The sequence below is a fragment of the Myripristis murdjan genome, chromosome 8 (genome assembly GCF_902150065.1).
Source record: "Myripristis murdjan chromosome 8, fMyrMur1.1, whole genome shotgun sequence".
NCBI lineage: Eukaryota > Metazoa > Chordata > Actinopteri > Holocentriformes > Holocentridae > Myripristis > Myripristis murdjan.
In genome coordinates, this window is record NC_043987.1 from 22,022,391 (window position 1) to 22,166,569 (window position 144,179).

A 144,179-nucleotide genomic window follows, 5' to 3' on the forward strand; every position below is an offset into this window, starting at 1 on the left:
CTCCCACTCCAATGGGACCTTCCTACATCCAAAGCCCAATCACCCATTGCCTGAGACCTGCGAGTATTCTATTAGTCATGTTATTTTGACTACTATGGCAAGTGAACACCTAATGCTGCCTTCATGGGATGTTGTGGAAATTGTCGAAGTCTCACAATGCAAGCATTAATCATTGCTTTCAAACTGAAGCCACAAAAGCCATTTTACCTCTTCTTCAAGGCATGCAACATAAGTGGTAAACAAGGCAAACCAGGTCAACTATCAAATGGACTATTTGACATGACATGCCGTGTTATCATACAGATATGACAACATACATATGTTTCAGCATATAGTTAAACTACATAATGGCTTGGCCACTCTTTATGAAGTGTCCATCACTGATGCAACTTGTGCCCGTTCTGGACAAGGTGAAACTGAAGGTGCATTGTATGACTTTGCAAACACCTACAGTACACTCCTCTCCTATTGAGGTTTCCAAATCCATTGTGGCAAAAAATGACCCCATTTCAAAGGCCTAAAAGTGCCTTCACTCCATGTGAGTTCAGCTCAGCTCTACAAAATTCCACAGATCAGGGCAGAAATGCAGGGGACCAAAATGTGCTGGTTTCCCCAGTCAATGTAGTACAAAAATAACCAAACAAAACTGAAAATGAGGCTGCTTTGCTTGTATCAGGAAGTCATGTAGCCATTAGCCTGTTACAGATAATGCCAAAGTTGGACCAGAAGATTAAATAAAAGTCTGCAGTGATTTGCATAATCTAAATTTGGTTGACAGCACTGGTGGATAATAAGCAGGACTCACAAAACATAAGTCCCACTGGGAATAGTGGCCAGGGTACAAAAATGAACCTGACTTTTGGATTTGTGGCTTTGATTGTGCATTCGGATAGTTGCGACCGATGATGTGCAGTCTAGACTGTGGAGGGCACCGGTGGACCACCAAATAAATGAAGACAAACCTGCCCAGCTTTCAAAATCAGGATTTTATTATTTCCCCTATCAGATTTCAGCAGAGTTTGGGTTTAGAAACCAATAACAATTTGCCCCAAACAGCTTGGACATAAATAACCTGGCTAAAGGTGACAACAGTGCTCTTCTTAAGTTATAGCTGTAGCTGCTGTGAGAGACCTGAGTCAAAACCAATGCAAATATATCACCTTACCATGGCTGCAGTAATTTAGCTTAGCTTACAATAGGCACATTAAATGGGCATGAAATCATCTCATATCGATCACAGGCCGCTAAGTTGAATTGAATTGAAATTTTATTGTGACAGACTTTGTGATATTGCAAAATATCACAAAGTCTATTGTCATATGTCATTGTCCAAAGAATTGATATCATATCATGACTGTTGTTATTTACACCCCTAGCAGCTTAGTGGGAAAAGCTAACTTAGCCTATTCACTCTCATTCATGTTGAAAAAGTGTGGGAAAATTACTAAAATTACTTTTTGACTTACCGTAATTATAATCACTTAAATTTCACACATTGTCTCAAAATGTGATCTGCATTCAAAACTCAAAGAGGTTTTTGGGGCCATTTTTGTTAGCCTCCGAGTGCTAAGTTAGCTGCTTGGTTTGGATGTATGCTGAGCTGAATAGGAAGTGCTCTCTCTGTTTCTAGCATAAGTATAAGGAGGAAATTATGTATGGATGTTTTGAATTTTTTATCTACACAGCCGCCACCTTTGTGATGGTTTAGAGAAAGCCTTTAACGGTACCGACCAAAGATGCAGGTAGTAGTCTGTTCCCACCTGGTCGGCAACTCCTGCACACTTGACTGGCCAAGAAGGAGCTCCCTCTGTCGATAATATTTCTCAAGCTTTCTTCCCTTTTTCCTGAGTGTTCTTGGGTTTTTGGGCGAGTTTTCCTGCCAACAATGAGGGTTCAAATCAGGGGGCTGCAGTCCTGTTTTGTTTCTTGTAAACTTGTGGACACATGAAGCTCTTTGAAAAAGTAAAGTAAATAAGTAAATGATTTGCAGCTCTGAATAAATTCAAGCTTGAACTACTCTACCACCAAGTCGTCCTCTCCTAATTCAGACTGTTTGACAGTTGGGTTGTATACTGAGTGTAATAGTATGGCAATAATCAATGGGACAGAGACTGACTTTTATTGCAAGGGCAATCCTCCAACAAGGCAGCCCACTTTCCTCCTCATTTGTTTAAGCCACAAAGCTCTTGGACTGATGCTTATCCATTCCAGGGAGCATATTTCTCCATATCACATGTCTGCTGTCATATATTAGTTTAAATCCCAGCATTATCAGTGTTATCAGAACCAAGAAGTTGGCATAAGCTCAAGCTTTAGTCCACAGTTTGCCCACCTCTATATGTGGTTTTTCAAATATAAACACATTTATAATGTCGATCCCTTCAGCAAATATGTTAAGGCTTGGTTAAGATTCATCACTGATTGCTGCGTGATGTATTTAGGATCAGAGGAATCCTGGTAACCCGCTTTAAAATTCATTTATCTGCACCGTCGAAATGGGGTCATTTTTCTGGACATGACAGAACTGAAAAACGGTCACCACACCCGAAACAACTTATATCAAAAGGAGGCCTCCTGCATCAACAGTCACTGCCACATGCAGAAGGTAATTACCCTTTTCATATCAAAAGAGAACGCCCATATAATTAGGATAAGGTGAGTACGCTGCAATAATGATGACTTCAAAAGAAAAATAATGGGCAATTTCAGACAACATCAATACACATGGGTGAACCCCTGGACATTAAGTTTCCAAAGAAAGAAAAAACTAACAAGAAAAAATGTAAGTCTCATGTCCACTTACACATGCACATTATTCAAAGAGATTCAGGAGATCATCATCATTAATGGCACATCTTTTTTTTTTTCTTTTTTTTTTTTTAATCAGATCCTTCCCTATTTTCAAAGTAGTACAAACATCAGAGAAAGGCTGATTCATGCTGACAGTCATATGCCACCTACACCCTTCTTGACACCAAAACTAGGTTGTACCCCCATCTGAACTGAGCCAAATATAACAGCCTTGTCAAAACGGACTCCTTCAAATATTTATGTACTGGGGGAAAAAAAAAATCCTGACAAAAGAGTGAAACAAATGATCTAATGTGTTTACTTACGACATGTTGGAAAAAATTCATAAGCCCAAGAGTGGTACACTTTCCTCAGCCAATGTAATCTTCCATCTGAAGTTATTGAAACCTTAAAAACATTAAAATCACCAGAATTGGAATCGTGATGTTTTTCTGAATCTAGTCAAGTTTCAGGTCAAGTCCCAGAAAACGCAGGATTAAAGAACTTGGATTTAAGATAAAATAGAAGAAACAATGGACATATCCTTACGAAAATGTGACATGTGAAATATGCCTGTTCACATATGAAATTTTGAATTTCACTTTTGAATTTACCATTTTCGCATGTGACTGGCAATATTCACACATGAACTAACATTTTCACAGGTAAAAAGAACATGATGTCACATGTGAACTTTAACATTTCACGTGTTTTTTCAGTTTTCACATATGTAAAGAAAACATGTGAACAATGTATTTTCACATGTGATTTGCTGTTTTCACATGATTAAAAATTTCCACATGTTAAAAGAGAATTGGTCTTACAAAGTCATGTGGAATTAGTGTTTTCACACTGGCCTCTGAAAACAACATGAAATTAAATGAGATTTCCACCTTCGCATGTGAATTCCACATTATCACATGTGACTAGTTTCCTGACGTGTGGACTATAATTTTCACATGTGAAAACGACACATTTCAGATGTGTTCATATGTGAAATAAACTACATGTAGTTTCAGACATGTGGAAAAAACAACACGAAAATCACATGTGAAATAATTAAATCCCAATAATTAAATTGTGTTCCCAAGTCACGTGATTTCTTGTGATTTTTTTTCGTAAGGGTATCCTTGTCAGAGGAGATTTTATGATTAAAGCTGATATTCTCTCACTTATCTACCCCGTGGCACCCATCCATCCTGTTTCTCATCAGGTGATGGAGCAGCCTTGTGGAAAACGTTTTCCCAGTGAGTCCCAGTGGAGCGGCAAGACAGAAATGTTGAGCGATATCAAGTTGAAAGCCACTGCAAATGATGGAGAGGTGCTCTTCAGACACTTAAGACTCTTTTTAACCCTTACTCTGAGAATCTGCCTTAGCATCATGTACCCGTCCATCATATGTAATTTGGGCCGGGTCAGAACATATTAAACATTGAACATGTGGTGAGAAACACTATTCCTGTATTTATCACAGATTGATCTGCTGTGTCCAGACGTAAATAAAAGGTTTAACAGAGCTGTGTGGAGGGATTTCCTGAGAGCTGACAGAAGTGCTAATACCTGTTATCAATTATCCTCTCCAGTGGCTTGGTCTTGTGTTTTCCTGCTTTATGACCTTGGCACTGAATATGTTCCCCAAGCCCAGCAGCACAACACTGGGGCATTTGCGAAGCCCTAAGTTCATACACATTTTGCCAGAGTGGTAGCATTAAATCTCAAACCTCTGTTTTGATTGATTCAAAATGAAGCTCAAAAGTTTTGAGATACACAAGATTTTGTGTATTTTCACTATACAAGCTGCAAACCTGAAAAAACTGAAAAAAAGTTTTGTAAAATTTAATGTATCATAACACAGTCTATCTATAATCAGTTTTACTTTCACGTTTACAAACACATCTTCAGAAAATGTGCCCCTATCTCGTTTTAATCTATCCTCAGCAGGAAGATGGTACCTTTGTCTCTGGCTTAAAAATGTCTTCACATTTATAATAATCTCCCTCCCACACAATCGCTACCTTTTATCTTATATAACAACGAGGATTTTATATCAATAGAATCTGGAGATGAAAAGAAATCACAGACGAGTAACTCAAATCAGAGGGTCATGTGTTGGTTTGTGTGCCTCACTTTGAAGTGGAGAGCTTCAGGCCGCGTTGGCATGAACAACACATACAGCTGTGAGGCGGCAACACCGGGGTCACATGATCTATAAGAGACTCTCTGCATGACTGCTCTGTGGCACTCAGCTGCTCCACAACCTGGTACACAGAAACTGTTGAAATGTAGCTGCAAACCTTTCGCCGTTGTGATTTAAATCTTGCAAACGGGGCCATCAAAAAATATTAAAATATTAAAAATATCACCACCAATTTCAGGGCCAAACAGGGTCTATATGATTAAACTATTATGACCCAAAGTGGTCATTCTTTTCATCAAAATATGTCCTATGTAAAAAGTTATTCATACACCAATATGAACTTTGCATGAAATATTCCTGCTCCAAATGTCTTTCTATAAAACTAAAACTAAACTGATTACTAAATGCAAACTGGCATGAAAAGTGTCCTCAGCATCATTCCTTTTTTCTGACATAAATTATTATATCTGCAAACCTCAACCTGAATCCTTTCAAATGACAAATAGCTTCATCATGAAATAATAAAAACAACTTGATATTTTGCTGAAGAGAAATCTACATACATGTCAGACATGTTTTTACTGGATGCACATCTCTGGCGCGCAAATTCAACTAGAAAAGTCAAACTGCTGACTGAGACTGATGACTTGTGATTATAAAAAAGTAGAAAAACTTTCTCATAATGTCTCCTAAGGTTATATTCTTTCATCACGGTCATATGAACTCTACATTTGAGACAGACAGGTTTCTTCTCATTGCAGCCAAACAGGTGCTTGACCTCCCACCTGTTGTGAAAACACTTATTTTCCACTTTTCGTTCAGATGTTTTTGGCTGGCTGGTTAACGAGCTGCTGATGAGCTTGTCAGGTAGAGGCCAGGGTCATGCAGGTGTTTTGCAGTTTGATATCACAGGATGCTGCAGTGCATGTTGGGATTTGTTGTATCTGCATTGAGGGCAATATGGAGCCGGGCCAGTATTAATGGAAGGTAAATGGAATATCAGAAATCATCTCACGGGCCAGATATAATTGTGCCACATAAAATTGTGATATATGTGCTGTAAACCTTCAAACCATACCTGCTGAACTTTAAATACTGTGTTAACAGTTTACCCCAGAGAAAGTATGAGAAAGTGTGTGATTTGAGTTTTCACATCTTCAGGTATAAGGAATATTTGCCTGAATAAGCTATATCATCTTCAGCTACAAGTTCATGTTATGACATTTGAAGGCAAAATACCAAAATCAGCCTTCCCAAACAAAGACATAATGCAACATGATCCAGCAATGACCAGAGTGAAAAAAAGTCAACATGCTACGACCAATACTGCCAGTCAAAACCCTCACAACTGTAGGTTTGGTGATTTTCAAGTTTTAATTCAAACTGAAGGATTGTGTGGTCATCTGGGTTTACAATATGTTCTGCTAATCTTTGATCTTGGGTCATGGTGCAGAAAGACGTCTGTATCTGAATCTGAATCTGTATATTCGCTTATTAGTTTTATGTTGGAGTCTGGATAATAGAACTGAAGAACAGCTATATGGTTAGATATGTGATGTTGTCTTTGGTCAGATTTATGTGTCAAATAGATATTGTTTAAAGTGTTGTTCTTGTTTAAATTGACACTTCTGGAGCCCAGAGAACGGGCTGCTCTTTTCATGCACTGTAAACTATTCTTATCCATTTGACTCCCTTCTCTACCTTACTGATGTGAAAATGACATTCAAAATCCATTTTCTGTTAGAGAGACACATAAAAATAGACCATAATGAACAGGTCCGGGCTTGATGTGGAAACAGAGGCAACAACATGACAGACAAATGCTATTAGAGACATTTTAAGTGTAGATAAAAGCTTTTGTCATAGCATAAAAACGCTATAAAAGCATGAGACACTCTAGTTTCAAGTCATCAACACCTCCACTCAATGCAGGTTGGTAACATCAAATCCTTTGTATTGACTGTGTATTTTTCAACTTTCTAATACCCACTGTGACATCACAGAGCCAATCAAATAAAAATACCACTTCAGAGATGTTACCTCAATTATATTTGCATCCAGTTACATGTTTGAGGAAATGCAATACTTTGTTGTTTGTTAATTGTGTTTCACTCAAAATTCAGATTGGATAGGATGAACTTTGTCAATCCCCACAGGGGAAACTTGTTTGCCACCATCGACAAAAAACAAAAGGTACAATTCGACAATGAAGACATAGACACAATACACACAATGTGTCATCCACACAGTAGATAACACCAGACAGAGACACTGAAGGGAAGAACATAGCTCCACTGCAACACCAAGAAGACGGATGGTAAACATCAAATTCTGCCATAAATGAGATAAGCAATAACACTAAATTTCATGCTTATGTATGTGGAAAAAACACTTAGGTCAAATACACTCAAATGCAATTTTTTTTTTATGCCTTCCATGAGTTATTTCTCTTCTTCTTCTTCCATTTTACATTTTTAGTCCTGTTAAAGAACGAGTGGTAATGATATGATGAAGTCACCACAACAAGCACGTGGTGTGAGTTAGCTTTTCCGCAGACACACCTACATGCAGGAGCACACCGGAACAGTGGGGCTTGTCCATTGTGTTTTCTATCAAGCCCAGACCAATATATTTGACAGTTGCATTACTCAAACATAGCAGAAAGGGACTACATTAAAATTCCCCACTGTGGGGGCATTTAATTAGGCTCTCTTCCTGTCAGACCAGAATTATAGCACTCTCGTCTGCCCACCTGCTCCTACCCACAGCATGGCATACAAGGACTTTGCACCACAAAAATTTTGGTAAGACGTACAGCCCCTGCAAGATTCCTGTGATTATGCAGCCCTTGCAGACCGCCGAAATAAATGCTTGTGCATGTTTGTTTGCTGCAGGCGCTCTGTCTTAGCTTCTCACCTGCTCCTGAAACCTGTGTGACATGAGACACCCTGCTGCAAAAACATGAGACATGAGAGGCTACTGCGCTTTCACTACAGTGCTGGTCATTGCTTTTGGCATTCAATGCAGTTTGGTAATTCATTCATCAGATACACAGTGAGGTGAAATTTGAAAACTTGGTCTTTGCTGCTTTATTCACATCTTGCATTAACACGTGTCTCGCACTCAGAGTGTGTTTCTATTTGTTAATTATCTACCTTTCATTCAAGGCTGCTTTTTTCTTTTCATTTTGGTAGCATTATGTGTATTATCATGACTTGATTCCATTGCAACAAATTGAGTGAGAAAATCCTATTGTTCTGTAATGTTAAGCAAATTTGTCAGCCACATAATGAAGCTGTAAAGATCAAGTTTTTTAAACTTCATAGTAATTTTTTAAAGAGATGGTGAGTCATCCTCGAAATTCAGAGAGTGCCAACATCACGCTGACCAGCACTATATTAAGAAGACCAACTGGTGTAGGTTAAAAACAGCCACAAAACTGTAATCTGTTTGTTCTCGTTGAAATAGCCTATCATTTGGCATGAGGCCACCATCTGGAGTTTATCAGGTTCTAATAAAGCTGCAGTTTTTCACTTTAAAGAAACTGTAGAGTATTGTCTTGGGGGACTGTGTGAACTATTTATAGGGACCTCTAAAGATGCGCATAGACAAGACAAGCAAAAACTCCCATGACAGCCAATTGTAAATAAAAGTAGCCTCCCATGGCTAAGATGATTCAACATCAAACAAAAAAGACTGAGATTTCTCAAGTGGCAGATGGTAAGCCGTATCTCACTAATCATAATTTTAGATAAAAGCAAGTTTTTCTAAAAATAAACCGTCAGCGAACTTTCTGCAAATACAGGCTTGTCAAGGCCCCTTCATCATGTATTCCTGGTTATAAATTACTAAAGAGATCACTAATTAATAGTTGAGGATGGATGTTTGACACAGCATGTTGTGTGAAATTAACACTGGAATAAAATGCTCTGTATATTAACAAAGCACTTCAGGGGATACTTGTACGCTTAATCAAACTTTAACTAAGGTTTGATATTTACAAACTAAAATCAAAACTTATTTTACAATAGATGCAGGAATCATGTTAATAAAGCTGCATTTTTGTTTGTATAGTTCATCCCTTGGACGAATTAGATTCCAATTATGAGGGTTGCTGCATCAGCTGCATCAGCTTTTAGATATTGTATATTTGAGAACACTGGAAATAGTTTTTGGAGTTAGGAATAAAAGCGTTCCTATTCAAAAATGCTTTAAATTAAGAGAAGGAAATTATAATTTAATAAAAGTCCCACCCCACTTTTGTAGTGCTGATATGGATTTGAGACAATTTTTTTTTTCAGTTGCATGTTCACACAAATAAAGTTTTTGTTCCTTCGATAATGTATGACCGATATAAACTATGCATTCATTCATAAAATAGTCTGGTTACAGCTCATTTAAATGAGGCAGAACCAGCGCTGCTAATTCAAACTATCTAATAATTTTGACGTCGCAACAATAAACAATAAAACAACTTACAGGTCAATAGCTATCGCTGCAGCTTTATACTGTTGGTTTATTCACACTTCATGCCAGTGGGTGTGCATAAAGATTAAAGAGGTAATAGTAACCTATGAAAAGCAGTGACAAAACAAAAACTCAAAAAACGAGGGCTTCAGCAAAAAAGCAAGAAAGGCAATTATGGGAATGCGAGGATTTAGAAACCATTTGATTGGTCAGAAAGGTGCAAATAACCCATAACAAGCTCTACAAGCCAGTCCTGCAAACCATTCATTTTTTAGAGTGAACCACGAGATGTCAGAATGAAGTGGTAAACAAAGACAAAGAACCAGAAAATGGAGGAGATGCTTTTCTGCAAGACAGTCTTCACACTTAACACTAACTGCAGACAGCCGCAAATGAGGGGCTGCTGTGCAAAGAACTCAACTAACTTTTTGTTTCGCTTGTTTGCTCCTCAAATGTTTTGTTTTGCCCAAATCAAATCTGGAAAAAAATCTTTCCTGGTTAAAGCTATGATCCTCCGTTCCTCATCGTTTAACTTGAGGCTGGTAAATTCTTTACCCTCTGACCTGAAAGTCATTCTAGTGGCTGGTAGGGGTGGAGATGTTTCACGTGGTGGTGCAGGTCAGTTCAGTCAAGATCGGATAGATTTTATGCACAAATGAGACAGGACGCCTGCTTCTCAATGTGATTGCTACAAATTCAGATTATCTGTTTTGCCTCCTCTCCTAAACGCTCTGTATCCTAATGACCGAGCCAGTCACATTCTCCATGACTCTTCAGTAGGTTGTCTCCCTCACGGTAAACCGGTTCCACAACAACCTACATCTGAAAATGACAAACTGAAGCGATGGTCCTGGACTTCAGGAGGTGGAGCAAGTAGGCAAGCTTAAGTTCAGCGCATTGTGAGAGCGACTGCTTTTACTCTGTCAGGCTGTCATTGAATCCATACTCACCTGTCTTTTTAAGCATTATTGCAGCCCAGGAGAAAAAAGGACAAAAACACTTGGACAGCATTGTACACACAACCTCCAAAATCACTGGAGCTGAGCTGCCCTCTCAGTCAGAGATCAATGTGACCCAAATGGACTGAAAATCCTAAAGGACTCTTCCCACCCAGCCGACCACCTGTTCAAACTCCTCCAGTGAGGAAAAGATTCAGGTCCCATTCAGGTCCCAGAAAGTTCATCTATCCAGCTGTCCACAGACTAAATTAATCGCTAGTCTCCTCCCGCACTAGCAATGCATCAGACTTTTAATGTTTCTTTTACATCACTCCTTTAGGTTTCTGATTTAGCTTCTTTAGGTTGTTTTACAGAGTTGTCTTACTGTGTTTGATGGATGTATGTTTTTATTTGTCATGCACACACTACAGCAAATTCCTAGAGACTATCAAGTTGAAGTTGGCGATAATGTGTGTTGAAGCTCACTGGTGAATCCAACCACGGAGCATTTGCACACTGTTGTTTAAAAATCAGTTTTCTATTTTGTTTTTAGGAAACCTGCCCAGCTCTGCCAGGTTAGAGGAACTTCTGTTGCTATGCAGAATGTGCCCGCAGACATCAGGATGGAGCTGCCCTGCTGGGCTTACATCCCAAAATTTTGAACTGAAATGTAATAAAGGACCCAAAATTTTCACTGCCCTAAAGAAAAACTGATTTCATAGCATGTTCAAATATCATTATACACTCCCTATTCCCTATCTTATATTTCCTTTCAGATTCACATTTACCTGTTTTGGTCCTCTGTGTGTTTACATGTGGAGCAAACAAATTGATATGCATGGGTATTTTTTTTTTTTTTTTTTTTACAGTCTGTGGTTATGATTGGGCTCCAATTCCAGGTTTTCTTTTGTAACTGGTTCCAAGGTAGCAAAACACAGAGATTTATTAATACCCCAAGTCAAACAAATGTTCTTACTGGATTCCCTACTTCCCCAAATGATGAAACCCCAGACCCCCCACCCTTCAGTGGCATCACAAGCAGCAAAATAAAATGGGAATGCAGAAAAATACTATCTTGGCACAGTCCTGTTGACTAAGAGGAGGTGCACAATGAATAAGCACTGATTAACACAGCATCACATGAGAGGTGCAAAGTGCCACATTAAAAAGAAAAGGTCTTTATCATTTCTAAAGGTTCAATAAGGGATTTTCTAGGGATCCTAATTTGATAAGTAAATTAAATTCTGGCTTTGGATTCAATAAAATGCTTTTGAACCCCAAACCTGTTGCATGCATCATTCCGTTTTAAAGTGCACCCTTTCTGCAGATTGCAATAAACTATTTGCCTTGGCCATACAACATAGGTGGCTAGTGGAACCAGTGTGGAAAGCTGCAGTAGTTTAATCAGATATGGCTTGATGGCACAGAGTATGACGGTGTAGGCAGAGGTTAAAGCTCTAATAAAATCATTTAGCCCTCCTATCCTTGGGCTATAGGTTACCTACTCTCACTGTGCACTCTCCTAGAAAATCAAGTAAGAATGAAATGGAGCTACTCTCATTTTGGTTGGGGACGCCCTGCAATCTGCCACGGACACCTGGGGGTCCCCGGCACCCAGTAATAAACTCTGATATATCTTTTAGTGCCCATCAAAACAGAGCTTGTTTGAATAATACGATGCTGTGTTATTTTGTGTACGCACAGCTAAAAATGTCCTTCTGTACAACTTTCTCACTTTCTCCTGAAATTTTCTATAAGTGCCAATGCAAAGAGAGAACGAGGCAGATCCATACACTGGTAGCCTATCATAGAAAAAAAATGACATCGTGATTTGATTGAAGAAAATTCTTGAAGCAAGTTCTGAATCGAAAACAGGTAAAATTACCTCCAACATTGACATTTTTTTTTCAACAGGTAAGAGAAAAATACAATCTTCAGGCAACACTTGATTAAATGACTTGCCAGAGATATCTTGTGGCTTAAAGCTGATCTGCACAGAGCACACACACACACACACACACACACACACACACACACACACACACACACACACACACACACACTGTCTGGCTTTCTCTCTCTCTCATTGGTTCTCTCTCACTCACTCTCTCACTCACTCACTGGGGTCTCTTCTACTTTTTTGTTTTCTTGCTCCCAGTCTGTCTTTGTAGGGGCTCTGTGACTCTCTCCCAGCCTGGAGCGCAGCAGCCTCCAGGTCGCAGACACCCTCCAGGAGGCTGAAGCCCGCAGCACGGTGATGCCCTCTCCAACTTTAATTTAAAACACCCCGTCGGAAAGTGCTTGCCCTGCTTATGCTCGATAACTCTGCTGTAGTTCAATCAAAGGGAAAAAAATAATAACAATAAAGGAGTGCGCTCTGGAGTCAATGGAAGTTGCGGTGATTAAAACAGCCTAATTATCCCACGGATGGCTGTGTCTAGACTCTCTGGAAGATGCGTCCGGCCTTATGAGAGCTTGTTAGGGCGTCAAGTGCGGGATAAAAAGTGAGCAGCGACCATGCGGGGCACCGAGGTGCTCCTCGGTTACTTTCTGGTTAAAGTTCTGGTGTGCGACGCGGAGGGCGAGCCGGGACAGACCCTCGACGGCTTCATGTTAGTATCCGGGTTTAACGACTCAAAGGACGGGGAGAGCGGCGTGACCGAGAGCCCGCACACGGAGGACAGGTGCCGCGGGTACTACGATGTGATGGGACAGTGGGACCCCCCGTTCGTGTGCAGGACGGGCAGCTACCTGTACTGCTGCGGGACCTGTGGCTTCAGGTTCTGCTGCGCGTTTAAAAGCTCCCGGCTGGACCAGACCACCTGCAAAAACTACGACACCCCGCCGTGGATGATGACAGGCAGACCCCCGCCCAAGAAAGTTGATGTGGCGCTGGACACCGCCAAGGATAAAACGAACCTCATTGTGTATATCATATGCGGGGTGGTGGCTATAATGGCACTTGTGGGGATTTTCACCAAGCTTGGTTTGGAAAAGACGCACCGTATGCAGAGAGACAACATGTCAAGGTAGGATACACAGCATTTTTAAGAGACATTTTAAGTGGAAATTATTGTTGACGGATGCTGATGAATGAAGGGAGTGAATACGTTCACTCATATGAGTTCAAATGAATCTGGGCTCGAGGTCATAATAGTAAAGCGTGGACACAGAATTAATTTACACTCTCAGATTTAAATTAACACCGTATTTTTTTCGATGATGTGGCACAGTAGCACACACTCCACAGCCGAGAACCCCGCATTTTCGGACCCCTGTGATGCCTTCAATTGCCATCAGTGTCACAAAAAAAAAAAAAAAAAAAAGTCAAATTACACTGTAACTACTGAAATAATTATAAAAATACAAATTTTTCTTTGTAAACAAATGAGCAAACAGTAGAGTTGAAACTAAACAAAAAATCAAAGTCACTAAAAATCAAATATGGCACTGTCTCATCCTGAATATTGCAAGGTGATCCCTTGATTTTAGCAAAGCAGGATCAATTGGTGTTGTAATTCACCTCAGACATGGCCATTTTGGAGAAAACGGTGCACTGGAGAAGTGTTACAGAGTTTGGATTAGATGGATTCTGATGTGGGGTTAAATGTTAGTAAGGTCTTCATTTGAATCTGAGCCACAGCTTGCACCAGAATGACTACACGTTGACTTGCACCACATAAAAACAGAGAAACATAAGTTTGGATTGGACCGGAAACAGCCACCATACTGTACGCTGTATTCTGACAGACAAAAAAGCCTGACATTTTGTAATGATAAGATACATTGTCTATTTGAGGATGTTGAGCCATCAGGATTATTAAGGTGCATAAAGTTGTCTGGAAGCCATATGTTTTACAATTTAAGATTATTTCATATTTATTTATATTTACTACTGTCAGATTACATAAAAATCACACATACAAACTCTTATTTACATGTAGAGTAAGTGTGTCCTAATATTTATCTAAAATTAATCTTCCAAATGACCCCAGATAACTGTGTGCTTCCTTGTGGCTTTTGTTCTGTTTTGCTGTTAGTATGTGAGAGTAAAGGAGTTGTGTGACAGCAGAATACGTAATCATTTCCATTACTTTTAGGGGCTTAAGGCAGCTTTGAGCAAATTTATGTGTCTTACAAATTAGGAGAAAAAGTAATTCTAACATTTGAAATGTTGATGCCCACAACCACTGACTCTGGAGTTGGGTGCTGGGAGTAAGGACAAGCAGTCCTGGAGCTTTTGGTTTCTCTGTTTTTCCCACAGCACTGTTGCCATGGTGCATCCAAGAGGCTAGGTCACAGGAAAAAAAGTGTCACACATACTTCACATCACTGTACCTGTATGCAATCAGGCTTCATCATGATGCAAAGCACTTGAGAAATTAATTTCAGTGAATCGTGTCTGCTGTTTAATGAGCAGTGTCTACTTACGCACACAGAACTTCTTTAGAAGAAAAAAAAAGTTATTCCAGTTTTTTTCAGGTTAGGCCTCATTCTCCTAGTTCTTGCCACCCTGACGACTTATTGTGTTTTGTCACTCGTGTAAAACTTTTGTGACCTACTTCTTCATCTGTAGCTCACAAGGACTGTCCTTGTGCCACATTTATATTCAAATTGCAATGGAGCCTGTATCTGATTTTCTGATTATCTGTTTTAATTTTATCTGTTTTATAGTTGGCAAATAGATTATTAGAGTACTCTGATATTGCATTCATATCTCATCCAATTTCCTTTAAAAAGAAATTGGCGATTGGGGAAAAAAATTTTCAGCCTCCCACTGGTAATTACGAGTAGGGTACTTGTGGTGTTTTTTTTTTTTTTTTTTTTGCCAGTTTCCGCTGCATGAAATGTAGCCTCAGAAACTGCATGTGCAAGTTCATCAGAACAAACTAAGGCAAATAAAGTAGGGAATCCTCCAACATTGTATTTCAAAGTAATTAACCACATAATATTGCAAAAACTAAGAAAGCAATTAAAGGCACACAATGCATTTTTATGAAGGTTTAGCACCACCTAGTGGCTATATCCATCCACATCTGTATAGGCCTACAGACTATGGACTTTACAGGGAATATTTTTACATCACAACACAGATTTACACATAAAGTTGGAAATGTTCAAGGAAGCTGTTAGAAGATTCAGGTCAAACAACGGTCATAGGAAACAAGGCAAAAATACATTTTAGGCTACAACAAGTTGTTTAGAGCATATTTATTGAGTTATTCAGTTTGAAAACCTAACACCAGGACGGCGCCCTGGTATTGGTAAACAGCATTTTTGAACCCCCACTGTTGTGTTATGGTAATTTGCACATTTGAGCAAGTACATTAATATATATTGTACCTTTAAGACAGCAGTGGTGCTTGCTTTGATTTTGGCTAAAAGACTGGGTGATTTATGTGCCCTTGTGATCCACCCCAGCTGTCTGCTGTTAAAAGGGGACCTGAGTGGCACCACAATTAGGCGAAATGCGTCCTTCACGCCTAAGAACATAGAGTTGATTTAGGGTGAGGGAGATTCAGCTGGATGCCTTCTGTCCTCCTCTGAAAGGGAGATGAAGGAGAGGTTTCACTGCTTGGGCCTGTGCATGCCTTAGTGCTGTGTGGAGCTCACGGAGACATGGAGGCGCACACAGCAGTGTTTGTGTGCGGGGGAGACGAAGCGGCTGGTAAGCTGCTGTTTAAGCAGAGCCTTGCCCAGTGGCTTTGCAAATGTGTTGGTCTTTTTCCTGGTCAGTGCTTAATGCTGGGACATAGGACCCGCGTGTGAGAGACTTGTTGCACTTGAATGTTGTGTTGACTGGTGCTTGGAGCCTCACATGTTAAAGGCAAATATAGGACTGGGTATGGTTCGAAAGTTTTCAGTACCGTTACTGATACCTTGACTTTGATACTGGTTCCTGAACAATACTTTTTTTTGATACCAATGTTATAACATCAATTCCATAATGTCTCTGGGTGTTTTTCCCGCTTGGCTCTACAATGTGTAATGTTAGACAGCCAATCACCAGTATTATTAGATCTTGGTGCAAGCATGCTGCATGCTTATTGGCTCACTGACACTGAGGAGATTTACTCTTGAGGTCATTTGGTACCAAATTTTGGTACCATGACATTTTTTGATAGTTGATGGTACTGAAACAATTCAGTTGGGGCCACCGCTGGTTTAGGGGGTGACTTTATCCTCAGAGTTATTTGGTGAAATGGTAAAACCTCTAATAAAATTGACTAGGCTCACCCTGGTTGGCTGGGCACATGCATACACATTTTCAGGGCAACTAGATGAATGATCCTGTGACCATGCAACTAGAGCTATGACAAAACTGTCTTTCTGCTTTTTCTGATGTGAATATGGAAGAAGCCCAGCAGCCAACAGGGTGAAGAAAATGGTCGAATGAACTTATATATCTGAAATGTTAAGATATTTGCTTGATTCTAACCATTTATAAGACGTATAACAGCATTATTACATTGAAAGGCTGTGTTTTAATTGCTTTTCGGGCTGAAGTGTTTTGGAGATCTGTTGGTGCTGTGGGTTTGTATGCGAGATGAGGGATTCACAGAGCTCTGTAGTGAAGTAAGTGGTGCAACTTTGAGTATAATCAATCATCATGACGGGCAAAACTGGGAAAGAAGAGTGAAAATTATGAAAAATAGCTGAAAATAACCTTTAACTATGACTCTTCACACTTAAAATGCAAATTTCTGCATAACCTCCCCAGTTTGTTTCTTAATTTTAGGAAGAACTACTCCCTCCACCTCTTTGGCTATGCGTTTCATATCTGAGGAAAATTCTCCTTTGCTTTTTTGAATGTGTATTATTTGAAATACATATCTTGTTTACAAAACAGTAGGAGTTTTTGGTCTCAATTCTCAACCTTGCAACAGTCGCAAAGCCACAAATGTGCTGTGGGACCACACAGAATCTGTACCACTGTGTAAGTGTAATCTAATTTTCAGGAATGAAAGATCAGCTCTCTCAGTGTATTTTGTCTCCACAGGGCTCTTGCCCAGGTGATCCGCCACCCTGCCAGTGAACACACCGATGACATTGGGATGCACGGGCAGCACTACGAGAACTTACAAGCCAGGACATCGGTTAACAGTCTCCGTAAGTATTTTGTCACTCGCTGCAATCACAGCATGACTGAAGCCCGACTTTTCTTGTATGGTCTGCATTTTTATGACTTGATGGGCACACACTGATACACAGGGCAGCTTTTTTAGCAACTTTGATGGGCAGCAGACTCCTCAGCGATGTTGCTTTACTCAAATAGAAATGTTTCCTGTCGTTGCGAGCACTGCCAATATTCCCAGTGTATCACCATCCTAAAAGCTAACAAATAACAAATCTGTGATTAATGTTTTGGGAAGTGTCTCCATCAAGCTGTGTTCAAAACAATTAATTAAGCAATGTAGAAAACAGTGATTCTAAGAAATAATGAAGTTTGAACATCCAGATGAATCACCCTCCGCAAGAATTCAAAAAGAATTCTATTTCTAAAACATAATAATAGAATTTAAAACTTAATAAAACTATTTTCAAAGGATTTTTCAAGTTTGATCAAACAACTGCAGTCCCATTCAGCCTGGCAGAAATAAAACAAGACTTATATGATCACCTCCAAAAAAATAAAAGAGAGAAAGAAATATATAAATATGCACCAAAACCAACTTTTTGGGAGGTGTTCGTCCACTAATGGATATGAATTATATAACCAAGAGGGTGGATATAGATGGAACCATGAAGTACTCCACAGATGAGAATGTAGCTCTACACAGCAACAGAGAACTTCTCCTGTGACACATAATGTAAAACCATACAATATAAATAATTTAAGAGCAATATCTGTCATTCCCACAAAATCTTCAAGATGACTGATTAAGATGTTATAATTAATATTATTAGCCCAGAACATTCACATGCATCTGCTGCTTAAGGAGTAGTAGGAGGGCGGCAGCTGTGAAACTCAAAGGCTTGTTCAACACCACACATTTGCTTGCCTTTCCTGAATTAGCTGTTCCAGATAAGAGGGGAAGTGGTGGGGAATTCTAGTTCATTCTAGATAATCCTGTGGGCTGGTAAAGCAATTAGTCACGTCCTCAGCAATCACTTAACGTACTGTGGTAATTATCATCACCAACCTTAGAGCTCTCGTTCCTGGCTAAATGCTTATACAGCAGGCTCACACCGTGTCTCGCTCGCCTTTTCTCTCTGTCTCACACACAAACACTGCCACCTATACACACACACACGCAAAGTGAAGAGTGGCTTCTAATGCAAATCTGCTCAGTGCCCTGACATCATGCTAAAGTAAATAATGTCATACACACATGCTCTCAGTGGCCACTTTATAAGGTACACCTACATAATCAAATACTATTTAATAGTGCTCTGTCATGAAGTTTTGTACATTTCTGATGCCTATAATGCCCAGGTTTTCTTTTTGTCACAGTGATAGAGATGTTCATGCATTGACAGTTGACACTGAGCTCATAGTTAGTGCTGCTGTTGTGCTGGACTGCATTTTACTGAGAGGTGTTTCAAATAATCTGTCCCCCTCATGCATATAAAATAGGGAGGACAAAAAATCAGAAACACCTCTCAATATAACATAGTCCAGTACAAGACCTCTGCAAACTACAACCTCAGTAACAAACACAGAATAAAATTTACACATTCTCCACAACGTCAACAAAAACTGAACATAATAAACTTTCTTAAAAGGTAGAATTTATGGCAGAGCTGCTGCACTGAACTACATTAGACTGTACAGGTGGAGCTGAGAAAGTGGCCACTGAGCGTACACACATCACCTTGGTGGCTTCTGTCCTGTGAAGCCCAAGGCTGTGAGCTGAATCCTTCAACATGTGACATGTCCATCAACGGCTGCCTGTCACTGAAGCAGCTTAGTGGAATGTTATAGTAATAACGTCACACTAACCTTGACGGAAATCAAATTAGTTTCTCAGTGGTGCAGTGCTGAACATGTATGGCAAAATGGCATGTTATATTACAAATTTTGGCTTTATAGACAGTCACGGACAGTTATTTTTTGCTGTAGAGTTTATTTACACAGATCTGTATCTGTATAATTGACTCTAAAATCATTCAGATTTAGAATACAGTCAATTATTAATGCTAAAAATAAATACATAAGTCCTTACCTCAACTGTAGAAGTCCTTTTTGACCATTTTATGTCATATATCATGGCAGCATACAGTTAGAGAATTAAATGTGAACACTGTTTCCATAGAGGACAGAAGGGCAGAAGCCAAGCAAACAGCAAATGCCTAAAGAATACCATGTTACTGTGTCCAGTGCTGCATGCTGATAGAAATAAAGAAATAAAGTGAAAGTAAAGAGAACCAAAGAGAACAAGTTTCATGGTTACGCCAGCAGCTTCTCGAGCTTTGGTTTAAGACGTGATGTGAAGGATGTGAAGGTGACCATGTGTTCTACAGGGCCACAGATTGTAGATTTTCATTGCAACCAAAGACCACACCAGGTGATTTCACTGATTAGTTCCTCTTCTCTGGGCTGAAGGTCTGCTAATCAGTGAAGTGTGTGTTTTGTCTGAAAGGGCTGGATTTAGAAAATTACAGTCAATTTTTCTAAAAGCAACTGAATGTCGTAATCAAAATTTTTTGGTTGTCGAGGATGCGGTATGTGTCAGAGCTACCATCTGTCAACCTCTTGAGTGTTGCCACCCAGAATTACCTGGTGCTGTCTGTTTATTTTGTTGCCGTGAACTGTGGTCCTTTCATATGGCTGCTAGAGGGCGCTGTATGGCACCTGGTAACCCAGTATTGCCCCACCATGTTTACTGTAAATATTATACTGAGTTTCGAAATGCAGTGGAACTATGATCACAATAAAATCCAAAATATTAAAGGCAAACTATACTGAAAAGTAGAAATCTGGCATCAAAAATTATTTTATTATGAACATTTTTGAAGACTCAGTGTTGACGTGGCAGGCGAATTGAGTGTTATAGTTTGTAATCCTAAAACCAAGTGAGTTAGTAGCTTGAGCCATGGGTTGAGCCTGACCAGATTTCCTTTTTATGTACTCCTTGTAACTGTGTGTGAATCAAAGAAAAAAGTTATTGATTTGTGGTGATTATCATGTTAAACAAACTGTGCACATGTCATAAGCCTTTGTTTGCGATAGCTTCTTTTTTTTCAAATTTCGAAAGCCATACGGAGAAAATCCATTAAAAATCTGCAACCTGACCTATAAACACGCCTTCAATACAACATTTTGTAATTTATCAGTGTACAGTTAAAGCCTCCTAATAGAACAGTTATTAGGTAATTAACATCAAGCTACTTAACATGTTGGCAAGTAAATCCGATCCTCAGGAGTCACTATATGCTGTCATCGATGAAGGCACAATAGCTTTTTGTGTACAGATTATTACCTAGTATGACATGTAATACAATATTTTAATGAACTATAACACATCGTTATTTTATTCATAATTCACTATATTTTTACTTTTGTGCTGTCTGTGTTGTTCTGTGATATTCCAGATGTCAGTGTAACTAACCTGACTGAATTAAGACTGAAGTAAAACAATCCTTATGAGGTTCAGCCAAGTGGTTCATCAAATTTTAGCTACTGGGACAGTCCACATTTCTCCCAGATTTAAATAAAGAAATGTGGCTCCAAGGAATTTCACATGACTTCCTGATATAGAGCAGTGGTTCTCAAACTCAGGGTCAGGACCCCCCAGGGGGTTATGAAATAATTTTGGGGGGTTGAAAGATGATTAAGACATAAGCGAAAGAAAAAAAAAAAAAAAACATATTTAACATGCAAAATTATCCTGATTATTTTTTCATCTGATCCTCTTTTTTTCTGTTTTCTTGTGAAATAATGTGATAATTAAGCCAATGACACAATGAAACAACCTGATCATGTGATAATTCTTTAGGTGGACTCTTCGCCTCTCTGCATATACAGGAGTCAATCTAGCCAGATTTTTTTTTTTTTTTTTTTTTTTTTTTTTTTTGCATTTTGGTCAAAATGTTTCAGTCTAGGTATAGCGCAATCTCCCAAAGTGGTAAGAATAAAAACTAAAGACAGAAGTGATGTTCTTCTTTAATAATTCAAAATCCCTGATGCTGAACTACTAATCTAAATGCAAGTCACGGGATTTACCTTACCTTACTTACTGAAAAAAATCCCAAACTTAAAAAATACAGTTTGGGTCTTGCACGAACCCACTGATATATAGCAATTGAGAAACACATATTTCAACAACTAAAAAAAAACCACAAACAACGAGAAACAGCTTGCTCACAACTTTTGGTAAGCATTCTGTGAAGTGTGTGTGGTGCACATACACAGATTGCACACACAGTAGAGGGTTTCTCAGCATGTTGCCCCACGCTGCAAGACCTTGGCTTTATCCACTGAGCTATAATACACTCTAGATGGAATTGCACTGAAAAGTGCAATTCCACTGAAATTTTTGTTTGTTGACATGGAATTGATGATTGACTTGACATCTTGGGTGATCGTCTTATATTATAAGTTTTGGATTGGCCCTTTAATAGTTTGAAAGAACCACTACAGACAATGGAATGTATTTTTTTAGTGGTTTCAGTTTATTTTAAATGCAGTGTACGAGATTTCATTTACATCATTTTCTTAGAAATGGCAACAGTCACCTATCCACTACATTCCAGGATATTATTCCACTACATACATGATGAAAAGAATGAGCGGCTGAGTGAACATTTCCTTTGGACCGTGGCCTTGGATGTGGCCTTCCTGAGCACAATGTGAGATTGCTCTGGCAACAGCACAGGTTGTTTCTTGGCAGCAAACTTTACAAGGCAGCAAGAGGTGTGAGGATACTTTATGCCGCAGGGCTCTGTCCTGTGTTTGTTCTCCCTCTCCTTGTGCCTCAAGTGTCAAGTGTCAAGTCAAGTGCCAGGGCAACAGCGGACCCTGTACCTCACAGACCGTGGTACCTAGCAGTGAATGAAATGTTCCAGGGGGAGCTCTTGTTCTCATCTGTCAAAGACAACACAAATCTGTCAGACTGGCCCCAAAGCTCTCCTCTTCATCATGACAGTAATTCAGATTTTTATGTGCTGGGATGCTTTGGCGAGCAATAATATCATGTTCTTGTCCTGCTGGTCATGTGCGTACGCGGGGCAGTTGTGGAAGCGTGGCCTCTTTTTGCTCCAGGCAGGCAGCCAAACAGAACAAAGTCTCTGCTCACTGCCAACGCTCCAGTGGTGCATGACAGACCATGACAGTCCTCACTGCCAGATAGAAATGTATTTTAACAGGGTTGCCTATGACAGCAACTGAGTAATAGCAACCAAATGTACAGTTCAAGTTCGGTTATATTTTTCACCTGCCACATATTCTGTACTGTCTACTGGAGCTTCAACTCTTTAGGAGACTAATTAGGAACTGAGGATGCAGTGAGCTCTATAAATATTTGGACAGAGACACCTGGGTTGCTGTTTTGGCGCCACTCATTTGTAAAATGACACAATAACTATGAGGTTACAATACAGATTGTTAGTTTTAATTTGAAGGTATTTTCCCAGGATACCGAACACTGGTGTCACAGCTATTGTTTCAATTGAATGCCGAGAAACGTATTCGTAGTGGCCTAGTTTTTCCAAATGTTAAAATGTGTGAAAAAAAAAAAATGTTGGCCGTGCTCTTTAATGTCAGATCTGCATGAAGATAATTAAATACATGCCTGATCATCAAGGAACAAAAATGTCTCCAGTTATTAAAAGATCATTTTTTAGGCTATTGGAGAGAAATTACTGTTGTAGGTGTGAAAAGTCAGTTTTAACCACTTCGCTCTCTTCTATTCATCATTCCTTCATAGATATACACTCAGTGTCCACTTTCTCAGGTCCACCTGTAAAATCTAATGCAGTTCAATACAGCAGCTCTGCCATAAATTTTACATTTTAAGAAATTTGAGAATGTGTAAATTTAATTCTATGTTTATTATTGAAGTTGTATTTTGCAGAGGTCTTGTAGTGGACTACATTATATTGAGAGGTGTTTCTGATTTTTTGCCCTCCCCATTTATATACAATGAGGGGGACAGAATATTAGAAACACCTCTCAATAAAATGCAGTCCAGTACGACAGCAGCACTAACTATGAACTCAACAGAGAACTGAATGAACATTATTACTCTATTACTGTGACAAAAAGAAAACCTGAGCATGATAGGCATCAGACAAGTAAACTTTATGGCGCAACAGTTGTATTGGATTGTATTAGATTGTACAGGTGGACCGAATAAATTGAGAAAAGCATTACCACTTTGAGAGTCAGTCCACATCGCTGATTTGTCATGAATTTTTGCCAATCTGTGAAAAAAAAAAGCAAAATCAGAGAGGATAATAATCTTGAGATGGCCAGCTACTTTTCAGGTTTTGAAATAAACAATTTGCTTTGCAATTGGCACCTCTATCTTTGGTTACATTTTGAGTTGAGCAAATTCAGCCATTCCTGTCATGTGAGATTGATGCTCAAGAGGTATGCAGTGTGCAGCTAAGCTGATAATCTTGTTGTTTCTTTTTTATAAGTTTGATGCCACATCCTAACATCCATGCCAGATACATTTAAGCTAGAAGCTGTGTAACTGCACAGTTCCAGACACATAAGGTTAAGGTAGCTGATGTTACTCTGGATAAATCTGATAAATCTGAACAACTGTGCTCCCTTAAAGTTCAGAGCATGAGTTAGTGACAGCTAGTTAGATAGCAAACAAAGGAGCAGCAGGAAGTAAGATGATGACTGGACAACGCTTCCTGACATTTAAAGGGCTCAAGACTGGAATTAGTCGCTTCTGCCTTAGCCGAATCAGTCATATTATTAATGATTGATTACTGTAAGTCGCTAGCACTAGTAGGTATTTTTGCATCCAACATTATTGCAAATTTTGTTTGCCGCTGAGAAACATACATCTAGAAATGTAGAGTTGTTTACATGGAATGGATCAAATCAGGCTAAAGAAAAGAAAAGTTGTGAAGCCAAAAAGGCAAAGGTGTAATTACCACAAGGCATTGTCTTTACTTACGGTACAGAAATTTACATTTTTATTAAATTTTTTTTTAAGCGGAACAGTTTACTGTACAATCAATAAACACATTTTTGCAGGTGAAATAATACTTACAGGGTTAACTGTTTTACAGCTTAGGTGCATGGATTTGTTTGTCTGTATTGAAAACACATTTCACACATGAAAATAAATACACAGAAGATGTCTCAACTGTAAATAAGTGATAGTGTACACATGGAGGGTGATACAGTGTATGATAGCAGATTCAGGAGATTGGCAGAGAGAGACAGTGACAAGGAGAGAATAAAATATTTTCATCACTAACTTGAAAGTAGGCTGCCTGTAAATAAGAGCGCCCTTCTCCCTGTACCACTTATTTCGGGGCATACAGCTCCCAAAATACACTCTTAAATCTTTTATGAGTTCCAGGGAGGTGTCTGTATCTGGAGTGTTAACTCGCTTATTTCCCGCAACAACCATGGAGTCTTTAACCTTACAAGTTTCCAGAAATGGCCTACTTTCTTCCAGTGGCTGACATGAAAGCTATGACTCTGACAACAGTACAAGCACAAATGGCACACAGTCAACACAAGTCAGAAAAAAACAATAAAGACGAAGATAGACAAGTATCTCCATCAGCACCTCAATTTCATACTGTTTTTAGCATCCCAAGAACACCAAAGTGACACCAAATGTTAACAAAAGCACTGCCCTCCTTCATTAAGTGCTGTCTATTAACATCATACAGGGCATTAAAAGAAATCTGAGACACACACACACACACACACACACACACACACACACACACACTCACTCACACACTCACACACAGAGATTGTGACAAATAACGGATTGTGAAACACATTAATGATTGACCAGTCAAACCCGTCTGGCTCCTGAGTGGGCGACCCAAAAAGACCCTGAACTGAATGAATAGTAACTTTAAAATAGTTTTCAGCGGTTGAATGAACATACCCGCTATTAAGAAAGAGCGGACAAGCTCAAAGAAAATGGCATAGTACTAAACTAGATCTGTGATGTTTTATTTTATGTGAAGGAGCTGATGACAACCAACTATTCTTGATGTTGGAGGAGAAAAGCATTTTGCCAGACGTACGACTGGCAACTACCAAACCCCCAGAATATCATTTAGTAACACTGATCTAATTTATGATACACTGATTAATAACGCTGAACACTCCTGAATATGAGAAGTTTGAGGTTTGTGCGTTGGTTCACCAACATAATTGAGAGCATATGAAAACAGATTCGCCACCTGATAATAATTTGCAGTGTCACGCCAAACATTTAGAGACTGTATCACATGAAATACTTTTGTGTCTCATTGGCCGTGGACTTTGTGATCAGATGTACCAGATTAGAACTCAGCTGTGTCCGCACCTGCCTGATCGGATAGTGAGCAGATATATTCCACGATAGAAACTGATAAATTGTCTGGATTTAGGCCACATGCTGTCCACACCTGGCTGGGAATCCGAACTCAGTGTGAGGCGGGCCACCTCGGCATGTGATTGGATCCAAATACCGAGCAAGATCCGATCTCAGGATTGACAGTTAATGCATTAGTTGTACTCCTAAAAGATGCTTTCAACAGCCATTAAATCTGATCCATCATAAAAGCCTTGGCTGAAAATGTCCATTCTCAGCATTTATAGACCAATTTCTAAAATCGTTAATAAAAAAGGTGATTATACATGAAAGAAATTTTTTTTTTAAAAAATTTAAAATTGGTTATAAATGGAGCATTTCTAAGCTGAAGCTGTTCCATGGATATAACTGTCCATGGTGCTGGCTTTGGCTGTACCAATGACAAAATAAGTTACAATTTTGTTCTAACTGCAAGCACAACTCTTGATTGGTTTGTAATTTTTTTCCTTACATTTCTGTGAAAGACAGTTCTGTATTACCTCCCATATCCGCCCTAGTGTAATTAATCATGGTTTCTGTTGTTTTCTCCATCTATAAGGCAAGACTTGGTTACACACTTGGTTACTTTTGTTTCTATGCTGATGATAGACAACTGTTTTTGCTTCAAATCCAGTGATACAAGCTAGCTTGTTATTACTGAGAAACACTGATTGGATGTCTCCTATTTTTCTGTCACAATAATGATGATAAATCTCAGGTTATTATGTATAATCCACCAATCAAATCTCATAATTCATTACATTTCTGGCATCCCATTTAGTAATATCAAACAGGCTGCCAGAAATTGATTTATTTTTTATTCTGGTCTTAATTTTGAGAATCAAATCTTGAGAAATGTTCAGTCTTATTTCTACCATTTTTCAAGTATGTGGCTAGTTTTCTGACCTGGAGAGTTATTCATTCCTTTTCCATCAAATTCTATCAAGTCAAGTCAAATTCATTTAGAAAAAGTCATTTAAAAACAACCACAACTGACCAAACTGCTGTGCAAAGACAAAATTAAAAAATTAAGGGTAAAATCATGTCAGCTCACAAAAATCAAACACCAATACGATAAATAAACAAAACATGGAAAACAGATAGGTCTACACAATACACACAAAGCCAATCAGATCACTTGTTGAACACTAGATTATAAAGGTCAGATGAAGCCGATCTGATACAGAAAGGCAGGCTCCTCCACAGTCTAGGGGCCGTGACTGTCATCTATCATCTTGTACTGTAATAACTCTAGATACTCTTACCAACAATAAGAATTATTAATCAGAAAGTAGTCTTTGACAGATAACATGTATCTTTCTAAATGTAAGGTCACACATAGTCGCTGGAATCCGAGCTTTTGGGATTTGCAGACATTTTTTCTCAAAGCAATACAGCCGTAGCTCTCTAAGTGTTTTTCTTTGAGGGTAAGGTGCTGTATAAGTGAAATGTTTCAGGAGCCAGTTTCTGTAACAAACGCTAAGGCAAGTTGACAGGTTTTAAAAAGGAATCTATTTGTTTCCATTGCTTTAGATAAGTGTGAAAACAAGCCGTGTTGTCTGTGTCTCGCTCTCTCTCTCTCTCTCAGCGTTGCAATTTTAGTAAACTTTTGACAACCTTGGAATATGCAGGAGCTCTAACTGCGACAATATTAAAAAAAAAAAAAAAAAACTCTCTCTCTTGAGGAAGCAAGGCAGAACCATCAAACCTTTAATGACCTCTAAATTATAGATTAACAGTATAGTTCACCCAGTAATGTATTGTTCCTTAGGTGTGGTTTAGTGAAATAATCATGGAAGCTGTCTCCTGCAAATTTTCATGACACAACATTGATCATTTTGCAGTCCTTTCCAAAATTAATTAGCACCGTAATGAAGTTTCCTGCTGACCAGTGGGGAATAAGGTCCTAATTAACCTATTTTCTGTATTAATGATCTGTTTTTATCATAGACATTCTAGATAAAAGAATAGCGGACTCCTCAAATTTAAAAGTTTGTCAACTTTAACCATTTACAGCATCAGTGACAAGTCGTTCAGAGGTTTGCTTTATATTATATTTTGTGGTGTGTGTCTCTACTTTTTTCAAGAACAGTTTGTTAAACACTCAATGTGAATTTATAGCTTGATCACTGTGGCCCAGCAATAAATGATTAAATGGCTTGTTTAATCTTATTCTATCATCTGAGGGATTATCACACAGTTGTGTCGCTGCATGGGAATACAGTAACAGGTGAATGATGGGACAGTGGAACAAATGAACCATGTACTGTGCAAAGTTTTAACACTGACTACCTTTACATGCACAAAATACTCATTTTTTTGCCCTTATTCTGAAAGAGACAAGGTTCCTACTTAGCTGTTTACACGGCTAATGAAAATGAATATTCCTCTAATATTCCTTTATACTCTGATAAACATGACAGGGGCTAACATGTTGTTCATCATGTCAAAATATGGAAAAAAGTGGAGTGGCTGGAGTTGCTTGAGCTATTTTGCTTTTTTGTGTCAAAAATTGTCTCCATTAAAAGTGGGCTGCTACACACACACGCACACACACTCACATCAACGCACTTCCTCCCTTTACCAGTCCAGTGTGTATCAGACTGTCTCAGCACCATGGAGCTGCAATGGAGTCATTACTTTATTATTGGTGGCATATTATGACTAATGTTGGCTGACACATCACATAACAAGACCAAGTCACAAAAGGAAGTTCTACATTACTAATTAATTAAATAGCTGTTTCATAGCTCTGATCTGTTACTCCCTAATTTGCTATCAGACCCAGCAGCAGCCAACAGAGGCATCGTCTCTGAATGCACTTTAAGAAACTCTGCAAACTTCAGCTGTTTGCGCTTCCCTGGCCCAGTGGGTTGGTCAAATAGCTGTGATTGGCTGGATGGTCGTTCAGTCAGTCTAACTGGACAGAAGAGGCTGTCATGAAGGGGGAATGCAGTTGCATTTCATTTACACCTCAGGAAAAAGTGGGTGGGATGCAGTGCAGGTGACGCCCATGCTCAAGCCCAAGCTTACTGTGTACATGGTTTCTAGCTGTGAGCATCTTGGCCAAAAAAGTAACAAATGTAAGTGAGAGTCATGAATACAAGCAACACCTTTAACTGTTAGCAACACCACTTACTGAGATGACAGAGGATGTGGAGTAGTATCTTAGGAAGATGTTACAAGTCAATTTTACAGTCTCGATGACAACATGATTACTGGCCGACAAAATTAATAGGATGGACATAGATAACTCCAAAGATTATTGATTTCATTTATCATAATGCAACTGTAATGCATTGATTATTGTTATAAATTTTAACAAGTGTGAGATAAAAAAATTGTTCAGGCTTTGTATGGTTTTCTAAGTCTTTCATAAAGAGTCTTTCATAAAGAAGTCTTTCATAAAGAAGCTGTAATGTGTTATTTTGATACATCAAACCTTTGTCAAGCTGAGTTATTCGCTGTGGAGGTAGTTCATTAAACTGGGGACCAGCTTTTTGTGCTCAATGAGTAACTGTAAGTGGTATTATAGCAAAGTGGAGGCGTTTAGGAACTACAGCAACTCAGCCACCAAGTGGCAGACCACACAAAGTTAAGTTGCCAAGAGCTGAGGCGCAAAGTGTGTAAAAATGGCCAACGCTCTGCTGACTCAGTAACTGCAGACCTCCAAACCTCCTCTGGCATTAAAATCAGCACAGAAAACTGTGAGCCGGGAGCTTCATGACATGGGTTTCCATGGCCACAATGCCAAGCATCGGATGGAGCGGTGTAAAGCACGCCGCCACTGGACTCTGGAGCGGTGGAAACGTGTTCTGTGGAGTGACCAATCACGCTTCTCTATCTGGCTGTCTGATGGACGGGTCTGGGTTTGGCAAATGCCAGGAGAGCGTTTCCTGCCTGACTGCATTGTGCCGACTGTAAAGTTTGATGGAGGAGGGATACTGCTATGGGCTTGTTTTTCTGGGGTCAGCCTCGGCCTCTTAGTTCCAGTGAAGGGAAATCTTAACGCTTCAGCTCACCAAGACATTTTGGACAATTCTGTGCTTCCAAATTTATGGGAACAGTTTGGGTAAGGCTTTTTTCTGTTCCAGTATGACTGAGCCCCAGTGCACAAAGCAGCTTCATAAAGGCATGGCTGGCTGAGCTTGGTGTGGAAGAACTTGACTGGCCTGCACAGAGCCCAGACCTCAACCCAATCCAACACCTTTGGGATGAACTAGCGCAGAGATTGTGAGCCAGGCCCTCTCATCCAACATCAGTGTCTGATCTCACCAAGGCTCTTCTGGATGAATGGGCAAAAACTCCCACAGACACACTCCAAAATCTTGTAGAAAGCCTTCCCAGATGAATGGAAGCTGTTCTAGCTGCAAAGGGGGGACAAACTCCATATTAATGCCTATGGATTTATAATGGGATGTCATAAAAGCTCCTGTAGGTGTAATGTGTAGGTGGTCCAATATTTTTGTCCACAGTGTGTAGCCACGATAACCATGATAAAAGCACCGTTGTGTACCATGCTTCTCCAAATGATATCACCATCCTGACCTTGTATTTTAAAATACAGACAAGACACAGGTGCTGTGCTGGAGTCATATCTTTCTTGAAAGAAAGACTCACTCAGGTGTACCATTTGCATCATGAGGAACAGATGAGAGACGGTGCTGTTTCATGACCACATGGCATTTGAAATTAAAAAGCAGCTTTTGTAGTTTGGTGACACGCCAAGCTGAATTACAAAAGTAATGAAGACTGACAAATTAATTACGAATCAAAATTATACACACCAAGCACTGATCCGTCAATTTAAATTTAGTGTCTTCTTGAAATCTCTTTGCATATATAAATATGCACTACTCACAAAAAGTTAGGGATATTCGGCTTTCGGGTGAAATTTCAGGATGAACCTAAAATGCATTATAACCTTTACAGGTGAACTTAATGTGACCTTCTGTAAACTTTTGAATGCACATGTCCAACTGTTCAATGTTTCAGTACTTGCACAAGTTGCTGTTCTCTAACAAGGAGTTTAACGTCAAAATTCACATCAGGTGTTTGATGCTCCAGCTCATCGAGGTCGTATCATTAGGGAATGGCTGCTGGAGACTGGGGTACCTCAGATGGAGTGGCCTGCACTTTCTCAGACCTGAATCCCATAGAAAACCTATGGGATCAGCTGAGTCGCCGTGTAGAGGCTCGGAGCTCTGTACCCCAGAACCTCAATGTCCTGAGGGCCGCCCTTCAAGAAGAGTGGGATGTCATGCCTCAGCAGACAATAAGTCGACTTGTGAACAGCATGAGACGTCATTGTCAAGCTGTAATTGATGCTCAAGGGCACATGACAAGTTATTGACACTGACATTTTTTGTTGTGGTATACCCACCACTGTTGTTGGCTTTTGTTTCAAGAAATTGTTTGAGATGAGGAAATCACCAGTGTATGCTTCTACTTTCATGATATAATATCACTGTAGCGTGAACTTTTTATATTTTCCATAAATTTCACCCAAAAGCCAAATATCCCTAACTTTTTGTGAGAAGTGTATATGTACCGTGGGTGTAGTCATCAAGGTGCCAGCACAATCAACAGTCCTCAAACTGCAACCTGTGAGATGTGGTTCATTCCATTAACCTCCTTTAATTTAAGCAGTAAAAGATGATAGTCTGAACATCTGTTTGTTCTGTTGTGCCAGCAGGCAGGAGGCCAGTCCATTTGCTGTGCACCCCTCAATTTGCCAGATGTCTGCTGTAGGATTAGTAGAGTCGTACAAAGAGCAGTCATGACTCTCCAGCTGGGTCTCCCAGAAACGCCTACTTCTGGGAAAGTGATGCAACCAAGTTGATGAAACAATTATTATTCTCCATTTACATACATCCGTCAAGCAGTTTTACATCCTGGGCATTAGACATCCTATAACAGGCAACGCTGCCTTTGCTTTGGACTATAATTTGCTTGAAGTAAACTGGTAAATGTAAAGAAAAAAATTTGGGTTACGGCAATGGATTTTGGATTGCCATGCTTAATGATTTGTGGGCTAACATGATTAGATGACCTCAGTGGAAATAAAGGTTTGGCTAATGCTCCACTGAAACAGACTGTACAGTCAGGGCTCATGCCTTATATGTTATATTTGTTTAATGTATCAGTGTTTTCACACCTTGTATCAACTAGTAATACATATATGAAAATTTGGACAATATGCAGCACAAAGATTAGTTTCACATCGCATCTAAACATAATGAGAGAAAGGGAAAAACAGCATAAACTTATATAATAGAGGTATTCCTGTTGTGAATAAAAATCAGCACTATTAGCCATCACCTAACTGGCCTCTTTATTTGTAAAGCAACAGATGCTTCACAATCAAACTTCTCATGTTTCAAATGGTTTGGGCTACACGGGCTTGGCATTACAATCATGCTGTAGGAAAATACAGTACCTCAACAATGCATTAACGGTTCCTGTTTCCCCTCCTTCAGACGGCACCCAGATGAACAATGTGGGCCCAGGATCGACTTTGATAACACAGCCGTACCCTGCCCTGGGACAGATCATAAGCCCCTATGATCAGCAGCAGCCTGGCAAGGATGTCAACAAGTATGCCTCGCTCAAGGCTGTGGGTAAGACAGGGTTTACAGTGAACCATAACACTGACAAGTCTGTTGGACTCGTCAGGTCATTGGATAAGGATGTGCATGATATAAAAGTTAATTTCATTATGTTATGAAGAACAGAAACGTGCATCGGAAGTGGTCTAACCTACAGCAGGGTTAGCCATCTGTAATCCAAGACAGCATGAAAACAGGTTTATCAGCCGTTTATAAATGTGCAGAAAGGTTCCAGAGAGGTTTCATGTAATTTCATGTTGGCAGAAAAATGATTAAATGTAGGCTACTTAGCATGATCCTCATCACCTGTCTGAACAGCAGAAAAAAATTCCTTGATGTGTTACGAATTGCCAGCTGTAATTATCTCTGAGCTTCATCACCCACCCCCTCTCTCTGTCCCTCTCTCTTGAAAGACAACGCTTCTTTGGCATTTTTTGTCATGGAATTTTTCACTCCCCTCTTTCATATCTCATGAACTACGCTGCACTAACGACTGCATGGCATGTCTCATTAAATGTAATTCAAAATTGTATTACCTTATCCTTTAGAGGGGATCCTATTCCGTTTGAATCTCCATCAAATATCCATGCTGACAGACGTCCTTTTCAGTGACAGTTCATCAATATCCAGTGAAAAGTGCTGTGAAGTCTATGTATAGTAATACGTGCTGCTTAGGGCTGTACCTGATTCACAATTTCCAAAGTCGGCAATACAATTTAACAAATCGATGATTCACTCCCACAGTCCGCCCGCCTGCCATTAATTAATCCGCATCTGCCAGTTATAAAATTGATCATCAGAGTTTTATTTGCATGCAGCAGAACTTTTCATACAAACAAATGTAACACAAAGCGATTCACACAATAAAACAATAATACCCCCCCGACACACGCAGACACACATACACACACACACACACACACACACACACACACAAATAATATCATGAACCAAAGTAACACTCTCATAAATCTCAACAATTTGCAATGAGGAAACACCAGAGGCAGGATTGAGACGAATAGGAAATCAATAAAGAAATCTAAATAAAAATATAAAATACCATTAAAAAGGGTGAGGTATGATTGATTAATAAATAAATACATACATACATACATACATAAATGCATACACACTCTAAGTAGATAACTAAATGAAAGGCTAAGACGCCAGGATAAAATAATAAAATAGTAAAACAGAGAAGAGGTATAGAAGTGAGTAAAACCAGAGATAAAAGGTAGGGTATAAAGATAATAAAATCCAGAACATAAAAGGACAGACCAAGAGGTAGAACTGACTAAAATAATAACAACAAATAAATAAATCAATGTTAAGTTTGAGCCAGACTAAAAAGGCAGGTTTTGAGTTTCCCTCAGGTCTTTAGGAGACTTGGACCGTCGTGATCAAAGGACGCCTCACTGCGGGTTTTTGTTTTGATAATTAGGCTGTTTAGCGATAATTAAAAGGCCACTACCGGAGGACAAGAGGGTTCCAGAGGGCCCATGGGCCAAAAGCAAATCTGATGGCCATTAAAAGCTTTATAAACCAATAAACACTCGAGCAGCTGAGTTTTGTAGTCACTGCAATTGAGCTGTATTCTTTTTAGTGAGACCAGAAAGCAGAGCAGCACAACAGTCAGTCCTGCAGGTAATAGAGGTGTGCATCAGTGTTTCTGTGTTGACTTGAGAGGGAAACTGAAGGCGTGGGTTGAGTTCAGTGGCAGCAGGGTGAATGAATGACTGAGTGACTGAGTGAATGAAAAGGCGTGCGAGGGTGCAGTGTGTTACACTTGCTGTAACACATAAATAAATATATAAATAAATAAATATCACAACCAAAGCAACACAGACTTATTCTTTTATCATATATCTTTCATGCAAGCGGATGAAAAGCAGTTTCCTCTTGGCGTCGCTATGTTGTGTTTTTCTGTTGATAATGGATGCGCGGAGATTGCTGATTGGTTGAGATCATTTAAACTCCAAGTACGATGCTTTCTAGTTCTTTCACAAAAAACAAACAAACAAACAAACAAAAAGGCTCCTACAGATACAGAAATGCACTGCTAGTTATGTTTCTAATGTGAGGTTCAAAACTAAGATCTGAATCAAAGGTACTTTTTATACAAAAAACAAAACTGCAGAAAATACTGACGAAAATACAGACTTTCAAGGGCAGCCTTAGTTTTATTCATGTCATGCACTTTTTTTTGATAGTAGGCACTGAGCTCCTGACAGGCACCATTGGAAAGAAAGCACCCAAAAGGAATAAATCACAGTACTAGAAATAATAATCACAATAATCCACTTGTGCCTACTGGGTATTAAAATAACCCATGATGTTCCTTGCATGTTTCAAAACATGTAAATTGAACACACCTTAATGCAAAACATGCAGTGCAAAATGTCCCAAGAATTACATAAAATAAAGATGTGATGAAGGACATGGGGAAAAATAAAATCCAAGGAGCAAAATCTCAGTGAAATGGATAAATTGTGTCAGAATAAAAAGTAAATTATCGTCTTCAGAAGAGAAAGGGAAGTTCAGCACTGATAGGTTTAAAGCATGTTGAGTGATGTTGACAGCCTCCCACCATATGCACTCTCCTAAACATGAGTAAAGTTGGAGAGAAGTTGCCTTAGTAAATAAAATAAATCAGCAGAGGCAAAGTGAGTGAAGGCATCTGCGGATCTGTGTTTAATGTCATTCAAAGTCAAACAGTTGTCCTTTCATGGATGCTACCTGAATCAATTAGACATGTTTCACGGGCCTTAGCACGGAGGAGATGACAGCTATCATAATAAATAAAGTAGGTCCAATCACATAAAACTGGCATGCAGATCGGCGCAACTCTCTGTGATACTCAAGCAGCTGAAGCTTCTCTGCTGCTAATCCACTGAAGTGCTGTCAAACAAACCGATCATTAGGGAAAATAAAAATAGAGGGACTCTTAACTAATGAGAATGGGCATGGGAGACAATCAGGAGCAATCAAAACACAGATGAGCCGGGTGGTGGTGGGGTGGAAATTAACGGTACAAAGTGAGCCTTGTGAGCCTCTGTGGTTAATCTACCACCACTGGTGTAGGTTATATTTCACTATATGGTGCTAAGGAAGTGCTATTCTTCTCTGTGTCTCCTTGTGATCCAGTGGTACTGCCTGCTGCTTAAGAAGAGAACATTGTAAAAGTCATCTGGAAGACATTTCATTTAAAAAAAAAAAAAAAAAAAATCTGAAATGTCCTACAGGGAAATTGCAAGGACTAATGGTGGAGCTTGGTGTGCTCAGGCTCAATTAGTGCTGAATATTGTTTTCATATAATATCTGCACCTGATCGGAGACATAGAATTACCCCGCAGTGGCCGTTAGGAGCTAATCTTGGCAGATAACAAGACATGTGCCAAAGACTTTTTTTTTTAAATGAATAGTATAGTGGACTGCTGGCAAATATTTAAGCTTTAACAAGTTCTCAGTGTTGTAAACGTGCATGCTCACATAACTCACAATACACATTCAGAATCTTTTAGTTGCCACAAGTTTATTTTTGTCTTATGGTATTGTACAATTATATGTTTTATGTGGGTCATTCTGAAGAAATAGTGATATGTGGATGGGTGGCAGTATATTATTAAGCAACATACAGTATGTGCAGTGTGTAATAATAGACCCTTTGGTCACTAATTACTTATCCATTTAAAGCCATTGAAGGCTATTCAGAATTAGTTCAGACCATACATTTTTCAGTTAAAGAATTTATTTCTCATTTTTGAACGCTCTGTGGCCAACCAACTATGTGAATGTTTTCAATTTTTGTCATGTTTTTGAATTAATGCGAAAGTTTAAAAAAATGACTATTGACTAAAAAATGACTAAAAAATGAATATTTCAGATCAGAAATATATTCTCAATATTTGAAGCATAGTAAAACAATTCAATTCCTGTGATTTCAAGGATTTTAAATTCCAATTAATTTGTGTCATGATTTACTTATGAAACATTTGGGCTGCCTAACTACTCCATCTAGTATTTTCAGCCATCTTTACCTTGTTTGTTTGAATGTGTTTTGCAAATTAAGTTAAAAAGTATGTGAAGGCAAGCAGTGTGAGAGCCATAACGCTGTTTATGTGTGTATTTTGTAGCGGAGAAGGCTAATGAGAACTTCTACACCAACCGGCGACACATGGTAGAGATGACAACCAAGGGCAGCCTTCCCATGGAGCCGGTGGATATGGAGCCAGAGCCGAGTAATCCTTACAGCCCACCCAGACAGCCCTCTGCTAAGCAGAACGGACACAAGTACAAAAGCAGTAAAAGCCACAGCTTGCAGTCTTTGGCCTATGGCTCCAGCTCCAACACCATTGTCAGCCCAGGGGTGCTGAAAGTATGGGAGAGCAAGGACACGTTGGGGCGGCGACAGACCTGCGGCCCAAAGAAACACTGCACCATAGAGAAGGAGCTGCACAGTCCACGCTACATGCCTCCACACCCATATTTTGTCACCAACAGCAAGACAGAAGTGACTGTATGAAAGCTTGTCTCGCTGCCGGGCTTAATGGAGAGCGCAGAGTGGAACGAGAGAGAGAGAACAAAGTGTGTTGGTGAAAGCCTGCATAATGGGGCTAGAAGGAGACAGAAGTTGTTGACTTGGCTTTGTTGTTTGTAAGGAATCGGTATGGCTTGTAATGTCTGAGGCTGTGCATGTAGGTAGTATTTAAAGCACACAGACAAAAGGTGGCACATTACCACATACATACAAGGAAAGTCAAGTAAATATGTTGCAATCTACCATTATTTAATCCAATATCTATAAAAGTAACATCTATAAGTCAATATGTTCTCCCCCACCAATGGTGAAAGGGTAAAACCATACAAAACAAGTGACATATAATGTGTAGATGACCTGAATACTGCAGTATCTTATGTTTATACTCAATCCACATTACTCAAATGAGAAAACTTTTCCTACATATGAATCTACTCAAGGTTAAATAGCCTTTGGTGAATTGGGTATTGGTGTAATTTGTACATACTGTGGGGAAATGTCTTGGCACTGGTTACATTTTTATATATAAATGATGAAAAGACTGTTTTATGAGCTAAATTCAAAAGTCCTTGACATCTTAGCCCGGGCACAAATATTTGCCAGGGCTGAAATTTTACATCAAGTTTATCATGTGAAGGATTGGATTTTAAAAATAAATGGGAAACTGACTTGACTCGAAATTTAAAAATCAAAAAAGTATGCTTTTGGAAATGGTAAGCAGTAATGTTATGTATGCATGCAATGTGTGTAAGTGAGCTAAAACATGCAAAAACACTCCATTTATGGTGAATGACTTTTTGTGAGCCCACAATGCGGTTATAAACTTTGTTAAGTGAATCAATAACAGCAGATTGATTAAATTCAAGGACACTACATTCCTCTCAATAATAGTTGTTCAAAAATTAGTTACATTTATATTGACAATTCCTAAATTGCTCCAACTTGTAAACATGTCTGACATCAGTTTGTCATGTGAGGCTCAGATGGACATCACTATTTCCGACGTAAATAAGAAATATTTTAATAACTAAAATGGAATCAGTCTGTTCCAGCATTTCCGAAACTTAGGCATTCCCAAAATGGGCATTTTACTGGGTATTGAGCAAAGTGCATAACAATGCTATTTGTGAATTCATTTTCTTAATTAAAATAGAATTAGAGCATTCTTTTTTCTACACTGGTCTGATCAGCTCAGATGCTGTTTAGCATTTGAAATGTTTTGTGTGTCTGTTAGCTGGTGACTGATGTCTTGCAGAATAGCTAACGTTACTTCTCAGTGTTCGCTGAGATTACTAGAGTTTTCTTGCGAGCTGCAATTGACATTCCTGACTTGCGGCCTTTTTCCTGGTGTGGATTAGGCAGCAAACTGTGTTTATTCAACATTGTTTTGAAGGAGGAAGAGTCAGTAATCTGTGTGTTACGTTTGTATTAGTTAAGTGTATATGTGTGTCAGTTTCTGTGTGTGTGTGTGTGTGTGTGTGTGTGTGTGTGTGTGTGTGTGCGTGTGCTAGGGTCAGAAATTAGCATCAGCCAGCAGCCAGATGCTGGTAAAATATGACGGTGACCGGTAGTTTTCAGAGAGGTTTTATTTCAGAAAGGTTGAATGCCTGGTGAATTTGAACATTTATCTCATTCATCCTGTTCTGTATTTTTGTAAGTCTGGGTTTGGGTCCTGGAGAGATTCCAAATTTCTCTTTTGGGTCTTGAGCTGTAAATGTTTGGGAACACCTGGTTCATTGTTGTGCATGTTCATTTCAAAAATGCTGTACTTTCATTACATATATTTGAGTTCATCATTCAGTCTGTTCTGCGAAGTACTGCATCAGTTCCAGCATTGTGATTATGTGATTCCTCTAGATAGCAGATAACTGGAGGAATTTAATCCTCTGTCTTGCCATGATTGGTCAAACTCCAAGTTATCCAGTCCAATGTCTGCCCACCCACCCATACCCCTGAAGAGTTTCTTTTCTTTTTTAGGTATTTTTGAGTGTGAGTGTGAGAGGCTTTATATTTCTCACCATTTGCTGCTATTTCTGTTTGGTGGAACATTTCCATTTTTGGTGCACATTATTCTACAGAGCTTATGAAGACAGAAGGAAAACAGCCCAGACCCTTTGCCATGAGCCCACATAGATGCAGATAAAATTCAGCCACCTGTTGTTATTGCATTTGATACAATAATGATGCAATTAGTAGCACACTTAGCAAAATGTTCTTTTTTTATAGACCAAAGGGCCTTTGGTACTATAAGTCATGTGTTGCCCTGATTTCCCTGCCAAGCATTGCAAGTGGTACCCAGGCTTCGCCTGGGTTTTAGTCAGACAGTCAATTCTCCAAGGCCCTCTTTTTTCAGGCAGACAGCAGAGGACAAAGTTGCACTCATGACAATGACAGTGGGAAGTGCAAACTGCTAGTGGTGAAGGTACTATCTTTGCATCTTTCCAAGTCCAAGCTTTATCAAATGCCCCTTCGGGTTGGGACACACCAAGCCAACATCAAAGAACTTGATCTAAATAAGGCCAATGGTCAGATTACTTTGTGTGGCCTCACATTACCAGCCAAAAGTTGTCTATGAAAACACCACACAAACTACCAATGATGGTCCACATGCATGCATACGCTGCAACTGCACAATAAAAAGCCAAGAGGCTGCGGTAGTTTTTCAAAAGCATACTGGAAGGATCGCAGAGATAAAGGCACAAATGTGTTCGCTCATCAGGTTTCATACCGCTCTGAATCAGATCAAATGGATTCATTATAAAAAAAAGTCTGATGAGAAGTTGCTCTGGCACTTGCATTGTCAGGCTTTGGCCTTTTATTTTATTACTCGATTACCCCTAGAGCAGCATATCTCGATTTCAGTTTCTCTTCTCATGCCCTTATGTTGAACAACCTTTTCAAAGTTTTCTCTTACGCACGGCCTTCACCTATGATTCAACAACCGCTCAGCCACTGATGAGGGCCAGTGGCTCAGGACACACCGCACAACCTGTGAGTGATTGTTGGCCACAAACAGCCAACAGTGGCCAACTGCAGGCTTGGTGTGCAAGGGGCGTTAAAATCAAAAAATGGGAAAAAATGGCAGAACTGGATTCTTAGAACTGGATAAGCTGTTGTCTTACAGACTTACAAAGATGTCGAAAATATGTACAACCAGTGCACATAACTGTCCTTTTACATGACTAACCAACTATTTCAATGTTTATTTCACACTTAAATTGACTGCATTTCTGTAGCGCTTTTCTCATCTACCGACCACTCCAAGCGCTTTTAAATGTTTGCCTCACATTCACCCATTCACACACACACATTCACACACTGATGGCAGAGGTTACCATGCAAGGTGCCAAGCTGCCTATCAGGAGCGTTTAGGCGTTCGTTGTGCGTGTCTTGCTCAAGGACACTTCAACACGCTTTCTGCAGGAGCTCGAGATCGAACCAGGAACCCTCCAATTACCAGGCGCTCTAACTCTTGAGACACGCCGCCCCAGAAATGGTAAATGGACTGCATGCACTTGTATTAAATCTGCTGTACACACTATTCAGATTCAGCCATTACATCAGCAGAGTTTTGACACTGAATTTTTCATAAAGGCAAACACTGATGTATAATCACTACTATTCACTGTTTTGTGACATCAGACTTTTTTGGTCAAAGGTACTGATACTTAAGTTACTCTTAAGGTATACTATATTTACAGATGTACTGCAATACGTCAAATCAAAGATATGTCTATAATTAGCATTTGTATTGCAAAATGCGGTAGGTGGCAACACTGCCGACAAAAATACTGTCAGGGAGATTGCTTAGCCAGAGGATCAAGTGTTGGACATTTGTGGAATGTCAGTATACTCCAGCTGATGGGTAACGTGCAAGTGCTGCACAGAAAAGCTACAGAAGACTTAGTATTCATAGACTTTTTGCTCATGTTCAAATGAAAGCTTCCCATGGCCATCTATAGTACACTATGATGGAAATCAACTTCTTGTGTCATTCTTTACTCATTACAAGAATATGCATCTGAATATTTGCTCTACTGAATGTTGTTATATGTCTCTATGTGCAATACAAAGGTAGTTTGGTTCAAGATGCCCCATAGAGTATATTCATTACCTGTGATTAAACAGTTCACATCATCCGGTTATCCAGAAAAGCAATTAAAATTGTCCATCCATGGTATGTGCAGTAAAAGTACCCTGTGCAGTAAAAAGTGTCCTGCAAAATTCTTCAAACTCTAAAATGTCACTTTATTTATTTATTTATTTATTTAACCATTGATACTCCTGCATTTTGAAATTATGCAATGTAGTTTCAATGGAGTCTGGATGAATTCAAGGGTCATGAAACATTTTCTAAATGTAGAGCGCCCCATCAGCTGTCATTTACAGTGAAACGAGGTTTTTGCAGGACACTAGACGCTGATGATGTCACGTTGTTTATATGTAAAAAAAAAAAAAAAAAAAAAAATATGCCATCCAAAGCGCACCATCTGAAGATTAATATTGTAAATCAACCCGTCACTGGTTGGTAAGTGACACTGACAAACTGTAGCTTGGCATTAGAAAATATCAGTGGACTTCATTAAACATTCCAACTGATAGATGAATAGGCTACTATTTAACCTTTTATCAATAAAGCTATTACAGCTTTTGGTGTTTTGTAATTGGTTTGTTCGATTGATTTATCTCAATACTTTTAACAAAAATGAACACAATAGGCTGACGGCTGATTCAAAATAAAGCACATAGTTTGTCAGCAGTCAGGGAGATAGGAAATACATTTATAGAAGCGTAAACTTTATTTGGCATGCACTCAAAAACAAAACAAAAAAAAAATCAATGTTCCTCACAGGTTTGTTGTCTGTAATTATGGTAGCATTTTTGGTGCTTTATGAAACCTTTTTGGTAACTTTTTTAAACTAAAATAACGATTCTATACAGCTGGTTCTGTGGGCTGCCCCCTCACCCCACATCACATGGTATCATGACAAAATATAATGATAAGAAATATAGACAGTCTTTGATTGCAGCCAAAGGATCTCTTTCATACACAGTGTACTACAGTATATAGGACCTTTTGTTTTTAGTGTGCCAGTTGTAAAAAAGTGAAGTGTCATTATATTGTCCACATTAAATTTATTTTTTAATAACTTTGTCTCTTTTTCCAGATTTTGTCACACCAGGCATGTCCTCAGGTATTCTTAATAGTGGTAAACTATTATATAACTTACCTTGTTGATGATCTGCTTCCTCAAATGCTTTGACTGCATTTTACTACACGTAGTTTTTAACCTATCAGGGTCATGCCACTAGAAACTCAGTTCCACTAAAGAGACCAATCTAATCTTAATCTGAATCCGTCCATCCTGGTCATTTAGCACCCACCTCAGTTTTTCTGTCACCAGGTGAAAAGCACCTTCATCTTCCATAGAAATTGGCTTCTAATTCCCATGAAACCTCATCTGTCATTGGGTATTAATGGGAAACTAGACTGACCTTTTAATGAAAACTGTTCTTTTCGGCAGCAGCAAGAATTTAATAGTTTCATGATATGGTACAACACTTTTTCGTAAGCAGTGTGGGTTAGGAACTGTACCGGTTGAAGTATTATTATGGCTTTGATGTTTGCTATTTGTGCTGTTGACAGTCATCATTGACATTGCTGGCCACAGAAAAATATTCCTCTCTATGCTATAAGTGAAATATACATATTTTTGATGGGTGATTTTTTGCAGTCATGCACTGCTATTGTGAAAATAGGTAAGTAAGTTAATATTTAATTTCCTTGGTAGAAAGCTGTGGATCAGCAAAGAGAAAACACTGGTAATTCTTCATATCTATTAATAAATGCCAATACAAGAAACAATGGCAGTAACCACAAAGTCACAGTCATTCATGCACATACTGGGAGCTTTGCATATTGATTCGCTCACTGTAGCCCTACAACATTTGGATCGGTGCTGGAGTAGCACTCTCTGAAGTGGGTACCACTCTCATGTCAAGTGTTCAATACAAGCTTATCTGTCAAGGCCTGGATAAATAAAGGACTAGAATCGATCCAGCCGAGTGCTAATGTCTGGTGGAGTCAGCTCCATGGAGAGTCTGAGGTTAGAGGCTAGTGGATAAGTGGACTGCATGTTTGTATACAAGGGCAATGGCAGAAGACAAAATAAAATGAGAGAAAGTGGTGATTCTAAGATTTTTCTCGCTAACAATTGCAAAAGCTTTGTTCTGTGTTTGGTAGTACAGCCTGCCCTTGCAGTAATCACTTGTCATGGGAGATATTTCTGCAGAAATACAAAAAAAAAAAAAAAAAAAAGCTGCCTTGTGTGTGGCTCCTGAAAAAAGCCCACAGATTGACAGAGGTAAGCCAGTCATACATTTTTTACAGTCATACGTCCATGGATAAACTCCACTCGGGCACACAGCTATGACCTACACTGGAGCTGAGGTGGGCAAATGGCTCAGAGAAATGATTTATCTTTTTATAGCGATTCTATTTTGTAGTGCAGGTCTTTGTGACTTGTTAAAATTGCCCCTCAGTCATAATAATATCAAATCCTAGAAATTTTCCTGGTTGCTAGAACTCATTAATATCCTTCACTTATTATTGTACAAAAATGACTCCTTGTAAGCTTTTAAGAACCGCACCTGCCATGTTTGGATGACTTTGATTTTTACTTTATTTTCCCACCTCAGAGAGCATTTAAGCCATTTTGGTCCTGCTGCTGCAGATTAGTCCTGTTTACAGCCATGCTTTCTATCAGAACTTCAGTTTTAACAAGCCTCTGGGAGCATTGTCATTTTCTTGAAAATGCCAAGAGACATTCTTGTTAATTAGCAAGTGATGTTTCCTACCAATGAGGTGGCTCCCTCTGGAAATTAAATCAGCACAATAACCTAATTCAGTCAGACGGAGGGGCATGGTCATATCCTGGTGTGTGCAAAATCTTGATTCTCAAAGAATGACAGGCTAAAATGGAACATAGATATTATATATAATAAATCACAAACATGAGATAATGCCGCGTAATAATACTGGATTCCACATGGACTCAACCAGGTGGAATCTGGTATTATTATATTATATAGCCAATGCAACAAAAAAGAAGCAGCTAAATCCAAGACGATAATGTAGTCGTACACTCACATCTGCACTTCATCTCCAGAGTGGAGTAAAGATGAAATGCTCTTCTTAACTTTTCAGAGCTTCCTTTGGGAAAGGACAACTCTTCATGTCAACTTACATTTCCTTCCACTGTGCACCATGATCTTTTCCCTTTAGTGACAGCCTCTGCACTGGTGTATATGCTAACTATGCCCTTTTCTAATGAGCCATTATTCTCATGCCACACTGACAAAGTGGAGTTTCGACACAAAAGAGCAAGCATATACATGCAAGGAATTAGTTACTAGTCCCACTATACTTAAATCTTTCTTTTCTCAATGGAATCTTGCACTTTCAAATCAGAGAGTGACATCAATAGATCGCCAGAGTGATAGAGACAGACGGACTGAAAGGCAGGCAAGCAGAAAGACAAGTGCGGTCAGAGGAGGTGTTTTTGTCTGGTCCTCCAGTGGCTTTTGCTCTGTGACTCCCACATGGTTTATCATTGCTGTCGAGGTGAACTCATGCAGGGGCTCAGCTGAGATTCAGACTGAGATTAATGTTCTGCTCCATTTACTGAAGATTCAGCCTGTTACGTTTGGCATCTCTTGGCTTTCCATCATTTCCCATACCCTGAAAGGGTGCTGGAGGGTCCTAAACGACTACCCCGCAGTTTGTCTTGTCTGTTCACCCAAAGACAAACAACTGTGTGCAAACAAACAGTGTACATATCACCACACATCACAAGACATGCCAATACACTGTTTCATGCATCCCGGTTGAGCCACATTCAAACAACATAGGAGCAGGAACTGACTTTTCAAATCAAAAGGTGCAGGGCTCACACAGGAATGTAGCTGCAACTGTCAGTGAGGATGACGATGGCTGGAAACAGAAGTTGTTGCTCATTTTACAGAACGATTACTACTTATTATTAAAGTTTATTAATATTCTTATTTTTTAAAATCAATATTTATTTCCTTCCTCCTAAATATGTGAATCTCAATGACTGAGGAACTGAAAGATTTGCTAAAACTCTCAGCATCCTAGTTTGTTTTCATCGTAACTGGTACAGTATTATTTTTGCCACGGTCCAACAGATGTGATGAAGAACACAATCACTGGAGCGAGTTTGTCATTTTGTGTAAGCTGTGCACATTTTACTAACAGACTGACATACTGACATCTGAGAAACAGCTTACAGTAGAAAGATTCATATGTTCCAATCAAATCTCCTGATAAGATGTGAAACTACAGCCGGTATAAACAAAGAAATTGAAGTCATGGTAAGGTATTTGATCTTGCTGTCTTTTTTTAAAAGGTTTTGAAAGATTATTTTATAGCATCTCTGCTTAATTTGATAATTTACAGTGTAGAGAAATGGGGAAGATGGGGAAACAACAATTAATGACAACTAGCCAGGCACTACAGATGAAAATGGTCCTCTCTGGCTAACTCGTATTTAAATATGCATTGTCCCTGTCAAACAACAATGTGAGAAGCTTTAAATAATACATTATTTTAAATGAGATTTCTATGTTCCTGACATACAATCGATATGCTGTAAAACTGCATTATAAAAATAAAATTGACAACATAAAAATAAAATTTGGAGGGCAGAATGTGATTCTCACCGTGGAGGTACTCTCATTAGGCTGCTGCTTGTGAAAGTAATAACTTGTCTCCTGAATTTGTGTCAAGGAATAAAGAGACAACACACTGCAGGAAAATATTCTTGTGGAATTTAGATTTAGGAAGATTTAGGGGTGCTCTGGCAGTGAAGGCATCAGCTGTCATGTTTTTCGATTGGATTTACTTGGAGAGCCTAAAAACTGTAAGACATGATACATTTCAATACTTACACTTAAGCCAAAGCTCTATATTCATTCATTTAGTCTCAATACCTCATAATTTGGTTATTTGGTGATGGAAAATAGTTTTGTTTTCTCTCTGTGTTAGTGTGTGATTCTGAGTAACAGAGTAAGAAAAAAGAGGGGGGAGGGTCCAGTGTTCCAGTCAACAATCTTGCTGCTATACATGCATTTCACCACTCATAATCACCTCCAATATTCAGTGCCAACAACAAACACGGAGTAATGCTGATGTGTCTGTCTTTAGTACTGAAAAATTCACTCTAAACGATGAGCAAAATGTGTTGGATTGAAAATGAGAGGACATCAGTGGTCATAACTGTTATGCTGCTGTCAGGCCACATGGTGGAAAAGGGGAGCAATTTGTTTGACATAAACAGACAGCAGCAGGGCCAGAAGAGGCTGTCAATGATCCAAATTCATCTCTTGTCCATGCCAGTGCAGAGTAACAGAGCCCAGATCACTGAGCCACCACAACAGCAAGAGAAGCAGCTTGGAGCGAAATCTGAGTTTCTGAAAGGAGGCACAGAGAGATTAGGAATGCAGAGCTCCTCTGAGATGTCTCTATAGTTGACAAAGACACCGGGAAGTCTTTTGTCCTTCTTGAGGCAGGAGGAAAGGTCATAGTCTGTTGTTTGGGAATGCAGACTGCTTCCGGGGTGAAAACTCTGTGATGCTCTGATTATCTTCACAACATAATCACACCAAAGTCTCACTTCACAGGGTTAATTTTGCCCGGACAGTGCACTGAAAGAACTGTGCCAGATAAATAACAACCAAAGTCTATGTAACTAACATCATTCAGCTGCCCTATCTAACTTTGCAACTTCAACATCTATCTTTTCATCCCTTCAAATTTAAGCTTCTTTTTCGCTTTATATTCTCGTCTTCAGTTTTTAATTTTTTTTTCCTAATCCCAGTATTACTCCATCTGTGAGATCACAATCACATGTTTTTAATAGCAATCGTGAAACCAAATGAATATTACAGGTCGACTGGGAGTTCTTTGAACAAGTGAGATCAGGACTGAGACGATTGTAACTGTGTCTTCGAAGCATGAAACTAATTTTTTGCATGCTGCTATGACATACAAACTCAATGCAAAGATGTGAACATACACAAATTTGTGCCAGGTGACACAAATGACTCAGCACAAATGACGCAAGAACAAGTGCGTCACTGGGACTGTCGTTGTCCAAAACTTAGTGTACCCGGCCAAGCAAACAACATGATATGGAGCGGCAACCGAAAGTCGTTTTGAAGGACACACACCAACCCAGGTTTGTTTGGGAGTCATTATTGACGCTCTTTGCCAGTACTTTTGCTTGCTAACTGGTGGAACTACTTTGTCTCTGTGTCACCGCACAACGGCTTCACCAACCAGGTGTGTAAATAAACACACTGCGCTGAGGGGAGCCGTTGCGTAGTGATATAAAACAACTGACTTTTAATGCCTTGGACTGATTATCACTGGATTCCCTGCAATGTTTACGGCTTGTGTTGAGAGACTTCACATAATTCGTGACACCAGATGGAAGACATTGGAGCCTGCAAAAAAAATTCCCACATATCCTACTTGTAATTACCAACAGGGGGCTGATGTGATTTTTTTCCCAGTTGGCACTTTGTATTTGCAGAGAATTTGATGTGATTTGAAGGTGACAGCAGCAATACTGATGGACGAGACAAGGAGGGGGCGCTTGTATTTACTGTGGCAGCTGTGGTCTCTTCGGCCTGAAGTCCGCCAGTTTTCTTTTTCTTTCCTGGGGGCTCCACTCCCGCTATCAAGCTCTACATAGCTGGGTTTGTTTCACCTGCCCGGATGACAACAAGCACCACACGTACTGTAACGACTGCATCAGTTTGATGACTGACGCAGTTGTGTACCAAGCACGACACATGCTACATAGCTGATGTAGCAGATTGAAGTGACAGTAAACGAGCGCCTCTCTCCATGTAGGGAAATTCATTTTTTCTACTGGCCAGAGTGGCGGGTGGTCTCCATAATTTACTCAACCAAAGGCTAAATTCACCCGCATTTGTCAACTGGCGAGTGTTAATTTTGGACCCTGTTAAGTCCCATCCAACATGCCAGCTGGACTTTCCACACATATAACATGCTCTGTTGATGCTTAGAAAACACTTGTGAAGGCATAGAAAATGAATTCTTACATGCTGCTGCGGATGCAGCATGTGTAAGCCTGTGTTTCTGTGCTGTAAGCATGGTTGGCGTGGCTGTGAGCCGACTGGCAGGACTTTGAGGGGTGTAAATTTTCACAATCACTAGCGTGTCCCATGTCACCCTGTGAAAAACTGGCGAGCAGATTCCATCCAACTGGTCTTTTTAAGCCCTGTAATAATTTCAAGTTCAACACACATTTTTTTGAATCAGTTTTGCATGGCACAAAACACAATCAGTCATGGATTGATGTATGGTGCAAGTACAGAGGGCACAGCTTTTGATGTTTATTATTTTGGTGACCATTGGGGCATTCAGAAACAGGGTGAGATTAGGAGTTATGTGTCCTCAGTAGGTGAGGTAGTGGCTCTCATTGCCATGACCAATCAAATCATCTCTTTTCCTTCCCTGTATTCGCAGGATATGCTCTTCATCTTGGTGACAATTTTGTGTTAGAAAAAACAGTCCAGAGTGCATCTGTCCAAAAGCTTGATATCCTTGTGTGGGAGGTGCAGAATCACCATGAAATAAGCTGCAGAGGGCAGATGATGTTAAATTAGCTTGGGAGGGGATCAAACATTTGGTTACCGTGTTGCTTTGGTCCTATGAGAGCCGTTGCCCAATGTAGGAAACAGTTCAATGATATTAGGCGAACAGCCAGAACAGAAGTTGGCAGCAAATTGCAAGGACAGCTTGGGGACGGGAGGGGGGCTTCCAACAGCCAGGCTCTGACATCTGTAGAGGATATGGCACATAGCTCTGTGCTGGATGACAGTCACACCATAGCTACATATGTGTATAGTCAGAAAGAATGAAAAAGTTTTCTTATCTTTTCCTGCTTGCAAGATTTATTTGAGTCAGATTGGCCAACAAACCACCCTCAAAAAGTATGGGTTAGCTTTTAAATGGGAATCTGTTCATACATTCACTGCTAGGTAAAGCGACAAAAACAGAACAGACCACGACGCACCGTGCAGTTTGAACAGGCGGGTGGCGTAAGCACATATCCTGGTAATCCTTGACACAAGGGCTCTATTTCTGAGCCGGTGTTAACGCGGCGTCAGGTACTATCCACGCTTAACACCAGCAAGTTGCAGCTCAACTCGTCTGGAGTTGAACCAGTTTTGTCCGTTTTTGCCGGTTTGGGATTTTCATGGTCTAAACTGAACTCACCAGTGCTGAGATCGGTGGATCTGATTTTGCATGAATTAGGAGTCCTCAATACACTCATTTCCATGTTTTGGTTACTGAAACTCTGGAAGCAGAATTCATTAGCAATTATTGGCAAGGCCAAAGAAATTAAATAGGCTAGTACTCCTGAAACCAATTACAAAAACCTCACTAACCCTCTAAAAGTATTCTAATTGTTGCATAACATTAAATATGATAATTAAAAAGTGTTTAAAAACTTTATTGATAACAAAATCCTAACACTTAGACCTTTTCCACACTAAGCCTGGTTAAACTTTGAAAATTTGAAACACAGCATATTCAACAAAACGAAAACAGATATTTTTGAATCCGCCCTGCAAAGTGGATAAATTATAGTACGCTGATCTACTGGTCTACAATTTCGACAGTGCTTATGTATGACTGCCATGTGATCACACTGACTTGGCAGCCGATATCCAAAATGATTTACTTTCGATGAGGTTACTTTTTAGGCTTGCCTTTCTCCAGTTTTTGGGTAAGGGGTCACATAGTTAACAGGCAAACTCTATGACAAAAGCTATAACAAGGCTTCTGTAAATTGCAGAAATATTATATGGGTCACCTGTCAGGGGCAAACAAATGCCCAGTAGAATAGATGTCACTGTGTATGTCTTGTTGAGCGCATCAGTGTGGACAGGAAACTTCTCAAAAATGGTTTAGTATGAACAGAAACCAAAGATACAGATATGAAGTTTTCATCTCTGTGTCAACACATCCTTAATCTTTGCTTCTCAATAACAATACTGCTGTTATCTAAGGACTCACGGATCATGATAAATCAGATAACTTGAACTGTAAAAGACGTAGAAAGGACTTTGGAATATTCCATTCCCCATTTTTGTTTCAGATTAATAAAATATAGAATGATATATCTGATAATGACATGGACACTATTTCTGTGAGCAATAGCCCGCATGTCTGAAATCCTTACTGAAACAGGAATTTCACTATCTAGGTCATCAGGCTATGGCCATTTTATTTCCCAGCTCTCTTTTGCTGTGGGCCTTTGGATCCCACCATCAGCCATCAGCAGACGTGATTAAGATTCTGTACATCTTATCGCCGCCATAATAATGCTGGTCTCCGTCAGTCAGTCCCTCGGAGGCGACTGGCCGAGAAACGTATACTGGGAGTTGTAGCAGGAGGGAATCTTGCAAATACGGAAGATGAGGATGTGAATGTAAGATGACCTGATAAACTGTTGCAAGGGAGGCCCCACCGAGGAATATTCAACTGGTAAAGCTGGAGATTAGCAACTGAGACTGAGAAATGTTGACTAGACACTGGCAGCAGACGTTACAGAGAGAAGCACTCTTAGTTTGACCACCAGCTAAACAAGAAATGCCATGGACGGAGTGAGCGATGACAGACAGGAAGCTGATGAAGAGTGAAATCAGCAGTGGCTTAGTGAGATTCTTTACAGCACTTAGTTGGGAACCTTAAGGACCATTAGAAAATTAAATGACTTAAAATTGAAGATTTCTTTTACTCGACAATTTTAATTTATGCAGTCGCAGGCTGGATCATGCTGGGCCATCTCAGAGTCCTACAGTGTAATATAGCCTGAGTAAAAGACTCTAAGTACAATGCACAGTATAGCCTCAGACTGGGGTGGATTTTGAAGTAAGTATATTAACATTCTTGAAGCACTGTCTTGTTCACTTTACTCATCAAACAGCTGCTTTTTTTTAGGGTGCAATACAGCTGATTATAGATCTCAATGATACAGTAGTTCAATTCGGACAACAGTAAACACACCACATTGTGAATGATGAAGATCCCCTCAGAATAATCAGCATGCATTGTTTCCCAAGTTTTGTCAAAAGTAAATCAGTGACATCTAAGTATAACTTGCATTATACATGGAGAAATTATCCAGCAATGCAGCGCCTCGCCCCGAGTTTCAACACATTCTGGTAACGGCTATGTGAGACACTGGATGAGCAAATAAACAAGTAAATGGATGAACAGGGAGCAATTCCAACTAATCCACCTAAATTCAGTGTGCCAGACAAAAATGCAAAACAGTGCCAAAGCAGTGTGTATAGAAATAATAATAATAAAAAAAAATGGATCATAGAATTAATTCCATTCCAGCTCCATTTTCTTGTCAGTCAATTCATTCCATTTATTCAATGATTACAGCCATTCAAGTTACTGAGGCTAGGGTTATAATTTTTCTGTCTCTCAGTGCTTTCAGACTTGCTGGACCTCTTTATCTCACTTCTTTCTTTTATATCCATTCTAAAAATGGCATCTTACTTGTGCTTGGCCAGCCTCTCAAAAGTCCTCAAAAGCCTGGGTTTAGTGAAAAAGTCACATCAGACACTGACCAAAATGAAGAGTTGTCTTTTTTTTCCAGGGAAACAATCTGTCTTATCTGTGGCCCAGTACATTAATTACTAAAAAAAAAAAAACATTTACAAAGCCCTTCACTTCAGTACAAAATTCAATCCCACCCACTGTTTCACACACCACAACAATTAAAGACATTATGATCTTACACAGTTTACTGTCATCGTGACAATGGCGTCCCAGAGTTAGAAACAAACAGAAATCAAAACTTGTAACTTTGCCAAGAATAGCTAATTGGACACTGACTTTTACAAAAATAAAATATTCTGCCCAGACGGCATATTATTCCACTTATATGACCTTGTGCGTTGTGATATGATTTGTAATAGTAATACTTTAAAATTATGTCATACCAAAAAAAAGCATGTTTGACTACATTCTTTCACCTGGCAGGATGTGAATATGATCTCCGCCACAGAAATACAATTAGGTAGAATTGGCGTTGTTTGTGCTGGTAAAGGCCTGAAATCATTTTATCTCATTACAAGACTCATTTACTTTTTTGTTAATAGGTGTTAGCAGCTTAGTAGGATTATCTGACCTCATAACTACAGGGTTTTGCCTTGACATTACCTTGAGCTGGCGTGGTGGATTCTTTCATTGCCAAACATTTTTTTTTTTTTAACCATGCTTGTTTGTCACAATGGACACCAAACTCAGTATTTGCTATTATCACCATTAGGATAAAAAGCGCTTAACAGACACATTCCTTAATCTTTTTCTTTTGGCGAAAATGCTGTTTAGAACTGGTTCACGTGTCTTTGCTGTGACTGCTAAATTTTCAGGCCCCAATCACATTAAAGTAATGAATCTCAAATGGAAGCATGAGTTCCAAGAGGGCTTGCTTCATAGAGTCACTGTTAGCAGCCAGCTACATTAAACCATCCTCATTAGGGAGAGACAGGAGGCCCCCATAACTGTGGAGATTACAGGCTGGGAACTTCAGATGGTGTGAAGCAGCTGTACACATCTCCAGAGGAACACCACAGCAGTTGCCACTATATTCAAACTGCAGAAACAGGATCTATGGTATCAGCCATGATCAGCCCTTCTGCAGCAAATCTACCGCTGGACTGCTTAATAATTCATTTATCCATTATCTACTGTGAGCGCTGATTGGGGAGGGAATAGATCTGAAGAAAAGAAGGGTCTGGTGTTAATAAACTGAGTCCCCTGTTTCAGTTTTGAGGAGTTGTCCCCTCTGATTTTCTAAAGCAAAGCCTCCCAGCCAGAGGAAATCATGCCTGTGTGATAGGTGTAGTAGTTATGAAATGCAAGTTAGCAGTGCTACCTGCAGATTTATCAAGCTTTCGGTTTTCCTTATGAAAACCCCAAAAGCATGAAGTCATGAGCTGCGACAAAAGCTTGAGTGAAGGGACGTCTCCAAACAAGGACATCGACTTTACAGACTTGCAATAAAACCTTTTAAAGTTTTATGTGTGCTACTATCCGTGTCCAGGAAAAGGAACTATTAACAAAGTATTCCCCTCGTCCCACAGGCACAGTGTTATTTTTTATTATTGACCTACACTTCTATCCACATTATTCTGTCTCTACTCCCCTAAATCTGGAGCAAAGGCCCTGGGCTATAGATTGATAATACAAAACCACTTTTATCACTTTATAGTGGCACAGAGTTTTATCTGCTTACTTAACAGCTACAATGTATGGATTGTTTTCCAGTAAACATCTGAAAATATTTTGTGGTAGTATATTGTTTATGTTTCCTCTTTGATAAATTATCATTTCACATCATAAATTTGCCTGGAATTCTCTTACAGATGTTGATGGTTATAAATCAATGTATATGGAAGCGTTTTTCATCAAAATTAAAAGTAAAATACAGCTTCATGTGTGTTACCCTCATTGTTTTTCCAATGAGGGTAAATGATATTCCTACAAGGACATAAAATACGATGGGGAACTTTCTTTTTGCTAAAGAGGAAAACAAGAGGGGGGGAAAAAAAATCTGTGTTTGCCAAAAATTAGATAGCTCTCCTGGGGAATAAAAGATTGCTGCGGTAATGTTTGGAAATCAGACTGAAGGGCACTCTGTTGCTTTGCAAAACTAAAACCCCTAGCTGTTGCCCTAGATGTCCTTCTTCATCAAGGGAAAGCTCACTGTTCAGAATGTATGAAACAGATAGGGGGTAGAAATGACCTGGATAAAGATAGGCAGGAAATTGACAGGCCATAGTGGTGAAGGAAAATGTGTCCTAGATTACTGGAGTTCCTAGTAGGGATGTGCAAAAATCAGTATTTTCAAGGTCGACTAGTCGGTCGGTTGTCTGAATGATTAGTCGACTCGTCCTGCTCATGAAGGCCGGTGTTTAAACTAGACTGCAGGGTGGGCAGGCTTTTATTTATTTAAGAAAAAGGTCAGATCTTTCTGGTTTGTCTATTCCTGTGTGTCCATGTTCAACACAGACCTGAAGACTTAATTTCTGCATGATATCATATTTCTGATGATTAAACCTGAGTAGGACATATATGCCTCAGCTTCCCACTACCTTTAGTATACATGGGATTAGGCAAGTTTGGATTAGTTGCAAATAACAGATGAATAAGCCACAGCATTTTATATGAATTTCAGTGGAGAAAATAAATGGAAAAATATTAACACTTTGAGGGATAGTCTGCTGCTGATAGTCAGTCGATTATTCAACTATTCTGCCCCCGTCGCTAATTCCAAGGAATGTATAATGTTTGATTTGGTTTGTACAGGATCCTAAAATGTGTGTGTTATTGAACAAATTAGAGGCTTAGTGGAGCTAAAGTTACAGACCTCTACATCAACAACTTTTGAAGGGCAAAATCAAAGTAGGTTGCATTCCACATTCTTATTATACACTTGCTCACTGTCACTGTTGTCTTTCAATTTAATTTAGAGAGCCCTGTCAAGTTTGGCATAATTATCTCACAATAATCAGGCCATATAAAAGTTTGTGCCACAATCATGGTAAGTTAAAATTTCACTGACTACAGGTGATACTGATGCAAAATTGCATGCATAAATTTAAAAAAGCTTTTTCATGTGGGAAGACACTGTTGTATACATATCTGCCTATCTCTATACTGGATGAAATCAAAATATTGAACTATTTAATCGATGCTTGTGCAAGTCAGCATGTAAAACTATGAACAGCTAATAGGGGAACAGGGCTAAAGGAGGAGTAAATAGTTTTCCTAAATTGGTGATGGAGGAGATATTATGGAGAAAGAGGTGTGGGGTTGAGGCTTCACGTCTATCAGCGACTCCCTTTACTGCCTCTGGCCTCCTGGTTTATTTCATATGAGCTGATGCCACTTTAGGTGTCACATTAACAAGGGCAATGAGTTACAGCCACACTGTGTGTAGGCTCTGTGCTGTTCAAAAGCTTTCTTGAAACGTGATATTGGCTTATCAATTTCACAGACCCACAAAACCAGGCCTGGCTGTGAAAACAAGGAAGACAAGCCATCTTCCCCACAGTACCAACAGTGTGAGGAGGCTGAAGAGCAACAGGAGGCTACACCCATCAAACCAAATTTAGAAAGGCAGCAGCACACTTATAAAGCCAAAAGAAATCCAGAATTAAATGAGCGTTCATAATTTTATGGCTAGTTTGTCTGCTCATTATCGTTGGGAACATCTCCCTGATGATTTTTTTTTTATGAAGGAAGTTACAAAAGTTGCTATTTCTACTTGAAATAGTTATCTATTTTTGAAAGTTATGTTTTACAATTGCAACATATTGCATGGGCTTTTGGGTATCCAAAAGCTTCCCCAAGAGACGTACATTTCAACATTATTTTTCTTTTCCATGTGTTTGTAGTGGAGAATATGAGACACTAACCTCATAGTTTTTAGCTGTAAATTGCTTAAAAAAATGAACATCCTTGTAACACGTTTACTTTGTAAATCTATGACGTTTTCGTGCTTTGAGAGATAATTCTAATTTTGTCCCATATCTGCCACTGCTTGGTTCTAAGTTGTGTTTCAAGTTAAGGTTCTAGTGCTAAAACGTTTATGTTTTTTAAATCATAATATAATCACTACTTCAAAAACATCTGGACAACGCATTTTCTCTTACCATGGTGGTAATTTTTTTTTGTTGTGGTGGCGCGCCACTACTGCATGAATACAGAGAATCGGCTCAGCTTGACTGGACTGTACACACTGCACTGACAACTGGGAAAGAGCGTTCATTAATCAGTGAACTACAAACAAGCTGTAACACGGTTTTTAACTCAGGTGACCTCAGTTTTTTACTCAGTATAGGAATTTAAGCTGTTAGAATGCATGAACTGACACCACAAGACTGCAAAAAATTCACCCTGTGAGAAAGAAAAAAATGCTCCATCCATCCATCCATCCATCCATCCATCAATAATCTATCCACACACACACATACTGCCACTTACTCAGAGTGGTTGCCACAGCTGTCTGCCAGGTGCCTCGCTGTGATGATACTCAGAGCTTCACTGCGCCCGTTCCTCTGGTCAGTATTCAGGTCAAGCATCCATTATAGCAGGTTTAAAAATGACCACGTTCTCATATTGTACACCTTCTGGGTAGAGCTGAATTTGGAAACAAAGGCAATGGCTGCTTGGGCTAATTCACTTCCTAGTTCATGGCAAGAGAACAAATGAACGCACTTAATTCAGTCCTCACTTCCACTGGAAAGTAAGGACCACCTTCCACTATCAGGTCATCAAGATTATTTAAGATATAGCCGCTACCCTCTTTGTCTATCAAAGGCCCCAGAGACTAGCAAGACAAAAATAGACTTCAGGGGAACTGAGGATGGAAAACAAGAGCCAAATATTAACCAAGCTTTGAGCACCAAGCCTACTAACATCTGATATGGGATCAATTAAGACATGGGCACACACAATACTAAATATTAAGACTAAGAGAATGTGAATTTTATTGCCAGATTTTTCCTAGTAAACAAGTGCAATTTCAAATGCTGATTTTTCAGTAATAACTGATTTCAATGTTGTTTAGCTTGTGTATTCACTCATACAGCTGATATGGCTCTGGGGTAAATGAGAGAGAGTTAAATCGACTGATGGTGTTGAATGATAAAAATACTGTCCTGGTCTTGATTTTTTACACACTCAAATAAATCCTGTTGATCCTCAAAACTTAGCAGATACCAAGGCATTCATCTTATAGAAAAGTTAAAATGCCTTTATTTTATGGGCAGATCATGATTAAAACAAACACTTCAACGCATTTCGTCTGGAAGCCTTCATCAGGAAGTGAACAATCTGACTCTTATTCTCAGTTTACATGTAAACGCGAAACGGGAGTTTTCCTAAATCTCTACTCTGGCCGGAGTTTTTAAAGACTCGTTTTCGGAGGTGAATTCGCCGTTTGTGTGTAAAAAGAAGGGCACAAACTTAAGGAAATGTCTTTGTTTTTAAAAATACCCGTGTGTGTGTAAATGGGCCCTTAGACAAGTCTGATTAAAACAACATGCGGGTAGGTTAACAGGTGTGGACAATTGACCATCAATTAGCCAATGACAAACACAGACAAAGGTAGCCACAACTAAAACATTCTAACATAAACACAGGTAGACAGCAGGGGGCCTCGTATCCACCCAGCAAAGTAGGAGTCCTTTCAGATAAAGACAAATATGCATCAAACATACATAATATTTAATAGAGGACAATCAACATAAGTCTTTACAGGAAATGGCAATATTGTAGATCTTCATTAAGACCTGGATAAAGGGTTGCCTTTAACTTAAAGATCCAGAAACTCTCTTGTTGATTTAGTTGCCTCAGCCTATTGTCTCCCCTTGTGGTTTGTGATATATGATCAATACCTATAGCCCTTAGGATGGAGGGATCACTGTAATGTTTATTTTTAAAATGACGAGCCATTGGATAGTTGTCATTTTTAGTTTTTATCACATATTTATGCTATGAGACTCTATCCTGTAGTCTGTGTTTAGTTCTGCCAATATAAAACACATTGCAGAGTGGACATTCCAATTTGTAAATAACAGATGTTGTTTTACAGTTAATAAATTTCATACATTTTGTCTCCGTGTGTATCCTGAAAGTTTTTACATTTGATCACACTGGAGCAGTGATTACACTGACCACACCTAATGCTGCCACAGGGTCTAGCAGACAGCCAAGTAGTTTTTGGAGGTGCTGGCAAAAAACTGTGGACAAGTTTATCCATAAACCAAAGAGCACCATCTTAGAAACAAAGTCATAAGTTCCAGGCAGCACTCCAACTCTTCAGCTTTTTATTATTTTTTTCAAATCCTGGTGATAATTGCTGAGAATCGAAGAATGACACTGCTACTCATTTACAGATCATCTGTAAAGCATAATTAACCTGTAGATAGATAGATAGACAGACAGACAGACAGACAGACAGACAGACAGATAGATATTGTCTTTGTATATAAAAACACAACGAAATTTAATTTACAGCACCAAAAATCAGAAATCAGAAGAGAGACTGAAGGCTGCAGCCAAACTTTTAATGGAGTAGTGTTTTACCATAGGAATGTATGCCACTGTAACTTCCTCAAGCACAGTCATCGAAAAGACAAAAACAATTTACCTCTTTTTGGCGTCACAGGTGGAATTGGGCCTCCTCTCCAGTACATACGCTGATGACCACAGTCAGGGAGTGGGTGGAAAAGAGCTTTCAAGTCTCCTTCACTGCTGGACAGGAGCAACTTTTCTCCTCTGACCCACCTCGACTGATGGGAGAGATACTGCATATGGAGATAATATGTTAGACTTAGACTTAGACTTAGACTTCTTTTATTGTCATTGCACAAAAAAACACAGCACAAATAGGAGGTAATTAATTCTCCTCATCCCAGGGGTGTTTCCCGGACTGGGCTACACACCCTGGGCCTGTGAGTCTACAGGAGGACGTTTGGCGTCACCACAACACATACGTAAAACATAACTAAGCCATTAATTATGCCCTTGAATTTAAATGGCTGCTTGTGATGCAATTAGAGACTCTCCTTTTGTGCTGTGTGTCAGTGCATTTTTGTCTGTGTGTGTGGAGTGAGAGGGTGTGTGTGCCAAGTTTCGCTCACCTGTCTTCCTCCTGGCCTTAAGAGGCTGAGATCCCTTTTTTTAATTTATTTTTTTCTGTCAAGGTGTGCCTTTAATGTGGTCAGGATGAAAGAAAAATGGGAAAGGGAGGGGGGTCATTGGGGGTTTCATCAAGGTAAATAAATAAATTAACAACAAGAAAATGCAAGCTATACCATCAAGCTACTGGAAACTGTATGTAGGTAAAGTACTAATGTGGTGAAATTAAACTAAGTGCATGTGATTAGGCCGATTTGGATTTCCAAAAAGGGCAAAATGATCATCCTTAGCTTTATAACAGTTTGTGTGAATCCAAAATGCTCTGTATTTTTTTTTCTCCATTTCTGTTAGGATGCCCTTCAGTCATTATCACCAGGAAGGTCACCCCTGTTCAATTATCTCATCTGACTCCGACCTAAGCCAGTGCACTCTAGCCCCGCTAAAGCCATCAGTTTCCCGATTATTTAATTAACTGTGGCCCATCAGTTCAGACAGCAAATTAGTTTGGTACAACATCACCTCAGCAAAGCTGTGGCGGGCTCTTTAACGAGGACAGACCAGGGAGGACGATTGTGGGGGGTATGTAGGCAAAGGGAGTCCACATTAACAATGGAGACTGGCAGTGGGAACACATATTACAAATTAATGAGAAATATAAACATGCTAGCACACTATGTTGTTGGTTGCAGCATCCTGGAAAAAAAGGTAATCTATACTCTGTAAAAATTGCTACATGGAAACTAGATTTTTGCCAACAGCTGTCCAGTCTTTTGCAAGCGAACCTTGTGGGAACTTCTTTTCACTCAAGACACTACATATAAGCCAAAAAAAACCCCAAAACAAAACAAACAACAACAACAAAAAAAAAAACACAAATGGAGGCCAACGATTTTCCCAGTGGCTGGCTATAAGTACATACATGATTTGGAACCCAGGTGCTGAAGGAAAAGTGCTGTCTGGTTTTTTTTTTTTTTGTTTTGTTTTTCTTTTAAACCTTAGATGCATACATGGGTCAAAAATGACACGTGTTGGTTGTCTTTTCATGTTCTAGGTAGGCTGTTCCTCAAAAATCATGTTTCTGATACGTCCCATTGAAATGTATTATTTACTTTTTGTGCCTTTTAAGGAAATAGATTTTTTGTATTACTTCCCCAAGTTTCTATAAGTGGGACAAAAATGCCCCAGTTGCAGTTTCTATGAGATCTGATGAGAACATTCGATCCCTGTTAAGTATAAAGCCTGTTTACTGCACATTTCAAATGTCACCACTCATCAAAACTATTTTACACATTATTTTTTATACATTACATCACATCATGTCAATATTATATATTACATACATATTTTTTACAGCATGAACGCTTTTGTGATGCTAAATTGATAACACTGCACATTTATTACCACAGGCTGTAGAAGTAGCAGAAGTTAAATTCATTTTAAAATGTGTTGCACAAATAACCATATTTTAAATTATAAATCATTATGGTGCACACCACATATGCTTATCTAATAAAGTTTAGCAAACAGTATGCTAATAATCAGCTTAAATTATTGAAAAAAATATAGAAAAATACATTGAACCTATGCAGGTAATTTTTGGCCCACTTATGGAAGCTTACGGTAGATGGCTTACTGTACCTGCTGCTCTTGTTCCATAACTGGTTCTCTCTACATCCTCTACAAACTGTTTCTGTTCATTTTCATTTCATTTTCATTTCATTTCAAGTTTCCCAGGGATTATAAACTATTACTATTAGCCAACACATTACATACTTTTTTTATGTGCAGTAAGATTGTTTGAACCTGCTGTGATTGGACAAGCAGGAAAACCCTCTCCCCTTCCGATCTCACTGGCAGTTGAAAGTTAAAACTTTTACGAATAAAGAAATTCAACACTATTAACGTCACATCTTCAATTTAATGCCACCTCCTGTATCTTTATACTAAACAAACATAGAGCTGATGAGTAACATCATACGTTTCATAAAGTGGTCAGGTTAATTGGCCATGCACCGACTCTGCTCCTTAAACAAACAAACAAACAGTCAATAGTGAAAGCTGTTGCTCCCTTCCTCATTCTGTAATTTTAGGTACATGATGGAAACTATTATTTGTCTTTGGGTTGGATCAGTTGTTTGAGCAACGGTACACAACCAAACGATGTTGGTTGTTGTTGTGGTGGTGGCACAGATGATGTGGGGTCATCTAGCAAGGAAGTTTTCCCATCCTCTGTTGAGTCAGATTATTTTGCTCTGAGGATTTAGAGAAGCTAGACGTTCCTTCTTAACATTTGTCAAACACCACATATGAGATTTAATTAAAACAGAACTGTGTGTCAAATCGGTATTCCCTGTTCAAACATGCCCTCATTTATGGGAATGAAATGTGGATAGGATTTGGATCTAGCCTTGGATCTACCTGCAGCTCTTTGAACCTGGGGTAAAAGCAACAGGTTTATAACAGTGTTAGGTTAGTTAGAGGATAAGAGCAGTAAAATAGATGTGTCTTTAACTTCCACAGGTGATTTATAAAATGACCAGTCACTGATTTGTTTATTTTGAGCCATCAGTCGCTATAATGCATGTCTATACTGTCTGTTACAAACCAACGAGATCTGGCATGGCAGCAGTTGTCCTCCACAGCTAACGGGGAGAACCAAAGGACTTAATTGGGTCATCAGCTGCAACGATTCGCTCTGGTCACAATGATCACAATCAGTTAAGACACAGTGACTGGTTTCCGGTGCCTTCCAGATGTCAAGACAAAGCCGACGCTTTCTCTCCGCTCCTGGAGTGCTGCGCGTTGACTGGGAGCTGAGAGGGGATATTAATAGCCTCTGCAGGGGTGTAGAGGGTCTTTGGCTGTCAGAAGGACTGAGGTGATGCCAGGGTTCACAGCAGCTCGCAACCACCACCACCTCGATGGGTGAAAGGCCACTGACTGCATGTGGAAAATCAATTTCCAGACGTCCCTGGTTGACAGTCGGCTCGCTCTCGAAGAAGAAGAAGAAGAAGACATCATTCTCTTTGTTTCATTTTGAAATAACTGAGGAGGTCACAGCCAGACAGTTAGCCAGTGGGTGGCACTGTTGACTGTAAATGACTCAGCCTATACTGACCTCCAAAAGACAGGAACGTTGGTAAGTGGGTTTATAAAGTGTTAACATTCAACCTATTTAACCGATCATACTCGGCTCAGTTAGGGAAGCTGGATTGTTCTGCTGTGCAGGGACAAAGAAAACAATTTAGCTCAATTAAACCCCTTTGCAGAGTTGAATACAAAGAATAAGAAAGGAGCTCCATCATTTTGCCTTTTTTTTAGAGATGGATTATGTGTGGGCCTTGTTTAAAGCAACAGAAAAAGGAAAGTAAAGTCATCAGTGAGGCTCCCAGGGCTGTTATCACAGCTATACGCACTGCTGGCCCATCATAACATACATAGGCAACAGATGAGACCAACAGGAGGGTCTAAAATTATGCATATTGAAAGGCCCACTGCACCGGCACAGACGGTGTAATCTGTCGCTTTATGGCTCTTTTGGACATAAAGCAGTTCGCCTGTAAAATATTTCATCCTGAGGCTCAGTTTAATGCACTCATCTGCTGGCTTTTATGCAGTTATTTGAGATTCACATGGAACTGAGTGCGACAGCAGATGACTACTGCTGCTGTTTTTGGCTGTGTGTGTTTAACAAATGTTATAGGAAGTCTTTAATGGGTCTTTAATTGATCCTTTCAGCACTTGTTTATCACATAGTATTGTAGGTCTAACAATGTGAAAGAGAAAATTCTTGGCATGGCCCTGTGAAGTACATTATGTGTATGACAGTTCTATGTGTATTGAGCATGAAAAGCAATTGTCTTATAGTCTCTTGCAGCTCTGTGCTTGGTTATCCAGGCACAATAAACTTCAAGGAGGCACTTTTATCACTATAAATATCACATCAATAATTTGCTTGAGTGACAGCAAGAAAAAAAAAACCCGACCAGGTACTAATATGTCAGTCACAAACATATTTAAGTAGGTGGAGTTCAGTTCTTCAAGAATTTTCATCTAAAACACAATTTAAAATAGTTTCTTTTGGCACATTCTTGTTTTTGCTTGCCACTTTCCCCAAGGCAAAATCAGACAGGGTCACTGACCAGGAACTGTGACATTTTGACTGTAATGAGCGCTTTCTTAAATAGTCTCAGTGCATTGTTTTTGCATATCCTATTGCAGCAATATTTCCTATAATAGGCTGATTCAGCAAGACAGCCACCATAGTTGGCATAACAATGTTAATTTTAACAGTAATTTAAATAATAATCCTTTAACACTCATTATTGCTAATAAAATAGGAATCATTCTGACAAAAACACAACTACAGCAACAGTACACAGACACTTTATTCCCAATAGAGAAATTCTATTTTTGCTTGCTGTCTCCCAGAAGGAGATCAGAGCACAGGGTCAGACGCAGAGCACACCTGAGCTGATAGGTGCTGTATGGCAGACACCTGCCAATACAGTTCCTGCCTTGGTGCTCAGGTGGAAGGCTGGCTCTGTACGCCGCACTGCTGGCCCAACATACTGCCCTGAATGGTAAAATTTAAAGAAATGAAATAAAAATGAAATGCTGGTTTGATATGATGAAGCAGCTTATGACCTGACCTGAAAAAAAGTCCATTGTGCTTTCCTGCAGTGCTCCAGTTGCTCCTGAAATGGAAACCATTCATTGCAATGTTTAGGAATCCATTATCCTTGGTAACTGACAGACCTGAATGGCCATGTTGTCAGCAGGTGTGGTGAGTTTGGTTCATTAAATGCATAGCAACAACCCTTTGTTGTGCTAAAATTAGTGTCCTCAAGGCTTTTATGAAATAAGTTAGTAACATGCCATTGTAATGAAACAGAACCTAAATGGTGAGGGGAAAAAAGCTTTTTAATTAAATATAATTACATTTTATGCATATGTTAAGAAATAAAGTCCAAAACACTGTACCACAGTTGCTAAACAACGTGGCTGCTGAGTCACATGTATGAACCAGTCTGGTGAATTTCCAATTAGTGCATTTTTAACTTAACTATTACAAATGTGAGTTTATCACATCTGTGACCAGAACTGAGGACATAAATTACCATTTTGTAATACTTAACACTGGGGACCTATGTTATTTTAATGATGTATAAGATGTAGAAAAATGACATTGTACTTCCTTAACAATTTTCCCCAAAATAGTGCAGAAACTTGATGAGACACAAACTCAAATTTATGGATTGGAAGTCTCTGACACACTGGAAATGCTCCATTGGGGAAGAGAGTCTTTGCACTCAACACTGATAAATATTTCCCATTAATTTATGTAGGCGAGCGTTTCACTGCAGGCTGCAATGCACAGTTATCGCAAATTTGTAGATTTAGTCACCATGTGTGGGCTAAGTGGGGGGCATATGAACCTCTCTGTTACTAAGTCAGAGTGCAAAGTAAACAGTGGCAAGCCAAACAAGAGTGAGAGCTGAAGGGAGAAACAGGGAGGGGGCGGGGGGACATTGAATCCTGTGGGAGAAAACTGAGGAATGATTGTAAGGATTTTCTATACTGACATCTAATTCTGTCTGTACAAAACCAAAGAGAAGCAACAGGCAAAGGCCAAACAAAGAGCACACAGATCATCTTCAGGACTATTAACATGCATGTTAAGGTGCAACACACCTTTTATGAAGAGTTCAAGTTTTAAAGGATGCAGAGAGTTTGTACTGTGCTTCCTTGGCATTGTTTTTGAAGAATTCCCTGACAGTCATGAGCAGAAAAGCAGAGGCAAGGAGCCGGGTATGATGGGTTTCAACACTGATCAGCATGCATCCTTCCAGTTTAGATTGACATCATGCCTTTCAGGCCTGCTCACCGCTGCTGAGGAAGCACAAAATTTATCCGGCATTATTTGAGGAATTTGTCGCTCCTGAAGCAAGGCAGAGCCCAGTGAAACATTTACAGCCACAGCAGCAAGCTCTGCCACTCACCATTAAGACTCCTCTCCTCCACTCGCAGTGAGCCCACAGCAGCTGACAAACCTGGAAACCTTTGTGTCTGGTTGAGTGCAGGGGAATGAGCCAATTAGAGGTGTTTGTCTGGGGAGCAGCGATGATGAATCAACTCACTGAGGCAGCCGTTCAGCATGGCACTTTTTTGACTGGAATAGAGACGCAAACTGCACTGTTTCATTGTTGTTTTTAAAGTTTTTATTTTATTTTATTTTTTTAAATTTTCTACAAAAAAACAGCCATACTTTCTCATTAGAAATATGATAACAGAGCCTATACAGTATATGCTGACAGGATTAATCTCACATTCTACTCAACATAAAACAACTAGTGCAGGGGTTCTCAGTCTTTTGGCTCATGACCCTTTAAAACAGGGGTGTCAAACTGGTGCCATGGAGGGCCAAGAGGCTGCGGGTTTTCATTCCAACCAAAACCTCCACCAGGTGATTTCACTGATTAGTCCCTCCTCTCTGCTTTAAGGTGAGATAATCAGTGAAATCACCTGGAGGAGTTTTTGGTTGGAATGAAAACCTGCAGCCTCTTGGCCTTCCATGGCACCAGTTTGACACCCCTGATTTAAAACAAACCAGTGCCTATACTCATGACCCCCTATCACAGGCTGCGGGCTTCAGGTTGTTTCATTTGCTTAATTAAATCAGAGGAGGCATCACGTTTTACAACTACTATTTCACAAGAAAACAGAAGAAAGTAACATGAAAAAATAATCATGATAATTTTAAATATTAAAAATGTCTTTTTCTTTTGCTTATGTCTTAATCATCTTGCAACCCCCAAAATTATCTCTTCAACCCCAGTTTGAGAACCACTGGACTTGTGTCTCCTTTAGAAACATGGAGGGACAGTTTCACCAAATTGTTCTGCCTGCCTGTGACAAAAGACCAGCAGTGCTCTCTACTGGCAAGAGAAGAAAAAGTGAATTCATGCGACTCTTCAGTCTCTGCTACATAGGCTCCATTATCCACCATGGATAATGGACTACATTTAGCTATAATTGCACAAATGAGATGAGATAGTCTTTTTGAGCAAAACAGAGCTGAGTGAATGCCCAGGGTTATGCATGCAGCATCTACTCTTCATCCTTGATTTTTCTTACCCACCACCCCACATCCGCCAGTCCATCATAATTTGGAATTACAAATGTAAATCTAAATGTAAACAAATATGTACAGTCAATGTTTTTCCTGAACAGGCCTTTTTTGACAACGTGACCCCGTGTCTCAAGTAGATTACCTGCATAAATAAAGGTTAAATAAATACAAAATACATCCATAACATGAATGTTTAGACTTAAATGCCAAAGAATCAAAGTGAAGCACACATTCCATTACGTTTTGTGTGAGCCCATTACATAAACAAACCAGTACTATAATGCAGCCTGTGGGAACAGTTTCTATTGTCTGTTATTAGCGCTTGCAATGGACAACTATTAGCAAGGTAATGCATTTCTCAATAAATGTTTTCAATATGAACCTTAAGGTACTGATGTAGCCCAGGTTTGTGCTCAGGCTGCCTGCTGAAACAAATCATCTGTCATAGATCTCTGCAGTCAACTCAGGTGGAGTTGAAGCGTTGTGTTTTTGTTTTTTGAAGATTGCGATATGACAGTAAAACAAGGCACACTCTAAAAATGCAGTGGGAATATATTTCAATAGAGAATGGAAAAATAAGTTTGTATATCCTTTTAGCACTGACAGATATGCAATTAATTGGATTAATTAACTGGCGAATTTGTCAAATTGAAATGCAGACTCTGAGTCGACTCTGGAAACTGTATGTCAGATACAACCCTAGTTTATGCAATGCATCACATGCTCGGCTTACCTGCAAAACTAAAATGTGCACTGTAAAGATTCATTGCAGCAAACTGAGTTGAGTAATAGCCTAAATGTTACAAACACACTTCACTCCTCATTCTAAACCTGACAATAAACTTCCCAGGGGTAAATTGAACTGAATGTGAAAACTAGGCGAAAATTAATCCTCCCCTTAGCTACAATTCTGAAACATGAATCGCAAACATCTTAGGTCATTATTTAAATGCTAGATGACAAGTTCAACTAGAATGTTTTCTGCAGTGTTAGGAAGCTAGCTTTAACACTGAAATTCACATGCAAGGACACAGTTTTATCAGGATTTGGTTGTCCTTTGGAGCATGACCCGTTCATGGTTGTCGAAAAGAACCCAGATACCAAGAGGGAGAATAAACACAAAGTTAGTCATTACTGTCATAAACGTGATTCGGAAATGAGTCACTGGAACTGACTGTTTCCTGCGTGGTCAAATAAGTAAATCAAATAAACAAAATCAATATTGCCACCATCACACCACCAACACATGGTTAAGTGTGGTTGTCAGTTTTATTCAGATATAACTCCGTGGATGTTGGGGAGTTTTAAATTTTGGGCGCCCTTAACTGGACCCTAAAATCAATAGTTAAGTGAGGGACGCACTTGACAGTTTGTGTTAGCAAGTGGCATGTTATCCTCAGCCATATATCCTCCTGCCAAATGTCCTTTGTAATCAGTAAACCATTAACAACAGAGAAGAAAAAGTATAATTTCACTGATGGGTCTGGTGCACAGGGTTCATCTTATCTCTTTTCCATACCATGTATAGCAGCAACAATCTACAGTAAATGCACTCAGTGACAGGACTCTGACTTTAGTAAACACTAAAGGCCACTTTGACATGATCCCTTATTAGCCTGAAAAATACAGTGGGTGTAAACGATGTTCAGAACAAATCAAGTGCATACATCTAATTTTCATGGTTGATAAAGTAGCATAAGAAGCAACTTACTGAGACTCTGATCTGTTTGCCCTCAATTTAATGGCTTAATTACTGATTAATCATCAGGGAAATAGGGTTATGGACATTTTAAACTTTAAATAAAGTTGATATTGGTGACTAATATGTAATCATAGGTGATTAATCACTGGCAAAACATATAATTGAACAGTCGTGTCTTTTTGGGTGAGGACAGTTCAGTATGCCTAAACTGGCAACAATCAGTGAGGCCAAATGGAAATGAATGGGTTAATTGTACAAATTCAGTGGGTCTGGTTTGGAAAAAAAAAAAAAAAAAAAAAAAAAAAAAAAAACTGGGTTTGGGGCTTGGCAGACTTTCCATTCAGCATACAAACAATTGCCCAAAGGTCAGTCATTCAGTGTTTCACTGTCTGTCCAGCTTAAATCAAGACCACTAAGATTTGAGGTAAGATAATATAATATTATTTAGGCTGTGAAGCATAAAAAACAGTTTGGAACAATGCAGAATACAGTAAAATAATTTGATTTCATGAAAAAGTGATGCATTGCATAGCAACAGCATGCAGCTCTTTATGTTTTGTGTTTAGCTGTTTTAATGCTTATTGCAACTTGTTACTGTATATCCACAGCTGTTATGCAAACCATTGTGCTGTTGGTGTTTTGGGTACTGGGAACATCGCTGGTGTTGCCAGACCCTGACACAGCTGGAGACAAGCTGACCGAAGAGCCAGTCCCATGTTCCAAGGGATGCACCTGTCTGCATGACGACTACAGCTTGGAGCTCAATGTGTACTGCAGCTCTCGTAACTTAACCCAAGTCCCATCTGACATGCCAGTGTCCACACATTCCCTCTGGCTGGATGGCAACTTGTTCACCTCTCTCCCAGCATCAGCTTTTAAGGATCTTGCCAACTTGGACTTTTTGAATTTACAGAGTGGTCAGTTGGTGACACTTGACGCTCAAGTCTTCAAAGGGCTTCGGTCTCTAGCACACATTCACCTTGAGCGAAATCGCCTCCGCGCGTTACCAGGTACAATCTTCCAAAACACACCTAACGTCGCCTCACTCAGTCTGCACAACAACCAAATCTCTCGTATCGAGGAAAGGCTGTTTTCCGGGCTCTCACATATGTGGCTTCTCAATCTGGGGTGGAACTCATTGGCAGTCTTGCCTGAGACAGCTTTCCATGATCTGCATGGCCTACGGGAGCTGGTTCTGGCTGGGAACAGACTTGCTTACTTGCAGCCACAGCTCTTCCAAAGTCTCACGGAGCTTAAAGAGTTGGATCTAACTGGAAATTACCTGAAGGTCATCAAGGCCAATGTGTTTGTAAAGCTCCCTAAACTGCAAAAGCTATACCTGGCCCAGAACCAGATTGTGACGGTGGTTCCCAGAGCATTTGTAGGCATGAAGTCACTCAGATGGCTGGACCTCACAAACAACAGACTAACTTCTCTCCATGATGAGACATTCTTGAATCTCCAGAGTCTTCATGTGCTGCGTCTTTCCAACAACTCTATCACAGGAATTAGGCCCAGGACCTTTCGCGATTTGCAGTATTTAGAAGAGCTACGTCTCAGTTACAACAAGATCCGCACCCTGGGAGAGAGGATCTTCGAGGGGCTGGGTCATCTGGAGGTCCTAGAGCTAGAGCACAACCAGGTACAAGAGGCACAGGTGGGTAGTTTCATAGGCCTCTCTCATGTGGCGGTCATCAACCTGTCCGGAAGCTGTTTCCACACTCTGCCAGACCAAATATTCAAAGGACTCTCGAAGCTGCACAGCCTTCACCTGGACAGAGGCTGTCTAACCAGGATCACAGCCCAAGCTTTCACTGGACTCTCTGGCCTGCGGAGGCTGTTCTTGCAGCACAACAACATCTCTGTGGTGGAGCCCCAGAGCTTTGTCGACCTGGTGGGCCTGTTGGGGCTAGACATGAGCTACAACAAGCTGGAGGCTCTCACCACCCCTACATTCTCCGGCCTCAAGAATCTGGAGTACTTGCTATTGTCCAACAATGTTTTTCTACAAATTTTGCAGAACGGCACAAAGCAGCTACTGTCCAAGCTGCGCTATCTTGACCTGAGAGATAATGCTTTGACCAACCTTTCCCCTGATTTCCCAGAGAGCATGGAAAAACTTTTGCTGTCTGGGAACCGCTGGATCTGTGACTGTTCAGCCCTTCCACTGAGAAACTACAGCTTGAGGAATCCAGTGGTGATACCTCGGCGAGTGGAGACCCACGCAGAGGGCGAAGAGCCTGACACCACCGTCACCATCTACAACAACATAACATGCAACAGCCCACCAAGTCTAGTTGGGCAAGACCTACGGGATGTTGACGATGAACACTTCCTCAGTTGCTGAGTGGACAAGTCATTGACATGGCTGCCAAATCCATTTGATACAGTTCAAAAAGTTTTTGGGTGGTTATCTTCAGTGTTTTGAACAACTTAAATTCTATTTCACATCGCTAGTTTGAAACCATTACACTGATATATGTTCATTTTTTTAAATAGACAGTAACAATGCATACAAAGTGTTCAAAGGTATAATTTCACAAAGATCTTTAGTAATAATAATAAATGCACCGCCTTACAACTGGATAGAGGAAGTCATTTTTTCAAACAGTATTTTAGAGTGTCTTAATGATGTAGTTACTGTCAAATGTGACTTGAATAAGTAACTTGTATTTCTACAGGTGTGGGAAAAATCAATTTGGCTTTTGCTGTGGACCCCAATCTACAGGAAAACATAGTTGATTCAGTTTACACTGACATAAGGTGAAAGATGAACTGTATATAATTTAAATAAGATGCATCACTGAATGTGTGGGAATCCTGTGCAGTGATATATAAAAAACTCAAAAGAGAAACAAGAACAGAAAAGGGAAACTAGCAATCATATGGCACGTTTTTGTTTATTTTTGTCATGGTTAGGACAAGAACTATTAGTACTGTGTTATTATGCACTTTGTAAATACTGCATTCAATTTGATTATTAAATTTAAGGCATTAACCTATAAAACACAATTCATTTCATCATAATTTTCCGAAGATGTATCCAGGCTAAGGGGTTCTGTGGGAAAAAGTACAGGCAGGAGGAGAACATATTGTATATAGTTAGCTCTGTGTCACTAAAGAAAATGTTATTTGGTCCAATAAAGACACATGCTGGTGAATCTGAATACAGTTTGTACTGTTGTCAAGTGGCCCTTAAATTCAATAAATCCAGTTAATACATCGTAGCCTTTTTGACAAATAAATAAATAAATAAATAAATAAATGAGAGGTGCATAGCAGGCATCTATCTGTGGGCGTATCATTTCAGCTCACAGCATAACTTTGATTGACAAGCTGACAGCCAATCACACACATGTAAACACTGGGGTAACTAGGAAAAGTAAAGTTGAACAAAAATCGTGCTATATTTAGTGATTTATTTTTTTACTACTACAGCCCAAATGCGTAGTAACCACACAGAACACTGTGGAAACAAACTGTGTAGACTTAACAAAAGGCACTATTTCAAAGCACTGATCGATTTGCTCTGTTTGTCTAAAAATGGGACTTAAATAATGAAAACAAGGAGTTACCAATTTGGCAGACTAATTTAAATTTGAACCGTTAATTGATTCGTTCAATAAACGAAAGCATGATAGAAAATTTGTATTCTGCTCGCTTGTTAAACAGGTCGTAAAGATTCATGAGGTATTTTATTTGTCATTTATGTGTAAATTTTAAAATAGCTGGGATGTACATGGTGCTGCGTTGTTTAAAAAAAATACGATCCAAGAGTATGGATAGATGAACTGGATTTACATTCTGAAATGTGAATATACCACTGTGGGGCTACAGTGGCGATATTTCCGACAGCACTTGGAGGTATCACTGCTGATTTAAGAACGCGTGCTGTATGAAAACCTTTCCGTTGCCAGGGCAACCAGGCACCCAGCACAGAGAGTGTGATTTTTTCCCCATGACAACGTTATGTTTCATCTCTCATTTAGCCTGTCCTGCTTGTAAACTTGCTCTTTTTAACGTAACGAGATGGAGTCGAGTCATTCTTCATACTGGAATACGTTTCTGGAGAGCGTCAAACCTCATATACCGTCTATGGACTCTGGTTCTTCAGTAAGTTAATTTTCTTCCCCCATAAAGAATATGCTAAATGTCAGGCTATGCTAATAACGTTGAGCTAACTCCGCCGACAACGTCGTGACGTTATTGCTTCATTAAATAAAGCAGCTAAAGTTAGTACTTCATTAAGTAAAACAGCAAAAGTCAAATATGAATGTTAAATTTTGCAGTCCGAAAATGAAGAGGACATGGCCATAATTCAGCGACCACAATATGCTTCATTGGAAGATGCTGAAACAGAGGTCAGTCCATGTGAATTTCATGTTTTCCCTGATAAGTGATCTAAAATGGCATTAATAGCTTCATTATTGATGAATCTGGAACATAAAATGCTTGGTGTGTGTGTGTGTGTGTGTGTGTGTGTGTGTGTGTGTGTGTGTGTGTCCTTGATCCGGACCTGAAGTTAAAGTTGTATGAAGATGAAGCCATAGAAAGCACTGCTATGGTGCAGCGGGGCACAAAACTCTCCTATGCTGATTTCAAGGTAACTGAGTCTTGTTTTCTGGTGCTCACACACTCTCAAGGAGAGTAAAGGACACTAGAGTTAAAGAAAGTCCTGCTCTTTTCTTTCCCTTTCCATTGCAGACTGATGCTTGCGAGAACAACATATTGGATTCTGGAGCCCAGTTGAATCCCTTAGCAAAAACACCTTTGGACAGCAGGAAGTCTGATGACAGTCTCACTGTTCTCTCATTTACGGTGAGTTTCCAGTTTGGGAAAAACATAAGGAAACTTTTCTCCACCATTATTGGATTTGCGTATTTGATGAAGGTGAATGACCACTAAATTATGTGCCTTCTCATCCAACAAACAGCTACTTGACCAGTTTGATTTGGATGATATCCTCCAAAGTCTCAGGGACAATGGGCTGTCTGTGCGAGAATGTGTATCCGGTGAACCTGCAAAAACACAGGCAGGTAAGTGCAGTTATAACGCAGGCCCCTATACGGCCACAACAATGCACAAGCGATATGAAGGGTATTTACTTTACTGATTTGCATGTCATTCATGGTGTGTGTATAAACAAAATGTACTTGCTTATGCTGTAGATTAAAAATAAACCCGAATTTTGTTCACAGAGTATGAACATGAAAAGTCCCAGGGGGATATGATGGAGAGGCTAGACTCCTTCTGCAGATTCCAGTCACCTGGGACCAAATCAGATCATGTGTCTCAGTCAGAGCGTGTGCTAAATCTCACCCGTGTCAGGTGAGTTAGAATAATTAGGCCTACTAAGGTTTGATAAAAGGTAATGGTAAAAACATGATTATTACCAAGCATTCTGTATGTGTCATGCAGACAGAATAGTGTGTGGAGCAAATTACTGGAAACTATTCCAGTATATACTGTATATACTGACTTACATTGCTCTGATCCCTCAATGAAAACTTCAAGAACATGCCCTAGCATTTCATCTGAACTTAAGACAGTAGCCAAACAAAGCCGTCACCAGGAAACACCACCTGCAAAGAAACACAATATTAGAGTGCAGCCTGGATCACAGATGGGGGACAGGTAAATATTTCCTGCATTAGCAGTATTAGTCACACTCCAGTCCACCTCATTTTATTTCAGGCCACCTTGTCATTTTGCTCTGCTTTTAGGGAGGTAACTGGAAAGTGTATGTTACTTTGGAAATTAAGAGAGATGAATGGAAGTGGAAGCAAACATTCTAAGCACACAGATCCTCCTGATGTGGTGTTGGAAAACCAAGAATCAAAAGACACTCCTCCCCAACCTTTAGTTCCTACATGTAGGTATACTTTGCCACCTCTGTTGGTAGATAAGCAACATTCACCCGTAAAGTCAAAAAAACCTGAAGTGGGAAGCTTACTGTTTACTCAACAAAGTACAACGAAAGAATCAAAGCAGCAGAGGTATGGATTCTCAATTAATTTCATTCAGCCAGTTTCACAATGTTGAGAAACACAAGTGTCTTAACAGTGATGATGTATTTATAAGCTACCAACAAGAGAGACAGCAGGTTAAGCAGACATTGCTGCAGGAACAACACAAGCAAATTCTCAAGGAACTGGAAAAACATCGCCCAACCAAATCTGTTAATGGCAGGCAACCAGTTGCTGAGGGGACTGATGTTCTGTACGATATTGTAAGTGCCACAAAACACAGCAAGAAATAAACGTACTTTTGAAAATTTTCCACATGTACTTACTGTGTTTTTTTTTTTGTTTTTTTTTTCAGGAAGCATCTCACCTACAGTGTATCAATAGCTTACCAGATATTGAAAATATGGGGCGTGTGCTGTTGTCTGTCAGCCTGTCTAGCCCTGGTGTGGTCACAAGCAACAGTCATGGAAAAGGGCAAAATATGAATTCAGCTGTAACCAAATCACACATATACAATGCTTTAGTGGCTTGGTTTTTGTCTTTGGTGAGTGAATAATGTCTTTTCCTTTTTTCCAAATGAATGCCAAAGTTACCAATTTGTGAGACATAGAGATTGACTGGTCTGTGTCTGCTAGGTCGGCCCAGGCCCTCGGTGTGATGAAGACAAGGCTGGTATCGTGGTCCCATTCTGGGTTGCAGGGCTTCAGCAGTTGTGGCGAGAGGATGGATTGGCTTTGCATGTATTAGCAGTATCTCATGGAGAAAGCTCTCATCAATGTCACAAATCAAGGGTGAATGGCAAAAAAACTTAGACTCATACCTTAGGCTTCAGCATGTCTTATGATCTGAGCACTGATGCTATACTTTTTTTCCCCTTTTTTTTTTTTTTTCTAGAGAAGACATACAGATACGCACAACAGGTTCTATCACAGTGTCTGCAGGTTTCTCTCTCACACTTCACTCAGTGTAATCGCTCACTGGCTACCTCAGCTCCAAATCCTGTTGGACCAACAAAATTACGCCACATACATCCACCTGCCTTCATCCAATCTAAACCGTTTCATCTCTGCCACCTCTGACACTCAGGTGGGTTGTTGTATAGACCAAGTGCAGCTTAACACATTTCTAAACACTCAGATGGGTGCACGTTCTGACGACTATACTTTATGTTTCAGGTAATAGATACGACATTTGGTCTCAGTCCAGGCTTTTACTGGCAGACTGTTGAAACTCAGGAGCCTATTTGTCAAAGGGAAGAGACTATGGTGACACAGCAGCTGCACATTGAGGTGGGGACATTGTCCTTGACGAGTGTACTTTTCAGTAGTTCCTTTTCAATGGTTGTTCCTCTGATCCCCCAAAACAGTGGGTCACAGTCATGTCAAAAGATAGATTCATTGAACTGAATTCATCACTTATCATTGACTGTAGGTTGCAGTTGCTCTGGGCTACAGAGCCTTTTTCCTACAGCCTCTTGCAACTCACCACACCCTCCAGCTTCTCCTCGACTCAGGACTCGATGTGAGTGGGCTGCGACTCCTCTATCTGCCAAGTAGCAGTGCTGGTAAGAGGCACCTAAAGGCCCAAACCTTAAGTATTCAATTATCACTAGAGTAACAACTTTCCTTTTAACTCATAGGTTGTACACCAGATACTCACAGCTGTGTGGAGGCCTGCCAGCCTGTCCTTGCCTTAGCTGTTCGTGGTCCTCATGCACAGTCAGTGTGGCACAGTTTAATGGGTCCATCAGATCCTCTGCTGGCCAAGAAGACAGATCCAGCTTCCATCAACGCTCTCCACTGCAGAGGCAAAGACCTTCCACTCTTCTGCTCCCCTCACCAGGCCAGTCAAGTGCACAGGGAGCTGTGCTTTTGGTTTTCAGGAAGACTTCAAGAAAGAAGCTCACAGAATCTCAGCCAGTCTCGCAATAACCGGTGTGTTATCAAAATGCAATCCAGCAACATTTACTTAGTATAGACAAATGTGTTGACATACAGTAAAAAAAAAAAACAAAAAACTGCTAATTAGTGCAATAATTAGCTTGTTGACACAATTTAGAATTTTTGAATGATGTACTTCATTCTTTGACCAAATATAGTTTTGAGTAAATGGTATCATAATTTAAGATACATATTATTTATCAGCAATTTATGCAGGACATGTTTTTAAAAAATGAAAAATAAATTCCTCCATGCAGCATTGGATCCTGACTGTGAGATAGTTGCAGGCCATCTCATTTCCAAAGACAAAAGCCCCCAAATGCAGCCAAGCTAACTGAGTTAAACGGTTTAAATCGCTACCTAGGGAGAGGTCCCCAAACCAAGTCTAGTTATGATGTAGTAACTAGAGATAACATGAAACTGCCAAAATATTTTTAAAATGTAATAACTTCAAATCTTAAAACTGAAACAAAATTGAAATTCTGACAGCTATCAGTAAACAGTCATGATGAAATAACTAAAGGCAGCTGCAAAAAACTGTGGGAGTTATTTTATTTGGTTTTGCTTTATCCACATGGAGTTTGGATTTTGCCTATGCAGAGTTAAAGATGTAGTCCATACTAAAACAAACAATTTCAACATTTCGACATCCTGCAACCCTAATACTGGCATCTCAGAATCAAGAGGTTTTATTTGGTACACTGAGTACAGCAAATCATTTAAAGATTTACACACATTTATTGCATGTAAGAGGTACTATGCGTGACGAGATATCAACATTACATGACTGTGGTTTACCTAAAGTTATTTTTACCACCATTAGGCTAAGCTGAAAATGGGGAAACATATCACAACATTTTTTTTCTGGCATAGTTTCATGTAAGCAAACAGTCAGAATCAATAGCTGTCAGTGCATGTATTTGTCACAAACTTTTGATATGACTACACAGCATATAGTGTGGGTAAATACAGCTGAAGAAACAAATTCCCTATCACAGTATTTCTTTTAGTAACTCAGTATGCTAGCAACAAAATTCCACTTACTGAATATTGCCCCTTTATGGAATTGACACTGATTGTTTATTGTAATGGTGTTGCTGTCACTTAAAAACCAAGGAATAACAAAACATTCCTTGTGTAAATAGAGTTGAACCTCCAGGGGATGGAGTGAGCAGCTGCCTGTCCAATTTAACCAGATCATCTGCCTTTCTGTGTGCCACAACTAAAGGTAACTTAAAATACATCTAAAGTCACAAAAAAGGGTCACAATGGGAAAGAACATGTGTCCACATTTTAATTTGATGTAAGGAGAACTGCTAAGCCCTCTACCTGCCTGCTCTCCCCTTCTGCACAGCTGACATGCTCCTCGTGGTGTCGCCTGTCATCGCTCCATGTTGCTACAGCCGAATTCTGGCTGTATGTGAACGCAGAGGCTTCAGTCTGAAGGGCTTGCAGAGGCAGCAGCTGCACAGCAAGGCCCAGGCCAAACCCCTTGGACTCACCAACCAGCAGGTAGAACCAGAAGACTCTTTGATAAATCAAACTGGCATCCAGTTTCAGAAGCTTTCATCAGAGCAATATTAGAATAGAATAGAATAGAATAGAATAATCATCAATCAAGAGTTTTTTTTTTTGATTTGTTGAATTCTAGTTTTTCTTCTTTTTCTTTTAGATTTCTTCTAGATTTTTTTCCTTCCATATCCATTCCTTTTCTTCCGGATTTTTTTATAGATGTGGACAGTGAGGATAGTTTTGGTTGTTAGAGTAAGGTTCACCTTTTGGCCATTTCCAGGATCAATTCCAGTGGGTGCTGCAGTTCAAGAAGGGCACTCATTTTTGGATATTTATGGCATTATATATGGAGAACCGTTATTTAATTGCAATCACAACTCATTTACAGTAAGCCCAGTGATTTTTTTCTACTTTTACATTTCTTTGTAGCAGAGGCATTTTTTCAGTTACTGAGGGTCAACACAGCCCAAACCAAAGGAAACAGATTTTTCCTTTGCTTTTCAACTTTTGATCACACTCCTGAAGCCTTCTTGTGTGTGTTTTTTTCCAGGCATTTGTGTTCTGCAGTTCTCCAACTGTAACCCTGGAGCAGGAGGAGGTGCAGCTGTCCTCTGACTGTCTGATCTTACTTCTGAGGAGGGAGAACATGTTGCACCACAGTGCCAGTCTGCCAGCAGGTAGCGAATCCCACCTATAAATCCCATCTATTACATAATCAGTCTTAACAAATGATTCAAAAAGTAATGTTTTGAAAGTAGTATGCCAAGGAAGAATACATAAAAAGACCTATTATTGTAGAAACTGTAGTCTGATGCTGTTGCAAAAGAGCAGTGCCATATTTGTCTTTCTTATTAAAGTAACACTGGCTGTTTGTCCTGTTGTTTTAGCGCTCATGAGAGACTTTGAGGCACAAAAGCTGCTGGGTTGCATCCGCTCCAGGCTTGATGGTGTCACCACAGTTAAGCCAAGCTGCTGTTTCCACATCTTGCCTTACAGTGATAGCCTGCTCAATAACTTTGGTAAGCACTGTATACTGCTCTGTGTTGGTGGAGATTCTGTGGCCCATTCGTGTTTCTTACAGGCATTATTTTCAGTTAGGTGTATGTGGGCAGTGCCAGAACCTTCTGCTGTGGTCCTGTCCCGTCAAAAGTGTCTGTCCAACCCTGAGATGGAGCAGGTGGTGATTTTTACCCTGTGTGGGACGGATATGAGCCAGAGACTGAGCCTCCTACACAGAATGCTGACAGGTGAACTTGAAGGTGGATGAAATATTTCTCAAAACACAGCTGCAGAGGCTTGGGTGATTCAGGTGGTGGTAAATAATAAAAATAGTATAAACACAACAAAACCTGTAAGCAAAGTCACTCATCATGTGACATCGGCTAAATGCACTTGCCCGAAAGAAGATGACTTGCAGAGTTTAGTGAAAATTCATTGCTAAAATGGGAAGATACACGTTTGATGGATTGAACTAAATTTGACACGTGATGTGCATTTTATTTGTCTAAAATTCTGCTCAGCTTCCCCTGTTAGACTTGACTAACTTTATTGATTTTCAATGTGATGTTGAGCACGCTGGATATGAGCTACTTGGCCTGAAGTGGCTGCCTACATTGACTCGACTGCAAGCCCAGGAGCTGACTCCTTACGAGGTGGGAACCCGAATGTGGCGAGGCAGCCTGGACAGCCTGATGTCACCACCTGCCCTGGTGTGTGCTCTCAAGAGGGTGGATGCTTTTGCTTCACTGCAGAAGCTCCTACCGCATGATTACCCCGGTAACCTCAGTGTGCTGATGTCACCCAGCCCTGAAGTGGCACTCAGACAAGCCTCCATCTTTTTTACGGAGGCCAAGTTGATTCCGGGTAAGTTCAGTGAACAAAATGAGGTAGACAGCTCTGGGCATCTTGAACAGTTGAGACAGAAAAATGGATAAATAGGTGCACCAGTGGGTCCTGTATTTCTAGATTAGAGTCATGATTTATGAAGACAATATAGGGTGCCATGTAATGCACTGCTGTGGAAAGTTAAATATGTAAATGTGTCATGTTTTATGCCTTATAAAACTATATTCAAATATCTGAACAGCTTAGTCATCATAGCTCTCTCCTCAACAGATCACAGTACACGGCCATTACTGAAAGACCTGCCTTGAATCTGTAGCACAGCCGGTGTGGATTGTCAGTCACCAGTCTTAAGAATATTCTCCCACTGTAAATAATTTCAGTAGCTGTGGCATTAAATTTGTTTAGTTCCGATTCCCCTACCAAAAGGCATACTCCTGTATACCCCATGTATATGTATGTCATCATGTGTCCATGTGTTGCATATTTGGATTATACATGTCTTGATATACATGAATAACTATTATGCTGGACAATATAGGTACATCTCAGCGATTATATTTTTTCTTGTTTTCTGAAAATTGGACCTTTGTACATTCCACCTTTAACACACAGACATAACTGAAGTAAGTTAGGGCATGCAGTGACCAGGTATGACATGCAGTAACAAAAAATACTAAAAACAACATGTCTTGACAAAAATATTTCTAACAAAAATGAAATGAGAGCTGCATTTATTAACTAATTTATTGTAAAAATCACAAAGTCTAATGTTGAGTTGATCCTTAATTGTAAAATAATGGATTTTGCAGTTGTTTAGGTGGTTGAGTTTACGTATGACTGCTCAACTGTTATAATGTGTATTTCCATAAAATAGGGTTGTGTCAGAGTAAACAAGGATACATCAGGAGAAAATTAAATTCTGTTAGCTCTAGCCCATGCTGTAATTGTAACTGTAATTGTTTTATATGGTTCTCAAAAAGTTAACTGGTCCTGGTCCTACAATAAAGGGAGTTGGTTCTCTAGGGATATGAACTTCTCAACAGCGATAAGAACAATGAAATTTCTGTTCAGATCCACAGATGACACTCACTCTGTGCCTGTTCAAGCCAAGAGTCTGGAATCATGCTCTGGCAAAAATACTCCACAAAATCCAGCTGTGCGGCTTCACTGTGGTGGGCCTGCGTGTGGTGACCCTGGACAAAAGCACTGCTGCGGCACTGATGTCTAGAGAAAAAGTAACGAGTGAAAACAAATATACATTTACAAAAATAGCCCTCTGTGATGGGATTGCAGGCTTTAATAATTCTACACTTCTTGTGTGTTTTTATCTCCTTGCGCTGTATAGGAACCCTCAGACTTTGAAGACCATGTGCAGTATCTGTGCTCTGGTTCGTCGCTGGCTCTCTGCCTGCAGAGGGAGGGTGCTGTGATGAGGCTGCTCGATGTGCTGGGCCCTGAGCAGCACGACCAGGCCAGTGCTCAGGATCAGTCTCTGTGGAGGACCTGTTATAGGACTGGGCATTCACACAGCGGCATCTATGGTCAGTTCTCCTAACCCTGTACCAGTACACATTTGCTTCAAATCAACAGCACTCCAACAACAAAATGGCTTGCTATGTTTTGATTAAAGTGTCAGTAACCCACATTGTAGGGTCAGGATCATATCAGAAAGCCATTGAGGATGTCAAGAGGTTTTTCCCAGAGGGGCTGTGCTGCATGAAGACCAACACAATGACACAGGAACAGGTATATGTGACAGTGCTACACAAAACAAGCTGTTAAACGCTCTGTACTGTTTGTGTGCATGGCCTGATTTATCAAAACCAAGCATTTGTTTGTTGTTGTTGTATTTCAGATTCTCAGTGTGTGCTCAGACCCTGAGGCCTCTCGGGCTCGTGAACAGAGCAACACACTGGCTCTAGTGGCATCACAATCACTTCTGACCGCAGCAGGACTAGATGGAGGTTTGAACTACTTACCTGAATAGCTGTACTTTCAAGACACAAATGAATGAAGATTTTGTGGCCTAGTTTGAAGCTACATATGGACTGAAGCATGAAACCATTATTATGTACTAAAATTATTTTCAGGCAGACAAGCTTATTAATCAATGATGCTTTCAACCATTATTAAATATAAGTGCTTTACATGCTGCCATACCAACTTGTTTTCTACCTTTTTTTTACATTCATATTTAAAACACAGTTCACATGCATCGGTAGTTTAATTGTCTGTTTAAAGGAAACATTGAGAACTCAGCCGCAGCTGCATCAATACTGTTGCCATAATCACAGTGAGAAACACCCTCTTGAGTAGTCTCAGTATATTGAACTCTCTTGGGAAATCGACAAATCGAACATTGCTCAGTCTGTTATTAAAGATTTGAGATGTCGACAAGCCTCAGCATATTGCAAAATGGGACCTTTTAAATTATTTACTCATTTACTGGCACAATGGCAAGGATTGTTCTGGAAAGGATGTTGAAATATGTTATGACTCAGCCGCAGACGACCTTTGTAAATATCTGGGAGGGACAAAAAAGTCTGTTTTGTTTGTTTGTTGGTACCAGGGTCCATGTTGTACAGTGCTCTCTGCCAGACAACCTGCCTGCTGCTGCCCTCAAATGTTCTGCGGTTTGGCCAGGCACCTTCCCACCTGGACCTGCTGGAGCAGTTGATGAGCTCAGGCTGCCATCTGGTGGCAGGGAGGCTCAGCGTACTGGATGATGAGCAGAGGCAACATGTCACCAACACACTGGCGCTGCTACATAGAGATGGGATGGTGAGAAATGTTTTAAACTAACACTATGCTGTGTTGCAGTTGGTAAAGGAGATACCCATCTGTGCCTTGTCTCTTATGTCCTTTTAAGAGTGCTCATCTTCACTCGAGTCCCTGTCTCATCATTGCTCTACAAAGGGACAACATTGTTACTCATTTTGGCTCGATCCTTGAGAGGTAGGAAAACAGGTTAGTCGAGTTTGTTGTAGATGCATTTAGACTGTCTGTACACATGAAACACTTTTCCTGATGCATTTACTTTCTCACTTTAGCATTTACAGAGAAAAGCCAGACCTGGAAAAATTGGGGGAAATGATTATCTATCCAAGAAGTGAGAAAGAGGTAATCTGAGCACACACTGACCTCATGGACATAATGCGGAACTGTTTTTTTTCCCCCCTCGAGTTAAAACATCCTCTGTCTTTGACTCTTCATAAAACAACTACAGTTAATGTTTTAGACTTTGTTGTGTGGTCAGCTGAGGCATTAAGCGTTGCTTATTTAACACTGAACTGTTTGTCTGCTCATCCAGGCCAAACAACTGATATGCTACCTATTTGATGCCTTGTCTCCAGAGAGCTATCATGCCATTGTGCCAAAGGAATCCAACATGAAACCTTACTGACAACTAAGTGGCGTCTATATACATTTTGAGGAATGGCCGTTCTCAAAAAATGTAATTGTAATGAATTCAAAGTATTCAGCAGGACATTAGAATGCAGTATATGCTAAAATATTTTGTTACAGAAATAAAGACTAATATTCTTTCGTGGTCTTTCCTAAACTTTTCTTTTTCCACTGTCTGCTTCAAAAGGAACAGGCATGATTAAACAGCCTATTCTGTAGTTTGAGAGACAAAAAGTATTCCACACGTGGTCAGATGAAAAATTGTTTTAATTCTCAAGATGATAAAAAATAATTTTGTGAATTCTGTAAACCATTGCATAACTGTAGTGTAACATTTTAACAAGTGTTAACAAACTAGTAATACACTACAGAAAGCAGTACACAGTTCTTAATGTAGAAAAAAAATCTAGTATTCTAAGAGACTTGCAGCTAGTTTTGTGTTCATAACACAGAAACATCAACATACCAACAATATTTTCTATGATTATCAGGAGATAATGTTTCCTACATATCCATACACCTTGTCACAAAATAAGGGACATGTTTTCTTATTAATAAATAAATGTCTAAACCCACTGACATCAAGGTAAATAAATCTGAAATGCAGTTTCCTCAGATTTAACATGTTCTCTATTAAATCATTGCATTACCCTGAGAAAAATACATTTCCTTCCTTAACCTTTTCCTTGTTATGCTGATGCATACAGAAACTTGAAAACTTGCATGTTTTAGTTCTTATAAATTTTATTGAATAGCAATTCACAACTAGATGCTACATCATAATGAATTAACTGCTCTCCATAATATTCCAGTGACCTATTCATTGAATATCTAATTTAGAACAATACATTCAATATTTCAGGGCTTCAATGTTAAAATAACATCTCTACTGAAATTATCTACGGTATATGGAACAGCTGGTTCCACATTCAGATTATTTTATTTTTTTTTTTACAACACTTGTTGTACTAGTATTTTTACTAAATTTGAACAGTTCATACATCATACTCATATACATGTACAAGATTGCATAAATCTTCAGGCTCCATTTTCATAATATTAAAAACAAAAGACAACACAACAACTAACAATGCAAAATAGATTAAACTATCCCAATGCAGAGCATAATGATACATCTATTACAGTTCATTTACAGGTCTTCCTATTTGGTGCTTTTCTTTACAAATAATTGTTTTTTTTTTTGTTTTTTTGGTGCCAATAAAAGACAAATTGAGATCAGAAGAAACTGTTTAGTTGATAATATGGTAGGTATTGCTGTGTTTTCTTTAATGGTATGGCAAATACAGACTGAGATAGGTCTTTTATCAGTTATAAGCTTTGCTTCATCCTGTGGAACTGGTAAAGCAATCCCATCTGAATGGCCTTTCTCCTTTTAGCTCAGGTGGCCTGAATGTGGAGGATCATTTTACAACATTTCTAGAACACTTTATGGTCCACAAATATGGTCTAAGGCACTGGCATTTTGATTCTAATTAAGATCAGAATTTGTTTTATTTTGTCATTTGTAGACTGAACAGTAAACACAGTCTGAGAGCAATATTCCCTTGATACCAATGAAAATTATGTAACTTTTTTTTTTCTCATAAAGGCACAGATGTACTTGGAAATGTAATTGGTCCATTATAGAGATAAATTTAACAAATGTAAGAAAGAAATGTAAGCTGTGCTTACAAAGTGGAAGTCCATCCAATTACTCATTAGAAGACTTGGATTAGGGCAAGTAAACCACGAGAGACTGTGAGGGGCCAGCAAAAAATTACCATAACAGGTAACTCTGTTTCAATATGTCTGTATCTGCCATTGATGCTCATCACAATCATCATTTGTCCCTTGTAAATTTTACACAAAAACAAACTAATTTTGACCATTACTTTAAGAAATAGAAATTCCATCAGAGTAAAACCACTGAGCAAACAAAGTCAAATGGAAAGAAAGCACCTTACAGTCATTGTAGGCCTACCTTGACAGCATATAGTGCACAACCATCAATATTCCAAAATGATTGAGATTATGTAGTTAAGTAAAATCAACATGAAAAAAGAAAAATAGAACTATAGTGAAGTTTATATGGCCACTTCAGAAGTACAAATGTCATTCTCCTCTGATGTTCCTTCACTGTAGAAAACAGTCAATTCAACTTGACAATGAATCCTTAAGGTCAGCATGTGCTAGCCAATATTGCACAAATCTGCCATAAACGTCAATGTATACTTAATGCAAAATCAAATATACAAATACACCTATTCAGTAAGGATTCGACCCATGCATTTTTGATCATTTGTGTAGCAACTCACTAGAGCTAACTAAAGTTAGAAAAGATGCCATTAATTATTGTTAATGAACATGTCTATTTAAGGTACTAGGTGTTTTTTTTATATTTTTTATTTTTTGTCAAATTAGGTGTCTTGATGAAATAAATGAATGATGAAATGTAATACAAAAGAAATAATGTTACAGGTCTTTGGTAAAACTGCAAAATGGGCTTTAAGTCCATTAATATTTTAAGCAAAAGCCATTGGCATAGTTCTGTCATTAACTCGCTAAGAGAATATCATGTCCTATCAAATGAAATATTAAAGCAAAAATGCACCCAGGAACAGAATTCATGATGTAAGACTTTTTTTATGTGATATCTTACAGAAACAAAAAACAGAGTTGCTCCACCGACAATTAATCTGAGAATGCGTTTTGTGAATTTATATGTTGGAGCTTCTACATTTTAAATTAGCTTTAAATCAGAGTACTGTGAAAAGAAATCAGTTTACTATTTACCATCAATGCAGCAACTCCTGGATTTGCCGCTAGTTGTCGTCTTGGCTCTCATAAAAATCTTTAGTGATCTGCCCAAAATCTCTGTAATAATGTGAATTCTGTTGAAAGGTAAATTTCCGCTTTAGAATACATATTTGGACTGTTACTAGAACACCACTTTGGTTCAGTTTTAGGATTTCACACTAGACATCATAAATTTAGTTGGCTTCACAGGCAAAAAAAAAAGGACCAAAAGACCCTGTCATATGAGAAGTTAAGAGGGAACTATTCACCTGTGCCATACGCTGCATTTCGGGGGAGGGGGGATGCAACAAAAACACATTTACCTTCAACCAACTAAAAAACTGGACATTCTACAGCAGTACAGGTCTGTGACATCATTCTGAGCGATTTACAAAAGTACCAAAACCGGACTCAAACAGATTTACAAAATAATTCAATCAAATAAGGTTTAGTTGAGTTAGATGTAAAGACTAAATATTCAACTGTTTCTGAAATCTGAGCTGTGTATGCACAACATTCAAACATCTAAATGTATTACAAGAAACTACATTAATACCTTTTCCAGTAGCAGCAAAGCTTGCAGAAGTGAAGTTAATGAGCCTTTAGTACACTAAAAATAAGTCAATACAAATATTCTGGCAGTGTGACAGTGCGAAATGATATTTTTTTTTGTTGTTTTCTTTTAAGCTGGTTAACATATCGCATAATATAACACATGCAATACCAGAAGTGTTTAGCCTGCCTTTGATGCCGTAAGATAAACACGAAGAAGCTAAATACCATAATCTTTCTTGAAGATATTTTTTTTTCCTCTGAGTCACTTAATTGCCATTTATGTGAATGTAAACAATGCATTTTCCCATATTTGTAAGTAGCAAAAGGTGTACCTGGAAAGATGTGGTTTTCTATTGAACTTAAAGCAAGAGTACAAAGAAAATTCTTTTTTTTTTCTTAAACACAGTAGAAGGTCATTTCAATTAGAGTAACCTAAGCACAATACACTGTCGCAATTGAAAATCCAACTTACATGTTAACCACTGAATTCTTCATTCGCTGTAGAATTATGAATTACAATAAAACTAAAATCACTGAACTGTTTAAAAAGAAAAAAGCCTTTCTGTTGTTGCTATACAAATCCATACAATGTGTCCTACATTTGCATACTCCCAAATGTTAAATTGAAAAACGTAATTTCAAAAGACTGAAGCTGCACCAAAAGAGCACCACGGCCAAGGAATGGGTGGGTGGTGGAGGGGTTTCGATTTTTAGGGTTTAAGTCAGGACACAGGCACTGACAATATTTGTTTTCATACAATTATCATCCGCAGAAATACTTTTAACAGGATTGGGCCAAAATACAGTATGGCATACATATACACATACAGTATGTGACTGCTTCTGCAAACTTAAACTAAAACGCGTTCTGCAGAAACTTGTGCACAAGCTGACTCGTGTTTGCTCTGACAATCCTACACACAGCTTTTCATCTAAGGCAAGGCACTTGAGAGTGTGAGGCCGATATGTTCTAGACAAGGTCAAGAGGCTAGATTCCTACAAAATTCACCATTTCAGGCTTTAGCAAATACAATACATGCTCCTCTAACGGCTAGGCTATATAAATCTCTAAAGACAAAACTTACTGATTGAATAACTGCCTTAACATTTAGCATGTGCCTTACTGATATTACAGCTGCTGGTTATGCCTAAAATGCATTTTAAATTTGCACTTATTTGATTGAAATTTTATAAATTTAACTATGAAAGTAGAAACTATTAAGTACTTTTCTATGAAAGCTAACTAATATATAGAACCATACCATGATTTAACAATAAGAAACATGAAATATTCAAATTATGTTTCACAGTACACACAAAAGCTTCAGACATTAGCTTATATAGAGAAAATGTATAAATCTAAAAAGAAAAAACAAAACAAAAAAAAAAACTACAAAGCAGCTTAAAGCAAATTTCTATATACCCTTTAACAAAGTCCCAGGTCAACAAAGTGCTTTAATAAGAAATCAAACTTCTTCAGAACGTTGGTCATAACTGATGCTTGACTGTATGCTTAAAAAGAAAAATAAGTAACCATGGCATTTATAAAGATTTTTTTTTTTTTTTTTTTTTGGTAAATGGGGCTTTACTTAAAGAGGAATAGTTTTCCGCATTCAGATGCCATTGCCATTTCCTGGGTTATTTGGTCCGCACTACTGACCGTTCATTAGCTCATTTGCACGTGAGCATTTGGACAAATATTCATGTGAGTGAAATGGAGCAGCTCTGTCACAAATCAGCTGCTTGGATCTGGTTTCTAGCACCAACAATTTGTTTACAAATACTGATTGGTCTGTCATAACCCAGATCAATGACAGAGTTCAAAAGGTATTCCTCTTTAAATAAAGAACAATCACATTTTATTTTTGCCCATTTTATGTTTCACATCACCACTGGACTCATTTGTGGTGAAATTTGTGGATAATTGACTGTTTACTTGCAGTAATCTCTGATAGCTACTGTGTCTTTATTTTGCACAGTGCTTGAGGTACTGATGTGGAATGAGAACCATCAGCGGCACTAAACCGGTCAATGATGGCTTGGTCTATATTTTTTTTGTTATTTATATTGTGGTAATCTACTAATTGCCAAGGGAGAAATTTCTTACATTGCCCCTTTACACGGAGATCAAAGATGTGATACTAGTTATTTTTTGAATTAATGGCCAATTTGTTTGACAACCTTTCTCCATTCTCAAACTGAGCAAATGATACAAAGACTGACAACACGTGACAGATAAAGACAAGGTCCAAATATATTTAAAACTATAACCATTGCAGCAAAAATAATTTGTTTTAAGCAGACTGTACACGAAAAATTTTCCATCTCGAAGTATAAAATCTGTGATGTGATAACACACAAAAAAGCTTTTAGCCAGGACAGCAGCATCCATAATGTGCTAGGCATTCATCTGTGTATAACAAGTGAAAAGAGCTGAAATTTGGACAGAAAAGCCTTAAAACATGCTCCAAGGGCACACTGAGTTTGCTTCAGTTTTCAAACACTTGTTTTGACATTTTGTAGTGGGCTCAGTCAGAATCACTGGGTGATTGTACTGAAGACAGTGATCCAACCACGATCTCAGGAGATGATTAAAGATGCTTCTAGTCACACTTTCAAAACTGAATGTGGAGTGTTTCGAGTCCACACACAAAACATGTGGACCGAAACACAAACTCCAATCAGTTATTTCTGTCAGAGTACATTCAACTGTGCTAGACACATTCGCTATTAGTCCTTTTTGCAATTACTTACAAAAAATCTGTAGTTGCCATAGAAGAACGGCTCATTTATCAGCAATCAAAAATTGAGGAGCAGCGGTACGCTCATCAGCAAAGTTTGATTCAAAGAAAAATTGTAGTGTTACAATCTCAGTGGAGACTGGATAACTGAATCTAAAACATAATCAGAAATTCTGCATTTACTGCAAGAGAAATCTGCCAAGCTGGCAACACATATCTACATTTTGACTGTTTGGGGAAAGCTGAGTTGCATTCTGTGTGGTCTGCTGAGATGACTTTAAAACAGATCGTAAAAGAAATTGATAATTTATATCTGGATACCAGATGCATGTTCTGCATAGTCTCTAAATCTGAATATTTTGGAATTTAGATACAATTCAGGACAGTATGGTGGTTTGAAGTGCACTGTAATGTTATATGATATACTTAACTGTAGATACATAGCTTTTCCAAAGGGTGATCTTAGCAGATTGCAAACATTATAATGAGCAAAAACTAAAGTGACTGAATCCCGTTTACCCAATCTAATCCATGATAGGTCTTGTTTCATCAGTCAAACATCATTTATTTAACTCTAATTAAATTATTAATTCAATCACTATATGCAACACAAAATGCTATTTAGAAAATGTAAGCATAATATGTATTAGTAGTTTTTCAAAGGGCTAATTCTTTAAATAGTACCTTGAATAATTGTACATCACCACTTCAATATTTTTGTTCTACAGTAGGGACATTCTGTTTTACTAGGTGCACAGTTCTCACATAGTACATAATGTTGGCAAGGCTGCAGAACAATGCAACGATCATGCTTTTGGCAAACTATACATTTCTTTGACTGAAGCTGATATATTACCTGTTGGGGGGGAGAAAAGAACGGATATCAGCTGCAACTTCAGAAAACGTAGTTCATGCAGACTTTTCAAATGAGCATGCTTGATGGCATAGACTTGACTAAGAGCCGGATAAACGGTTTTAAAATTATGCAGATGCTACAAATGAAATACTGTGTGTGATCTAGTCTTTCTTACCCCGTCTATAAGGTCTAGGTCACTACGCAGCTGACTCTGGATGGAGTGAAGCTTTGACAAGGGGAGCTGGTCCAGCTCTCCGTAGCTGCGTAGAAGAGGTGTTCCAGGAGTGCGACAAAGCACGTCAAAGTCCCCTTGGAGCTCTTTCAGCTTGCGCTCTGTCTCTTCCCACTTCTGTTCTGCCAGCTGCCGCTCTGCCTCAGCTGATTTTGCTTGTTCCTTTGCTTCATGAGCATCTTTCTGGCAAGCTTCACAAGCCTGGAACACAGTGGAATGAAAGGATGTAAGAAAAAAACTGTAACCTTTGAAAAAGACAGGTATTGTGTTACAATGGGTAATACTGAGAGTTCAGGGGACACTGACTTGCTTGACCTGGTGCCAGGCCTCCTCCCACTGTTTGATCTTCCTCTTAGCTTCATCCAGCTCTCGAAAAAGGCGAGTCAGATCAGCACTACTGGTTGCGGATGTTACACTGCTGAAAACTGGAGATGGACTAGGTGAAAAGCTGCCACTTACAAAGTCCCATATGTTGCTAGCTCCTCCATTCAAGCCTAGGATGATGATGATGTGAGAAGATTAAGAGTTAGGAGTGGCTCTACACAGACATGGAAATCTTCATTTAGAGCAAGATTGTGAGAAGTCTGTCGGATGATTTACTAAACCTCCTTCTAAACCATAGTAAACTGACCAATTTCATAGCAGCGTTTTACTTTTGAGAGACTGGGAGCAGCCTCTCTGTAACACTTGTACAGACCGTCATTGGGAGCAAACACAAAACTGAATCCCAATTACTGTTTTTCATATGTCTATGATCTCCTACATATGTAACAAGATTAAATGTTTCAAGAAAGCTGGAGGAAGTGCTCAGTACTTTAGAAGACTTAAAAAGTTGAATATATGAGTAGCCTTGGTCATTAATAAGAAACTTTAGCTGTTCTTATTGAGACCTACTGAGCAGATTTTCAAGTCCAATAAATTTAAAATGTTTTCCAGTTCACTTGAAGCATGTGCCGGATACTGTCAGCTTACCCAGAGAGTTCTGGGAAGAGGAGGTAGGTGTTCCCAGGATACCATGCTCTTGCTTAGCCAACATGGCTGAAGGTTGATTTGGCTGTGAAACCATCCCAGACAGCAGGGACTGGGACAGGGACTGGGAGAGGGAGCTGAGAGGGGAGGTGGAGAGTGATGAGGAGGAATTAAACGAGGAGGATCGGGCGAGAGAGCCAGGAATGTTAACCGGGGCAGATCCAGCCAGCACCCTTTGACCTGCATGGAGAAAGTAAATCATATTATTAAGCTGTAGTTACAGAATTTGTGACAGGCCAAAAAGGCAACTGTACGACCTGGTGTTGTTCTTACTTGCCAATCCCGCACTGCTGTCTTGTTCTTCTAACTCCTTATCAAGAGAAGCAACATTTATGTCCCTAAAGTTCAGATCAAGAGCTGATCCTGAAGGTGAAAAATAGATCTCAATGAGTACTGACAACAAAATCGTAGTCGACACCATCATTTACAACTGGCTGTGCATCCACTTACCTATTACAGACTCTACTGTATTGCTCCCTGGATAGAAAGGGGTGGCTTTTGCATTCATAGTTGATAAGGTGGTAGGTGAAGAACTATCTGAGCCAATACTAGAGGCCAAGCTTGATGTTATACTGGAGGTAATGCTTGATGCCAAAGGGTTCACCACAGAGAATACAGTATTTTGTGTCTGAAAGGGAAACACACCAAGGTGTGGTCTTTAGTAATGGCATTAAGAATGAAAAAAAGGTGGAAATAAACCACTGAGATGCATAAATCTATCATTACTAAATATCATCTATCTATGCAGTATGACACAGTTATTCATTTCAGCACACACCTGTTTGTCTTGGTCCATCATTTTTTGATCCACTTGTCCCTTATTCTTAATCTGTAAATCATTCGAATAACACAAAAACAGCACTTTTTAATGACAAACCTCGGGCACCTTAAATTCATCTAAATCTAGATTTGCCTACATAAAACTAGAGTTATTTTATGCTGCATTTAGCTGTGGGCTGAAAAAAATTTAATAAGATATTTAAACCAAAGCTGAACATCTTTTTATACTTACATTTAAAAGCAGGATAATGACTATGACTTTAGCACAGAGCTAGGTAGTCCTGCTTAGGAGCAGAGTTAATCAAAACTCAAGAGGCCAATATCTGCAGAGTTACTAAGAAAATTCTACAAAATCCATCCTGGACTTGTTGGAAGAGAGTGGAAAATTAACCTTGGAGTAATTCTAAGCCTAATGTTAAGGACAGAAATTCACTCACTAGTCAGACCCCAAGATCGGGCCACTCAGAATGTTCCACCTCAAGCATCTCATAAATTTTACTATAAATCAGAGGCTTGTAGTGTTACAAATGAAAAAATGACACTCTGCTCTATTTGGGAATATTCTACTGAAATGTATTTTGTTAAGCAGCAAGTAAAACTTTCTCACATGAAATAACCTAAGAAGTATGCTCTGACAAACAAGACATGTTTTAGCATGAAATTCATAATGAAATGGATGAAATGAAAAAGAAAAATGACAACTAATGAACAAAAGCGAAATGAAACAATGACATAAAATGAAAAAATGATTGACTAAGTGTCAAGTCCTAGGTTATCTGTGTGTAGTGGTCTTCCTGAAACTACAGGCAGTCTGTGTACCTGATCCTCACGTTCATAGCCCGGAGCTTTAGGATAGTTAGTCGTCAGAGATGAGACACTGGATGTGGTGGACTCTGAACATAAACTACCATTAGTTAAGGAAGTGGGCCTGCTGATGGATCCCACTGGGGATAACAAACTGTTGCTTCCTGAGCTTGGCGTTACAGTTGGGCTACTAGAACATGAAACCTGAGGAAGAGAAGTGCACATAATCTTAATTAAATGACGATGGCCCAAAATAGTGATAAAAATAATAAATATAGAAAACAACAAAAACAGAATTCTGAACAAATTACAAAGCTGCTAGAAATTAGCATCTACATCAGATCAGGAAAAAAGGCAAAGTGGAAACTTGCTGCTTCCCTGCATATAATAAGTATAATAAGTAGCCTCTTTCATTTTTCACTCTGTAAAAAAATCAGCTGTCTCTCTTAAACTAACACAGGAATGAAATGTAAAACACCAAAAAAAACAAAGGATAGTAAGGACATATGACAAAAAAGAAAAGAAATGGCAAAATGTGAAACAAAACATACTGTATGTAGACAGATAAATGCTAATGCTTGGCTTGCATCCTAGTGGCAGATGTCAAGAAAGTCTGCTGAACTGTCATTTAGGTGGTTACTGCACAAGAGCAGACAGTTCCATATTTTTTTCCTTCTTATTAAATGTGATGTGCTTAATTAAGGCACAGGAAAGTGACCATACATTTTTTTTTTTTTTTTTTTTTAAACATTTTACAGAATGGCATTTTCTTTGATGTGACAACTTAAATGTCACCACTCATGAAACACTGACAATATTGCCAAATTCAAAGACACTGTGCAATCTAGCAGGTTAAAACACTAAAAGTCAATTTTACCAAATTCCCCTATAAAGACAAAGAATAGCTGTAGCAACAGAGGTTTGAAAACATACGCTTCCTACTTGGCCGTTGCTACTCGTTGCACTGGTAGTGGAGTTTCCCCCACTGTTCCAGTCACTGACCGGGCACTCTGAATACTGCTGGGAGCCCAGCTGGGACTGGGAGCCTGACTGTATCGCTGTCAGCAAAGAGCTCATGGCCTCCTCGGTGGAGGGAATTCCTGGAGGAAAGAGAACAGACATTTAAAAAGGGACACAATGTATGAAGAAGCTGCAAATAAAACAAAGTATTAAGTACTGATGGACTCACTTACTTTCTACATGTGCAAATGCACAGAACGGTCCTCTGGGACAGTATCCAGTTTGCCTCATGTCATTGCATTTGGTGGATTTGTAGATCTTAAAAATAAAAATAGATCACAAAATGAGATACAAAGGAAGATTTCCAGATGAAAAAAAAAATCTGTACATATTATGTACTGTCAATGCAAAATATATCTGAATGGCATTCATTAACACTACAAGAGTGAAGCTATACTGTCATTTAAAGTCCCAACAAATAAATAAATTCATAAAAATTTGATTGAAAATTACGCAAAATTTAACCATCTTCATATAGACTTTGCTGTGCCAAAAATTACACCTAATAAATTACATGCAATTGTTACTGTAAGCTACAGAGTTAGCATAGGCACCAGAACGAAAAATCTTCAAGATTACTTGGACAACTATGGCATTTATATTGCCATCAGTCAACGGTTACGTTGGCCAAAGGCCAACCCCCAAAAAGCTAGTTGTTTTCCTTATAGAGTTGACAGGTGTGTAGTGCCCCATTTTTGTGTTGGCTGAATTTCCTAATCCTCTCTGGTGGCACGCTGTTAAGTTTGTGTGGTCCATTTGTTCATTTAATTAATCTCTGCTGGGATCTCCTCATTTGAGACCTGTGTCACTTTCTGTTTCCATCTATTTATACATAACAAGGAACAAAACATTCAAAGGACTCCATTTTTATTGATGCAGGAAGCATGCAGGGTGCATAATGGTGTTATGCTATTGGTTGGCATAGAAAAAGTAGTAGTATTGAATCCAAAACACACTGTCAAGTATTTTATAATCAAACAAATCAAATAAAAGGTTAAGTTTCCTGCTGATATCTGCAGTAGCTCTACCTCCACATTAAAATGATGCTGCCAACAATGCAGATAATTTAGATATATTGCAGATATTCATTTTTCCTTGTTGGCATCATTTTAGTCTGGCAATGAACAGCTTCAATCAAAATGACATACGCTGATCAAACTGATCAAACTACTGGATGTGTAAATGTTTTAGATCTGGATACAGTCACTGTTTCAATGATTTGTAAACAGTCAGTGTATGTTGCTGATGCAAACTAAATGGCCACTTAGATTTAACATTATTAAATTATGAGCTGCCATTATAAGCTGTTCCTACCAGTTGTTTATCATCCCACTGCTTTGACTTTGACTTTCCAGAAAACAGTGTGTTTTTGGTGATTACTTCAGTGTATATCAGTAGGTGTAAACAATCTAACCAATCAAAAGAAGAACATCTAAATCATTCAGTGTATTCATAATTCATTAAATACTGGAATATATGTTTATTTGACCAGTCATTGTGTAACTTGGTTAAGAGATATAAAAAACCCCAACGAAAAACACTCACTCACCTCTGGGTGAAACTGCTGTTCAGTGCGAGAGTGACAATACTGGCAACTGTCTCCGCCATCACACTTGGAGGGCTCGCCCCATTCATCCCCATGTTTCACATTCGGACATGGAGTTGACCTGTGGTGTCATTTATACAACCAGAACAACTTACACACTGCAGCTACATGACTTAATATCACCTTCATTTAAATGGCGTGAAGCTCTACCTGTACTTGAATTTTCGGGGATTCCGTCTCCGGTCTCTACTGTTATGGTAGTGGGGGCATGCGTACCCCTGTCTGCATAGTCGTGGGGGCTTCGTGCACTGATCCGTTTTGTAGTTGGCTAAAACAAAATTGGTATCTGCAAGAAATCCATTGAATATTAACAGAATTTTCATTATGTTGCTGATTATTAAATCAAAGTACAGCCTAACTCCCTTGAAAGCAGCAGCAGCCGTCTCTCACCTTGCCATCGGGGGTCCTCGGTCAGAGTCTTCTCTATCATGGCCTGACTGGCCAGCACACCAGGCTGCAGATCAGGAATACCTTCACCAGATCCCAGCTGTCCATTCTGGAGGGCTTCTTGTGCTTGGATCTCTCTGTGAACATAAGATTATTTTAGTCCTGTGCATGATACCTCAAAAAAACAAAATAAATCACCTAGTACACAGAGCTAGATTCACCAGATAATCTCTTCGGTTGTATTCCTTGGTATACCAACTTATTCTATCAGAGTGGCAAAAACATCTAGGATAAATATTAAGGATAAATATTATTGATTTCTTAAGGAAAGGTTTTTCTTTTCACTTGCAACCCTCCACGGCGAAGTCAGAGTGCAGGGTCGGCTGTGGCCGAGAGCCACTGAAGCTGGCAGGGATTCATTATCTTGCTCAATGAAACTTTTGCAGGATAGAAGGTCAGTCACCAAGGATTGAACCTGGGCCTGAGTCAAGGCCAGCCTTGTTGGCTAACTGGCTTCCATCTAACTGATAACAGCATGAAATTTGATGTGTATGCTCAAATTAGAGGTGCTTTAACCACACAAACCATTTTGGGATTATTACACTTTACTAAACCTAGTGATGGGCAAAACAGCCCAAACATTATATCACAATACAAATAGCCCACACTTTATATAACAATATCTTTAAAATTTTAGAAAGAACCAGCACGTATCATTGTATAGAACTAGTCATTTTTTATAATTCATAATAATAAAATGGCATATAGCTGAAATAACTTTTAAAATGCCTAATTTTGTCTTACATAAAACAGTCCAATTACTTGAATATCTCGTAATATTACACCTTCAGAATTTACTCATTTACTCTATTTAGAGCACAGGCGTCAAACTCGTGCCATGGAGGGCCAAGAGGCTGCAGGTTTTCATTCCAACCAACAACTCCACCAGGTGATTTCACTGATTAGTCCCGCCTCTCTGTTTGGAGGTAGGGTGATCAGTGAAATCACCTGATGGAGTTTTTGGTTGGAATGAAAACCTGCAGCCTCTTGGCCCTCCATGGCACGAGTTTGACACCCCTGATTTAGAGCATTAAAGTCTCAATCTGAAATTTGAGCAACGCCCCAGCGGTCACAAAATGGTGGAGTTGACATGGTTCACACTGACAAGTGTGGACCACGTTGGTTCAACCATTTTGTGACCGCCCATGTGTCGCAGTGGGACTTTAAATGTTTGATAAAATGATGACAATGGTCTACTACTTTACAAATAAAATTTCAATCTCCAAGTGCAAATAAGTCAGGCTGCTCCCGCATTTTAACAAGCCCTTCATCATGTTTTGTCCTGTCAGGGTTTTAAAGGACATTTTACTCTCCTCCTCCATGTCTCCTCTGGCAGATGTCAACAAATGCACATGGAGTGGTGCATGTAAAGCAGCCCTGCCCCCGTGTGTGACAGCTCTGTGACTGATAGCAGTGACTGGCACCACACAGGGCGTAGTGGCCCAGTTCCACTTCATAATAATGCTTAATCTTTACCTGTGGAAAATACTGTATATACTATTAACACAACAAACTAAACCTGATAAGAAAAAAAAACTGCAATAAAAATCCTCAGCTCCAAATAGAAACATAAAAAGAAGAAAAAAAAAATCAACTAATTTCAGGTTTATATTTGTAACACTGTCATACTTCATGCTGAGTGGTAGGAATACACCAGAAACAAAAGCACACTATAAATTAAACTATCAATGAATTGTCAAAGGCGCAATACAAAGGCTAGTTTCTCTCTATGTACTTAAGTGGGAGCATCCATCAAGATATAATCACAGACAGAATGATAAAATTGTAAAACTTAAACTGAAAAAAACAAAACAAAACAAAACTAAAAAGATGTCCAAAACGAAACATTGCTGATAAAAAAAACAAAACAAACAAAAAAAAAAACAAGACAAACTAACCTTGAACATGAAATTACAGATAAACTAAAACAACATTAAAAAGATTAAGTGGAAACATGTACAATTATGTCATAGGCCAGACTTTAGTCTGCCAAACGCACATCAATTTCACTGCTGGACTCAAGCATACATTTGCCAAATTCCATAACATTCAGTGGGCAGACACAAAGATAAAAGACGCCCTCCAAAGAGCTGGCTAGTCACATGCTAATCCTGACATAATTAAGGCTCTGGCCATGTTTCAGCCATTCATTTGTAATCAGATTCAGCCAGTTAGCAATTTGTGATGCAGCTGTAATGGATAACTAAACTTGATAGATAGATAGATAGATAGATATACTAAACTTAAACTAAACTTGATATGCAATTTGACAAATAATAGGTGCAAGACTGTCTACATAAGCTTGGCAAAAGATTACAATTTCCATCGTGCTTTATGCCACAGAGCTATTTTGATGGACTGTCCGGCTCAGCATCACAAAAATGTTTTTGTAGCAGATAGTAACCGATTTATACAGCATTTTACAGATTCCTCAGGAGTGAAATAACAGCAGATCAGTTTTACACTGTTAAATTTCTTTCCTGCGGCCATGCAGGGTATAAGAATAAAATGGGCTGTTAGAGAGCACAAAGCTAGCCACTGTGTCAAATTGGTGTTGAAGAAAGAGTAACAGTGAAATAAGCATATGAGCTGTCCTGATTGTGTGATTGATCATGGGTTGGTAAGATTTATGGGTAGTGTAGTTCATCGAGAACATGCATATCTGGCAGTAACAAATTGTTTCTCAACAAACAGATTAAAACATTTGCTGTAATCTGTAACACTAATCACATAATGTAGCTTTACTTCACTCTGTAGAAGATAATTAGCCTACTTGATACAGATGAACTGTAATCAACAGCAGAATGAAGCTGGACAGGTGGTTAACAGGGGGAAAACCACTTGTTGAACCCCCGTACCACGTGACTAGTGAGCTCTATTGGTCCATTTGAAAGAAAGCTTTGCACTGTTGCTGGAGCGTAAAGAATATTTGGCCCAAAGTTCAGGACCACTGGGCAAACTGTCAGTCATGCAATTGTGAAACAATTCATGGTAAGCCCAGCCAACTTACAAGATCGCTGATTAATTGTTTCCATGCCGTTCATTAAATTCAGCTAGTTTCTACAATATTAACACGTTTATGTCTAGTTCTGCTATGCACCTAACGAGAGCCCACATAAGTCACGTTTTACAAAAAATTCAACTGCATTTGGGGAACAATTTTCATGAGTGCAGGACAAATGGTGTGTGTGATGAAGCCCATCAAAATGTTTCCTCTCTGACCTGGAGTGACAGCACTCGCTTCTGCTCCTAGCAGTCTTACACAGAGAGGAATAACGGTGCAGTAAATGAATGACTGAGCCATGCATCCAAATACAGATATATTATCTGGCAGAACTAGCTCTTCAGACAAGATCACAAGACTAATAATGTTACGGTCACACAAAGAAAAATGCACCACATGAAATAACATAGAAATGCAAATTTTAAAGACATCAATTTCAAAATTACACCAAATGTAGAATGTTAATTTTGAAGTAATTCTGTATTGAGACATTAATGCTTCTGAACTGAAAACACTGGATAAAACAATGGACAGGCACACCAATGGATCAGCTTGTTTACCAACAATATCTGTACTCTAATCAGATCAAAGATTTAATTCAATTTAATTCAGGAGTAAACATTTGCTGACACTGAATAAAATGACAAACAAATCATTTGTTCCTCATGAAAATTAATTAAAACTTTTAGTTGTTTTTTTTTTTTTTTTTGCGTTGAGTATGACTCCATTTCTCTCAACTGATTGGTCTGAGTGCAATAACCTACAGTAATATAGGCATCTCTTTTCACTGCCTGTAAATGAACCAAACTGCTGCTATTCTTGTGTGGCTCGTGAGTGAAATGTTTGGCAGGCAGAAGAGAGGCTACTATTTGCTTTGCGTGTCACCTGATATCATAGACTGGGGGTCGCAGATCATGTGGCCCATGAGCAAAAGCACAGTGCAGGCCATTCTTCACACAGTGCCCTCGAGCATCTGTCTCATGGATACAAGTGCCAGTCTTGTAATAGCGTAGATGGTACTTGCGCTCTGTATCACCAGTGGTCCGGTGTAAGTAAGGACAGCTAGAAGGAACAAGAATACAACACAGAAATATTTTAATGACTGATATTTAAAAAAAAAAAAAAAATAAAATAACCAAACAAACAAACCAAAAAAATTGACATGGCATTATGAAATAAACGGGATACAATGCAACCTCCATTACCTATACTAGAAATCTAAACAGACCAGTTAACCAAAATTTGCTACATAGTCAACACTATTTTCAATTAAATGTTTAAGTCTGTTGCCAGCTTTTTAGTATCTCTCAGTCATTCATCCTTTTTGCTGGTGCAAATAATATCCACTCAGAGGGATCAGCTATTACTGGTGAGGTCCTACATAAAAAAAAAAAAAACAAAACATGGTAAAATGGCTTGTTACAGATCAACTATGGTTGTGTAAAACTGCACCAATTATACAGCATACCCCCAAACCAACTAAGAAAAAACAGTGCTCAGTATAATTACATGTGTCGGACTTGGAGACACACTGAAATACCAAGCCTCATGAAACTCCTGAAACACGCAAGTGCTGCACAGGCATTTTTAAATGGTCCACGTATTATGAAGCACAGGATGCTTTTAAATTGCATAAAGAGGAAATTCTGGTAGCTGCACAAATGTTTACTAATGAACAAAATTCTACTGTGAGTACAGCGTTGACACAGTGGCAATATCTCAAGAAATGCATAGCCTATAAGTCTCTTGAATACACAAAATTTTCCTTTCTTGAGTAGCAACAGTTGCTATAGCAACACATAAGGTCATACGAAAATAGCTGCCATTGGCAGGAGGAGGAACAGAAAGGCTTGCAGTGGTTCATTCTGTGTAAGTTCAATATTCTTATTTGTATGTTGACCTGCTTTAAGGGCTACACCATTTTCAATCCCCACAAATGGCTAAAAGGGAAAATAAATCTTTGCATATGAATTACTACAAATTAAGATCAGGGTAGAGGGTTCTTCATACACTCATTTCCAGTGAAGAAATGTATGGCCTACTTGTGCACGCACGTCTTTTCAGGGACGTGAAAGAAAATGTAATTTCAAGTTTACGAAATGTGCCTAAGCACTATTATCAAACAGCAGTCATAAAACAAGAGCAAAACTCAAAAGTCTAACTGCCAAGGAACCAAAGTAATTTGCCATTATAAGATGACCACCCCAAGCCATTGGGACACCATCATTGTGCCACGATTTCAAGACTCAAAGACCTTAGTCTCAATTAAGGACAGACAACACCATTCTTAGATGAAATGCCATTACCTGGGCTGTATTTACTAAACCTTGTGGTGGTTACACACATAAAACTGAAAACCTAGGCATTCTTGCCAGACACCTAAAATTTGATGCATGTGTAAAATTAGAAACTGATATGCAGAATGCCTCGTTTTTAATTTAACAATTAATAGAAGCTACATTTAGAAATATCAACAAGAGGAAGAGCAGCAGAGCGAAGGGTGCAAGCGAAAGTGATGATGAGCACAGTTACCAAATTTACTTTTTATGAACTACTTGCTGCAAATTCTATTTCTAACACTATTAAACATGTAACCATTTACATAGATAGATAAAACTTTATTCATATCAATTTAATAAACAAAATTACAATATAGAAGATTCACATCATTGTTTGTGTGACAATGCAAATTAAGCCTGCGAACTTAATTATCAGTACAATTATATCAAGTGCTGAATCACCAAGAGTAAATTACACCAGTCGATGTATCCTAGGCGAGCACCCACTACTATACCTCACTTACTCACAAGATACAGTATAGTTACATAAACCAAGTGCAAGTACAAGGAGAAATGCTGGATGCACAGTTTATCTTGTCTATCAGCTGTCTATCTTTATCTGCCCATGTCTCCCCTCAATTAAGACAAACTGCAGCTCTTTAACAGATGCCATGCTCAGGAACTCATGCACACTTGTCCTGCTAAACTGATTTGAACACTTCACGCTAGATTGCCTTGACTCAAACACTGATTTGTTTCACCAAACGCAGCTTCAGTCGCCAGCCCTCATGCCACAATGACGATGGCCTGATTAGATTAAATTAGTAATCTGTAAGCATCATCAACAAAAATTACGTCTTCGGAGGGCTGATGCGGGATGTCAACAACTGAGAGTCGGACTTACTCGTCTCCATCTGGGCAAATGCCTGTAGTCTCGTCGTATTTCGTGCAATAAACATCGGGGCTGTAGTTGAAAGTTCCGTCTCTTCTTCTTATCGGTCGTCGCCGACGCTGGTTGAGAAAATGCCAATGAAAACAGGTAAAGGGTCTGTGCTGCGTGCACTTGTGCTGGAGGAACAACGGGCACTGCTCTGTCCTGAACTCCTTCAAGTAACTGGAATAACGAGGAAAGACAAAAACGCAACATTAGACACCAACCAGTATTCACTATTGTAACAAACTAACAGACAGGTTGGACTTAATGGGAAAAGTTGGGGGATAGCGGGGTTTTGTGTTATATCGTGCTAGTGGTGTAGCCTCCTAAATGCCTTGGGTCACTAACGTTGTCTGTCTATTTACAGACAGAACACGCATATATTTCGACGTAACGCCATGTGAAACACCCAGAGCGTACGTCGACAAATGTGCGTAGCAAGAAGGAACTCAAAATAAGGCCGAGCTATTTACAAGCGGACTGGTTAGCGAGTTCCTGGCTAATCATTTAGCAACGCAAGTTAACGGTATACTACTCAAGAAATTATTCAAAACAAACCCACAACTATACGAAACAGTTATAAATATTTCAAATAACGATTGGCTCGCTTGTATATCGATTTAGCATTTCTGTGTCAACCAACATCCTGATTGATATCGTTAGCGTGCAATCGCTATTTGCTAATGTTGGTAGTAGTAGTCACAAAGCCAGGAAAAGCTCCCATGTTTTTAACGCAGAGAGGGGACTTTCGGAATGCAAGACGTGCAAATGCACGTAGCTGCACGTCCGAAAGAAAAAGCATTCGGTAACAAGACTGTTTTAATTGTTTACTGCGGTGGCTTTACTCACGTATAGTGGGTAGGTTTCTCGGTTTGAGGAGAAGCATTGGCCGCCGTTTTCGAAACCGACGGCATTTTCAGTCAAAACAATGGAATGCGCATGCGCGTGTGTGTGTCTGTTGCTCGGCTTGCACGTCTTCCACGCCACCGCACAGCAGCAGTGTAGTCAAGTAGAGGCGGTGATGAGGCAACAGGCGCCCCCCGTCGGTTGGATTCATCCGCGGGGGAATCCACATACATTTCAGTTCCTTTGCTGACTGTAAATGCCTCACCAGTAAGCCACGACGCGTTTTTGTTTCGACAATACTTACATAACATTTTTGCATAACGGCCTAACCATATATGTATGAGGGACTTTCGGTTCGCGCATTGATATTTAATCGAACGGTTGACGGGTATTTTGATTGTAACGGTTTCGAACGCAGCACCTGTTCTATTCCATATGAATGCGCAAACTTCACCGCAACGGCTGTGTTAACCCTGCTGTCGTGTTTGGCGTCGGGTTGACCCCATTCAGTGTTTAATCTTCTCTTAAATACATGATTAACATCGTTTTTTCTTCATATTTTCCTAATCTAATGAGGACAAGTGGGTAAACATAAAATGAGCACGATGATATGTTTTCAATGTCCTGTTCATGTTCAATATGTAGCGGTGGTTATTTGGGGTCTATTTCATCCCAGGGTTTTTTTTTTTTTTTTTTTTTAAGCTGTATAAAATATATAAGATATATCATGTTGCACAAATTTGTTTCAGTTATTTTGGATGACAGTGAGGAGCTGTAGTATGGCATTTATAATCCTCAAAAAACTTACTTCTGTTAACCAAACATAGCAGAAGGAGATTATTTAAAGGGCGATAGTCAAAAGACACATCAAGTACCTGACACAAACACTTTTTTTCCATAATCATTTTCTGTAGGTTTAAATTGCTTGTGTCAAATTAGCCCAACTGAAAAAATGTTAGTAAATGTGAAGGTAAACAGGAGGGTAAACATGCGCAGGTCGTAATGTATATCTTACAACACTGTTAAAGCTTTAGAAATATGATTTTACTTGATGGCAAAGTGAATTACTCAGCGTGTGTGTGTGTGTGTGTGTGTGTGTGTGTGTGTGTGTGTGTGTGTGTGTGTGTGTGTGTGTGTGTGTGTGTGTGTGCGTGCGTGCGTGCGTGCGTGCGTGCGTGCGTGCGTGCGTGCGTGCGTGCGTGCGTGTGTGTGTGTGTGTGTGGGGCTTTATCGCCACCCTGTGGAGAAACTACGACACGGATGGAGGCAGAGAAAATATTCTCAGTTATTGTATTGCTCGTCATTTCTTTTTCTATCTTTGTTTTCAATTCATTTTATTTCAGTTAGTTTCCAGAGTGGGTTTGCCCATTCACATTAGTTTTCATTGTTTAGTTTTAGTTTTTATTAGTTTTAGTTTTAGTTTTTTTTTTTTTTTTTTTTTTAAATATTATTATTATATGAGGGATATTTGTCAGGGTGTAGATTTAAGAAGTTCAGAATATGAGTTATTACAAAACCAGCACTTTGTGAAGGCAGCTGACTCACAGTCATGTGGCCGTCCCAGTCTCAGTAAACATCAGCACCATGTCTTCTCATGCTTGTTGTGGTGACAAATTTTACCAAACTTGACAGATTAAAACTAAATACTTCTCATGTCCATTGTTATTTTATTTTAGTTAGTTAGTTAGTTAGTCAACATAAGTCTAGTTTTTATTTTTATTTCCGTTAACTAAAATGTTTTAGTTTAGTTTTAGTTAACTGTAGTAACCTTGGTCCCAATGACTAAACCCATATTAGTTTAAAACTGTGATGAACATATGGACACTCTCCAGTCACTTGAAATTCTCCTTGGTCAAGGTTTAACATGATATCATATTGCTTCTCAGCCATTCAGAATCCACATTTTGAACTGGTATTTAATTTGCATTTTAACATGGTATGGATCAAGTACAATAACCACATGAAACTGGGAAGACTATCAGATGATCCTTTCAATTGCCGATAGAAATACTGTAACAAAACAAGAGCTCAATACACCAGGTGCAAGTCAAATTTCCGATGGAACAGTGCACTAAAATTTTTTTTATTGTTATTATTTTACTAATGATTGCCTTCTAATGCAAAATATTGAATTATTGGTAGCAGTAGAGGGGTGGGTGAAACCTTAAGGCATAGAGCTGAGAGTTGACAATAATCAGAATCACAATCAGAAATACTGTATTGATCCCTGAGGGGAAATTGGGTTATATGAAAGCAGAAATTAAGTACTTGTGATCCGGTTTGGGAAATTATAAAGTTCGTATATGCCTGTAGGCCTATGCTTGTGTGTCGTGACAGAACGGGAAGCCACTGCACATTTTGGATTACGTCTTTTATGGTTCACCAGAGGACACGCGAGGTAGACTGCTGCAATCAGACTGTCTCCGTTTTATATCCATTTCAACCCCTACCTCTCTCTCTCTGTCCCTCACACACACAGACACACACATACTCACTCGCTGTCTCTCTCTCTCTCTGCCCATCCCTCCATCTTTATTCATATTCATGTGGTTTTTGCAATTTTGTGTCTGAAGTTTTGGTGTCAGTGAACAAGTTTGATCTGTTCCCATACTCCCCACCTCCTTAATATCAGGAGTGTATTGGCAGTTCCAACAATTGATTTTTTACAGAGTCAGTCTCAAGATTAAATTCCTGCTTGCTTGCCATTGCAGCATGTGCAAATCAAATCCTTTTTTTTTTCTTTCCTACTGTATATCTAGGAAGCCAATCTATTCTCCTCAGCTCTTTTTCCCGTAGAGGATTTTAATTTACAAATGCAATTATAAGTCTAATCCATTATTCTATTTGTGAGGTCCACAGCGTGCGCCGCCTTGTAATTATGCATAAGCCCTGGACTTTCTAGTTGTAATTACTTTGACATGCCCCACCCCCTCTCAGATTACAGCTTGACAATGTCCAGTACCTTCGTTATGTAAGGTTTTTTTTTTTTCTTTACCATCTTCAGGCATGATGCGGTACTATAGTTTGGTTTTTTCTCTACTTTTTTCTATATATTCACCCCACAAACAAATGCTTCGTAAATCATAATCCACAATTAGAAACTATTTTGGTCCTTTTGTTCTGAACATCTTTCTAGCTAGAAACCAGAGAGCAAAAACTCACCTGTGATATCCTAAAAGAGACAAAAACTGGACCTGTCTCAGATTGTTTGGTTGAGCTTCGATGTCCATATGAGCTAAATTGTGGGATTAACAGGTATACACTTAAAAATGTGCCCATGTGCCCGTGAACAATACTCTGTACTGTCAGTGTGCTTATAAAACTTAATCTCACCCACTGTCAGTGAACAAGTGCCGCAGTTTTCGGACATGAACCTGTTCATCTTTTACAAAGAAAGGATAAACAGCACTAAAGCCTGTAGAAAAAAACCTAAAGAGCCTGTTCATACTCTGTTATCAGGTGGATTTTCACTTTAAAATGGTCACAAACTGATTGTTTAATCCAGCATGGCCCAGAGGAAATGTAAGCAAGGGGAAAAGTCACACCCTTTTTCCTTTCTATGACGTCAGTCACCACAAACCTTTAACCTCACTCAGTCGTCCCAGCTGTGCACACAGTCCACTGTCAGCCTCTTCTCACAGCATCTTTGTGTGTGTGTGTCTTTATCTATGAATGTGTGTGTGTGAGTGTGAGATGAATGGGTGATCTTATGCCTCTCCCCAGGGTTTGAACTTGGAGGTTCTTGGCTCCAAGTGTCTAGGTGTTGCTTCTTAATATCAATGAACTTGACAGGCTTCATTGCATTACTGTTTGCCCAACTTCCTGTCTCGGTGCCCTCTGCTGATTTGCTCCAATCTCATTCATGCGCCGTAGTTGTTGTTGGTGTTGTTGTTATTGTGCAAGACTGTAGCTTTTCCACCCAGGTTTATCCACACACCAAATCCGCATGAGCTGTACTGATCTCAGTCTGAACGGTGTGAACTCTGAGAAGGAGAACATGTTGAATGCATTCCTACAGAACAAGCGCATCAAAGACCAAAACAAACTTGTGATTGAAACTTTGTGCAGAAAACAGTGTTTAGTATCATGTCCCATAACAAGTTTGACATTTTTTTTTGCAAACCTCCTATAAACAATTGTTCAAACAGCCCTCAAAGCCGGTTTCCCAGGCTGCTGGGATTTTCACAGCTGGAATAACAGTTTGTGGTTTGGACTCCTGCTTTCCCCAGTCAAATCATTATCTCTCGCTGCCTCATCTTCAAATATAGCTCAAGCCCACCGCAGTCTGGCCATAGACAGATTTTTGGATATTGAGAAAGAGTCTAGAGAATCATCGTTGTAGGTGTGATATATTTTCCTGTACTCTCAATGAAAAATCTTCCTTTTTCAGTGCTAAACAGCAAAGCATTCTCTTTAAAACACTCCTAATATTCGGAACATATTGTAAACAACCTACATCATACAACAAAAAATTATAAAGTTTGCAGACAAAGGCTACATGGAACCTCCATTAAAAGGCCTCTGGTGGTACTGGAAATATTTCTGAGCTCCACCTGGTGATCTGCATTGCATTAACCTGTAAACAGCTCATTAATGAGGCGCTTTGGTCTGTCAAAACCATTTCATCAAATAAAAGACACAATACACTGCAGGGGAATCCTCAGTTCCAACGGTGACCTTTAGGATCAGAGAGAGTCGGGGACCAAAATGTCATTATTGTAGAAAATAATAAGTTACGGAGGATGCAAATGTCACACGGCAATACAACAAGACCTGATTCATAGTGAGAAGCACTTCAAGAAAAGCATCATAGTCTCCGGGACCTGCCAGCACTAGTGATTTGTAGCTGTTTTGCTTCCTGTGTCTGAACTCACTTTCCACTCACATGTGGGTTGAAAAATCGTCACACTGCAATTAAACTGACACATCTAGTTGTTGGAAAACTATTCAAACGACTGACATTTTGCAAATGTTCTTGTTCTAGCCAAAGGATTTCAGATTGCATTTATTTGGGATTCATTATGTTTATAATCAGCGCATCACCCTTTATTCTACAATAGAGAGAAGAAAATTTAAGAATTTGATGTGAAGATGTAAAGTCTGGAAAACAAACAAACAAACTGGATATAAGAGCAACACAGACACAATTAACTGATGTTCACCGGTGAGATTTATCTCAGGAACCAAGTGAAGTGAGTGAGTAACACTGAGGAGGATTTATTGGTGATTTGAATTCCACATTCACAGAGAAGATCTATGGCGAAAGCTGATGGAAAATCACAAAATCCCAAATAGATGTTCTTTTTTTTTTTTTTTTTTTTTTTTTTTTGTTCAAAACTGTGCAAAAGGTCAAGCAGTGTGAATAGCAACTGCTGAGTTTGCCCACAACATCATGACTAGTTGTGCCATAACCACCACCGATTGATTTTAGCATTTGGGGTAAATCAATGCACAAATCAACAGCAGAGGAGAGCAGACGCCTGGGAGCAGCAACACCATAGGCATCCATTGTATTCCTCTCCCATTAAGTCATTGTGCATGGCTCAGTGAGTACTCACATTACATTGCATTTGCTCAATAGTTTATACAGATTCATATGGACAGTACCTCTGATATTTCATTCACGGGATGTTGAGCCAAAACAATTCACTGATAACAATTTTTTTAAAGGAAAATCTGCTTATCAGTAAACTGAAAAGCACATAGCTGTCCTTAAGTATTGGCCATTGGCTGTTCATTAGTGTATATGTACAGTATATATGGCTGAGCCAACTCCATAGTGTCTACACTGAATGATGTGTTTACCCGGCCTCATCTCATCCTGGCAAAGCAGCACCTGCCTCTTGGCTGCGGCGTCATGCTAACACGGTCTGACAACTGGGGTAATAACACTGTGGATTGCAGCCATCTTGGAAATGAGCTCTCACATTCACCAGACGCCAAATATTGACCTCTTCTATCAAATACTGAAGATCAAACCTGCAAAAAAAAAAAAAAACGTCTTGTCTACTTATACTTTTTTTTTTTCTTGCAGATGAAACGATGGCGAATGCTTTTATCTTATATACTATTGACTTTACTTATGGCTTGGTTGTGAAAAAAATTGATATCTTATCAATAGCTATACCATATAGGAACCAGGAATGAAAATAGTAAATAGTCCATTTAATTCAATCAAGTTTATATCTACACTATTCTTCCCCTATATCCTGCCTAATACATTAACACATGTACAAAACTAGTTCAGTTTAATTTTCTATGCTGATGTGTCCGATGTACAGATAAGAAACACAGTTATGGTCATGAGAAATCATCAAAAACTTTCTCTTTATATACCTGCAAAAGTGTGATATTTGCTTTATTATATAAATAAACCAAATTTGTGAACATTTGTCTGCATGGTCAAATGATACATCCACGGGAAATACAATGCCGTTTTCTTTACAAAAAAAAAAAAAAAAAAATGCTGTTCAGTAGTCCCTGGGTTACCTGAAAAGTAAGAAGTACAAATCAGTGTTGTGGTGATATCCCTGTCTGGAAAAACAAGTCCTGGGTATTTGATGTGTCCTCTATTTTGATCCCTAACCCCAAAGTGTCTGATAACAGTCATGCAGTTTTATATCATTTTTCTTTACACAAGAGAACAAACATTTTTTTTTTTTTACTGGGTTGTGGTATCTGTGTGGTGTTCAATGTGCCAGATTTGTGGTATAGATCACCCAATGCCAAATTTACCATTATTATATAACAACTCACACAGAGGCCATTGTCTTGGACACTGACCAACAGCTTTCTCTTGTGCCCCCAAGGCAAGTGTCTGGCATTTAGCTCCTCAGTGTCAGGTCATTTACTGTAGTTTGCATCAACACCCAGCTAACTTTCTGAAGTAGGGGCGCCCGGGTGGCTCTCCCGGTGGAGCTGTACGGCCCGTACCACAAATCAAAGCCGAGTCCTGACTGCAGCGGCCCGGGTTTGATTCAGAGCCGAGCCATTTCACACATGTCATCCCCCTCTCTCCCTTTCCTTTCCTGTCTCTCTCTCCTATCACCATCAAATAAAGCCAAAAAAAAAAAAAAAACATCTTACACTCTGAATAACAGAGGACACACGCAGATAAAAATGAAAGTCAATTTTGACTATGTGCCATTATCAAAATTTCTTTTTTAACAGGGCTGACTGAGACACAGTTGGAAATCTCAGCTGGTACAGGTATCAGACAAAGCTAGCTAGTGGTCAAACAAAGCTGAGGTAATATTCCACACTGAGTAACAGATCACTTTGATATGAAGACACATTTTTTTAGCATACATGGTGTGCTGATCACATGGACCGCTGGCCTCTGTGTATGATATAATAGTCAATTCCTCCGCAGTCACACCTCTGACACCTCACTCCTGACAGGGATGTGTAAATCGAGGGTGTGGTGGCAGAGGCGGTTGAGTACAGACCAGCTGGCCTTTTGCTTAATGAAGAGACGCAGCTTGTCCCTGAAGGTTTCCCCTAGGAAGCTGTAGATAATAGGGTTGAGGCAGCTGTTGGAGAAGGCTGCCAGGTTGACGATGTGGCCCGTGAGAGGGTAGTCGTGCCACAGCGTGGTAGCAGTCCGCCGCGCTGGGTCAGCTGTACCTTGCAGCAGCTGGATGCTGATGAAGACGTTCTCCGGCAGCCAGCAGATGAAGAACACCAGCACCACCACCACGATCATGCGCAGCGCCTTCTGTCGCCGTGGCCACAGTCCACGGTGTTTCTGGGCCCTCATGAGGATGCGCACAATCAGGGAGTAGCACAGACCAATGACTGAAAAGGGCACCAAAAAACCAATGGTTACCTCCAGCCACTGGATCTCAAAAACATTGGCGAAGCAGAAGTGCACCTCCCCCCTGTGCTGTGTCTGCACAATGGTGAAGGGGAGGAGAGTGGCCAGGATGGAGGCCATCCAGATGAGGCCACAGCTGAGCTTGGCATGCTGCATAGTCCTCAGGGGGCTGCTGCTCATCGAGCTGGCCAAGGCAACATAGCGGTCAAAGCTCATCCATGTAAGAAAGAAGATGCTGCTGTACATGTTGACCTGCAGGAAAAGGGACATGAAGGTGCAAAGAACAGCGTAATCGTAATACTTCTCATTCAGATTGAAGACCTCGATGAGGGAATCTGCCACCAGGATGAGGTCAGCGACAGCCAGGTTAACAAAGTAAAGGTCAGGGATGGTCATCTTCTCCCTGTGGTTCAGGTTCACCACCAGGATCAAGATATTACCAATAAATCCAATTGGGAAGAGGAGGATGGTGTAAAGGCAGGAGAGGAAGAGGCCAATTATGTAATATTGGTACGTGTCCGAGTTTTCAAACAAATCCGTAGTGTTGTAGTCATATGAAATGTTCACTTGCTCTGTGCTGTTAACATATATCCAAGCCAAGGAGGTTGTCTGCACTTCCATAATGACTGTGGTTGGACTGTCTTGACTCAGAGGCCACATACAGGTCACCTGTAGCTGCTACATCATTTAATTGTGTTAGTTCCCAGTTTTGTTTATGAAAAGGGTGACTCATCTATGCTGCATTCGCATGCTGACAAAAGTCAGGTCATTTGAATGAACAGTTTATGGATTGTTTGACCCCATGTTGATATCAAGGTTCATCTTTGCCATAAGACCAGACACAACGCAGAGGCACTTCCATGTCTTAAAATAACCTTGTCTTCTTATCCGAGTCACATCAACCAGGCTGCCCGACCTGTGCACCTGGGCTTAGGGAGTGGACGTCTTTCTCCTTTTTTGAGTCGTTTGTTTTTCACACGTTCCTCTTGTGCTGCTTTGTCTGTGCAAGTCCATAAGCATCTTTATTCAGCAAACCTCAGCCAGTGACGCTGTTGCTGTGACACCTCAGCTGTGGAGCGGGGTGGAGAGAAAGATCATTACATGAAAAAGAATTAGGCGCACAGCCTTGGAGCAAAAGCAATGTTACGTGCCTATAAATAAGAATACATAAGAGGTACTTGTTTAACTTTTGGCCAGAGGTTTACAAAGTATTTTATTCCACATAAAATTAAGATTGGCACAGTTCTACTTTTGTGGCAGTGATTTCAAACGCGTCTAAAATGGATTGCTGACCACCAAGTAAGTTCATTAAAATTCAAGCTTCAGACTTAAACAGATGCATTGAAATGTTCCTTTGAAATCCTCAGCCAATCCGAGCTCAGTCTAGCAGGCTTGTCCAGACTTGATGATTATTAATTGGTGAGATGTGAGAAAATATTTTGTCATTAACATTTAACAAAACCTGTAAATGTGTTCTGCTGGCTCCAGACAGCACACATCAGCCTGAGCATTTCTGATATGTCACGATATGCAAATGAAATAAAATTGATTTTCAACATTCATTCCATGTTCTTGATATTAGACACAAGGATAGCGAAGATTTTCCTTTGCATAACATTTTTAGTCCATGTTAAGCTGAAATATTATCACAGATTTCCACGTTCTTCCTGGTGGCTGAAAGTCTATAATCCGGTTTGGCGAAGGCGACCGCGACCTTTAAACAACCACAGCCCTTTAGTTTTTATTTCCACCAGAGGAAATCCTCTGCAATATTAATGCATTCTGATTAGCATCAGTCTTTCACAGCAATAATTTAACATTTGTACAGCGTGTGTACACATGAAATCAAAGTGGGATAAATCAATGCAAAGGCTTGTGATCTCACAGAGTAAAAAGCCTGCCTTAGTTTCAAAAGCTTTGCCAGACAAGAGATAGGATGACACTTATGGTAAACAAACAGATGTCAGCCTCAAATTAACTTAAAAAGACACAAGAGACTTTAAGGTTCAAGTAATAAATTATACACTCTTGCAATGCAATGTCTTAGATTTTTCCAATTTTGATCATACTCTCCATAAATTTGCAGTTTGGAGTTACTTTGATGGCCGATAAATATCACAGCAAAAGAGTAGTAAACAGCTTTTTCCACTTTACAGCAATGACAGCAACGAGCTGCACCACTTTGGTCATCCATAATTCACTCAGGCAATTAAAGTGTTTTTAAAATGTCATACTACAAACTACAATCAGACTTCATGTACAGCCAAATGCTCCTGTTATTGAAAGATTTAATAAGAGAAAAACACTCTATCACCAAATTTTCAGTCAGCATCAAGTCTGTAAACTTCTAGTCCAGCCTATCCTAGTAAAGTTTTTGTAATACATCAGAAATGTTTTGAAAAAGGAATTACTCTTTTGTATTCTGTCACATTTTGATCGGAGTATAGTTTGACGACATTAGTGACACCTCGGGGTGAGATAAAAGCTAAGAAAATAGGATCAGCGCCTCCAGACGTGGCATGGGGCAAGATAAAGAGGAGATCAATTGCACATCAAACAAATTAATTTTTAAGGCATTGAGGGAATGGCCCATCTGCATGAAAATATAATAGAGAGTGTAATTATAGATTAAAATGAATTTCCCACAGTGAAGTAAGCATATCTCCTGTATTTTTTACTCTGCTTCATTAGTGCCACAAAATAACCTATTCCTCACCACACTACCTGAAATTCACATATCTTTTATCACTTTTATCAACAGCCTTTAAAACTCTAACTCTTCATTATCTTAGGTACACCACTATCCAGTGACAATAACGAAGATGCAGCGATCAGAATCAGCACTTACTTTATTGAATTTTGGGTGTGTTGGCCAGCTTGCTCCTCCAGTGCAGAAGTCAGAGGAAAGCCACAGATTTGTAAATCCCATGTCCAGCTGAGTCCTCTCTCCTGCACCACCTGCTGTTTGGCCCAGCCCAGTGTGGAGACGAGAGGAGGGAGGGAGAGACAGAGGGAGGCCGAGGCAGGCAGACAGAAGTGTGTGTGTGTGTGTATTTATGTGTGTGTTTGTGTGTGTGTGTCACCATGGTTTGTCTCTATGCTTCATCAGATTCCATTTTACACTGCTTTCCCTTCGATTTCTTGTTCACCCAGTTTTCTGCCTTGGTGAGCCCAGGCGTCCCACTGAACAATCCCGGCCCTGAGTGATCCTAACGCAAAGCAAAGTTTGGATAGCAAATAAGTACAGTGTGGAGTTTGCCTTAATTGGCCTATGTTGCCATGGAAACCCCTTTGGTTTTTACCCAGCTATTGATGTGAAGGACATTTTAAACATATGGCTTATCACTTTATAAATAGTCCCACAGGTAATGGTGGAGGCTCTCTGCAGCAATTTATGTGGCCCATGTTTTTGGGGGAATATTTTACATTTTTCTGCCTTGGCTTGATGGTTGCACAAAGACATGAATCACTGGTTATTTATTTATTTATTTATTTTGCTCGTTCTCCACACCACCCTGAGCCTTCATTGTGAATAAGGGGGAGACTGAACAGACTCTCTGCTCCAGGGCAAAGGGGAGCATTAACATCCTTTGTACTAATTTATGTGATGTATCCAAACTGTGACTATGGAGACCTTTTCTAAGTGGCGATGCGTAGTGTAATGTCTCTTTGACAACCAGGCTGTAATAACGACAAAACCATCTGCTCTGAGAGCATTTTGCAGCAGCTGCACAATCTTTTTGGTAAAATGTCCTCCATTCATGCGGATTTATTTTGGCTGGATGATTATGAAAAACCTGAGCTGCGTTTCAGGAAGGGAGCCTTTTTTTGTGGTGGATTTTGTTTGCCAAGATTGGGAGAGAGGGTATTTTGTTTAAGACCGAGCTGTGTGGTGGTCTGTAATTTGGTAATGAAATGAAATGCGATGAGATGTCTGCACACTGCAACTGTAAATTGTGGTGTCTAAATCAGTTCTAGTGAATGAATCACCACTGTGGCTAATTTTAGGTTTTCACCCTGCTACTTAACATTTGACTTTATCAAAGCAACATCTGTTTTTAGAATGTTTCAGTATAAATAATCAGATCTGATTGAATAACATAACCATAGGAGATCATACAAACTTGAGCACAAAGACGATACTACGGCTTTGATGGACTTAACCTGTTTTCTAATGATTTCAGAGACTTGCAGTGAATACAAAACTGGAATGAACTTAAACTAAGTCATTCCTATGCAGCTGCACACAGTATAATGTTGCCAGTTGTGTGGGGCAACATGACTACCTCTATATGGATTTTTTTTTTTTTTTTTTTTTTTTTTTTGCACCTAATAATGAGAAATTATGAAATGGGTGAAATTCATAATGTGAAATTTTATTTGCTTGACTATTTCAGAGACAAAACTGTGTTTCTCTCAGCATCACTCAGGTAAAGTGGTTAAAAGTTCAAAAAAGGTTGTATTTTCTAAATTTCATCCTCAACTATATATTAAATATGTTTTTATCAACGTGATTATCCTCTACAGGAGGGTAATAGTGAACATGTAGCAGGCAATCAGATCACAGCACTGGGAGAATGTGAGTTCAGAAAGTGATTAACTTAGTGTTACAATTAAGTTACTGCAAATAATATTCTGTTTCCCCCCATGACAGGCAACTAGCATGCTCACAGTCGACATTAAACAAACTGCAAAAAAAGTTTAACTAAATGAATCGTGTGTGGAACTGGCAGTGCAGAATTCAAGGCAATAAGTAATGATGCTATGGTGCTGGACTTGGAGACTGTAAAATACACACTGTGCCACTGGAACAATCTTTATTAAAAATCGTTATGCCGTTAAAGAGGAACATAAACTTTATTCTTTGCTGAAGAGGCTGACGATTCGGCTCAAGGTCGCTCTTTCCTCAGAGTGCTGAGCTCTGTCTCTCAATGTTGTGATGACTGTTGCTGCAGTGTCCATTTCACTGTTTCCTGATCTGATCTTACTGAATGTTGAGTTGTGATCAGCACCTCTCTAATGAAGGGCTATACAAAGACCGATTGATAACATTGCTCATTATGAGACGCTTCAATAAATAGACCCACTGCCAGTTGTGGAGAGTAACTTGGTGCTGCATTTCAGAGGGAGATCTTGTATTTTTACCGCACTTCATTTATCTGACAGCTGTGGACTTATACCAACAACGCTAAAAGACATGCATCAATAATTTAAAACTGAAAGAGTCATAAGTAATTTTAATTATGACACTTCAATATGTCCGGTGCAAAAACAGTGATTCATGCACAAGTATGAATCTTACATCAAACATTACTCTCCAAAAATGTTTTTCTATAAAACAGATATCTAAAGATATATAAAGACCAAACTGATTGGAGTGGAAAATGACATGAAAAGAGTCCACTGCATCATAACATTTTTCTTCTGGCATGTTGTATCTGCAAGCTGACACTGAATTATTTCAAATGGCAAATAGCTTCATCACATGAAATCAAAAAATAACCTGATTTCAAAAGTCAAACATAAAAATACAGGCAGGTTGACCTGTGATTACAAACACAAATGCAAAACAAAAACAACAAAGCAATGTGACATAACTCATAATGTCGTCTAAGAGTAGATTCTTTCATTACGGCCACATCAGCTCCACACATTATCGATGTTATCCTTATTGCAGATTTATCCTTATTGCAAGCAGACAGGTGGTCGACCTCCCACCTGTTTTCCCACTTTTGGTTTTGGCAGTGCTTTTGGCTGGCACGTTAGTGAGCTAACTAGCTAATAACTGTCTTGATGCAGGAGATCTGCTGATCTGCTAATGAGTTTGCCAGGAGGAGGTGGGGGTAGGGTCACAAAGGTGATGGTTGATCGTGCCGAGAGTTGCAGTGCATGTTGGGGTTTGTAGTATTCAAATTGTGTGCAATATGGGCTAGAATTGATAGAAAATCGAATTATCTTGCAGGCTGCAAGTCAAGGCCTGATGTGGCCCGACTTGGCCCACAGGCCTGGACTTTGACATATGTGGCATGAAGTTTATAATAAATAGCTTTTGTACTAAAGTGCATTGTGTATATGTGTATTGTGATACCTATCAAATCACAGCCTCTGTATTGTTACATGCATTGCATCACAAGGTTGTTGGCATTACCCAGTGATTCAGTTGGCTGAGCTGATGATCCTAGCAACACCCCTGGCTGCGGTCATCCAGCACGCCATGAACAACATCAGGCACCTCCAAACGGCAAAGAAATCCATCATGTGTGTCAGAGAGGGAGAACCTCCCCTGCCACATGGCCTCGCCTCCAGGGATCCTCAAGACAGCTAACGCCTGGCAGCTGAGGGCTGACCTGGAGAAGCAGCTGAGATTTCCCTCAGACCTGATGTTGTCCCCCTGTCACGGTCGATGAAGACGGCTGGAGCTCACTGTTCCTTGGGAAGACAAGATGGAGAAAGATCAGGTATGATGACCTTGTGGAGGAGTGCTGTCGTTGTCATGGGGGGGAGGAGCCTGTTGCCGTCTTGTTGAGGTGGGGTGTAGGGTCAGTCCCTCAGTAAAGAGCTCCGTCGTCTTGCAGTGACGAGTGTATACCATATGGAAACGGGGAACCCTGTATCTCACCGTTCACTGTTCAGAAGATGGTCTGGGTTAGAGACAATGTTGTTGGCCAGCCTCAGTGTGTTGTTATGGTAGGCAGATTTATAAAGTTTCTCAAGACATCGTCCTATAATCTTTGATTTTAAATTGGTGTAGCTGAGGCAGCAGTAGGAACCTCAACATGGCGGTGGATCAAAAGGAGCGAGCCGCCGAGTGTGAGGGTATTCTCAACTTCCTTTCATTTCCATGCAATCTGGCTGGTGGCTCTAATTTAATTTACTGACGTGAAAATCAATTTGACAGCTACAACTCAAGGTATATGCCAGTTTGTGGGGCTGGATTATGTTGACACCACTTATATTTGATGTATTACACAGATTATGTCCCTTTTTGATTGTCAGGGGTGAACCTGGAGCTTTCATAAACCTGTTAGTTGCCAGAACCCATGAAGTTCATGGGTGGATCGTTTTGTGGGCGGCAACAACAAACCCACCAATGGGACAGGCAGAGCTGAACAGGTTAAAGTATGGAATAAATACCTCATCTACTGCAAACTGTATTCCCATCCTCCTGGTTTGATACTAATAGCAAACTATTCTGCTTGCAAAGCGTGGTGCATTTTCACTGTCCCGTTCAGAATTCCAACTTTTAAAGTTATATAACTTGGTATGTTGTATGTATAAAGTAAATAGTACATTTTGCCTTCTTCAGGAAGAGCCCAAAGAGGGAAATATTTGGCAAAAAGTTGATTTCAATTTTTTTTTTTTTTTTTTTTTTTTTTCCAGTTTATGGCATCTATTTGCACTATTTTATAGAATGCCAAAAAATCTGGACATTGTTCAGGAAAAAAAATATCATAGAGCCTACATCCTATTTTGTATCTACTTGTTCTCCAACTGTCTTCATGATTCTGAAATCATAACACAATAAGTGCTGAGGATGACTAATTGAGAGAAAACCTTTGAGGATGGACCCCAAGAGAGTTATGAGTGTGTGGCTTTCTTCTCCTCCTTCTGATGTCCGCCCAGTAAGCCTCCACCTCACCAGTTCAGGTGTACGTTCCTGATCTCTTCTTCAATAAGTGAATAACCCCCATGTGGGAGATAGTGGCATTGATGGCCTGATGACAAACACATCCTGTTCAGACTGTAAGATGAGAAGTAGAAAACTCTCTTTATACTGGACAACCTCCCAGTGGCCAGCAGCCAGAAGACACAACTGTAACTTCAAACTGCGGGGTGCTCAATAGGCTGGGAAGGTCACCGCACCATTTGATAGCCAGGAGGGAGGAGAATGGGGGCCAGGTGAGGCAGTGGCCACAGAGCTGGATCAAGGCCTGCGCATCTCCCTCAGCAGTCTTGTGCAACCCGGATCAGGGCCTTGAAACTGATATAAGCAGCCATGGGGAGCACAGTGGAGAGAGAGAGAGCATGGTGCAATAGGGCATTTCAAGAGCTCAGTCGAGAGCCCAGGGGGTCCACTTTTGTCATAAGACCCTTATGAGGAACGGACTTCAGAAATATCTGCTGCAGTCAGAGCTTTTAAAGCACCACCGGTTAGAGCAGACGATGCATACCATGTCCTCCCGTAACCCTCTCCGAAGAATGCTGCAGAAAAAATGTGGAGACACTGACTAACTCCAGATCTGGGATTTCTAGAGAGTGTTTTCAGGGAACTGACTCAATGATTTTTTAAGGCCCTGGAACACCTCCTCATATCGAGGTTACGCAAACAGAAAAAATGTTCTCACCATACTGAATGAAGGCCAACTAACGTGGAGTCACTCAGTGTTCTCACACAGAGTTCACCGATGAGGTCAAGCCTCAGATGCTATTGTTCTGCAAAGAGGCCAAACTGTTTCATTAGAAATTATGACATTCCTCTCTGCCGTTTTTCTTCCTGCGCTCAAGCTGGAAAACATGGGACTCGTATCCATGCCCCCTGAGAGGAAAAGGCAATTATCTGCACTAACAGCAGCTCAGATCACAAATACGACTCCTTACTACAGTTGTGGCAGTAATGAGGTTTTAGCATTTACATATTTGACCCAAACAGTGGAATAAAAATTCTAAAAAAGGGTACATGAACTACCAGGAGAAATAACCAGAGAGCGATTATTTTACCTCAAAATTAGCAGCTCATCATGATTTTGTTAAAATTGCTGTTTCTCTGTCTTTACCAATTATACACAGACAAAACAAAACAAAACACTGATTAGCCTTCCTCTGTGAAAATGTTCAAAACATTACATGTCCAAAAAATATGAAAAGAGAGCACATTCCAGATTTTTAGGTCAAGTATCTAACTATCTTGCTAGATTTTTTTTCTTTCTTTCTTTTTTGTGTTGTTTTGTTTTCTTGGCAAGTCTCCTCTGATTGGATTTATTCATTTGGCAAACATTGTGGGCAGTAATGCACTCCCTATTTATGACCACTAGGGGGTCCACTGACATAAATAATGATTTAGTTGAAGATCTGATGCCACTGCAGGATTTTTCAAGCACTGGCTGGACAGGAATCAGACAAATTATCAACACAATTAATTATGAGAACAGAGATAGTAAAGATCTGTATCAATATACAACATTATTGTCGCGCTGTCAGCTTCACTTTAATATGGAGCAAGCACACCCATGTGCGCGCGCACATACACACACACACACACACACATACACACACACACACACACACACACACACACACACACACACACACACACACACACACAAACAGTATTTTGGCTCTTTAACCTCATCAGAATCACAGCTGATGGTAGTAAAAAGAACAAAGTACCATAAATTATAGCACTGATAATAACAGTGACTGCAACATGTATGTCTCTTAAAAGGCCAAAATGGTGAGAAACCAAATTAGTGACTGAGAAACTGATCTATCTTTACTTTTTAATTACACAAAATTAAAGGAGGAGGTGGAGAAGGATAAAAGACCTGGACCTCTTTTTCCCCCACCGAATGAGAAAACATCATTTGTGTAATTGCTCCGATTGTTTTCTTTGCACAGTGCGGTATGGAAGGGAGGCTCGCCATCAAAGAAAACACCAACAATGCCTCCCACAACATGTAATAAACAAGACAACACTGATGGCATCTACGCATTATTAATGGGCAGCTTTGGGACTTGTCTCCTTGTGGCTGGCGGAGTGAAAGTGGGAGGTCTGGAGTGGTTACTCTGCAGCGGAGGAGGGCACAAAACTCTCATCTGCCTTCACTTAACAGTCTGATGTGCTGCTGGCTCCACACAGCATCTCCCAGAGCCACAACCACAATCTGTGAATGGAACATCCTGCGCAGTCCAACCCCTCTCCGGTGTTTCCAGCGCTGGGTGTTTGATATTTAGCTGATGCTGGGATTTTATTGTTAGTGTAATTTTGATTCCCTGGTTCTCTGTGTGAAAGGGGGAACACTCCAGAACGTGACCGGCGAGGGAGGAAGGGCCGGATTGGATTTCAAGCATCTGCTCTGGTCCTCTCGTCTCCCCGGAGCTAAAAATGATGGGCTGGGTTAAAGGGTGAAGGTTCCCTCTTGCAACCTTTGCTCCGCTCTGTTTTTCTCTGCTCCATTCATTATGTTATGAGCTCTCAGAGGATGTTAAGCACAGCATATGAAATCCACTCATGTAATCTTGTTGCTTTCCTCACCAATCACGTAGAATATCCCCTGTACAAGTCATGTCCAAAGGTTTTGACATTTCTACCAACAAGATTTTCAGATGTTTTTATTGCTCTTAATGGAAGGTAGTCATTACTTCACCTGGCCATGTCTATTCTCCGTATCTCAGTACCTTCATGTCTCACCTCCCTCTTTGAATCACGCTCTACTGCTGTTGATTTGAACAATCTTTGTTCAAAGAAAGACGAGTGACAATTTGATCCACTTGCCTGGTACCTTTGTGTTACCAATCAATCTACAAGGCACTAGGGGTCTGATCACTCTATCCTTACAATAGGATTGAGGATTATAATCTACAGATGCCCTGGTGGTAAAATGCTCTGTGTCAGAGAGTCAGATAAATGCCTAAAATGCAAAATTTAAACCATCTTGCATTTCATTGCCCTTAGTCTGAAGAAATGACATTCCAGAGCCCAATTTGACCTGCATTAAGAAAAACAGCCGTGGTCTTGGTTTTGTGTCAAATCTGGTTGACAGCCAAATCAAACATTTTAAGCCACAAGCCCAAATGTTCTGACTACATAGGTGGTCTAATGTTTGCTGCTGCATGTAAGATTGAAGCTGACCCTCATACTTTTGGTCTGGCTGATACTCTGGAGGAGAAAAAAAAAACATTAAAAACAAATGTAGTGCATTAAAAAAAAAAAAAAAAAAAACTATGCTAGTCCAGCTTTACTCGACTCCCAGACAGTTGCTTGTACAATTAAAAGCTTTTCCTCTTAATGCAGCAGCAGGAAAACAATAATACTTGTAATTTGACATAGTTACTCTCATGCAGCACATAATTTTGCTCTTGTTTTTAATCTACATCAGAGGGCCTCTTGTATTAAAGCTGGAAGCATAAGCCTTGTGCACACAGTGAGAACAAAACAGCAAAAGTTACTCCAAGTAACTGTTTTTCATATACATTGTGCATTAGTATTGTATATTTGTCACAAGCTGATAGTTTTGCTGTCCTACAGGAGAAACAGAGACTTGTAGTCAAGGAATTAGAATGATCTACACACCAAGAAATTAAAGGATATTAAACATTTTTAGTCAGGAGAGGTTGGCTGGTAAAGATTGGTAGCAGTGTGAGTATTTATTGAACTTTTGGTTCTTAAACTAATGAGTTGAGATGCTGCTGAGCGAGCTCCCACCCTCCAATAAAATCACGTCATCGCCCAGTGGTGCACCGATCAAAGAGCTTTTTCAAAAAGTCGGTGCACTCCCTCAAGTATGTTGTGTCTACAGTGCGTAATGCATCCTCGTGTGGCCTCAGGCTGCACTGACCTCATCCACATCACCAGCTTACTACACTTTACTAAATGCCGAGTGACATCTACAAAAAGTTAGTATGTTTTACCAACCAGACTGACGGATGACACGCTGTCGCAGCTGATGCTTTCCGCTCCCTATGTTGTTTCCCTGAGCCGACAGAGTCAGGGCCCCTCCAACTGCAGCTCTCACAGGGGAACTGCAACCATGGCAACCATGTTCAATTCACTCCATTATCATATCATTTCCAGATGTAGTGCATATAATTCAGGACCTCCACCTCCAGCTGGGGCTGCGCTGTTTTGCTCTGCGTTTGGCTGCAAGGGTCTTAAAGCACTTTGTAAATACAAATGTTGTAGCGCAATACGAGCACAGGCCTGGCTGCTAGGAGTGAGCTGTATATCAACTAGAAAAGCCCTAGCTGACATCTGCTGCATCAGGAAATTACTCCCAGGCTTTTATTTTGAAGTGTGTTATTTCACCCTCTAAAGAAAATTCATTTCAAACTTTCTATGGGGATTTCATAATTTTCTTGTAGTTGACATTTTAAATATCTTATAGTAATTCTGAATGTTTTTCTTTTTTTTCCCTATAATTTTCCATTAATGTTACTGATTTTCTATTTTTTCTTTGGAAAATTTTCTTTTCTTTTTAAAATAAATTTTCTGGTAATTTAATTTAAAATTTTGATTATTTATTTATTTTATTTATTTTTTAATTTTTGTAATTTGTCCCATATTTTTTGACGAAACCAGGTAAGTTTGCTTAGGTGTTTAAAGTTTAAAGCACTGGCCTCCCTGTGCTGCTACCTCAGTTTGGTTAAGATTAAATTCTATCCTGTCTGAAATAATTACAAAATTGGATTGCAACTGTGGGTTGGGAGAAAAAAAAAAAGCCGGCCAACTTCGTGGTGGCATGATGTTCTGTCTATCACTTCATCATCTGAAGCCACAGGCTTCATGTTACCTCGCTTCACTGGAACTGCTTTTTCCAGCATGCACCTCCAGTCAGTCATGCAGGTCTCAGTGCACAGCGTTGTTATCACAAGTGTCAAGACAACATTGTTTTCATCGAGAATGGCAGCAGTATTGGACTGTGGACCCACAGGAGACAAAACAATACCCAGAATGCCTGGAATGCTGCTGTTTTGCCCAGTCGGAGTGGCGTGGTCGAGGGACAAGCCACAAGCAATGTGCTGTTCACATCGTGTGGGGAGGAGGAGGGCTGCTGTGGCATCCCGCACCCCTCCCACTGTCACTGGACCACTGTATCAGGCCCAGCATGAACTGGGTCACATGGGCTCGCAGCTTTGAAAACCTAGAATACAACATAGTCGTTGTTCATACTTGTGTGCAGTTGTGGATAAAACCAAAACTCAAAAAATTCATTCAGCCGAAGCCAAACTGAAAGGGAAAGTTCTGTATTTTTTTTTTTTTTTTTTTAAGAGCCTTATTCTCTTGATCGCAGCCCATGTTCCCCCACAAACCAAAGCTCCTCAAAAAGCAGGATTTCAAGACAAAATGTTTCTTGTGTCATTTTTGAGACTAAACTGAATGAGGGACTGAGTTCACATCATTACAAAATATTTGTGACTCAAAATACAAAATTAAAAGATGGTGATATCTGGGCACCCAGTTTTAACATACTACCAGAAAAAAAGAAGCTTGGCATACATTAATTATAATTCTTACACCAAAATACTACTGAGCATTATCTGACAACACTAGCAAAAGGCCAGCATTTTTATAAATATACCAGATTTCTACATAAGAAAAAAGAAGAGGCAAAGAAGTGGTATGTCCCATGTTAGTTTATTGTTTAATCAGTCTTTGACTCAGTTGACAGTAGAGAAGATTACTTATCTAAATATATCTCTCAGAAAATAATACTGTATTTTTGAAAGGGCTTGGTATCTTCCTGTAAATCTCTAACATACAATATATACACATTATTTTGTATTATACATATACACTTGTATACACAGTCACAAAAAGCATCACGTCTCAAAGTGGATTCATCTGAACTTGTGAGGTTTTCGCCGTTCATATAGCTAAGATGCATCTGAATACATTCCACCTTGGGTGAACTTGAGGGTGCTATGATATTACACTTGGTCCGTTTCAGCCGTTCTAGTGAACTTAGTGATTAGTCAGCTTGATTTTGCACTTGAGTGAGACTCCAGACAAATTCAGACTGCTCTGAAACAAGGCCATCTCAGATCTGTGTGAGACGCGGTCTGACTTTTCTTTGCTTTTGAGTCCACTTGGCAGCGTGCTTCATTTGCCAGCCATGCACTCCGAGTCCATTTGTGGGGGGATCACTAATTGGATTTGTGTGCTGATGAAAGGGAAGCAGAATCAACGGTCACTGTCTTGTAGCACGAATATGGCGTGATACATTTTGAGTGCTCAAAAGTGACACATCTTGAGACAAAGAAAGCATCTCTGGTGAAGATGAACTACGAGCTCCAATGCAGATCGAATTAGCAAGTGCTTAAAAGGCGAGGAAGTGGAAACAGTCCAGGATTAACGTGTGATGAGTCTGATCAGAGTCAAACATGGACATGTCAGCTTCAGCCTTATAGTGACATCATTGTAATTTTCATGAGATCAAGAAAAAAATGTTATCCATAATTATCCTAAAGGGGCTGATTTATAAGGAAAGTAGACTTGAAATGAATTGGGTTCACTTTACGGTACCTTTACATATGACCATATGTGAAAGCATCCCAACGTTAGGATGATCAGATAAGGATTCTTCAACCAGTGCACTTGTCTTTATAAATAAACTCTTTGATGATGATTTGATACCTATGTAATTTTGGAGCCTAGAAAAATGCCTTTAATGAACTGATAAGTGTAAATAAATATAATCTTGCATGAAAGTGGTAGTCAAGGGAAAGGCTGTTTTAAACTCTCAAATTTAGTACAAACAATACCCTCATGTTTGAGAGGGATGAATCTCTATTAATCTTGTTAATATAGTGGTAGATTATGATGGCTCAGTAATAGAGATGCAATGATGACTGAAAAGTTTTCCTTATTGCCACACTGCAATGTCTTAGTTGATACACTTTATATACCATATGCATGTAGGGGACAACACAATCAGGTGAACACAAATACCGCTTTTAAATCTTTTTAACATTTCCACGAATATGAGGCATTTAGATTTTATCTGGACCAAGCTTAAATGCATAAAGATTTGGGTTATTTCAATCAAAAAATATTTTGGGGTTGATTCAAACACTTGTGGAAAATATCTTGCCAGAACAGAAAACTGGGACGAAGCACTCAATAATTTTCATTACTACTCAAAATGCAGTGTGGGGAGTTTTGCATAGATTAAATAAAGGTCAGAAAATTAACACAAAATGGCTGCTGGCTGACAGTAAATAGTGCACAATGTAACAATTACAGGCTGAAAATGAACACTGGCTCAGTAAATGTTGACCCAAATTACTTCCAGCAGACTGACAAAGGCTTTCATTCAAATCACTTATCATTTGACCATATCCTACTGTGCCTTCCAATCCCAAAACAACAGTACGTATTGTGACTTTGATCTGAGTTTAAATAATGATTAACTGTGTAATGACACACTGGATTGTTCTTTGATGGTTTTGTGAACTTCCAAATTAACGAAAATTTCTCATTGAGCAGCAAATGTCTACTGTAAACACACAAAGTTGGCGCTACACAGTACTTTCCATTGCATGGTCTACATATACACATAATGAGGTGGGGTTACACAGGCAAACTTTAAATGATGGATGCACTTTCATGCCCTATTCGTAGACTATTAACAAAAAATGTCTAGTTAATGTTTTAGAAGGATAAAGCATTTATTTATTATTCACTTGAATGTAACTGTGAGGAGATCTGACAAGACTGCCAAAGCTAGCGTTTTTTCATATAAATATGATATATCTGGCAACCTATTTATCATTGTGAGTAGGATATGACAATGTACCCACCCTCCATTTCTTTTTAAATGAGAGCCCTGCCTTGCTGGATAAATCTATTCACATGGTGATTAAAAAACTGGCCCATTTATTCAAGAAAAAATATGTTGTATCATTATGTGATGATGCAAAAACAGACTGTGTTTTTTGATTTTTTTTTTTTCATAATAAGGGTGGATCATTATCAGGATGTTTCATTAATTTTTCACGAATACTCTCTTTTGAAATGACAGGGAAGCAAGCAAAGCAGCTTCGCAAATAACGTGCACATTTCCTTTATGCCTCTGAGCAGCACTGAAGTTCAAATTACGCTTCTGTGTCAAACACTATGTTTGCAGGTGCTTGGCAGGCAGGTCTTTCATATTTCTGTGAAGGTTTTTGATAGTTTCCCTGGAGAGGAACAGTGAGGCTGCATACTTCCAGGAGACAAAACCTCACAGCCATGAGTGCTCATATAATTTTGGGAATGTACGCGGCAACTCCTCAGGGCCCTCTCTGTGACCCCGTGTGCACTTCACTGACCCACTGCAAGGCTCTGCATGCATATTTCCCCCAGAAGCATAAATATAGCTTAACAAATCACATACTTGGCCGAAGCAACTGCTCTCAACACAAAGTAATTAGGTGATTTTAAATGTTTATGGTTGACAGATTATGTGATTTCATCAGAGATCACAACAAGAGGTAAGCTGGTTATGTCTGAACCCTGAATACACGCTTCTTAGCAGTTAATATAATTCTGCAAGATTTCAAAGTGGTGTGAAAATAATATATACAACTTTTTTGTAACTATATGATCTGTGGAGCTAAACGAATGCAAAATATGCATCTGAGTAAATCTAAATATTGAATATCAGAGTCTGGGTGAGTGAAATTAGAAGTGTGACAATATAAACCCGCTACATTCCATGTCCTACTTCTAGCTACAAGGTTGTGCTGGCATGAAGAATGAAAATATCCTTTGAAACCAATGAACCATTTTTCATGATGGACTACAGTAACCGGCCATTAATATTGTCCCCTCCTCTAAAGTGTACATAATCCTGATGTTCATTTTGATGATGAGGGATCACTCTGCACACATTTAATTAAAGGGTGGGGATTCAGCTCTAAAATGAAAAAAAGGGAAAAATTCTCTTCTCAGTCTAGCGATCAAGTGTCTTAGTGGAGAGCTTCACTCAGTGACAAATAATAAGAACAGCACTTAGTGGTTTATGCTTGGTGTGTCCTCTCACTGCAGAACTGGATAAATCAGATCAAGTTCTGTGAGGTGACAGGAAATTCCACAGTTAGCTATGTAGCTCTTAACACAGTCCAGAGCAGCGAGGGAGCCCAGCTAGATACTGGCTCTGAAGGGTTGAGATAAGTGCCGCCTAGGCCAGGAGGTGGGGAGGGGGGAGGGGTGCTAGTGGTCTCCCAGGGGTTGATCTCACGTCACCACTTGCTGCACTGTTGAGCGTTCGTGGGGGCAGGACTGGTCGCTGCAGTGCAGCCTCCTGAGCAGCCGCTGAAGCTTGTGGGAGAAGTTCTTGTTCATCTGCCTGTACATAAGAGGCATCGCAAAACTGCTGGAGAAGGCCAGCAGCTCAGACACGCATCTCAAGAAATAGTAGGTAGTGTAGTGATGTCTGTTGCTATGGTTCCCTGGTGCTCCCGCTATAGTGTGTACCAACAGAGTCATGTAGTATGGTGTCCACAGTACAAACTGCACACACACAGAAGCTAGCAGCAGCCGGTGGATAGAAGGGTCCAGGCGAGCTGAGTCCTGGTCCAGAGGTGTGGACTCCTTCCTAATGCGCAAGATGAGCACAAAAGCGTATAGGACAGCCACTGCTGGAACCACGTAGCCAATGAACATCATGATCGCGTCTGCTGCCTCCTTGTTCTGCATTTTGGAGCACTCGATTATCTTAGTGGAGACATGGTTGCACACGTAGAAGAGCAGTGAAGAGAAGCTGGTGAGCACAGCCCCACCCCAGATGAACCCACACACATGCTTTGTGTTATACACACTGGACATGTACGTGCGGGGCAGCGCCCGCTCTATGTAATAGTCCAGACTAAGCAACGTGGTGGAATACATTATGACGAGGGAGGAGATGTTGAAGAGGATGAGCAAGGTGATGTAGATCTCATTGTTGTACTCCCACACGGGCCAGCGAGTGAAGCTGGGGCCCAGCAACTCTACAGGAGCCACCAGGTTGAGCACAAGGCCAGCAATGGCCATGTTGACAAAATAGACATCCGGCATGGTCATGGACACCTTGTTGGAGAGGTTGACGACAACCAGAAGTGCATTGTAGCACAACCCCACGGGGAAGCACACCAAGAGGTAGATGAGGGAGAAGACTGACAGGATGAGGCCAAAGTCCTGGCAGAGCCGGTAGTCCACACTGGCGTCCGTCTCATTGTAAACCATGCAGCTCCACATCGCTAGGCTCCAACACAGCTCAGGGCTCTCAGTGGGTCAGCTGCAGGCAGAGAAAGTGGGAGAAAGGAGTTAGTGGTAACACTTACCTGTGGTGGATCAAACAGCCATGTTGATTAAGAAACTGCAAACTTACAAAGTGCAAATTCACTATTAATAATGAGTAGGGATGTACCAATATGAACTAAAATGGAGTATTGATATCACAGAGTTTACCCTAGATATACCCTAATGTAGATAACAAAAACTCAGGGGAACATCTCAGAAAATGATTTTCACAATTTTTGTCACACAAAAACCTGTAAATCTCAAATAAATAAAACAGAGGAATGGTACATCATTATTTTGTCCAGAGACCAACAAACTAATGGTCCAAACTTACACACCTCAGACATCGACTGGATCAGTGCCTGGTATCAGTTAATACTTTTAGGTTTTGTACTCAGTCTTGGCATTGAAAAATTGGTATTGGTGCATCCCTGATAATTCAACACTTTATTGGTCCCTGTGGGGAAATTCTCTTTATGCTAAGCCACTCCACGGGAGGTCAGAGAGCAGGGTCAGCTAAAGAGCAGCACCCCTGCAGTGAGTGGGCAGTCTCTGTCTTGCTCAAAGACACTTCAGCAGGCTGAATGCTTGCCGACATGGAGCTTAAACCTGTGTCCTTCAGTTGAAAGATGGTCTCTCTAACCACTAGGTCATGCTGGATCTAACATCTTCTGTCTGCTGCGGTCATTCAGCTTTGTGAAAATAACAAAACAACTCTCAACATTGTTGTTTCCTCCATGAACCAAATTAGAATTTCATCTCAGTTATGGGTTTCTGGCATTTTTGTGGTTCAGGGCTGGTTCTGCTAGCCAGCAGAGCAAGCAAGGCCTCGGCACACAAACACATCAGACACGGCAGGGCTATTATGCCTGGGGTAACACTATTAATTTCACTTCACTGCATCTGACTGGCTGAATAAGAATGCCTCACAATATGTTTCATTTGCTAGCTTGGCCTCAAAAAACACTCTTTCTCCACTTTCAGAGCCACACTAGCCAGCGCAATTGAGGCCCTTGTTCTTGTGGGAGAATACAAAACTGCATTTGTCTGACGCCCCAGCTAACTTCTCTCTCTCTCTCACTCTCTCTCTCTTTCTCTCTTTCTGTCATAGTCACATGCAGGGGCACTGCTGCCTGGGGAGTGCTGTCCTTGCGCTTTTCACGTGGTCAAGCAGCCAGATAAAGAAGCCCTCCTTTGCTAGTCTGACTTTACAGACTAGCTGTGCCTCTGCTGCCCTCACCAAACTGCTCAGGTTAGTATTTCTCAAAGAGGGTTCGGAGGCGGGTACATGGTGATGGGAAGATTTATAGAGAGTGAAATGTGATGCAGGCTCGGGCGGAGGGTCAGGGAGGACCGAGCTGTGAGGTTGGAGTTCAGGCCAAGGTCAAAGAGAACAACCATGCACATGCAGGTAAAGGTCTTGGCAGGCAATCAAGCCCAATGGGGCTGCTAGCTGTCTTAACACTTACATAACACACCTCTAATATGCAGCACACCAACTGAGACTGGATTTGTTTTAAAAATTATTCAAATGAATGTAGTGAAGAAAAAGTGACAAGATAAGCACATTGAACGCTTTCAGTGAATAATAATGATCATGATGAAAAATGGTACTAGTTTGTCTCATCAGAGATCATTTGGCCATTGTAAGATTCCACAATGTTTGGGATTGCTCTTCAACTTACTGATTAAAAAAAAAAAAAAAAAAAAAAAAAAAAAAAGCAAATTTAAAATAGAAAACCAAATAATAACAGAATTTTACAAAGGCATTTCCTCAGAAAAATGTTTTGGAGTACACAATGCAGGCTGATAGTTTTGTTTGCAGGAAGATGAGTAACGATACCAGAGGAACATTCTTCCATTCACTTACGTAACACCACTACAGAGGAACTGTTTTGGCCTGAAGCCTTACACACACACTCACACACATACACACACACACACACACACACAGGCTGAATCCCTCCTCTATGCCTCTCCAATTGGCTATGAGACTATGGTGGAGGCTGGAGCGTAGAGTTTGGCTGGAGTGGGATCAGGAGGAGGAGAGTCAAGAGTTACACTTAACAAAAAAGACCCAGCAGCTCTCCTTTCACTAAGACAGGAGCAGTGAACTGGCCATCTGTAAACATGGCTGAACTCCAACCAGCTAGGTGACTCATTTACTCAGAAACTTGACGAGAGCTCAAGATCTTTTCCTGTAGATTATGAGCTGTTTCCTGTAGATTATGAGTTTCTCTGAATGGGTTCTAGATCTAATCTACTGAGCAGAAAGGCAATACTTTGATGTTTTGATGATACGGTTATATTGAGACGGGAAAAAGATAGTTTTGCAGTTTTACAAATGTTTTGCATTTTAATATTATACTTATAATTACAGTACTAAGTATGGAAATAACTGTTACTGGATTTTATACTTCTGGTCCTGCAGAAAAAAAATTCCTGTACCTCATGAACTTTACTGATAACACATTTAAATAGTGGAAAAAGTTTGTAGTTTTAACACAGTGATTGCCTTTGGATTAGACAGAAAAATAAGAAGACTTTTACACTTAGCCTATTTACAATGGGAACAATTGTCTTAATGTAGATGCAGAAACCAAACAACTTCTCATAGGCCTAACTCACCAAACGCCCTGCGACACGAAGACAAACTTGAGGAGAGTAAATTCTGTAATACTTTACATTGGACTTTATTATGGTTGTTTTGTCACGCTTTATAAAATGCAAAGTGATGCATGTAAATCAGTGAAAAGTTCTACATTACTTCTTATTGCTTTATATGCCACTAATTGTATGTACCAAGTACATTTTTCTTGACCAATTCTGATTTTTCTTTAAGCCTGACCTGCTGATAATGATCCCGGCCAATTCTGATTTTCTTCAGTTTAACATATGTAAATGACAGTTTACACTAAAAGGTTTTCAAAATTTCCCTTCAAACAACTTAGATAGAGCTTAAACACACCATCATGCAACTCAATGCAACCTAGGGGTGTGCAGTATTGATAAAAAATACTATCTCAATATTTTTGGGGATTTTGCCAGTGACAATAATTGATGATGTTTTACATCCCTCAAAAATGTGTTTGTAAAAGTCTTGTATTGTACTAGCTTTCTCTTGTTAATAGTATATTAGATGCTGTTAAAATTATCAAAACCGTTGTTGTGGCAGAATATGAAACCCTCTGCAGTTTACACTCCACAGCTTGAGAACATGAATCATACAATTTAGGCAAAGGTGTATGACTGAAATATTTCCAGATAGGCAGGGTGTTCAAATTAGTCAAAATATGTTTGAAACCATCTTTCTCGGTTGCTTGAATTGGTACCATATCCTCTGCAATGTAATTGGTGACAGTGTTTATTATTTCTTGCCATCTGTTGCCCTTCTTGTCATAAGGCACTCTTTTGCAGAATGACTGGGTTTTTGTTTTGCTGGTGCCTTCGCTGGTAGGTCACGGTCAACTGCTGACTACTGAAGCTTTTCGTAGTCTTCACATTCTGTGCGGGGGTTAATTCACAGACGGAAACAACTTAGCTATAGAGCTGTTTTTAATGGCAAACGCTTTCCAGACAGATTGGTGTCTTTTGAGCAACATGTGTCTTTTCAAAGCCAAACCACCTCCATGCGAATGAGGATGATCCACGCCTAGCAGTTAAATCTAACAAGGTCGATTCCTCGGCTGGTAGTGTTTGTGTTTTGTCTCCGGGCGCTGTTTGTTCACTCATTTTTAAATTCTTCTAGCTTGTTGTGATACGTGAGGACTGCATGTGATCTCAATGTGCATGTGCAGTAATCTGCCCAACTTGGCTTGATCATATGCAGTGAATGTGTGTGGACTCTCAAGGCGTGTTTAATTTCTGCAAAATGAGAGCCATACTCGAGCTTGTCATTTTGCACATCGTTAAAACAATAAGTAAGATAATATCATAAATGATATCGCACAACCCTAACGCAACCTATAACGATAATGATGAGCCGACAGCAGCAAAGTGAGACCAGGGCCTCTGGTCCAGTTTGGAGCCAGTTATGATCCTAATCCCTGTTCTGTCCTGACTCGTAGGCTGACTTGGGTAAGATTCAGTTCTCCTGTGTTGCTGGTTGGTCTGTGTCATCTGCAATGGTGCCAGCGTTTACTCTCTCTAAATAGCGCAACGTGTTTGGCTCTCCTTGCTGGGGAAATGGTCAGCACTGTGAGAACATTTCATAATCATTATACTTCTCACAGATCCTGCACCTCAGTTGGGGTACAGCCAGTGATTAACAGCCAGTGATTAACAGTAACAGCAAGAGAAGAGATGCTCAGTTGTCGTCACTGCCCGGTAATGGAAAACATTGGTTGTAGCCATTGGTTGTGCAGTCAATCTAATATGTAATTTTCTGGTGCCTGACATCAGCACGGCATAAAATCATCCATTTTCGATCTCGGTCCAATTGACCAGTGCACCCCTACCGCTAACTGATGACTATTTAATCCATTACAAGTTTTACACTTCAGTAAAAAACTTTCCTCCAAATTAAACATGTTTTGACTTTTAATACCCTTTCATGATCGTGCAAGAGTGGATGATGATCTGAAAGATGCTGAGTGTGTTTGACCCTTTGGCGGCCACTTTTCATCAAGAGGTTTTGCAAATTTAATGTTGGTTTTCTTCAACAACCTCAGGTTATTTCTGTGGTATCCAAAGTGCTCCCATACTGCTAATTAAAGCTGTTCTTGGGTGTATATAAAGCTGGGATAGTGTCTTCTCTGTTAGCAAATGTAGCCTTGACAAAAACCCAGTGATTCACTCTAGATAGATAACGTGGCTTCTAAAATAAATATGGTAAGAAAACTGGTATTTTAAAGTATGATTAACACTGAAATCAATAAATCGCTGCATCCTCCCACAACCCACCCCCTGTGTCTGTTGCACTGATGCATGGCTCTTGCAATATTTGTTCGTTTGTTTGACAGCCTACTTGATGGTCAGGCTCACAGCAAACTACATCAACAGTTACTTGGGAAAACCAGGGAGGGAGTGTTTGGAAAACCAATCAATGTTGGTATTTATTCACACACACACAAAAAAAGTATAAAATTATATGTTTTACTTATCAATAATCCACCAGTTATTGATTTATCAATAATTCTTGATAAGTGGTCTCAGCCCGAGTTAACTAGCTGTTTCCATCAACTGCAAATGCAGATAAAAATTTCATATAATCATTCAAAACTCTGTGAAGAATTGTATTTGTCAGTGCAAGTGGTTCTCCACTGCTGTGAAACAGAAACCACTGGCACTGTTTACAAGGATGGGGATTCACATATTACGCAAGAAGAATTACAGCTAAAATGACTAGACCACTTCAAAAATGCTACTGAAACACATCCTCCCTACAGAGATGTGGTGGAACCAACTAATTCAAGAACTAATAAGGAAGAGGAATTAGCAACTGTTTCCTGACTTAATTTACAAGAAGTACTGGTCAATTCAATTCAATTCAATTTTATTTATTTATATAGCCCAGAATCACAAATTACAAATTTGTCGCAAAGGGCTTTACAGGAAATACAACATCCTCACACACACTGGTCAGAAGAGCAGTAGTATTACTGTGACAAATAAAAATGAATGACAAATGACAAATAAAATACAGATGAAATACTACCTATGTGGAATTTCTTGACTGTAAGCTGGAGTAATTATGAACCCTGCAAAGTAAGAACCTGGGATTTCCAACCCAGATTCACTCAATTTTGTCCAAAGACAGACCATGTAGACCAGGGAAATTTGATGTTAAAAAAAACTGTGTAGTTCAATGACAAATGCCTTTCTGGAAAAGCTGAGTAGTGAAGTAAAAGTAACATCATGATTAATCTGACTTCTCTCCAGCTTGCCAAACCAACAGAAGTAAGGCTGCCACACTATGTAGTAGTGACACGTTTAGACTGAAGGTGTTATACACAACAGGTTTGTCTTTATGAGGACAGAGAGATGCCATTTGCTGCCAAGTTAGGGGCAGTTTGTCTCCCTCTTCTATATTTTCCTCAGACGACTGCAGAGACAGAAAACACATTCAGCCGCGACTTTAGATATATACTTTAGATGTATATTTTACATTTCACTTGTGTACAATCATTGCTCACTCAAAACTCATTGCACCAGTCTGCACCGAGCCATTGTAGGCAACATCTACTTTGTCGTCATGACAATGTTTGCACTATAGCTCTGCCAATTTTGACATCTGTAGGTTTTCCATCAAACTGAAGGAAAAAAAAGTGGGCTAGGTGAAAGAAAATGTCTATTCCTGCTTTGGAGTCACTGCAAGCTATGAGTTAAGCGCATTTCAATTCAAGGCAATGAGGTAAGTGCATTTCATTTTCTGTTCTTCAAGGCAGTGGAGGAAACTAAAGTTGTTAGAACAGATGGAATATCAGCGCTAGCCTGAAATGATGAGTAAAACGACTGGTACCATATTTTAGGAATAGTGTATGTGGGACACCTGAGACACAATTTACTGTTGTGGTACATTTATGTATTTTTCTCAACAATGTTCTTTCAGGACAATGACGACTGTCATTAATTTTTGAGTAAAAAATGTGGTGCACACAATTTGGGACAAGCTTGGTAAGATTAAAATCCTAAAGATGGTGCTCTTTACTCTGATTATATGTACAATCAGTTTTAATAAGCCTAAGTGTAACAGAACCCATACTCACAAGAAAGATTACTACTACATGTATTAGGCCTATGTATTTTATGCAACATTTGTAAACATGTTTACCATCTAAATTCTACTTGTTAGCTTTGCATCAGTTCCATATTTCAGACAGACTGTGAGATGTGTTTACGTCTTCTTGATGAAAGACAAACATTGATTAGCTCTTCCCAAACACGACTATGACTGTGGCATTAGACCTGGTTAAGCCTCCATCTGAACTTTTGACTGTATCCCATGTCTACAGCGGTTAAGTTAAATATTCCCAGAGGGGAAGGGGGGTCCTTCTCCAGCACATCTCAGCCTCCCAGATATGATGTGAGAGAGCGACACCCACATGCTTGACATCTCTACGTTTTGAAGCCAGATCTTGGGGGCTGATGGGAATAGTGTGACATACTGGGCCCACACCCCTCATATATCCTTACTGGAATTTACAGGCCCTTCTCAGAATGTACTGAGTGATGTCACATGATTCTCTGCTCACGTCTGCAGCAGTGCATAGTGGAGCAGCAACAGCAACACCGTGGAAAGGAAATAAGGTGACAGGACACAGGATTTCCACTGTTGTGAATGTGCATGAGTTAGTATTTAACTGTAACACACATTAAACTTTAACCTCACATTAAAAAAAAAAAAAAACATATTTTACAGTTATTATTCTCACTGTCCACAAGCAGAACCATGAAAAGAATTTTGATAATTTAATGACTCATTCCAAAACTCTCTTCATCTCCTCTGGTCCTTGCAATATTCTTAAATATCTATAATTATAGAAGAGCCCATTAACTGAGTCTACTAATGAGAGATTTAGTTCATGTGTTTACTGATGATGCATGTTTTGTAATTATAAATTAAAATTACAACATTCTGATCAGCAGATTAAATACTTCGATTATAAATAAATAATTGTGTAAATGTTTTACATAATTCAAAAGTTTCTCCTTCAAAATATGATGAGTCCAGAAGGAGCTGAGTCATACAGGTGGGTGGGATTCAAGGGAGGGATAATACATTATTAAATTAACTCTCGCCAATTACTGTTTCTGAGACTTCCTGCATGAGCAGATCAATGATTTACCTACCAACCACTCTGTTAAAAGGTGAGGGAAAAAATCTTACTGAGTGGCCAAAGATGTGACTGAGTAACCACAGGAATACAATGTTGCAGATTTAATGCAGCACTTGGAGGCGCATGGTTTTACCGTACATTACGGTAAAACCATGCTTTAGTGTGAAACTTTGGGCAAACAGGGGTCACGGTCAGTCTCAGCAGCTTCCTTAGCTTCCTGATGACAAACTGTTGAACGGTACAGGCAAGAACAAAAGTCACAGTTCAATGGTCAGCACAAAGCAGGCTTACTGCCATTAAGCCATGGCACACACGCCCATGTCCCCTTCGGTCACATGGAAGAAGCTGACAACAACAAGTGCAAAGCCTAAACCTCAAGAACCATTTCATTTGAGGGAACTCTTAGAAGCAGAACAACTCTGTCAAACAGGAGCATTAACACAACAGCTGATGTCAAATTGGTCAGGTGGAAGTGCAGGCCTTCACGTACTATCAGTTGCTTGGTACCACTCCAACTAGTACGGCTGTTCATCATTACTATTGGCAATGAACTCACCAGGCAATAACAAGTGGAGCATACAAAATAACCAAAGGAAACTGATTCTGTGTGACAAAAGCTGATCTGTATTATGTCAAGAAGATGTCAAGATGTCAAGTGTTAAAGCCACTGGAAAAACAGTAAAAAAAAAAAAAAACAAAAACAACAATAAACAAAAATAGCAGCTTCTAATGCAATGTTTCTAAGTCTCAAATTGGTAAAAATGCTTAAAGCAGTTTGAACAGTGGATCCTATGACTTGTAGGATATCATAATGTGATAGAATACACTTTAATTGCTAAGTGGTAGCCACAGAATTGAGAACAAAACTGTTATTTTAGCAAACAAGGCACTCCTCTGTATTCATCTTTTAGTCTGATTCTTTTATAGACGGCCATTGATTAGATAAAAAAAAAAAAAAAGGCTGACTATGAATTTGCAGTAGGTTTCACTGGACAATGTTTTGTCAACATGACAAAATAAGCCACTATTCATGAAAAAGGACAGGCTCACACTACTTAAAGACTGCTGTACATTTCCTATTGCGATATGCATTAGCTGTTTGCCCTCACTGCCTCTCATTTGATGCATCACTATTCCCTGCAACATGATGCGACAACTTGACGGAGCTGAGACCTTAAAAAAAAAAAAAAAAAGAAAAGAAAAGAAAAGAAAAGAAAAAATCAGGTGTTGTTTTCCTAAATGTAAACACACCGCCTCCAGCATGGGGCAACTAAAACTGAGCATGGGTAGCCTGAGTGAAGAGGCTAGCTTATCGTGATATTTCTGATATCGCTGCAGAAACAGCCTCTGCATCGGACTTGTGGTGCACACATCAAAGCAAGGCTAGCTGTCACAGGTTTACCATATTTACTAGTTTCTACGACTAATGTTGGCAAGTTACTCTCGCAGCCAGGCGTAATAAAACGAAGCAAATATACTTCTCCCGACATCCAGGTGAGAATACAGTGAAAGGTATCGACAGCAGTAAAGGCAGATAATGAGAAAAAGGAGGAAAACTCACCAGAAAAGTATAGATTTGGCACAGTGACAAACCTACGGAGGCATTGGGTTTTGATGTAGCATTTCCACTGGCATTTCTTCTCCGTCGTTGCATTTGTTTAACTAACTCGGGTCTTGAAACACACGCCGCGGCTTTCCTTTTCCTCATAAATGATGTTGGAGGCTGAAAATCAGTTGACGCCCGCTAAGTTAAGACGGGCTTCATGTGTGAACTTTTCGGACGAGGCTTGTTCTGAAAAGGGGACGGCCGTTGGAGACTTACTACGGCTCGAGCGCTCCCGAGCCCCTACACTGTGTACACACGTGACCCTCCCCCACCGTCTGCACTGTGTTGCAGCCCAGCAGGCCCGAGCGACCGTCCTGCGCTCTCATTGGACCAGGAGCCAGGGGGTGGGGCGTGGGGCAGACTGGGGGTACTCTGGGTAACACACACAAACACACACACCACACTTATACACATATTTACACACACATACACACACACATGCAGCAATATAATACAAAAAGTCTCCCTCAACAACAGCTGGCTTCACTCCTCAGTTTTGATTGGCTAAAATACACATAATAAACCTAAAAATGTGTCTAATGTCAGCCAAGTCAAGGTAAGTTGTACACAGTTTATCTCGTATTAGCCAATCAGCTCTAAGGACATCAGGCTGGCTGTTTTATAATAGGTTTACTTGATAAACTCACACCTGTGACCCATATCAGTTCATTTCAATGTTTCAATGCACTGACCGAAATTTGTCATGCACTGGTGACGGAGTATGCGCAACCACTTTGTTTCACTGTTGCACAATAACTTGGCTCGTTGGAAGAGAAACAGTAATTATTATCCTGTTATTAAAAATATGAGGCTACTGAACTTGCCTTTTTAAACCCATGGGGTGTACTTATCACAATTTTCTAAAAGAAACAACACTGTTCTGGCTGCTTTTGGTCAACAGTAGCCAGCATTACTACATTACTACATTTTTCTGTCTGTATTACATGGCAATCACACCAGGAACTGAGTATATTCATAGAAACCACCGATTACTATACCAGTTTAAAAGAATTAGATCTATAAGAAACATGATTTTAAGACTGTTTTCGTGGAAAAGCAACAACTTAAATAATATTTCAAATAAAGGCAATACTGTTATACCTAAATTAAGACTATTCTCTGAGGGAAAGTGACTCCTCCTTGGACAAGACTACGTGGTGTTTACATTGTTCCTCCCATGATCCCAGTGGAACAGGTTTGACCTCAACCTTACAGAACAAGTGCCTCAAAACAAATCTCTCATGGTGCTCCAGAGGGTCTGCCTGTCCTGTTCATCTTTTGGGAAGAACTATAGATTAGAATGATAAAAACACCCTTGTGTTTGTACAGATGAATAGTGTGTGTGCAATGTAAACAGCAATTACTTTTTTTTTTTTTTTTTTTTTAAATGATACTTAGATATAAGCGAATGAGATATTACAGTTTGGAGTTCAGTTTTTTATTAGGTTACCATACCTTGCAGGTTTCTAGTGTTTGCCTCTTAGGTTGTGTTACGCAAGTTTGGAAACCTCAGATTCCACTTAAGGTTATTAAACCAAATGCATACAACAGTACATTAAGGGGCCTTAGCAATACATACACCTTACAGTGAAATAGAGTCCAGTGATGATAGATGTTTTTATATTAAACCATCAACTGCAGATTAAAAAGAGACATACAGTTGTGCAAAATAATTTCAATTTCATCATAATTTGTACTGGACAAACTGTTGCACAAACTACATTCGATCAGTGCCAAGCTATGTCCACAGGCAACAGCTAAGCTAATCCATGGTGCATGTGGCAGGGTAACATCAGGTCTGCATCAGTGCTCCTTTGTGTACAGATCCATCCTTTAATTTCCTGCTCAGCACCTGAGGGGAAAGAGAGATAGAGCAATAAAACCCTCAAGTTCAGCCCTGAAGGTCCACAGTGGTGTGAGGCATGTGAAAACCCCGAAGCAGATATTTCATTAAACCCCTTAAGAAATTGTGTGTGTGTGTGTGTGTGTGTGTGTGTGTGTGTGTGTGTGTGTGTGTGTGTGTCTGTCTGTGTGTGTGTGTGTGTGTGTGTCTGTGTGTGTGTGTGTGTGTGTGTGTGTGTGTGTGTGTGTGTGTGTGTGTGTGTGTGCCCCTTCAGTCTTCAGTCACGTAGTGGGTTAGTTTTAGGCCAGCAATAAAAATGAAGAACAATCATGAAAGATATTTGGAAAGCACAGTTCCAAACCCAAAAGCCTTGCCATGGCTCAGTGAGCATGCTTGCGTCTTAAAAAGAGTGTGTAGGAGCTCTGAACATAAAATCTTTTATGCTATTCTGAAAACCTAACACTCAAGTATTAATAGAATGGTGACAGAATGATTCAGTAGCAGCATTTACAGCATTTACCACGGATCTGATGTTGAAGAATCACCATAATACAGTCCTGTGCAGTGAGAAGGATTCAGTCCGAATAGTGAAAGAAGTGTGTAGACTTTTTTTTTTTTTTGGCATATTTTATACGGTTGAAAGTATCAGCTGTACAATTTGATGAGTGACCCCACAGGTTATTCATTAAAAGTCCCCTACCTGATCCAAAGTGGTTACAGCAGATTTCCTCAAAGAAGTCATTAATACGGTTGACCCAGCTGCTTTAGCTATTGTTGAATCTAATCAACCAAATAGGAGCCGAGACCTCTGTCCTGTATCTGGATTTGACAAATTTATTTGCTTTACTCCTACACAACCACTCCGGACTCATTTAGAGCACAAAACATCAGCAGAAATCAGTTGTGAGAATGTGGCCTAATTCCAGGATAAACAGCTAGGCTTCACAATATCAGCTGCCTCAACACAGCAGTGCCAGGAGATCAGTATCATGGAAATGTGTACAATCTTTCCATTAGCATGTGTTACAGGCATTACTTATGCCAGCAAGGACTACTGTCCCAGGATTGACAATTGAACGCCTAGCAATGTGCTTCAAGATCCCCTCCAACTGATTTCATTACGTGGGCCCTTTTTAAAACTCTCCCTGAAAGAGTTGAGTGATGTACGGTTGTCTCCACCAATCACAGCCTCAATCAAAATGTGTCTCACCTGCACAACAGGTGTACCCACACTACTTCTGGTGATTTCAAACTGCATTTATATGAATCCAACCAGAGCTCTAGGCAAAAAACACCCACAAGTTGCTAAAACAGTCTTGATATAATCCCTCACACAACTATAACCAAATGGACACACCTCGTCCAGTCCTCTGGTGGAATTCATAATAACGTTTTCAAACAGGCCTTGCAACTGAACTATTTGTTTATCTGGTAAAACAGGAGTATACGAATGATTGCAGGCATCTGGCACAACCAATTCAGGCCGGGATTAATCTGCTGCACATGTGAGATTCACTATGATTTGTGGAATAATCAGACATCACTTTCTGAGATTACCTTTTTCAGGAAGAGTTTTGAAAATGAAAGTCACAGGGTCACTAGAGGAGACGTTTCACCACTGATCAAGCCAAATCAAAGGCATTCCCGACATTTGGTTGAAGGACTGTATATCCACCAGTGAGTGTGACTGAATTCTACATTATTCGCTGAAGGACGGCATTATACCTGTGAAGGTCCATGGAGTATTTTGTTCTTTTACTATAGGTCAGATTAAACTGTGGCACCGTGGCAATCTGGCATTGATGTCCATGTCGAGAAAGTTTGAAGACAGCGACTAGCCTTGATCTCTGTTTCTGATGTTTTCTCTCCCAGCTAATTGAGATGAAGCACTGGAGCAGCACCCTCAGGTCTCTGTGTGTTGTAAAAGCATCACCATGGAGAGAGAGATTACAGTTGTTTTGTTAATTATAGTGCTTACTGGGTTTACGCGCTCACTATACTTACCTAAATAGATGAGACATATAAAGTCTGTCTGGGTTCTACAAGATTGGATTTTGTCATCTAGGGATTGTTAATGGTTGGTCATTTATTTTACTGTGTTCCATTGCCTGCAGGCTTTCTCAGCTGTATCAGATTTTAAAAAGTTGCTATACTGCAAAACACTCCACAGTTCACTGTTTGCTCAAATATGAGTATCAGTCTACAGTCCATGGCAGCAATACTGCCCTTGAAATGTCATGTTCAACCTTCTTATCTTTCGACAACATAAATTGGAACTTATTAGGGAGATAACGACGTTTCATTTGACACATGAGATTACAGATTTACCATAAATCCAAGGCCATAAAAACATCAGCATCCATAATGACTGGATCATGTGTTTATCTGAAATAGAAGGACAGGAAACCATAACTTCATCAGCCCTGCCAGATTCAGTCAGAGACTCACAGGAGCAGAGGTGGGGTGCTAATACACTAATCCCTCTCATACAATCCTCAGTTCTAGAATAGATGTCAGATTAATTATACTTAAGCACAACAGAAACTTGTCTTCACCTAGGCTTATATAACACTATGCCAGGAGCCTCTCCAAGAAAGGGTTAAATTGTATTGACTATATTCTTCACTATTTCTAATGTTTTGTCAATTCAGATAACTTTTGGTAACACCGAATGTCTCCAAATTTGGAAGAATCGGCATTGCCCAATCCTGTGCTTAAGGATCCAATAAAATTTGGGATATGCATTCAGGTATAGCCCTTACTGGTTATCTAGGCTATTCCAATCAGAGACATGAAACTGAATGTGAGAGAGAAGCACAGACAGTAGTAGTAGGTTTCATGCGGTGAACTCACAAATAGTAAGTTTAATTCAATTTTAAAGGATCGTAGTGAATTCATGCGTCATCTGAAATAAAGCTGATTGTACATTCTCCACATTTTGTGTGGAACTCGGGCTTGATTTTCATTTGTGAGATGGTTGTGTGTCGTCCGAACTAACACTTAATTCTTGATTGCGTGTTTAAATAAAGAAAGTCCTGCTGATTAACAAGTTGCTTTGCATGTCAGTGTGGAAGTACACAGCATTAAGAGAGACCGTGAGTTAGAAGGGGGGGTGGCGACTGGACCGTGGGCCTGAGGAGTAAATCACTGTTTATCCCCAATCAGGCTGTGAAATCTGTTCCTATTCCTGGAGGCCTTGACACCACTGTAAGGCTCTGGTCTGCATTAACTTTCCCTTAAAGACATTAAGCAACATATGGCTCATTTACCAATGAAAGCCTATGCTCTGCCTCACTCTGCCCCAGATGCATGTCAGCTGTTTGCAGAGTCACTTCTGCACCAGATGGTCACAGACACGTAATATGAGTTTAATGATAATGATTAAACCGAAGCGCCATGCGGGAACATGAAATAGTGAAATATTTGATCAGATTATGAAACCTTTAAGTCACGTCCTTCCTTGCCCATAACTGCAAGAATGCCGAGGTTTTTAGTGAATGGAAATATGAGTAGCCAGTCAAAACAGCAGATACAGTCAAATTTATGAACTGATGGAGGTTTCACCAACCACTCATGCACTTATGTGTTGTCTGAATCAGTTTTTTTCAGTAAGGACAATCAAGCACACACACAAGAACACACACACACACACACACACACAGAGAAACAAACAGCACAACACAGCAGCAGAGTGCTGTGCACATGCCTTTAAGCTCAGAGGCCTGGGAGTGCACATTAAGCTCATTAGGTCTGTGGTGGAGATTATGGTCTGTTGCAGGCCAGGCACCAGCGTCCAGCGACTGGCGCTTCTCATTTTCAGATGGCAGGGGAGAAGCAGAAAAATAAGAGTGGAAGAGCCCCTCCTATCCACTATCAAGTCAGCATTTCCTTCTCTGACAGCAAGCTGACTTTAGGTTCCTGCATGCTTCATTAATTTATGGCATGAAAGCTTTTTTTTTCCTTTCAAGACTGATGCGCCAAAGTGAAGAAAACACTCAAAACATTTAGATCTAATTCAGACCATGTGCATGTTGTGCCAAAGGTAAAGCTATCAACAATACACTGCCTGTTTTCATTACTTCAATATATCATTTCATGTTATATATTTGGTTGATTTACTGTTATGTATGACAGGAAAGCTGTAGCGATGAGACACATTGGGCTCCTGCAGGTGTGTGGGGGGGATATGCTGTTTCCTGGAAAAAAGACTTCCCATGTAGTGCGATCTGTTTGTGTCACCACGCCTGGCAGTGTGGAAGTAATGACAGTGGGTGATGTTTGTGTGTGTGTGTGTGTGTGTGTGTGTGTGTGTGTGTGTGTGTGTGTGTGTGTGAGTGTGCGCCAGTATGTGTTTGGTAAGTTAGGTCGGTGGCTGTACATTCATGATATAGAGTGTGTTGTTGTTGCACAGAGAAAATGCAATAGTATTGGAGTTTGGATTAATCTAACACTACGTAAGCCTGCCTCATAAGCTGGTGCCTGTTTGTGTTTCCCTGATGGGACAAATAATGCTTCAGAAAGATTTTTGTATGATGAATTTTGATATCCCCTCCCCATCTGTCTCACTTCCTGCCATTTTGCCCCAATGATTCATTAACCTTTGGGCTTTGCAAGCCATATACTGTCATGAGCAGCAGCGATTTTTAGTCCTGGCACACAGTCTTTCACTTTGTTTATACTCAAATGAGCAGTGTGCCGTGCCAGCAGCGGGCCAATAACACATCTGCGGAAAGGAAGCAACTCCTTATATCCTGGTATTCAAGTTCTAAAAGGGTACAATACAGTTTTATTTTTGGCAAACATTCTATAAAGCCTATCCCAAAATGCACAAAAAGTATGTTTTCACCCAAATACACCCAGAAATGGTGGTGTCTCTTCAAAAAAAGTAACATACCAAATATGTTATTATATTCTTATATGTAGCATTAGTATACATACTGTCTCTGGTCATATACAACTATCATTACAAT

At 39.7% G+C, this 144,179-nt stretch overlaps 5 protein-coding genes and 1 long non-coding RNA gene across 16 annotated transcripts; 2 read left to right on the forward strand and 4 right to left on the reverse strand.

The window, feature by feature from the left end:
- The first annotated feature begins 12,849 nt into the window (after positions 1-12,849).
- shisa9b (shisa family member 9b) lies at positions 12,850-37,044 on the forward strand. The gene is made up of 4 exons (XM_030059014.1): positions 12,850-13,361; positions 17,333-17,442; positions 32,300-32,440; positions 36,562-37,044. Exons 1-4 carry the CDS (start codon positions 12,850-12,852, stop codon positions 36,948-36,950), a joined length of 1,152 nt encoding a protein of 383 aa, XP_029914874.1. The 3' UTR covers positions 36,951-37,044.
- Positions 21,970-65,127, reverse strand: LOC115364442 (uncharacterized). 10 transcript variants are annotated; one of them, XR_003928675.1, is made up of 7 exons: positions 65,024-65,127; positions 64,758-64,927; positions 64,450-64,647; positions 63,408-63,452; positions 58,758-58,826; positions 58,265-58,421; positions 57,360-58,033 (listed from the first exon to the last, which is right to left on the reverse strand). It is a non-coding gene; the product is annotated as an uncharacterized LOC115364442 (long non-coding RNA). The 10 variants fall into 10 exon arrangements; XR_003928678.1 differs by lacking the exons at positions 57,360-58,033; positions 63,408-63,452 and adding an exon at positions 21,970-22,360; XR_003928679.1 differs by lacking the exons at positions 57,360-58,033; positions 63,408-63,452 and adding an exon at positions 56,133-56,250.
- Positions 63,438-70,672, forward strand: igfals (insulin-like growth factor binding protein, acid labile subunit). The gene is made up of 2 exons (XM_030059013.1): positions 63,438-63,536; positions 68,198-70,672. Exons 1-2 carry the CDS (start codon positions 63,518-63,520, stop codon positions 69,934-69,936), a joined length of 1,758 nt encoding a protein of 585 aa, XP_029914873.1. The 5' UTR covers positions 63,438-63,517; the 3' UTR covers positions 69,937-70,672.
- Positions 70,673-82,506: 11,834 nt separating this feature from the next.
- On the reverse strand, positions 82,507-102,307 carry unkl (unk like zinc finger). Of its 2 annotated transcripts, none has more exons than XM_030057119.1 (16): positions 102,190-102,307; positions 101,311-101,520; positions 99,013-99,189; positions 95,067-95,200; positions 94,827-94,962; positions 94,620-94,737; positions 93,244-93,328; positions 92,993-93,150; positions 92,066-92,254; positions 91,245-91,295; positions 90,917-91,094; positions 90,740-90,829; positions 90,410-90,646; positions 89,744-89,931; positions 89,381-89,638; positions 82,507-89,205 (listed from the first exon to the last, which is right to left on the reverse strand). In XM_030057119.1, exons 1-16 carry the CDS (start codon positions 102,252-102,254, stop codon positions 89,050-89,052), a joined length of 2,430 nt encoding a protein of 809 aa, XP_029912979.1. In that variant the 5' UTR covers positions 102,255-102,307; the 3' UTR covers positions 82,507-89,049. The 2 variants fall into 2 exon arrangements, with proteins under 2 accessions (XP_029912979.1, XP_029912978.1); XM_030057118.1 differs by having other exon boundaries at positions 92,984-93,150.
- Positions 102,308-109,558: 7,251 nt separating this feature from the next.
- gper1 (G protein-coupled estrogen receptor 1) lies at positions 109,559-110,623 on the reverse strand. Its single transcript, XM_030058555.1, has one exon. It carries the CDS (start codon positions 110,621-110,623, stop codon positions 109,559-109,561), a length of 1,065 nt encoding a protein of 354 aa, XP_029914415.1.
- Positions 110,624-123,341: 12,718 nt separating this feature from the next.
- Positions 123,342-137,591, reverse strand: gpr146 (G protein-coupled receptor 146). Its single transcript, XM_030058663.1, has 2 exons — positions 137,322-137,591; positions 123,342-127,977 (listed from the first exon to the last, which is right to left on the reverse strand). Exon 2 carries the CDS (start codon positions 127,935-127,937, stop codon positions 126,936-126,938), a length of 1,002 nt encoding a protein of 333 aa, XP_029914523.1. The 5' UTR covers positions 127,938-127,977; positions 137,322-137,591; the 3' UTR covers positions 123,342-126,935.
- Positions 137,592-144,179: the final 6,588 nt, after the last annotated feature.

Coding starts and splice junctions, on each gene's coding strand:
- shisa9b (XM_030059014.1), top strand. CDS start 12,850: ATGCGGGGCACCGAGGTGCTCCTCGGTTACTTTCTGGTTAAAGTTCTG. Junction 13,362..17,332: donor CAGAGAGACAACATGTCAAG/GTAGGATACACA, acceptor TTGTCTCCACAG/GGCTCTTGCCCAGGTGATCC. Junction 17,443..32,299: donor GACATCGGTTAACAGTCTCC/GTAAGTATTTTG, acceptor CCCCTCCTTCAG/ACGGCACCCAGATGAACAAT.
- unkl (XM_030057118.1), bottom strand. CDS start 102,254: ATGCCGTCGGTTTCGAAAACGGCGGCCAATGCTTCTCCTCAAACCGAG. Junction 94,963..95,066: donor CGAGGACCCCCGATGGCAAG/GTGAGAGACGGC, acceptor GATTTCTTGCAG/ATACCAATTTTGTTTTAGCC. Junction 90,647..90,739: donor CAGCAGTGCGGGATTGGCAA/GTAAGAACAACA, acceptor TTCTCCATGCAG/GTCAAAGGGTGCTGGCTGGA.
- gper1 (XM_030058555.1), bottom strand. CDS start 110,623: ATGGAAGTGCAGACAACCTCCTTGGCTTGGATATATGTTAACAGCACA.
- gpr146 (XM_030058663.1), bottom strand. CDS start 127,937: ATGTGGAGCTGCATGGTTTACAATGAGACGGACGCCAGTGTGGACTAC.